A 144179-nucleotide genomic window follows, 5' to 3' on the forward strand; every position below is an offset into this window, starting at 1 on the left:
TTGCTGGTCTGAATGAGCACGGATGCCGCACAATGCCAAAAATGGAGGAGCATTTGGCGCGCCATTTGCTACCTCAGGCATCGTCGGCGAAGACCCCCGCCTTGCCGTCAAAACCAGTAAAATTAACATCGATGTTAGTCGGCAAGGCATATGCGGCAGCAGGCCAGTCTGTTGGGTGTCTGCACACAATGTCACTTTTGCAGGCAAACCAGGCGGACCTGCTGAAGGAAGCCCTTGATAATGATGGGGCGGGGCCCGATGCAATAAGAGAAATACTACGGGCCTCGGACCTGTCTCTCCGTGCCACCAAAGAAATAGCTAGATCTTTAGGCCGCTCTATGGCGGCCATGGTGGTAACGGAGAGACATTTATGGCTGAATCAAGCGGACATCAAGGAGGAAGATAAACGAATTTTCCTTGATGCTCCCATTTCGCCCGCGGGTTTGTTCGGGGACTCTGTAGATCGGGTCGCCAAATCGTTTGAGCGGGCGAAAAAGAGGTCGGGCTCCTACGGGAGCTTCTTTTGACCAAAAGGCATCCTTCCCCTCTATGCAGCGGGACCAGCCCCAGCCGTCAACCAGCTCATCTGCCCGGTATAGAGCCAAGCAAAAAGAGAGTGTGGCTTCCCGTCAGCCCCCAAAAAGGAAATGGGGTGGGAAACGCTCTCAAGAGGCAAAGACGGTGACATACGGTGGTCCGAGGACCATCGTTGTGAAACGGTCTGGGCCTCAGAAGAAGTCCTAGCACTGGGACTTCTTCAGGCAGCCCCCAACGAGGAGCAAAGGCCACCTTCTCGTTGCCCACAGGGGGTCTATCCACCAACCCTCCCACCGTTGGTGCCTCAGGGCGTGGAGACCCCCGGCGATATCCACAAACGTTTCATCCCAAAAGTGGTGACGTTAGTGGACTCACCCTTTCTACTGAGGGTCCAAGAGCAGTTAAATCAAGGGCCTCCTGTGGTGAGTTCGCCTTAGTGCCCAGAGTTAGCTACTCAGGGGAACATAGAGACCAGTCTCGAGAGACTGATACCCCTGCAGAAATTTTTGGCAGAGTGGAAACGGCTGCCGAATGTTTCGCTGTGGGTCCTACTTACCATAAAGAAGGGCTACAGAATTTAGTTTGCTTCACGCCCCTCTCACTTCAATGGGGTGCTCCATACCCTAGTGAAGCCAGAGCAGGCTCTAGTGATGGAACAAGAAATAGAATCTCTTCTGAGGAAGAGAGCCATAGAACAGATCCCTCCTCTAGACATCGAGTCAGGGTTTTACAGCCGTTACTTCATCGTTCCAAAGAAAGATGGAGGGCTGCGTCCGACATTAGATCTAAGACAGCTAAATCGCTCCGTACAAACACTGAAGTTCAAAATGTTGACTATCAGCATCATCGTGTCACAAATACAGTCCGAGGACTGGTTTGTCACGATAGATCTGAAGGACGCATACTTCCACATATCCATCCTTCCAAGTCACAGGAAGTTCCTCAGATTCGCCTTCGGGGGCAAGGCTTATCAGTACAGGGTTCTTCCGTTCGGCCTAGCACTCTCACCCCGCACATTTACCAAAGTTGTCGACACGGCTTTGGCTCCGCTGCGGCTACAAGGGATTCGAATCTCAATTACCTAGACGATTGGCCCATTCTAGCCAGATCGAGGGAGTTAGCGGTTCAACATCGAGGTGTTGTTCTCGCTCACATAGAGAAATTGGGGTTGCGGCTAAACCAAAAGAAAAGTGTGCTTGTGCCAGCTCAGACGACCACTTTTTTAGGTGTGCTATGGGACTCCACGACGATGTTTGCGTGTCTGTCCCCCACCCGAATCGAGTCGATTCGGGCAGCCGCAAAGAGGATCAGACTGGGCCAAGCCATCACAGTCAAACAGTTCCAGAAGCTGTTGGGTCTACTAGCGGCAGCCTCCAACATAATCCCATTGGGTCTGCTACACATGAGACCATTACAGTGGTGGCTCAAAACCAGGGGGTTTTCCCCGAGGGGAAATCCGTTCGGCACAATCAAAGCATCGAGGCGTTGCCTACGAGCGTTATCGATATGGAAAAAGCTCTGGTTTCTGTCCCAGGGCCCTACACTAGGAGTAATATCTCAGCGCCTGGCTCTGACATCAGATGCCTCACGCAAGGGCTGGGGAGCGACCCTGAGAGGCCTACCTGCATCGGGACAGTGGAGGGACCATCATCTCCACATGCATATCAACTGCTTGGAGATGTTAGCAGTGTTTCAGGCTCTAAGGCACTTCTTCCCTCAAGTGAGAGGTCACCATGTGTTAGTGAAGAACGACAACACATCGGTGGTCTCTTACATCAACCATCAAGGGGGTTTGAATTCGCGCCCTCTGTGCAGGTTGGCGAATCATATCCATCTGTGGGCTCAGGGGAGGCTGCTCTCTCTGAAGGCAGCTTACATCCCAGGTCCGATGAATGTGGGAGCGGACCTCCTGTCGAGACAGGGGTTGGAGCCTGGGGGATGGCGACTACACCCAAAAGTGGTGGCAGCCATTTGGCAGAGATTCGGCAGAGCCGACGTCGATCTATTCGCCTGTCAGAAAATAACACATTGCCCATTGTGGTTCTCCCAAACACATCCAGCACCTTTGGGGCTGGATGCCATGGTGCAGACGTGGCCGAGGCTTCGTCTGTACGCTTTTCCCCCAATCGCTCTGCTCCGGGGAGTCCTGGAGAGGGTCCATCAAGGGGGGTACAACCTATTGCTGGTAGCCCCTTATTGGCCTACACGAGTGTGGTTCTCGGACCTAGTGTCTCTCCTCGACGGTCTCCCATGGGAGATTCCCGTCCAGAGAGACCTCCTGTCCCAGGCGGAGGGAATGATAGTACACCCCCGGCCGGACCTCTGGAAACTGTGGGTGTGGCCTCTGAGGGGGCCCACCTTGTAGATCTTGGTTTGTCAACTAAGGTTGTTCAAACCATACTAAGCTCCAGAGCTCCCTCCACGAGGAGATTGTATGCCACCAAGTGGAAACTTTTTACTTCGTGGTGTACAGACCACCACCTGGATCCAGTCCACTGCCCTGCGGGGTCAGTGCTGCAATTTCTCCAGGAGCGTTTTGAATTCGGTTTGACTCCGTCAACGCTTAAAGGTTATGTAGCGGCAATGTCCGCATACCGTACTGATGGTCTTGGAAAAGACCCTCTGGTGGTCAGATTCCTCCGTGGATCGAGGAGGTTGAGGCCTGCCTGCACCAATAGGTTTCCTACTTGAGATTTGTCGATAGTGCTTGAGGGCCTGTCGACAACCCCCTTTGAACCAATTGAGGATGTGTCAGAAAAGTTTCTGACCCTTAAAACGTTTTTTTTGTTGGCCATTACATCCATCAAAAGAGTAGGAGATTTACAAGCATTGTCTGTAGCTCCCTATTGTCTGGAATTCTCACCTGGTATGGTGAGAGCATTTCTGTACCCCAGAGCAGGGTACGTTCCTAAGGTCCCCACTGAGGTGGTGTGACCTACTGTGCTGCAGGCCTTTAATCCTCCACCATTTATGACGCCAGATCAGGAGCGCTTGAATCTGCTTTGCCCAGTGCGGGCACTAGATGCATACGTACATCGTACCTCTGCTTGGCGTACAACACAACAGTTGTTTGTTTTGTATGGCTCACCCAAAATTGGGGCACCAGCATCTAAGCAGTCTCTGAGCCGGTGGATAGTCGAGGCTATTTCACTAGCATATGAAGCCCTGCATCGGCCTCTACCTGAGGCGATCAGGGCTCACTCAACCAGGAGTATGGCGGCTTCGAAAGCCTTTCGTTCTGGCCAGTCCCTGACTGGCATCTGCAATGCAGCTGGGTGGTCTACCCCACATACCTTTGTAAGGTTTTATCAGTTGGACCTGGACCCTACTCCGGGTTCAAGTGTCCTAGCAATATAGGAGAACTCATCCCCGGCATGTAAAACTATGGCGTGTTTGGGATAGCGTTAACATTGTGTCTCCTAAAGAGACGCAGCGTAGAGTTCCCGAAAGGGAATGTAACCATGGTTCCCCTTCGGCGGGAACTCCAGCACTATAAGTGGATTTGATGTTCTAAATCCACGAATGGGAGGATTCGGTTCAGAAGCCGCTCGTCTGAAAGAGTATTGAACGGGCCAATGAAAGCAATGAATTGGCAGCGCAAGCCTGCGCAGGTGTGCTGCATTGCCAATTAACTGAGCATATAAGCACACCTGGGGCCAGCAGACGCTATTCTTTTCGCTTCAGAGACTTTTCTGATCGAGTTCATGAGGGTTCCTCCTGCTGATCTACAGCCACTTCGAGCGAACGAGTGTCTCCCGGTCCAGAGCGAGTCCACGCAGCGGCAGACGGTCGAGCTGGGTTTCTCCCTTGCCTGGCGTCCCTTTGGGTCCGGTCCTCCAAGAGCGGTGCGTATTGCTGCAAAGCATTCTAAAAGAGCAACACAGTCGTGCAGCACGTCCTTTTCAGGATGGCGCTCCGACTGTGCGTTTCTGGTTGCGGGGGTTTCCTGGCTCCGGATGATGGGCACGATCACTGCATTACATGTTTGGGGGTCCAGCATGTTAATGTGGTGCTCGGGGGCGTTTCATGTCGTCACTGCGATGCCATGACCGTCGCGCAGTTGAGATCGCGGCTTTCGTAAGAGAGCGAGCCACCCCTGTCGCCTCCTGCTCTGCAGCGGGTGCTCGGGCAGATCTGAAGGCTCCAGCGAAAGACAACCCGCCGCCTAAGGGCTCGCGGACCTCTCGCTCCTCCAAGCGCTCCATCCAAGCTTCGGGTACTGGGAGTGATCCGTCTAATCAGATGGTAGCTCTCACGCTCGCTGACACCGGAGATCAGATGTCTTCCGCGGCATCAGAGGGTGGGCTTTCATTGTCCGACGATGATCCGGACCCGCTCGCCCCCTCTGGGCAAGCGAGCGCCGTCAAAACGGATCCTGAAGCGGACATGTTGGCCGTGCTTTTCTCGGGCTGCTTCGGCCATCGGGTTGGAGATGGTTCATCCCCCAGCCCTGCGGCCGGGCCGACTAGATGGGTGTTACGTAGAGGACCAAAAGGCAAAGCCTTCGAAGCCTCTCGTCCCCTTCTTCCCGGAAGTGCACAGTAGGCTCACGCAGTCCTGGAGGGCACCTTTCTCTGCCCGCACTGCGTCCGCCTCCGCCCTCACCACCCTGGATGGTGGAGCTGCCAGGGGGTATGAGGCGATCCCGCAGGTGGAGCGCGCCATTGCGGTCAATCTTTTGCGGTCAATCTTTGGTCGGCTACGAAATACAGTTCTCGAGACGGCCTCCCAAGTTCACGGGCGTGTATTTCACCAGGGTCAATCCCTTGTCCGCCCCTGTCTTGCGAGAGGAGATTGCTGCCCTCCTGGCGAAGGGTGCAATCGAGCCGGTACCTCCAGCCGAGATGGACAGCAGGTTTTACAGCCCGTACTTCATCGTACCCAAAAAGAGCGGTGGGTAATGGCCAATCCTAGATCTGCGCGTTTTGAATCGCTGCCTTCACAAGCTGTCGTTCAAAATGCTTACGCAGAGGCGCATCCTCCGATGCGTTCGTCCTCAGGATTGGTTTACAGCCATAGACCTGAAGGACGCATATTTTCATGTCTCCATTCTTCCACGCCAACGTCAGTTTCTGCGGTTTGCGTTCGAAGGTCGTGCATGGCAGTACAAGGTCCTCCCCTTCGGGCTCGCTCTGTCTCCGCGGGTCTTCACTAAACTCGCGGAGGGTGCCCTAGCATAACCTCATCATCCGGTTCCTCAGAGGCGCTAGGCGAATTAATCCAACTCGCCCCCCTCTCACGCCCTCTTGGGATCTCGCCCTCGTTCTCACGAGCCTGCGATTTGATCCCTTCGAGACACTCGATACAGTATCTTTAAGATTTCTGTCCCTGAAGACAGCTCTGCTGGTCGCGTTGGCCTCCATTAAGAGGGTCGGGGACCTGGAGGCATTTTCGGTCAGTGACTCGTGCCTGGAATTCGGGCCGGATTTTTCTCACGTTATCCCAAGACCCCGCCCGGGTTATGTGCCCAAAGTTCCTACCTCTCCCTTTAGAGATCAGGTAGTAACCCTGCAAGCGCTGCCCCCGGAGGAGGCAGACCCAGCCCTGTCCTTACTTTGTCCAGTTCGCGCCCTGCGCATTTATGTGGACCGTACTCAGAACTTTAGATCTTCTGAGCAGCTCTTTGTCTGTTATGGTGGACGGCAGCAGGGAAGTGCCGTGTCTAAACAACGTTTATCCCACTGGATTGTGAAGGCCATTTCATCTGCTTATTTGAGCAGAGGTCAGCCGCGCCCCCCGGGCGTGCGTGCGCACTCCACTCGGAGCGTTGCATCCTCTTGGGCGTGTGCGCGCGGCGCTTCTTTAACAGACATTTGTAGAGCTGCGGGCTGGGCGACACCCAACACATTTGCAAGGTTTTATAATCTGCGAGTGGAGCCGGTTTCCTCAAGGGTGTTAGGGACCTTTGGTGATTAAGGAAACAACTCGGTGGGTGTTGTAGCACGTTTGCGATGCCTTTTTTCCCTAACATGGAGAGATGTGCACCCTCCTGTCTGTCAGTAAATTTCCCCATTCGGTGAGCCCTGCAGATTCCTCCGAGGCCCTCAGCACTGACTCAGCGGAGGAGTCACTTGCTGGCCCACTACGTTGTTGGTCTGCCCGCTGGTCAGCCCGCGTTTTGGGTATAGGTGCCTGCTATGGCCGATCCCCGCTGGTGATCCCCATATGCTTTTCCGCCCAGGTTAAGTTTCCCTCCTGGGTGGACCCGTGCATTCCCTATCCGCTAACCACCTTCTTAAGCGCACTCCCCCTTCTCAGGGTTAGTCCATATGTAGTTCCATTTGTTTCCCTATTGGGTGCGGATGGTCTCTGCAGCGTCCTCCCTACTGGGATGGCACACTTCCCAACGTACTGTCATATATTCCTAGAATTATCTAGATGCTAGCGACTCCCAAAAAAATATACCTATTCCGTAAAGCTTCTTTTGAAGTGGGATAAGTTAGGGCTAAGGGCACGTTGGAGGACCGCGCCTCTCATGATCTGGGTGCGTCTCGCTTGCCTGACTGCCCTCTCATGATGGGTGTTGGTAAGGTGCAGTCATTATGGCGCTTTCAATGGGCTCCCATACGTGGATTTAGAACATCAAAAGTACTATACTCCTTCGCCATAATGACTGTCCCTTAGCTGTTAAAAGTCTCTTCAGCTTTGAAAGGATAGCGTCTGCTGGCGCCAGGTGTGCTTATATGCTCAGTTAATTGGCAATGCAGCACACCTGCGCAGGCTTGCGCTGCCAATTCATTGCTTTCATTGGCCCGTTCAATACTCTTTCAGACGAGCGGCTTCTGAACCGAATCCTCCCATACGTGGATTTAGAACATCAAATCCACTTATAGTGCCTCGAACGTTCCCTAAGGCAATGAGACGCTGCGTCGCGTTGCCATACTTTTTCATACCTGGTGCGCTCCGTTCGAGAGGTATAAGCTGAAGTTCACTGTGAGTGTGGGGCTTTTATACCTTCGGTCTGACGCCACATGCACGTTGCGTCCCACCAATTACATTGGATTGATTACACCTGTGCTTCAGAAGGTTATAAGAGAGGGATAGTATCCCATTGTGTCTCCTAAAAAGACGCAGCGTCTCGTTCCCTTAGGGAACCATGGTTACATTCGTAACCTGCACGTTTTACAATGGTTGTACAATGGTTTTACCATCGTTTTACAATGATAAAACGATCGTTTTACCATCGTTTTACAATGGTTTTACCATCAATTTACAATGGTTTTACAATGGTTTTACCATCGTTTTACAATGATTTTACAATGGTTATACTATCGTTTTACAATGATTTTACGATGATAAAACGATCGTTTTACCATCGTTTTACAATGGTTTTACCATCGTTTTACAATGGTTTTACAATGATGAAATGATCGTTTTACCATCGTTTTACAATGGTTTTACAATGGTAAAACGATCATTTTACCATCGTTTTACAATGTTTTTACGATGGTTTTACAATGGTGAAACGATCGTTTTACAATGGTTTTACAATGGTTTTACAATGGTAAAACGATCGTTTTACAATGGTTTTACAATGGTTTTACAATGGTAAAACGATTGTTTTACCATCGTTTTACAATGGTTTTACAATGATAAAACGATCGTTTTACCATCGTTTTACAATGGTTTTACAATGATAAAACGATCGTTTTACCATCGTTTTACAGTGGTTTTACCATCGTTTCACAATGGTTTTACAATGATAAAACGATCGTTTTACCATCGTTTTACAATGGTTTAACAATGGTAAAACGATCGTTTTACAATGGTTTTACAATGGTAAAACGATCGTTTTACAATGGTTTTACAATGAAAAAACAATCGTTTTACCATCGTTTTACAATGGTTTAACAATGGTTTTACAATGGTAAAACGATCGTTTTACCATCGTTTTACAATGGTTTTACAATGGTAAAAAGATCGTTTTACAATGGTTTTACAATGAAAAAACAATTGTTTTACCATCGTTTTACAATGGTTTAACAATGGTTTTACAATGGTAAAACGATCGTTTTACCATCGTTTTACAATGGTTTTACAATGGTAAATGGATCGTTTTACAATGGTTTTACCATCGTTTTACAATGGTTTTACAATGGTAAAACGATCCTTTTACCATCGTTTTACAATGGTTTTACAATGGTAAAACGATCGTTTTACAATGGTTTTACAATGGTAAAACGATCGTTTTACAATGGTTTTACAATGGTAAACCGATCGTTTTACCATCGTTTTACAATGGTTTTACAATGGTAAAACAATGGTTTTACCCTCGTTTTACAATGGTTTTACAATGATAAAACGATCGGTTTACCATCGTTTTACAATGGTTTTACCATCGTTTCACAATGGTTTTACAATGATAAAACGATCGTTTTACCATCGTTTTACAATGGTTTTACAATGGTAAAACGATCGTTTTACAATGGTTTTACAATGGTAAAACGTTCGTTTTACAATGGTTTTACAATGAAAAAACAATCGTTTTACCATCGTTTTACAATGGTTTAACAATGGTTTTACAATGGTAAATTGATCGTTTTACCATCGTTTTACAATGGTTTTACAATGGTAAAACGATCGTTTTACAATGGTTTTACAATGAAAAAACAATCGTTTTACCATTGTTTTACAATGGCTTAACAATGGTTTTACAATGGTAAAACGATGGTTTTATCATCGTTTTACAATGGTTTTACAATGGTAAAACGATCGTTTTACAATGGTTTTACAATGGTTTTACAATGGTAAAACGATCATTTTACAATGGTTTTACAATGGTAAAACGATCGTTTTACAATGGTTTTACAATGGTTTTACAATGGTAAAACAATGGTTTTACAATGGTTTTACAATGGTTTTACAATCGTTTCACAATGGTTTTACCATCGTTTTACAATGGTTTTACAATGATAAAACGATCGTTTTACCATCGTTTTACAATGGTTTTACAATGGCAAAACGATCGTTTTACAATGGTTTTACAATGGTTTTACAATGATAAAACGATCGTTTTACCATCGTTTTACAATGGTTTTACAATGGTTTTACAATGGTAAAACGATCGTTTTACAATGGTTTTACAATGGTTTTACAATGGTAAAACGATCGTTTTACAATGGTTTTACAATGGTAAAACGATCGTTTTACCATTGTTTTACAATGGTTTTACAATGGTTTTACAATGAAAAAACGATCGTTTTACCATCGTTTTACAATGGTTTTACAATGGTTTTACAATGAAAAAACAATCGTTTTACCATCGTTTTACAATGGTTTTACAATGGTAAAACAATCGTTTTACAATGGTTTTACAATGGTTTTACAACGGTAAAACTATCGTTTTACAATGGTTTTACAATGGTTTTACAATGATAAAACGATCGTTTTACCATCGTTTTACAATGGTTTTGCAATGGTTTTACAATGGTAAAACGATCGTTTTACAATGGTTTTACAATGGTAAAACGATCGTTTTACAATGGTTTTACAATGGTTTTACAATGGTAAAACGATCGTTTTACAATGGTTTTACAATGGTTTTACAATGAAAAAACAATCGTTTTACCATCGTTTTACAATGGTTTTACAATGGTTTTACAATGTTAAACGATCGTTTTACCATTGTTTTACAATGGTTTTACAATGGTTTTACAATGAAAAAACAATTGTTTTACCATCGTTTTACAATGGTTTTACAATGGTTTTACAATGAAAAAACAATGGTTTTACCATCGTTTTACAATGGTTTTACAATGGTAAAACAAAACATCGTTTTACAATGGTTTTACAATGGTAAAACTATCGTTTTACAATGGTTTTACTATGGTTTTACAATGGTTTTACAATGAAAAAAACAATCGTTTTACCATCGTTTTACAATGGTTTTACAATGGTAAAACGATCGTTTTACAATGGTTTTACAATGGTTTTACAATGGTTAAACGATCGTTTTACCATCGTTTTACAATGGTTTTACAATGGTAAAACGATCGTTTTACAATGGTTTTACAACGGCAAAACGATCGTTTTACAATGGTTTTACAATGGTTTTACAATGATAAAACGATCGTTTTACCATCGTTTTACAATGGTTTTACAATGGTAAAACGATTGTTTTACCATCGTTTTACAATGGTTTTACAATGGTAAAACGATCGTTTTACCATTGTTTTACAATGGTTTTACAATGGTTTTACCATCGTTTTACAATGGTTTTACAATGGTTTTACAATGGTAAAACGATCGTTTTACAATGGTTTTACAATGGTTTTACAATGAAAAAACAATCGTTTTACCATCGTTTTACAATGGTTTTACAATGGTTTTACAATGGTAAAACGATCGTTTTACCATTGTTTTACAATGGTTTTACAATGGTAAAACGATCGTTTTACAATGGTTTTACAACGGCAAAACGATCGTTTTACAATGGTTTTACAATGGTTTTACAATGATAAAACGATCGTTTTACCATCGTTTTACAATGGTTTTACAATGGTAAAACGATTGTTTTACCATCGTTTTACAATGGTTTTACAATGGTAAAACGATCGTTTTACCATTGTTTTACAATGGTTTTACAATGGTTTTACCATCGTTTTACAATGGTTTTACAATGGTTTTACAATGGTAAAACGATCGTTTTACAATGGTTTTACAATGGTTTTACAATGAAAAAACAATCGTTTTACCATCGTTTTACAATGGTTTTACAATGGTTTTACAATGGTAAAACGATCGTTTTACCATTGTTTTACAATGGTTTTACAATGGTTTTACAATGAAAAAACGATCGTTTTACCATCGTTTTACAATGGTTTTACAATGGTTTTACAATGAAAAAACAATCGTTTTACCATCGTTTTACAATGGTTTTACAATGAAAAAACAATGGTTTTACCATCGTTTTACAATGGTTTTACAATGGTAAAACAATCGTTTTACAATGGTTTTACAATGGTTTTACAATGGTAAAACGATCGTTTTACAATGGTTTTACAATGGTTTTACAATGGTTAAACGATCGTTTTACAATGGTTTTACAATGGTTTTACAATGGTAAAACGATCGTTTTACAATGGTTTTACAATGGTTTTACAATGGTTTTACAATGGTAAAACGATCGTTTTACAATGGTTTTACAATGGTTTTACAATGGTAAAACTATCGTTTTACAATGGTTTTACTATGGTTTTACAATGGTTTTACAATGAAAAAAACAATCGTTTTACCATCGTTTTACAATAGTTTTACAATGGTAAAACGATCGTTTTACAATGGTTTTACAATGGTTTTACAATGGTTAAACGATCGTTTTACCATCGTTTTACAATGGTTTTACAATGGTAAAACGATCGTTTTACAATGGTTTTACAACGGCAAAACGATCGTTTTACAATGGTTTTACAATGGTTTTACAATGATAAAACGATCGTTTTACCATCGTTTTACAATGGTTTTACAATGGTTTTACAATGGTAAAACGATCGTTTTACAATGGTTTTACAATGGTTTTACAATGGTAAAACGATCGTTTTACAATGGTTTTACAATGGTAAAACGATCGTTTTACCATTGTTTTACAATGGTTTTACAATGGTTTTACAATGAAAAAACGATCGTTTTACCATCGTTTTACAATGGTTTTACAATGGTTTTACAATGAAAAAACAATCGTTTTACCATCGTTTTACAATGGTTTTACAATGGTAAAACAATCGTTTTACAATGGTTTTACAATGGTTTTACAACGGTAAAACTATCGTTTTACAATGGTTTTACAATGGTTTTACAATGATAAAACGATCGTTTTACCATCGTTTTACAATGGTTTTGCAATGGTTTTACAATGGTAAAACGATCGTTTTACAATGGTTTTACAATGGTAAAACGATCGTTTTACAATGGTTTTACAATGGTTTTACAATGGTAAAACGATCGTTTTACAATGGTTTTACAATGGTTTTACAATGAAAAAACAATCGTTTTACCATCGTTTTACAATGGTTTTACAATGGTTTTACAATGTTAAACGATCGTTTTACCATTGTTTTACAATGGTTTTACAATGGTTTTACAATGAAAAAACAATTGTTTTACCATCGTTTTACAATGGTTTTACAATGGTTTTACAATGAAAAAACAATGGTTTTACCATCGTTTTACAATGGTTTTACAATGGTAAAACAAAACATCGTTTTACAATGGTTTTACAATGGTAAAACTATCGTTTTACAATGGTTTTACTATGGTTTTACAATGGTTTTACAATGAAAAAAACAATCGTTTTACCATCGTTTTACAATGGTTTTACAATGGTAAAACGATCGTTTTACAATGGTTTTACAATGGTTTTACAATGGTTAAACGATCGTTTTACCATCGTTTTACAATGGTTTTACAATGGTAAAACGATCGTTTTACAATGGTTTTACAACGGCAAAACGATCGTTTTACAATGGTTTTACAATGGTTTTACAATGATAAAACGATCGTTTTACCATCGTTTTACAATGGTTTTACAATGGTAAAACGATTGTTTTACCATCGTTTTACAATGGTTTTACAATGGTAAAACGATCGTTTTACCATTGTTTTACAATGGTTTTACAATGGTTTTACCATCGTTTTACAATGGTTTTACAATGGTTTTACAATGGTAAAACGATCGTTTTACAATGGTTTTACAATGGTTTTACAATGAAAAAACAATCGTTTTACCATCGTTTTACAATGGTTTTACAATGGTAAAACGATCGTTTTACAATGGTTTTACAACGGCAAAACGATCGTTTTACAATGGTTTTACAATGGTTTTACAATGATAAAACGATCGTTTTACCATCGTTTTACAATGGTTTTACAATGGTTTTACAATGGTAAAACGATCGTTTTACAATGGTTTTACAATGGTTTTACAATGGTAAAACGATCGTTTTACAATGGTTTTACAATGGTAAAACGATCGTTTTACCATTGTTTTACAATGGTTTTACAATGGTTTTACAATGAAAAAACGATCGTTTTACCATCGTTTTACAATGGTTTTACAATGGTTTTACAATGAAAAAACAATCGTTTTACCATCGTTTTACAATGGTTTTACAATGGTAAAACAATCGTTTTACAATGGTTTTACAATGGTTTTACAACGGTAAAACTATCGTTTTACAATGGTTTTACAATGGTTTTACAATGATAAAACGATCGTTTTACCATCGTTTTACAATGGTTTTGCAATGGTTTTACAATGGTAAAACGATCGTTTTACAATGGTTTTACAATGGTAAAACGATCGTTTTACAATGGTTTTACAATGGTTTTACAATGGTAAAACGATCGTTTTACAATGGTTTTACAATGGTTTTACAATGAAAAAACAATCGTTTTACCATCGTTTTACAATGGTTTTACAATGGTTTTACAATGTTAAACGATCGTTTTACCATTGTTTTACAATGGTTTTACAATGGTTTTACAATGAAAAAACAATTGTTTTACCATCGTTTTACAATGGTTTTACAATGGTTTTACAATGAAAAAACAATGGTTTTACCATCGTTTTACAATGGTTTTACAATGGTAAAACAAAACATCGTTTTACAATGGTTTTACAATGGTAAAACTATCGTTTTACAATGGTTTTACTATGGTTTTACAATGGTTTTACAATGAAAAAAACAATCGTTTTACCATCGTTTTACAATGGTTTTACAATGGTAAAACGATCGTTTTACAATGGTTTTACAATGGTTTTACAATGGTTAAACGATCGTTTTACCATCGTTTTACAATGGTTTTACAATGGTAAAACGATCGTTTTACAATGGTTTTACAACGGCAAAACGATCGTTTTACAATGGTTTTACAATGGTTTTACAATGATAAAACGATCGTTTTACCATCGTTTTACAATGGTTTTACAATGGTAAAACGATTGTTTTACCATCGTTTTACAATGGTTTTACAATGGTAAAACGATCGTTTTACCATTGTTTTACAATGGTTTTACAATGGTTTTACCATCGTTTTACAATGGTTTTACAATGGTTTTACAATGGTAAAACGATCGTTTTACAATGGTTTTACAATGGTTTTACAATGAAAAAACAATCGTTTTACCATCGTTTTACAATGGTTTTACAATGGTTTTACAATGGTAAAACGATCGTTTTACCATTGTTTTACAATGGTTTTACAATGGTTTTACAATGAAAAAACGATCGTTTTACCATCGTTTTACAATGGTTTTACAATGGTTTTACAATGAAAAAACAATCGTTTTACCATCGTTTTACAATGGTTTTACAATGAAAAAACAATGGTTTTACCATCGTTTTACAATGGTTTTACAATGGTAAAACAATCGTTTTACAATGGTTTTACAATGGTTTTACAATGGTAAAACGATCGTTTTACAATGGTTTTACAATGGTTTTACAATGGTTAAACGATCGTTTTACAATGGTTTTACAATGGTTTTACAATGGTAAAACGATCGTTTTACAATGGTTTTACAATGGTTTTACAATGGTTTTACAATGGTAAAACGATCGTTTTACAATGGTTTTACAATGGTTTTACAATGGTAAAACTATCGTTTTACAATGGTTTTACTATGGTTTTACAATGGTTTTACAATGAAAAAAACAATCGTTTTACCATCGTTTTACAATAGTTTTACAATGGTAAAACGATCGTTTTACAATGGTTTTACAATGGTTTTACAATGGTTAAACGATCGTTTTACCATCGTTTTACAATGGTTTTACAATGGTAAAACGATCGTTTTACAATGGTTTTACAACGGCAAAACGATCGTTTTACAATGGTTTTACAATGGTTTTACAATGATAAAACGATCGTTTTACCATCGTTTTACAATGGTTTTACAATGGTAAAACGATTGTTTTACCATCGTTTTACAATGGTTTTACAATGGTAAAACGATCGTTTTACCATTGTTTTACAATGGTTTTACAATGGTTTTACAATGGTTTTACCATCGTTTTACAATGGTTTTACAATGGTTTTACAATGGTAAAACGATCGTTTTACAATGGTTTTACAATGGTTTTACAATGAAAAAACAATCGTTTTACCATCGTTTTACAATGGTTTTACAATGGTTTTACAATGGTAAAACGATCGTTTTACAATGGTTTTACAATGGTTTTACAATGGTAAAACGATCGTTTTACAATGGTTTTACAATGGTAAAACAATGGTTTTACCATCGTTTTACAATGGTTTTACAATGGTTTTACAATGGTAAAACGATCGTTTTACAATGGTTTTACAATGGTTTTACAATGAAAAAACAATCGTTTTACCATCGTTTTACAATGGTTTTACAATGGTTTTACAATGAAAAAACAATCGTTTTACCATCGTTTTACAATGGTTTTACAATGGTTTTACAATGTTAAACGATCGTTTTACCATTGTTTTACAATGGTTTTACAATGGTTTTACAATGAAAAAACGATCGTTTTACCATCGTTTTACAATGGTTTTACAATGGTTTTACAATGAAAAAACAATTGTTTTACCATCGTTTTACAATGGTTTTACAATGGTTTTACAATGAAAAAACAATGGTTTTACCATCGTTTTACAATGGTTTTACAATGGTAAAACAATCGTTTTACAATGGTTTTACAATGGTTTTACAATGGTAAAACGATCGTTTTACAATGGTTTTACCATCGTTTTACAATGGTTTTACAATGGTAAAACGATCGTTTTACAATGGTTTTACAATGGTTTTACAATGGTAAAACGATCGTTTTACAATGGTTTTACCATCGTTTTACAATGGTTTTACAATGGTTTTACAATGGTAAAACGATCGTTTTACCATCATTTTACAATGGTTTTACAATGGTTTTACAATGATAAAACGATCGTTTTACCATCGTTTTACAATGGTTTTACAATGGTAAAACGATCGTTTTACAATGGTTTTACAATGGTTTTACAATGGTTAAACGATCGTTTTACCATCGTTTTACAATGGTTTTACAATGGTAAAACTATCGTTTTACAATGGTTTTCCTATGGTTTTACAATGGTTTTACAATGAAAAAAACAATCGTTTTACCATCGTTTTACAATAGTTTTACAATGGTAAAACGATCGTTTTACAATGGTTTTACAATGGTTTTACAATGGTTAAACGATCGTTTTACCATCGTTTTACAATGGTTTTACAATGGTAAAACGATCGTTTTACAATGGTTTTACAACGGCAAAACGATCGTTTTACAATGGTTTTACAATGGTTTTACAATGATAAAACGATCGTTTTACCATCGTTTTACAATGGTTTTACAATGGTAAAACGATTGTTTTACCATCGTTTTACAATGGTTTTACAATGATAAAACGATCGTTTTACCATCGTTTTACAATGGTTTTACAATGGTAAAACGATCGTTTTACCATTGTTTTACAATGGTTTTACAATGGTTTTACAATGGTTTTACCATCGTTTTACAATGGTTTTACAATGGTTTTACAATGGTAAAACGATCGTTTTACAATGGTTTTACAATGGTTTTACAATGAAAAAACAATCGTTTTACCATCGTTTTACAATGGTTTTACAATGGTTTTACAATGGTAAAACGATCGTTTTACAATGGTTTTACAATGGTTTTACAATGGTAAAACGATCGTTTTACAATGGTTTTACAATGGTAAAACAATGGTTTTACCATCGTTTTACAATGGTTTTACAATGGTTTTACAATGGTAAAACGATCGTTTTACAATGGTTTTACAATGGTTTTACAATGAAAAAACAATCGTTTTACCATCGTTTTACAATGGTTTTACAATGGTTTTACAATGAAAAAACAATCGTTTTACCATCGTTTTACAATGGTTTTACAATGGTTTTACAATGTTAAACGATCGTTTTACCATTGTTTTACAATGGTTTTACAATGGTTTTACAATGAAAAAACGATCGTTTTACCATCGTTTTACAATGGTTTTACAATGGTTTTACAATGAAAAAACAATTGTTTTACCATCGTTTTACAATGGTTTTACAATGGTTTTACAATGAAAAAACAATGGTTTTACCATCGTTTTACAATGGTTTTACAATGGTAAAACAATCGTTTTACAATGGTTTTACAATGGTTTTACAATGGTAAAACGATCGTTTTACAATGGTTTTACCATCGTTTTACAATGGTTTTACAATGGTAAAACGATCGTTTTACAATGGTTTTACAATGGTTTTACAATGGTAAAACGATCGTTTTACAATGGTTTTACCATCGTTTTACAATGGTTTTACAATGGTTTTACAATGGTAAAACGATCGTTTTACCATCATTTTACAATGGTTTTACAATGGTTTTACAATGATAAAACGATCGTTTTACCATCGTTTTACAATGGTTTTACAATGGTAAAACGATCGTTTTACAATGGTTTTACAATGGTTTTACAATGGTTAAACGATCGTTTTACCATCGTTTTACAATGGTTTTACAATGGTAAAACTATCGTTTTACAATGGTTTTCCTATGGTTTTACAATGGTTTTACAATGAAAAAAACAATCGTTTTACCATCGTTTTACAATAGTTTTACAATGGTAAAACGATCGTTTTACAATGGTTTTACAATGGTTTTACAATGGTTAAACGATCGTTTTACCATCGTTTTACAATGGTTTTACAATGGTAAAACGATCGTTTTACAATGGTTTTACAACGGCAAAACGATCGTTTTACAATGGTTTTACAATGGTTTTACAATGGTAAAACGATCGTTTTACAATGGTTTTACAATGGTTTTACAATGGTTAAACGATCGTTTTACCATCGTTTTACAATGGTTTTACAATGGTAAAACTATCGTTTTACAATGGTTTTCCTATGGTTTTACAATGGTTTTACAATGAAAAAAACAATCGTTTTACCATCGTTTTACAATAGTTTTACAATGGTAAAACGATCGTTTTACAATGGTTTTACAATGGTTTTACAATGGTTAAACGATCGTTTTACCATCGTTTTACAATGGTTTTACAATGGTAAAACGATCGTTTTACAATGGTTTTACAACGGCAAAACGATCGTTTTACAATGGTTTTACAATGGTTTTACAATGATAAAACGATCGTTTTACCATCGTTTTACAATGGTTTTACAATGGTAAAACGATTGTTTTACCATCGTTTTACAATGGTTTTACAATGGTAAAACGATCGTTTTACCATTGTTTTACAATGGTTTTACAATGGTTTTACAATGGTTTTACCATCGTTTTACAATGGTTTTACAATGGTTTTACAATGGTAAAACGATCGTTTTACAATGGTTTTACAATGGTTTTACAATGAAAAAACAATCGTTTTACCATCGTTTTACAATGGTTTTACAATGGTTTTACAATGGTAAAACGATCGTTTTACCATTGTTTTACAATGGTTTTACAATGGTTTTACAATGAAAAAACGATCGTTTTACCATCGTTTTACAATGGTTTTACAATGGTTTTACAATGAAAAAACAATCGTTTTACCATCGTTTTACAATGGTTTTACAATGAAAAAACAATGGTTTTACCATCGTTTTACAATGGTTTTACAATGGTAAAACAATCGTTTTACAATGGTTTTACAATGGTTTTACAATGGTAAAACGATCGTTTTACAATGGTTTTACAATGGTTTTACAATGGTTAAACGATCGTTTTACAATGGTTTTACAATGGTTTTACAATGGTAAAACGATCGTTTTACAATGGTTTTACAATGGTAAAACAATGGTTTTACAATGGTAAAACGATTATTTTACAATGGTTTTACAATGGTAAAACAATGGTTTTACCATCGTTTTACAATGGTAAAACGATCGTTTTACCATCATTTTACAATGGTTTTACAATGGTTTTACAATGATAAAACGATCGTTTTACCATCATTTTACAATGGTTTTACAATGGTAAAACGATCGTTTTACAATGGTTTTACAATGATAAAACAATCGTTTTACCATCGTTTTACAATGGTTTTACAATGGTTAAACGATCGTTTTACAATGGTTTTACAATGGTTTTACAATGGTAAAACGATCGTTTTACAATGGTTTTACAATGGTAAAACGATCGTTTTACAATGGTTTTACAATGGTAAAACAATGGTTTTACAATGGTAAAACGATTATTTTACAATGGTTTTACAATGGTAAAACAATGGTTTTACCATCGTTTTACAATGGTAAAACGATCGTTTTACCATCATTTTACAATGGTTTTACAATGGTTTAACAATGATAAAACGATCGTTTTACCATCGTTTTACAATGGTTTTACCATCGTTTTACAATGGTAAAACGATCGTTTTACCATCATTTTACAATGGTTTTACAATGGTTTAACAATGATAAAACGATCGTTTTACCATCGTTTTACAATGGTAAAACGATCGTTTTACAATGGTTTTACAATGATAAAACAATCGTTTTACCATCGTTTTACAATGGTTTTACAATGGTTAAACGATCGTTTTACAATAGTTTTACAATGGTTTTACAATGGTAAAACGATCGTTTTACAATGGTTTTACAATTGTAAAACGATCGTTTTACAATGGTTTTACAATGGTAAAACAATGGTTTTACAATGGTAAAACAATCGTTTTACAATGGTAAAACAATGGTAAAACAATGGTTTTACCATCGTTTTACAATGGTTTTACAATGGTAAAACGATCGTTTTACAATGGTTTTACAATGGTTTTACAATGGTAAAACGATCGTTTTACAATGGTTTTACAATGGTAAAACAATGGTTTTACCATCGTTTTACATTGGTTTTACAATGGTAAAACGATCGTTTTACAATGGTTTTACAATGGTTTTACAATGGTAAAACGATCGTTTTACCATCGTTTTACAATGGTAAAACGATCGTTTTACAATGGTTTTACAATGGTTTTACAATGGTAAAACGATCGTTTTACAATGGTTTTACAATGGTTTTACAATGGTTTTACAATGGTAAAACGATCGTTTTACCATTGTTTTACAATGGTTTTACAATGGTTTTACAATGAAAAAACGATCGTTTTACCATCGTTTTACAATGGTTTTACAATGGTTTTACAATGAAAAAACAATCTTTTTACCATCGTTTTACAATGGTTTTACAATGGTAAAACAATCGTTTTTCAATGGTTTTACAATGGTTTTACAACGGTAAAACGATCGTTTTACAATGGTTTTACAATGGTTTTACAATGATAAAACGATCGTTTTACCATCGTTTTACAATGGTTTTACAATGGTTTTACAATGGTTTTACAATGAAAAAACAATCGTTTTACCATCGTTTTACATTGGTTTTACAATGGTTTTACAATGGTAAAACGATCGTTTTACAATGGTTTTACAATGGTAAAACGATCGTTTTACAATGGTTTTACAATGGTAAAACAATGGTTTTACCATCGTTTTACAATGGTTTTACAATGGTTTTACAATGGTAAAACGATCGTTTTACAATGGTTTTACAATGGTTTTACAATGAAAAAACAATCGTTTTACCATCGTTTTACAATGGTTTTACAATGGTTTTACAATGAAAAAACAATCGTTTTACCATCGTTTTACAATGGTTTTACAATGGTTTTACAATGAAAAAACAATGGTTTTACCATCGTTTTACAATGGTTTTACAATGGTAAAACAATCGTTTTACAATGGTTTTACAATGGTAAAACGATCGTTTTACAATGGTTTTACAATGGTTTTACAATGGTAAAACGATCGTTTTACAACGGTTTTACAATGGTTTTACAATGGTAAAACGATCGTTTTACAATGGTTTTACAATGGTTTTATATGGTAAAACGATCGTTTTACAATGGTTTTACAATGGTTTTACAATGGTAAAACGATCATTTTACAATGGTTTTACAATGGTAAAACGATCGTTTTACAATGGTTTTACAATGGTAAAACGATCGTTTTACAATGGTTTTAAAATGGTAAAACGATCGTTTTACCATTGTTTTACAATGGTTTTACTATGGTTTTACAATGGCCAGCCAACCAGCCTAGGCTGGTTTAAGCTGTTTTTTTCAGCAGGGAAAAGCCACATCATATCATAAATATTGCATTTAATATGTCACGAAATTAAGTTTTAAACGTTTTTTATGCGAGAATGTAGTTCTTCCAAACTCAAATCTGTGGTTTGTTTATAGATATCATGTCTAATTTTAAGTGTGCTTTGCCGATAGGGGAGATTCTGCCCTCCAGGGGTTGACGGCGCTCCATCACTCATGTATCCGGCAAACCTCATGCTTTAATTGGCCTAGACATTATTGAGACATGCCCCTGTCTTCGATGACTCGATAATAAATGTGTTATGAAATAAAGTTTTAACCATTTTTCATGCGAAAATGTAAATGTTTTAAACTCAAGTTTGTGGTTTATTCATTAAAATAGTGCGTATTTTAAAATGTTGTTTTGAAAATGCGGAGATATGTGACCTCTACGGTGGCCCATATGGGCGCCCAATATTCTTGAATCTGTCTAAAGCAGGTTGGTCACTCTGACATTTAAGCTGACTTTGAAATCATTTTGTGTGTTTAACAGTCTTTGGTTACGTGAATCAATTATTTTTGTTCCAATTTACGTTTTGGTTTAGCACAAAGTTATGTTTATTAAATATTATTTAATATTTCCATGTTACCTTATAAAATGAAGGTGCAGTGCATCCCAAAAATAGAAAACCAGGGGACAGTTTAATGCACTGAACAGTCTGAAGAAACTGGTTAGGTTATTTACTTCACAAAATAATTTGTCAAAAAATAAATAAACATAATAATCATAATATATAGTGTGTGTGGAGTTGTTCTTGGTCATTTGCAGTACTGTATTTAGATGCACAGTAACTGATTTTTTCCCCAAATCCATTGGAAAATGTACAGTAACATACTGTTAACCATGTTCACAGTATAGAAAAGTTGAAAATACATTATTATACTGTGAAAACAACAATATATACACGAACTCACTGTGCACAGCTTATACAGTAAAAAACTGTTGAGAAATGCAGTATAATACTGTGAAAACAACAGAAATCGTTTACAGTGTAAATTTGGGTGGACTAATTTTGGACCATTATTATAAGTTATTTTGTTAGATTTGCTCCAGGTTTGGCTTCAGTACTGACCAATCTAATGTGCATGCACAAATATAATGAAAGATTTGTGAGTGGTGTACTCGTATATGTTTAGCACTGTATGCTGATTGTGCACTTAAGCATTTCTACACACTCTCTTTATTATTTAAATTTTAAGTATATGATTATGTGACTCTTTAATGTAAACAAGTAGAGTGTTCTTCCAGCTGCTGTCAAAATGAATAATTGTTTATTTAAACTGACATTAGTTTTTACTGATGAACTACCTGGCAACGCAATCATTAGAGCTTCTATGCACAAAACATGAAGAAAGTTCCACCAGAATGACATCTTTGGTGCGTACAGCTTAAAACGGAAAAACTAACAAGAAATCTGTGTTGAGAAGTCAACTAAGTTGTCAGTTTAAAGGTGGTGATCACTGTGGTGCATCGGTTAGAATGCATCTGGTTTAGTTAACTTCAGTGGTCACACTTTACAAAAAGGTTCATTAGTTAATATTAATTAATGCATTTACTAACATGAACAAACAATGAACAATACATTTACTACTGTATTTGTTCATGTTAGTTAACATTAGTTAATAAAAATACAGTAGTTCATTGTTAGTTCGTTAACTCATGGTGCATTAACTAATGTTAACAAGCATGTTAATAATGCATTAGTAAATGTTCAATTAAGATTAATAAATGCTGTACATGTGTTGTTCATGATTAGTTCATGTTAGTAAATGGATTAACTATTTAACCTTATTGTAAAGTGTTACCACTTCAGTTACTTTATTCCACACTGGTGAATAGAAATGTGATTTGTTTATAACACACACAAATCCACCAAACAATGATAATTAGCAACTTCACTGCCGGTTGCTTCACCCAGACGCGTGATTTTTTTCCCCAAACCGTTAAGCGCAAACCACGCCCCTACGCGAAAACCCCACCCCGCAGCTGGGACACGCTCGATTTCATTGGTCAACGTTGTTACTTGTCGTCTGAGAAAGAAGTTCAGAGTGCACACATCAATCAAGTTCGTCGTTAATGGATCCGTCGTTGACAAACGGTAAACACTTCTTTTATAATAATGTGTAATATTAGTAATTTAGTACTTGGAGATGTGAGTGTATGTTTTTATTATTTTTTTATAGTTTTAATTTTATGTTTTATCTTTAGGTTATTATCTTTGATCGCCCTCAGGAGAGTATGATTGTTTATGTTGTGGTGAAGACCAAGCTGTGGATCTAAAGGTAAAAAAACATATTGTTTTTTTCATTTAACACACAAATATAGTACACACAGTCTTTCAAAAGTTTGGGATCAGCAAGAATTGTAATCTTGTTTATAGAAGGATGCTTTCTATTCTTCCAAAATACAGAATGAAAAACTGTGATATTGTGAATTATTATTAAAGTTAAATTATTCGTTTCTTATTGACTGAAAACTAATTTGTTTAGACTGTTTCCAACAATGATAATAAATCTGCATTTATAATGATTTCTGAACTATGATGTGACACTTAAGACTATGGTGATAATGCTGAAAATTCAGCTTTTCAGAAAACTCAGAATAAATTATTGATTTACATTGAAATATAAGCATTACTTTAAATTCCATTAACATTTCACAATAATGCAGCTTTCTGTATTTTTATTAAAGTGAATGCAGCCTTGATGAGCAAAAAAACTAATGATAATGTTGATCTAAAACGTTTGAACAGCATTTATAAATTAGATTTATAAATTATTATTATTATTATTATTATTATTATTATTATTATTATTATTATTATTATTATTGTAATAAACTTGGCCTATTGTTACTTGTTGGGATATCTCAGTTTAAATGCTTATGGGTGAACAGTCTTTCAGGTAAATTATTTTTACTTTTACAGAACTGGTTGCCTCTCGGATATAAATACCACTTTTGCACCTATCGCTTAGCCAGTACAAACAGTGAATCACATTTGGACCACACAAGTTTTGAAGCAATTCTAAGAATTGCATTGACAGAGATTTGGGAAGTAAAGGAATGGGTGAAAAAGCTTAGTGAGTCATCAGGAGTAAGTTGGAGAGTGGCAGTGACAAAACCTAAAAAGGGACAACGTGTGCTTTATAAGGTAATGTGAAATCAGTTCATTCTTTTTCACACTATATAAATGTAGTACACTGAAAATAACGTTGCAGTAAATATGTTAAACATACATAATTCTACTGTTCAAAACATTTTAGATTCTTCACACAAACTAAGATGTTTATTAATATATTTAGCTTTAGTGTGCCAGTTAAAAATATCAGTTAACATTGACTTTTAAAATGGTTTGTAATAGTCCAGTGACATTTTTACCCTTGTGATGGCTCCAGTATTTGTATAAACCTAGGACAGGTCCAATGGATAGATAGATTTTTATATACACAGCCAAAGTGATTCTGAAATCATATAGTCTCAGCCTCAGACATCATGCCAAGCAACTTCTGATGCATACAGCACACTTTTCTGGAAACACTTTTGAAGATTCTCAGTTGTCCTCTGATTGGTGTAAATATACAGGATTTCTGTGAGGCTACAGCCCACCTGGAAACAAGTCTGTGCAGATAAAATAGCTGCAATGTTCATATTGATGACAGTCCTCATTGATAAACATACAACTTTCTGAGACATTAAGTGATTTACTGCCTGCATACCTGTCTGTTATTTTGAGGATCACTTTGTGATGATGGGCATTTATTAATTTGATTTAAATGCTGGATTATTAAAAGTATCATAGATTTAATGCATAAAAGCTTTAACCCATGATATCGACAAACATGCAGGTATGCTTGTGTGTGTGTGTCTTTTTTTCTAATGGCAGTGAAAATCTTCAAATACTCTGTCATTTTGGTCATAAAGATAAGAGCAAGACTATTCAAAGCAGTAACTTTTTTTATTTGTGGATACCCACAAAAACATCAAAACCGTGCTTTTATTGAACAAAGTAAACTTTCACATCTCATCTGAGGGGATTTTTATGTAAAAGTACTTTATCAAAATAATGAATGAATCTGAGAACAAAGTCTACATACATGTCGTACAGATTTCCTATATGATTTGCTGACAGATCTTAGAATACTGCTGCATCATTGTTGTGACCCTTTGATATTTGTGAATGTAAAAGAAGAAGCACTTTAGCAGCATCTAGACCAGCAGCCTGTAAGTACATTTAAGATTTGTTTCAGTTGTTGTGTATGGTTTGAGGACTTGTTTCCAGCTGTTTGTGTAAAGTTGTAGGACATTTAAACTTGCTTTCAGTTGTGTATAATACTAGAAGTTGTTTAGCCACTGTTTCCTTGTGTGGCCGATTCATTTAAGAGATTTATTTATTTATTTATTTATTTATTTATTTTTATATGCAAGTAATAGTTAACTTCAGCAAAACTTGCATCTAATGTTTTGTTTTATTCACTTCAAGAGTTCCTATGTTTGTTGTAGGTGGGGCTGTAAATAGTGTAACACCGGGTGAATGTTAAAGCTTCCCTCTGTGTGCCCGCGCTCAGTCGCGTGGTGCACGCAGATGGTGAAGCAGAGGTAATTTTCGCTCTCCTCTAATCCTACAATTATTATCCCTTTGCAGTCACAATCATTTTATTTATGAATACATATTTCTCTGTGTGCCCGCGCTCAGTCGCGTGGTGCACGCAGATGGTGAAGCAGAGGATTGAGAGGGTTTCCAGTGTTAAACTATACTGACTGTGCCTCACTGTTTTGTTAAGGGAATAAATCAGTGTTTCTCCACCTCATCTGTGTGTGTGACCGTGTTTGAGAGGGAAGTCCATTTGAAGTCTGCTACACTTGGTTACTATAAGAGCTTGTGTAGCGAACGCAGACGCGGTTTCGCGTCGTCCGCCTCAGTTTTGGCCCTTGTTTTGACTCGGGAGGCGTGTCCAAACGCCAGGTAACCACTATATAATGAGCACGCTAGCATTAGTCGGCACTAAAGTTGTTTAGCCACTGTTTCCTTGGTTACTATATGTGTGGTCTTCTAAAGCCATTTGTGGGTTTGGCGCTCCACCTACCGGACATTAAAGGCACTGCACTATATGTACAATTAAGATTCACTTTCGTTTTCCTTCAGTGCATACAGTCAAGGACAACTCACGCACGCGGTTCTTTCGGTGCCTGATTAAAACGTGGAAACCTTGGAAATATATGTCCGTAAGTCCACAATTTGATTAAACAGCAATTGTATGTTCAAAGGTTGCATGTTAAAGAGTCATTACTGGTTTATTAGATTTATTATTCCTGTATTTGCTCTCCAATCACATGTTCATAATTAGTCAGACAAGTTCATAATGCTGAGTGGCGTTACAAATATGTTAATTTGCTGACATTTGATACAAAATGTGTTTTATTTAATAGATTTCCTTATGTGTGTACAAGATTTGTGTAAAAAAGAACTATGTACATTAGTAGTAGAATAATGTCTAGCTGATTGAACTGAACATGTTGGGAATATCATTGTCATGTGAATAAGATTGTATTCTTATTTTTCCTTTTCCTTTTGTTGTAGTTTTACAAACAGAATAGAAGATATTGTGAGGAACAATACCCAGTAAAGTCACTCAAGTTATCCAACTGCTTTCTGGTGTTCTTTTCTGGAGTACGCTATCTGTTAAACCCTTTGCTCAGGAAAACGCAATTGGTTGGGACAGAATAGTAAAAGGACATTGATACAGCGGGTGGAAACAACGCAATCACACACCCATTGTGACCTTTGCAGTGTACAGCTTATTAGAAGCTCACTAATTATGGAGTCACACAGTAATGAAGAGGGAAAGACTCAAGTCTTTGAAATAAGATCCGAAGCTTCTATGTCAAAGTCATCTCGGAGATCAAGTAGGTCATCAGCCAGTGTGGCAGCGACCCGAGCGAGAGCTAAAGCTGAAGCAGCAAGAGCTAAAGCATCATACGCAGAAAAAGAGGCAGCTATGATGAAGAAAAAAGCAGAGGTTGAAGCAGATCTATTTGTACTACAATCGCAGAAAGACGCAACTGCAGCAGCCGCTGAAGCAGCAATTTATGAGGCAGCAGCTGACATTGAAGAGGGTAATATAGATGAGCTGCTCAGTGATACACGCTCAATTCAATCTCAGCGTACTAGGGAGTACGTTCAGAAGCATGCTACTGAACAGCATGAGCAGCAGTTAATTGATACCCTGATACAACAGCCATCCTCTAGGAGTGCTGAAACACTTCATCAAGAGGCAATGGTGACTTCTCGATCAGAAAATCCATCATATAGGGTGAAGGAGTTGGAAATCAAGCAAGAGAAAATTAATAACCGGAAAGATAAAGTTCACGAATATCGCTCTACCTTTCAAACATCTCCTACTCCCAGCGTTAAAGCTCCCATGTTTAGTTTGCCCTACACATCGGATTTAGCTAATTACATGGTGAGGAAAGAGATGGGGAGTTCTGGTCTCACAAAGTTTGACGATTGTCCAGAAAACTACTGGGCTTGTAAATCTTCCTTTCAAGATGTTACAAAGGACCTTGATTTAACAGCCAGAGAAGAGCTTGACCTACTTGCAAAATGGCTCGGGCCAGAGTCATCTATACAAGCCAAACGCATCAGATCTGTGCATGCACACTATCCTATAGCAGGCGTTCGCATGCTTTGGCAACGTTTGGAAGAGTGCTATGGAAGCCCTGAAGTAATTGAGAATGCGTTGTTGAGTAAACTGGAAAGGTTCCCTAGGATTGCTAACAGAGACAGTCACAGACTCAGAGAGCTAGGAGATATACTTTTGGAATTAGAATCAGCAAAGTCAAGTGGACATTTACAGGGGTTAGCAATTCTTGACACAGCAAGGGGAGTCAACCCCATCCTTGGAAAACTTCCCTTTAACTTGCAAGAGAGATGGATCACTTATGGAGCGAAGGTCAAACAGGATCTACAAGTGTCTTTCCCCCCATTTGGCTTCTTTGTCCAATTTGTTTGTGAACAAGCTAAGATAAGAAATTACCCTAGTTTTGCTTTACCAATGCATGTTCATCCTATGCAAGAGAATTGTCCACAATTTAACAAAATACCTGTGTCAGTGAGGAAAACTGAAGTGTTAGCCACAGTTTCAAATTCCAAAAACAAGCTATGTTCTGAACAAAAGATGCTGGAACCTAGTGTGCAATGTCCAATTCACAACAAGCCGCATCCATTGTCAAAATGCTGCGGATTTAGAGCAAAGTCTCTAAATGAGAGAAAGACATACCTCAAAGGTCTGTCTATCTGTTTCAGATGTTGTGGTTCAACTAAACACATAGCAAACACATGTGGGTTAGCTGTTAAATGTAGAGAATGTAACAGCGATCGTCATCTCTCCGCAATGCACCCAGGGCCTGCTCCCTGGATAGAGCAAACTCTAGTTACCGAGCAAGAGCAAGGCGAGGAGTTGGCTACAGACATGTTATCAGATGTTACCTCTAAGTGCACAGAAATCTGCAGTGGAGCTCCCAGACCAAAATCATGTTCGAAAATCTGCTTGGTGGATGTTTATCCATTCGATTGTCCTGATAAAGCAGAGAGAATGTATGTGGTACTCGATGACCAGAGTAATCGGTCCTTAGCGAAGTCTGCCTTTTTCAAGTTGTTTGGAATCAACACAAATCCTTACCCTTATACTCTACGCACATGTGGTGGTACAGCAAAGACAATGGGTAGAAGAGCAGACAACTTCATTGTCAGGTCACTTGATGGAAATACTGAGGTGTCACTTCCAACGCTCTTGGAATGTAATATGTTGCCTGAGGATCGAGATGAAATTCCAACACCTGAAGTAGCGCGGTACTTCTCTCATCTCAAGACAGTGGCCGACAAGCTACCTCCCTTTGATGAAAATGCTCCAATTCTTCTCCTTCTTGGAAGGGACATTTTAAGTGTGCATAAAGTAAGGGAGCAGTACAATGGACCTGGTGACATGCCGTATGCTCAGCGTCTTGACTTAGGCTGGGTTATTGTAGGAGAAATGTGTCTGGGAGGAGTGCATAAGTCAAATTCTGCAAATGTGTACAAGACAAACATTCTGCAAAATGGACGTGCCTCTTTTTTCCCATCCTGCTCCAAAAGAATTCAGGTTAAAGAACAATTTGGTACTCCTGTTCATCAATATCAGTCCTGTCTACCTTGTCATCCAGTTATAAGCTCTTGTACAGACCACCTTGGTATCGGAGTTTTCCAAAGGACACCCAGTGATAATAAGCTCTCATTGTCTGTTGAAGATGAAATCTTTCTTGATGTCATGAACAAGGAAATGCACTTGGATGAATCAAACCACTGGGTAGCTCCCTTGCCATTCCGTTTACCGCACAAGCCATTACCAAATAACCGAGACCAAGCATTAAAGCGTCTTAATATTCTGCAACGTACACTACAAAAAAAACCTGAGATGGGTGAACATTTTGTGGAGTTCATGCAGAACATGTTCATCAACAAGCATGCAGAACTTGCTCCCCCACTCCTGCCTGATGAAGAATACTGGTATTTACCGATATTTGGTGTGTACCACCCTTTGAAACCTGGGAAGATTAGGGTGGTGTTCGATTCCAGCGCTCAGTGTAAAGGCATTTCTTTAAATGACACACTTCTTCGTGGCCCAGACCTGAACAACAAGTTACTTGGGGTCTTGATGCGTTTCCGGAAGGAACAAGTCGTAGTAACAGCTGATGTAGAACAAATGTTCTACTGCTTTAAGGTTAGGAAAGATCACCAAAACTTTCTGAGATTCTTGTGGTTTAAAGACAATGATCTCTCTAAGGAAATCACAGAGTACAGAATGTCAGTGCATGTTTTTGGGAACAGCCCATCTCCAGCTGTGGCAATTTATGGATTGAGACGGGCAGCAGATTGGGGAGAAGAAGAGTATGGTGAAGAGGCCAAACAGTTCATCCATAGAAATTTTTATGTGGACGATGGTCTGATCTCTGTCTCTAGTGCAGCTGAGGCCATCAGTCTTCTGAAAAACACCAAAAACATGTTGTCTGAGTCTAACATTAGGCTTCACAAGATTTCGTCAAATAGCCATCAAGTTATGGAAGCATTTCCTGCATCTGATAGAGCTAATGACCTAAAGGATCTGGATCTAACCGTCGATCCCCTACCTCTTCAACGAAGCTTGGGGGTGAGCTGGAGTTTAGAGACTGATTGTTTAACATTTCAAGTATCACCAGTTAATAGACCATTCACTCGACGAGGCATACTTTCAACAGTTAACAGTCTCTATGATCCTTTGGGGTTTGTAGCTCCTGTCACTATACAGGGCAAAGCATTAGTAAGAGAGCTGTCATCAGACCAAGTTGACTGGGACACACCACTCCCAACAGATAAGGAAACCCAATGGAAGGTTTGGACAAATTCATTAGCAGACCTTAGGAAAGTTCAGATTCCCAGACCCTACATACCCATCTCTATGTCCCAAACTTCTGAGAGAGAGGTGATCATTTTTTCTGATGCGTCTACACTGGCCATTGCTGCGGTTGCCTATCTCAGAGTTGCATCTATAGAGGGTCAGTGTCATGTTGGGTTCATCATGGCTAAGTCAAAATTGGCACCATATCCTGCTCAGACAGTGCCACGTTTAGAACTGTGTGCGGCAGTCCTAGCTGTTGAACTGGCAGAACTAATTACTGAAGAGCTGGATATGGAATTGACAACAGTAAAATTTTACACTGATAGTAAGATTGTCTTGGGATACATCTACAATACCTCTCGAAGATTCTATGTGTATGTTGCAAACCGAGTGGCACGAATTAGAAGCTCCACAAAACCTGAACAGTGGCATCACATTAGTTCAGAGCTGAACCCAGCAGATCTTGGAACTAGGTTTGTTCCAGCAGATATCCTTCCTCACACCAATTGGTTCTGCGGTCCAGAATTCCTGTGTAAGCCTGACCTCGGAGCTAAGGAGGATTCATTTGACCTGGTAGAACCAGGGAAGGATCAGGAAATCCGTCCTCAAGTGACAACATTGGTCACTAATGTAACAGATCAATCTCTTGGATCACACAGGTTCAAACGCTTTTCAGAATGGACATCACTTGTAAGAAGTATAGCAAATCTCATTCATATTGTGCAATCCTTTTCTGATATGAAATGTACACTAGATTGCAAAGGCTGGCACTTGTGCCAGAAAAGTCATCAGGTTGACTGGACACAAGCGAAAACTGTTATAATACAGTGTGTGCAGCAAGAACATTACAGTGAGGAACTCAAAAAGTTGAGAAAGAGAGAAGAAATCTCACAACAAAGTTCTCTCTCAAAAAGCTAGCTCCCTTTGTAGATGGTGATGGGCTAATTAGAGTTGGAGGCCGTTTGCAATTGGCAGAACTGTCAGAACAAGAAAAGCACCCATTAGTAATCCCAGCATGCCAACATGTCTCTACATTATTGGTCAGACACTACCATGAGCGGGTGGCTCACCAAGGTCGTCATTTAACTGCTGGAGCAATACGATCAGCTGGTCTCTGGATTGTAAAGGGAACAAGACTAATTAACAGTGTGATTCATCAGTGTGTTACATGCAGAAAGTTGAGAGGAAGAATAGAAGAGCAAAGAATGTCAGACCTACCCATGGACAGAGTGACAGTAGATCCACCTTCCACGTACGTGGGTCTAGATGTTTTTGGGCCATGGAGCATAATGTCACGCCGTACAAGAGGTGGCAGTGCAGAAAGTAAAAGATGGGCTGTCATTTTCTCCTGTCTGAGCACAAGGGCAGTCCATCTGGAGGTCATTGAGTCAATGTCAACTTCCAGTTTTATTAATGCCCTCAGACGGTTCTTGGCAGTTCGTGGACCAGTTAAACATTTGAGATCAGACAGAGGAACTAATTTCATTGGTGCATGTCGAGAACTAAACATCAAGACTGATGATCCAGAGCTTAAGGGATATTTGCAAGAGCAAGGTTGTACATGGTCATTTAACGTTCCCCACTCTTCCCATATGGGAGGAGCTTGGGAAAGGATGATCAACACAGCACGATGCATTCTTGATGGCCTGCTGTTGAAAAGCAGCTGCACACGTCTTACTCATGAAGTTTTGACTACACTCATGTCTGAAGTTATGGCAATAATGAATGCTAGACCGTTAATTCCTATTTCTTCTGACCCTGACACATTTGAAGTTCTATCTCCTTCGATGCTCCTCACACAAAAGGCAAGTACTGTACCAGCTTCTCTTGGGGACTTTGATATAAAGGACCTTTACAAGAAAGAATGGAGAAAGGTTCAATGTCTAGCAGATGCTTTCTGGACATCATGGAAAAGGGATTATCTTGCAACTTTACAGGTCCGAAGAAAGTGGACAGAGGAAAAACAAAACCTCAGAGAAGGGGATGTTGTCTTGCTCAAGGACTCTAATGTGAAACGAAATGATTGGCCTATTGGGCTTATTGTGAAAACTATGGCCAGCAGTGATGATAGAGTGAGAAAGGTAGAAGTAAAGATAGTTAAAGAAGGTGTGGCGAAGGTATATCTAAGGCCTATCTCAGAAGTAGTGCTTCTCCTGCCGAAGAAGCCATAAAGGGATAAATAGTGGTATAATAGGTTGTTATACCAGGCGAGGAGTGTGTGGTCTTCTAAAGCCATTTGTGGGTTTGGCGCTCCACCTACCGGACATTAAAGGCACTGCACTATATGTACAATTAAGATTCACTTTCGTTTTCCTTCAGTGCATACAGTCAAGGACAACTCACGCACGCGGTTCTTTCGGTGCCTGATTAAAACGTGGAAACCTTGGAAATATATGTCCGTAAGTCCACAATTTGATTAAACAGCAATTGTATGTTCAAAGGTTGCATGTTAAAGAGTCATTACTGGTTTATTAGATTTATTATTCCTGTATTTGCTCTCCAATCACATGTTCATAATTAGTCAGACAAGTTCATAATGCTGAGTGGCGTTACAAATATGTTAATTTGCTGACATTTGATACAAAATGTGTTTTATTTAATAGATTTCCTTATGTGTGTACAAGATTTGTGTAAAAAAGAACTATGTACATTAGTAGTAGAATAATGTCTAGCTGATTGAACTGAACATGTTGGGAATATCATTGTCATGTGAATAAGATTGTATTCTTATTTTTCCTTTTCCTTTTGTTGTAGTTTTACAAACAGAATAGAAGATATTGTGAGGAACAATACCCAGTAAAGTCACTCAAGTTATCCAACTGCTTTCTGGTGTTCTTTTCTGGAGTATGCTATCTGTTAAACCCTTTGCTCAGGAAAACGCAATTGGTTGGGACAGAATACTATAAGAGCTTGTGTAGCGAACGCAGACGCGGTTTCGCGTCGTCCGCCTCAGTTTCGGCCCTTGTTTTGACTCGGGAGGCGTGTCCAAACGCCAGGTAACCACTATATAGTGAGCACGCTAGCATTAGTCGGCAGGAGAAGCACTTTAGCAGCATCTAGACCAGCAGCCTGTAAGTACATTTAAGATTTGTTTCAGTTGTTGTGTATGGTTTGAGGACTTGTTTCCAGCTGTTTGTGTAAAGTTGTAGGACATTTAAACTTGCTTTCAGTTGTGTATAATACTAGAAGTTGTTTAGCCACTGTTTCCTTGGTTACTATAAGAGCTTGTGTAGCGAACGCAGACGCGGTTTCGCGTCGTCCGCCTCAGTTTCGGCCCTTGTTTTGACTCGGGAGGCGTGTCCAGCTGAATTCAATCAGCTAGTGCTTTGGGGTTATATAAACAACTAGTTCACCGCGGCAGCGGTCACGGCAGCCTCGTGTGAAGACCGCCTCGTGTGAAGACCGACGAGGGTAAAGACCATCGACTCTACCTGCGCGACTCCACCGAGCAAAGACACCGACAAAGCACTTGAGTACTTTACTGTATTGTTTTACTTTACACTTATTTTTTGTTGTCAGTGCACTTTTATTATGTGTTTTTTAATTCCTGTTGTTACTAACACTCGCAAAACACGGGAGGTACGCTGCAGGCGTAATCCTCACAACCTTCGTTCAATACATGTATCTACTATTTCACAACTCTCTCTCTCCGTGGGCCTCTGGAATTGTCAATCAGCTGTTAACAAGGCTGATTTTATTACCTCCATAGCTACATATTCTGACTATAATCTCATGGCTCTAACTGAGACCTGGTTGAGGCCGGAGGACACTGCTACACATGCTACTCTTTCTGCTAATTTCTCTTTTTCCCACACTCCTCGTCAGACAGGGAGAGGGGGTGGGACTGGACTACTAATTTCCAAAGAATGGAAATTTACTCTGATACCGTCCCTGCCAACAATCAGCTCCTTTGAATTCCATGCAGTCACCATTATCCACCCCTTCTACATAAATGTGGTTGTCATCTACCGCCCACCAGGTAAATTAGGTCACTTCCTAGATGAACTGGATGTTCTTCTCTCATCTTTTTCTAATTTTGCCCTCCCTTATTGGTGCTAGGTGACTTCAACATTTACGTTGACAAACCGCAAGCTGCAGACTTTCAGACTTTGCTTGCCTCTTTTGACCTAAAAAGAGCACCTACTTCTGCTACCCACAAATCAGGTAATCAGCTAGACCTTATTTACACACGACACTGCTTCACTGATCAAACAATAGTAACTCCACTACAAATATCTGATCATTTCCTTCTGTCTCTCAACATCCACATTACTCCTGAGCCGCCACACACTCCAACACTGGTTACCTTTCGCAGAAACCTACGATCTCTCTCACCCAATAGACTATCCACCATTGTTTCAGACTCTCTTCCTCCATCTCGCAAACTCACTGCACTTGATTCGAACAGTGCCACTAATACACTCTGCTCCACACTAGCATCGTGTCTAGACCGATTATGTCCTCTTGCATCCAGGCCAGCCCGTGCCAGTCCTCCTGCACCCTGGCTCTCGGATGCTCTCCGTGAGCATCGCTCAAAACTTCGGGCTGCGGAGAGAATTTGGCGGAAAACTAAAAAAACAAAAAATCCTGCACATCTCTTAACATACCAAACTCTTCTGTCCTCTTTCTCAGCTGAGGTTACTTCTGCAAAGCAGACGTATTACCTTCTGAAAATCAACAATGCCACTAATCCTCGCCTACTTTTTAAAACATTTTCCTCCCTCCTCTATCCTCCTCCTCCACCCGCATCCTCCACACTTACTACTGATGACTTTGCTACATTCTTCTGCACCAAAACTGCAAAAATCAGTGCTCAATTTGCTACACCTACAACAAACACGCAAGATACACCACACACACTCACCTCTTTTTCTCAGCTCTCTGAGTCTGAGGTGTCCAAACTTGTGCTATCTAGCCATGCAACCACCTGTCCACTCGATCCCATTCCCTCTCATCTCTTGCAAGCCATCTCTCCTGCAGTCATACCAACACTGACTCACATAATTAACACATCTCTTGACTCTGGTTTATTCCCCACTACATTTAAGCAGGCTAGGGTAACCCCACTGCTAAAGAAACCCAACCTGGACCATACGCTACTTGAAAACTACAGACCAGTATCCCTGCTTCCATTCATGGCCAGGATTCTGGAGAAAGTAGTGTTCAATCAAGTTCTGGACTTTCTTACTCAAAACAATCTCATGGACAACAATCAATCCGGCTTTAAGAAAGGCCACTCAACTGAGACTGCCCTGCTCTCGGTCGTGGAGGATCTCAGACTGGCTAAAGCAGACTCTAAATCATCAGTCCTCATTTTGCTGGACTTGTCAGCTGCTTTTGACACTGTCAACCACCAGATCCTGCTATCTACGCTTGAGTCACTGGGCGTTGCGGGCACTGTTATACAATGGTTCAGATCTTACCTCTCTGACAGGTCATTCAGGGTGTCTTGGAGGGGAGAGGTGTCCAACCTACAGCATCTAAACACTGGGGTACCTCAAGGCTCTGTTCTTGGGCCACTTCTCTTCTCCATCTACACATCATCTCTAGGACCAGTCATCCAGAGACATGGATTCTCCTACCACTGCTATGCTGATGATACCCAGCTATACCTCTCTTTTCATCCTGATGATCCCTCGGTTCCAGCTCGTATCTCAGCCTGCCTGTTGGATATTTCACACTGGATGAAAGATCATCATCTTCAGCTGAACCTCGCAAAAACGGAAATGCTTGTAGTTTCTGCCAACCCGACTCTACACCATAACTTTTCAATCCAGATGGATGGGGCAACCATTACTGCATCCAAAATGGTGAAAAGCCTTGGAGTAACGATTGATGACCAACTAAACTTCTCTGACCACATTTCTAGAACTGCTCGATCGTGCAGATTTGCACTCTATAACATCAGAAAGATCAGACCCTTCTTATCTAAAACATGCAGCTCAACTCCTTGTTCAAGCTCATGTTTTCTCCAAACTGGATTACTGCAACTCTCTACTAGCTGGGCTTCCAGCTAACTCTATCAAGCCTCTTCAACTGCTCCAGAATGCAGCAGCACGAGTTGTCTTCAATGAACCTAAACGAGCACATGTCACTCCGCTGCTAGTCCATTTGCACTGGCTGCCAGTTGCTGCTCGCATCAAATTCAAAACTCTGATGTTTGCCTACAAAGTGACTTCTGGCCTAGCACCTTCTTATCTGCACTCACTTCTGCAGATCTATGTTCCCTCCAGAAACTTGCGTTCTGTGAATGAACGTCGCCTCGTGGTTCCATCCCAAAGAGGGAAAAAATCACTTTCGCGAACGCTCACGCTCAATCTGCCCAGTTGGTGGAATGAACTCCCTAACTGCATCAGAACAGCAGAGTCACTCGCTATTTTCAAGAAACGACTAAAAACTCAACTATTTAGTCTCCACTTCACTTCCTAATCTGCAATTGCCTCTTTGAATATCACACTAACTGTACAAAAAAAAAAAATACTAATACTACTAATACTTCCCTTCTTAGACTTTACAGACCTGAAACTTGCCTTTAGTACTTATTCATTGTTGCTCTTAGTTGTGTAAATTGCTTCCTTGTCCTCATTTGTAAGTCGCTTTGGATAAAAGCGTCTGCTAAATGACTAAATGTAAATGTAAATGTAAAATAAAAATATCTAACATTTGTGCACACTTCTGTACACATTAAAACATTCATATTTTCCATAGGCTCATTACAGGTGCCAGCACAATGTTCCTGTTTGACCAGGCACGGCTAATCAACGACGGCTGTTAAAAAACACATGCTGTGGGGCAAAAATGGTTTGCACTCTGGTAAAGACTGTAGACAAAAGGGGAGGATCAAGTAGGTGAGTTAGAAGTGTCAAAAATGGATTAATAAGTTTTTTGAAAGTTTCTTTGTGTGATTTGGTTTTGTTTTTTAGGAGCAATGATCCCCATATTCCCACTTACCCAACCTCTGTGCGCTTGTACAATGTGCATAATCATAACATATTTGTTGCGGAGGAACTGAGGCACAAGGATGTAGGGTTCACTGTAGTTGAGACCCTGACTCAATTATTTGAGATTGGGCACAGCCCAACATCAGCTCTGGCTGTAATTAAAAGTGATCTGTTGGCTGAACATGGCAACAAGTATGTATATGCCTCAGCCAACCGTGCAATCTGCCCAGACCTTCAGTTTTGCTACAGGTATGTTACATTTTAGTCTGTGTAAATCCATAGCTTTGACAGACTTAGCAGACCTGGGTGTATTGATCTATGAAGCACGTGTGACCGATGTTGCATTTGGCCATTGGGAGGCATTCCACCATTCAAGATTCCGTGCTACAAAAAGCAATATCACATCCTGTGATATTTCTCAAGGAAGATATATTTTATAAATCTTTTATAAAATTGTTAGTTCTATTTGAAGATGGCTGCATCTCAATATTCATTATGTTTTTTTTTGTGTCTTAGTGTCTTTAAGACTTTTTAAAACAAGTCTGCAAAGACTGTCTTTGTGAGAATGATTCTGTGTTCTGTGCATTCTTAAAGTTGTTAGGGTATTTTTTTTTTTGTCTTCATGTGACTAATAGATTGGTGAAAAGACATTTTGTGTGAGATCCTCCACATCAGGGCAATCATATACAGTGGACATGGAGTTTGAGCTCTGCACATGTCCAGCTGGCCATAATGGGGCACCATGTAAACACCAGGCAGCAGTAGTGCAAAATTACAAAATGGCCTCCATCAACTTTCTCCCCACAACAGCTGAAATGAGGGCTGAGCTGCTAAAAATAACAAAAAGTAATCTTTTGTTTGTCATTATAGGTTGTCACACACTGACTGATGTGTTTTATTACTATCTTCCTTAGATATTTGAATAGCTTAATTTTTTTAATTATACAAATTTTATGTGCTGTTCATCACCTTCACAGCCTCAGTTTCTCTTGAGTTCTTAAACCCTCTACGACAAAATATTCCAATACCAAGCACATTAGCTCAAGGTAAGAAAATTCAAGTGGGACTTGACATTTACTATACATGCTAAATTCTCACAAATATACATTAGTATACAATGCAGTTGTACACAATTGTTATAGGCATGCTTATCAGGCAAGAAACCTCTACTACTGATCATCAGTACCATCTTCGTGCTCCAAATGATGGTTGGTAAAGAGAGGCATGGTGCATTTTTATGGGTTCTTTGTCTATTTCTAATGGTAGCATATTGAACAGAAATTCTCTTGTAACATTTCATTTTGTCTGTGTGTATAACTTTAGAGTTGCATCAGCTGGACAGAATTGCGTGAAACAACGCATACTCAAGAAGACTCATACTCCAAACAACCCTGTGTGCAGGGTAACACAGAGGGAGGTGAGTCAAAGCCTGGATGTTTGGTTGAGCCCAAATAACCAGGATTTTCTAAGTAGTTTTTTTTTTTTTTGCGTTTTACTTGCATTACTTTTTGCATTTACTGTTATTTATATATTTAGTTTTACTCTTATTTGTATTTTGCACCCTGGAGAAAATGTTCAGCATTTTTTTTTATCAATTAAGAGTTTCCTGTACATTTAAACTGTTACTGTTCAACCTAAAAATGCAAATTCACCATCTGAAGACTATTTACCCTTTTGTTAAGTGCTGCCAAGATCACAGATTACCTATTAAAGGTAAATGAATGTAAATAATAACAATATATAACAACCAAAAACTACTAGGTAGTTAAAGGCATGCAGTGGAGTGTTTGCGCAGGTGTATTCAGTTTATGTGAAACACATTTTTGTCGCATAATTTAGTTTCAATTAACACACCTCAATTTTTTTCCAGGTCTAAGTATTTGTTGCAAATATTTGTTTTAATTTAATTGTTTTTATTGTGTGTTTAAATAGCATCTACACCTCAGTCTCCTGTTAGACGAATGCTGGGACTGCTTGGTGAACTAGCTGTAAACACAGACTACAGTGACGCCTTAACTGCAATGGCCAAGCAGTTTAAAAAAAATACAGCACAACCCGGCCCAACTAATCTTTGCAATTTACAGTTTTGGTAAAGGAGTGTTTGCATCTAAACGAGCAGCTGCATTAAGACGAGCTGCTAGAAGACCAGGTCCTATTATTGGCTGTCAGCCCACAGCAGTCGCCCGAAGAACTGTCAAGAATGGTTCTAGGCGGCATTTGATATCGGGGCGCCCCAGAAAAAGTAGTTCTGGTTCAGACCATGATTACAACAAATCTGCAGGGAAACGTGGGGAAAAGGCTGTCAGGGTTCGCCACCGATTGTCAGAATCTGTGGCAATGAATTTCTCACATCAACCTTAAAAATTAGCAAATTGATAAATGATATAGATTGGTTTAGCTAGTTTTGTGTGCGTGGGTAAGGGGGGGGGGGGATAAGGTTAATTTGTTTATACTTTATTTGTAAAATCTGTAGTAGATGAGTTGATGATGTCATGATTATCAACTAAAGTTTGCTGAAAGGCCTGACCGTTTTGTGGTCTTTGAATGAACATTTACAATGATGCAGGCAAACTTAAGGTCCTGCTGGGTCCATAGTAGCTGGAATGTTGATGGCGTAGTATTCTGTTATGACAAATTGTAACAATGAAGCCACATCCATTCTTTGAACATTTAAAATTTAAACGTTGTTCTGTTATGAAAGGTGGTTACAACTAAGGTGAAGTTCCAAATTCAGTTTTTATTGTTTACTTTTATAGGACTGGTCAAAACAAGCAAGGGTCAAAAATGAGCAATTTAGAGTGTAGAGACTAGAGTGTTCTCTAGTGTGGCTGTGGGCATTTCAGCTGATAATCCTGACAAATTCAAACTAAGTATTATATATTGATGTATAAAATGTATAAATTATATGTTTATTTTTTGGGCTGCATGTTATGAAGTCATATTTAAAACCAAATTTGGACACAATTTCAATAGTAATTGTACAGAAAAAAGTCATTAAACGTCTCTTTTTAAATGCCTCTTTTTTAAATGTAAATGTTTAATGGTAATTGTGAGCTGTAATGTAATATTATATTTAATGCTGCTTTTGTGTACCATGTATTTTTGTGAGATTATCTATTTAAAAGATAAAGCATTGAAACTGTATTAGAATTAGCTTTATTGTCCAAGTGTGTGCAAATACAAGGAATTTGTTTGTTAGGAGCTCTTGGTACCAATGTGAGGCCACATAGGGGTTAGGGTTATGATGGTCCACCCAGACAAAAATGTGGGTAACACTTTATAATAACTAAAAACAATAAATCATCTATAAAGCATTAGCAAATGGTGAACTCATTCTCTGTTAACCATTAACTTTACATTATCAGATGTTAGTAAGGAGTTTATAACTGCAGATACAAATGCTGTATTCTTGACTTCTAAACTGTGAAAATTTAGTTTGTACTTTCATAATTTGTTACTGATTATTTTTTCATGATTAGTTTAACACATTATTCACAAATCATTTTTATTTAAGTGTAGTTGTTTTTTAAGATCTTTTAGAATGAGTTTGTAAATGATTACTAAACTAATCAAATTAACGTGTACATATTATTATTTTGCCATATACTAATGATTTATTCATTCTTTGATTTATTCATTATTTGAAATGCCTGCAGAACACATGTTGGTCTCATTTGCAGTTTTTAAACATCTAAACTCTGTATAGAAACAGGTATAGTTCAATATACTTGCGCTTCAGTTAATTTCCATCTGATATGAAGATTATGTGCAGTGTTAGGTAAATTACTCTGAAAACGTTATTCATTACTGACTACTAATTATCATTAAAAATAAATACAACAATTAACTTTTTAAAATCAATTTAATTAAAAACTTAATTAATCTGTAAGTCATGTAATTACTCAATATTATTTAAAAATATCTACAAATCTCAAAGCATAGACAACAAAAATAAATCTTTTAATTCTTTAAATTTGAGTCTAACAGAACCTTTTAATTATTTTTTTTTTAAACTTAATTCCTAAACATATTTTAAATATTTTTGAATGTGACAGCATATTTCATACAGACCATAAAGCATGTGTAATTGTTGAACAAATGTTACATTCTTTAGTTTAAAAATCAGGTAATTTAGCAAAATATCTAGATTTTGACAACAAATTATACACATACACTATCCAGCTTCTCTGAATTATTACCAGATATTGTCATAATCAGTCATTCAATTTAACGTTTTTATACTAGACAGGTTATGTTTGCATGCAGGGGCTGTGCAAAATTATTAATAATAAAAACTGTAAGAATTGAAATATTACAAATATTTTTGATGTCTTTGACAATTCAAAACATGAGCTGAAAACAGGGCCAATTGACTCCACAACCCAGCAGGTGGGAATGCGGGAAAAACCAGTTCCTGCTGCATTTGCATATGAGTCTGCTGAAACTCGGCTTCATCCACCCCATCTCACACATATGGTCATTTCAATGTTTAAATGTTCTAGATTAATCAAACTGACTTTAACTATCATGTTTGATATCATTTGAAATGTCTCAGTGCGATTGGTACAATGGTCTCATTCTCTCAGAAATAGACATATTCAAAACAATAAATATATAACTTTAGGCATCTTTTGAACCACTGTGAAGGGTGTGACTTTTCCACAGGCAGCCCTAAATGTGAATGCCTTTTGTTATACACACACCCCCTTCCTTGAGGGAATTCTTGGATTATTTAAGGTAAGGTTTGAGAAAGGCTCAGGGCGATTCTGCCTGACCAGATCAGCCCATAACATGGCTTGCTCCATGTTATGTATATTTTTGAAGTCAGGAATGCATCTTTTCATCTTGGATTTGTCTTTGATAATTTGATGTTTTGTATTGATCGTTTATGAATTAACTGATTGAATTTGGCATAATACATTTACCTGACTAATAAATTGTAATGTTTGAACATATTTTGCTCACTCTGTAATTATTAATTCAAGTTGATTACGCTGTATCCTTGTTTCCGCACGTCTTGCGTCAGGTCAGTAGACGGACTAAAATCCAGTTGAGATGGAGCATTGGGCACACTAATTGTGTTTTAGGGATCCGACTGACTCTTGATATTGATTCAAGTGTACTTGGGTGGAAAGGGCGTTAACTTCCGTCTAGGTCAACAAGTTGTTGCACAACTAACCTAGATTGGTTACCCGACCTTTGTTTGAAGGTAATATTATTCTAAATTAAGTTCATATGGGAAACCATGGGCTCGGAGAAAACGTTCGAGGTTACAGAAGTAACCCTTCGTTCCCCGAGGAGGGGAACGGAAGTGCCATAGAGTGGATTGATTGAAATCCACGAAATGGGAGGATTCGGATCAGAAGCCGCTTGTCTGGAGAGTATTGAACAGGCCAATGAATGAAAATGAATTGGCAGCGTAAGCTTGCGCAGGTGTGCTGCGTCGCCAATTATCCCAGCATATAAGCACACCTGAAGTGAGCAAACACCATCCTTTTAAGCTGAAGAGACTTTCAAACAGCTAAGGGACAGTCATTATGGCGACGGAGTATGGCACTTCTGTTCCCCTCCTCGTGGAACGAAGGGTTACTTCTGTAACCTCGAACGTTCCCCTTCGGTTGGGGAACTTCAGTGCCATAGAGTGGATTGATTGAAATCTACGAAATGGGAGAAGTATGGAAAGCGCCATAATGACTGCACCTTACCAACGCCCCCGATGAGGGGATAGTCAAGGAAGCTTGACGCACCCACATCATGGGAGGCGCGGTCCTCCAACGTGTCCCTGGCCCTAATTTATCCTACTTAAACAGAAGTCTTACGGATTTAGAAATATTTTTTGGGAAGTCGTGAGCATCTAGATCACTCTAGGAATACGACAGTACGTTGGGAAGCGTGCAATCCCGATAGGGAGGACACTGCGGAGGCCATCCGTTACCCAAGGGGGGATAGATGGCAGTACTAACATATGGACTAGCCCTAAAAAGGGGGAGTACCCATAGCAAAAGAGTGGTTAGCGGAGAGGGAAGACACGGGTCCGCTTATATGCTTATATGCTGGGATAATTGGCGATGCAGCACACCTGCGCAAGCTTACGCTGCCAATTCATTTTCATTCATTGGCCTGTTCAATACTCTCCAGACAAGCGGCTTCTGATCCGAATCCTCCCATTTCGTGGATTTCAATCAATCCACTCTATGGCACTGAAGTTCCCCAACCGAAGGGGAACCAAAGTTACTATAGAGTCCAGTAGTCGGGTACATTTATAATAATGCCCTAACCTCTAATTAGAAATGATGATTGTCTTAACTCAAAGGTGTACATCTAAGCGGGACTAACTAAAGTATTTTAGAACGAGCGCGCTGGTAGCGGCCATCTAAAGTATTAGTCAATTACCTCTGTTTAATATTTAAGACTGACCGGAGTGTGACCGTGAGGGACGCCTTCGGCCGAGGCAATTTCTCTGAGCGACATGAGCACCCGAATTAACGGATGTAATAGTCCTGCGTTTCATTTCATGCACGCTTTGTTAACCTTTCGTATTTTAGGTCTTATATTAAAAAATAGTGTGTTCGTTGCATTGTGATATAGCTAGACCAATGAAATCGAGCCACAGACGTGAGTCACCGCTGCAGGGTGGGGTTTTCGCGTAGGGGGCGTGGTTTGCGCTTAACTGGTTTGGGAAAAAAAAATCACACCACTCAGACTGCATTGTTCTTTCACGTGCTCATCTTTGAAGGGCATGTGTGATTAGCAGTTCGTTAGCGACCTCTACTGGACAGGTTTGTGTAATGCTTTGTAACACTGAGCTTCGTAACATCCTTATAGACGTGTTCTCTCCCTACTATCAATCATTTTGTTTTATTTTTTGTTGTATTGTTGCCTAGTAAGAATTGTCATACATTAAACCCAAGGCAAAAGTTTTCTTACTCCTTGGAACAGGTGACTGAGGAAGTTATTTTAGTGGGTTTTAAAGTTAGCCCCACACAATTATAAACATTGTAAAAAGAATGCAGATAAATGTCCAATGTTATATTTATAAAAAAATTCTCAACATCAAGTGGTGACTTGTTTTTCACAATTGTTTTCTATTTTTAGAAGGTTTCTCCCACTCTTTTATCGCATTAAAGTTTATATAATTAATTACATTTAAAATATTTGCTAATCAATTTAGTTGTTTATAGTCTTATTTTTATGTTTTTTTCTGCAAATGCTAATTATTTGAATAATTTACCAGCCATGAGATATTTTATTAGTGTGATTCACTATATTTGAAATATTTGTTGTTTTAAATGTCTTATTTATAAATGTATTGTTCTGCAAATGCATATTTTAAAATGTAATTTAGTAGTGATAGATCATATTTGTATGAATATTTATCACACTTAAAACATGCATAAATTTATTTTGTTTAAAATATTTATTTATCTGCAGATGCTGATTATTTTAGAAGTTTATCAGATATGGATCATATTGTAATTTATTACATTTTAAACATTTGAAGATCAATTTTGTTGTTTAAAATGTCTTTTTTATAAATATTGTTTTCCAGGTGCTAATTATTTTAATAATTTACCAATTATGATTCATACATTTGCAAATACATTTAGTATTTTTGTTGTTTAAAATGTCATATAGTTCTGCAAGTTATTCCAAGAATTTTCCAGTTGTGCATCATATTGTTCATGTAATTTAAAGATTCAGTTTGCAATTCAGTTTTGTATTTTGTTATTCAAAATCTTTCTGTTTCATGTAGATGTAAACTATTTCTAAAATGTATCATTTATGGTTTATACTGTTTGTGTTTTCTGAACAATAAACAATGGAAAAAGTTAATTCTCTGGTCTAATTATATGTTAATGCAGACGTTTGGAGACTGTTTAGGGGACTTTCTGGGGAAAGTGGTATGAGAGTAAAACCATGGTAAACTGATAAAACGATAGTGGTAAAACAATTTTAAAACCATATTAAAACGATAGTAAAACTTTGGTAAAACGATAGTAAAACTAGGGTAAAACAATGGTAAAATGATGGTAAAACTATGGTAAAACAATGGTAAAACGATTGTAAAACGGTAGTAAAAAGATGGTGAAACAATGGTAAAATGATGGTAAAAAGATTGTGCTACCGTTGTTTAACCATTGTTTTACTATGGTTTTACCATCATTTTAATATGGTTTTACAATGATTTTATTAGCAATTTATTGTTTACTATAGTGAACTGTAGATTAACTATGGTTTTAGTATGCTTTCACTATAGTTAAACTGCAGTAAACCATAGTAAAACAATGGTAAAACGATGGTAAAACAATGGTAAAACCATTGTAAAACGATTGTAAAATGATGGTGAAACGATTGTAAAACAATGGTAAAAAGATGGTAAAACAATAGTAAAACAATGGTAAAACGATTGTAAAACGATGGTAAAAGGATAGTAAAACAATGGTAAAACAATGGTAAAACAATGTAAAACAATGGTAAAACGATGGTAAAATGATTGTAAAATTATGGTAAAACAATGGTAAAAGGATTGTAAAAAAATTGTAAAACGATTGTAAAACGATGGTAAAACAATGTTAAAACGATGGTAAAATAATGGTAAAACAATGGTTAAACGATTGTAAAACAATGGTTAAACGATGGTAAAACAATGGTAAAACAATTGTTTTACCATTGTTTTACCATCATTTTACTATGGTTTTACTATGGTTTTACTAGCAATTTAATTGTTTAGTATAGTGAAATGTAGATTAACTATGGTTTTAGTAGGCTTTCACTATGTTAAAACTGTGGTAAACCATAGTAAAACAATGGTAAAACGATTGTAAAATTATGGTAAAACGATTGTAAAATGATTGTAAAACGACGGTAAAACGATGGTAAAACAATGGTAAAACGATTGTAAAACGATGGTAAAACGATTGTAAAACGATGGTAAAACGATTGTAAAATGATGGTAAAACATGGTAAAACGATTGTAAAACAATGGTAAAACGAAGGTAAAACAATGTTAAAATTATGGTAAAACGATGGTAAAACAATAGTAAAACGATAGTAAAATGATAAAACAATGGTAAAACAATTGTTTTACCATTGTTTTACCATCATTTTACTATCGTTTTACCATTGTTTTAATATGGTTTTACTATGGTTTTACTAGCAATTTATTGTTTACTATAGTGAAATGTAGATTATGGTTTAAGTATGCTTTCACTATAGTTAAACTGTGGTAAACCATAGTAAAACTATGGTAAAACGATAGTAAAACAATGGTAAAACGATGGTAAAACAATTGTTTTACCTTTGTTTTATCATTTTACCATCGTTTTACTATTGTTTTACCATCGTTTTACCATAATTTTAACATTGTTTTACCTTCGTTTTACCATTGTTTTACAATCGTTTTACCATGTTTTACCATCATTTTACAATCGTTTTACCATCGTTTTACAATCGTTTTACCATTGTTTTACCATCGTTTTACCGTCGTTTTACAATCATTTTACAATCGTTTTACCATAATTTTACAATCGTTTTACCATTGTTTTACTATGGTTTACCACAGTTTTAACATAGTGAAAGCCTACTAAAACCATAGTTAATCTACATTTCACTATACTAAACAATTAAATTGCTAGTAAAACCATAGTAAAACAATGGTAAAACGATGGTAAAACGATGGTAAAACAATGGTAAAACGATCGTTTTACTATTGTTTTATCATCGTTTTACCATTGCTTTACTATCATTTTACCATTGTTTTACAATTGTTTTACCTTCGTTCTACCATCGTTTTACTATGATTTACTAGTTTAACTATAGTGAAAGCATAAAACCATAGTTCAAACTTCATTTTTCCTGTCACATGACATTTTAGAAGGTAGAAAAAGTACAAATTATAAATATTAATATATGAAAGAATTGATAAAGTTAGTGACCCCTTATATTTTCTCAAATATCAGACTTCAAACTACATAAATAACTTTTTTTTTTCTTGCATGGAGGTTAACAAATCTTGTAATAAAAATAAAACGTATTACCACAGTGACAGCCTTGTACCTTTATTTTTCGAGAAAAGTAGTTTTGAATACACAATGTGTGTTTTTTGTTGAAGTGCCTTGGTTATATTCTAAAACTGTTCTACACGCTAATTTTAGATGATAATTAATGAGTAAATGAATGAAATTTGTTTTCTATAACTTTGATCTCCAGTGTGTTTTTAACTTGGCAAATTTACTTTGAAAAGTGCTTTTTTATTTTTTATAAATACTACTTTGTTAGATATTGTGTTTTAAAATATGCATATAAAAAAGCAAATATGTTTTGTGGGCCGCATTTAAATTGTCAGTCTTTAATGGTAAGTAAATTGTTGTATACTTGTTGGTCGTAAAAAAGATTTTGGAATCACAGATTACAGCCTCCATCTTAAAATGACAGATTGTCAAAATAGAAACTTCCCAGCATCTGACATTTTGCTCTGAAGCTTAAAGCCACTGTGACCTTCTGGTACTTCTTTAAACTTCTGACCCCCGCCATTTAACCCAAAAAATAAAAAGCATCACTAATGGATTCTTTTATACAACATAAATGTTGCATATCACCACATACAACAAAAACTGATAATGTGAAAGATCACAATCACAAGCCTGATATAAATATATGTACAACTGATGTGGTACAAAAGAAGTGACTGCGGTTAAAGATTTTTTTGTCGGAAAGTGTCATCCCGTTTTTACTCACTAGAGGGGCTAATGCTCACAAGAAAACCCTGGCAGACATTTCTCTGCTTCTTCAAAAAGTGCAACCTCAGCCTTGTCTTTAATTATTTACCAAGCACAATAAATATTATTATTACTTGTTATTGTTACTATTTGTTATTTTTATAATTATTATGTGTTGTTGTACAATAACAAAAGGTTGTTGTTGTACTTTTTACAACACATTAATTATAACAAAAGAATTGCTGTCATAGCTGAGTTAACCAAAAATAATAACAATAAAAATGAATTATTAACTTAGATTAAAAACTATTACCTTTGTATTATTATTATTATTATTATTATTATTATCATTATTATTATTATTATCAACAGCATCATCACAATTATCTTCACATGATTAGATTATTTCATTAGGTTAAACGATAAAGTTAAGATAAATATAATTTTTATTTTATTGTGTAAAATTATTCTTAATATAACTTCTATTATTGCTCTGTCATATTTATATATGCCTGTCATTGATTATATTTATGCAGGTGCATTTAAATGAAGACGTGGCTGATGAGATCTGGGAAGAAGCCCTGTCAATAATAAAAAAAAAAGCTTCAATAAATTCGAGACAAAAATGAATTCAATTTAAAGTTTTACATCGCCTTCATTTTTCTACAACTAGATTAAGCAAAATCTTTCCCTCTGTATCTCCTTAATGCGACTGATGTGGTAGGGCAGAGGGGACTTTGGCACATTTATTTTGGTTTTGTCCTGTTCTTTATGAGTTTTGGTCCAGCATTTTTGAGTTGTTTTCCAGTGCTTATGGAACCACTATCCAACCTGACTACAATTTGGCTATTTTTGGATATTCAAATATAATGGACACCTTTCCATCAACCTAACAGCACGCCCTGATGGTTGGCATGATTACAGCTAAAAAGATGATCTTACTTGATTGGAAATCTCCTAAGGCTCCCTGTTTTAAGAGATGGTTGAATGAGCTGCTTCATGTCATTCAAATGGAACGACTATGTCTTGAAACTTCACAGAAAAAAGCTAAACCACATGGGGACCTATTTTAAGACTCTTAAGAATCTAGCATTTTCCCTTTGTAAATTTTCATCTTTAACTCATATTCATGACACTGACTTTGTAAAAACATAAATACTGTCATTTTTTAATATGTTTAAGTTACATATGTCATGTATGTACATTTATGTATATTTGGTAACTGAGACGATCCATCCCCATTTTTATTTTTTTATTTTTTTGAGGGCGTGGGGGCTAATGTCAATTATTTTGTATTATTATATTTTTTCTTCTTTTTAGTGGTATTGTACTGATTTTGTTAAATATCTTATAAAAATGTTAAATAAAACAAAATATTACAAAAAAATATTTATGCAGGTGCACAGCATAGAAATATAATATAATATAATGGCGACGCAGTGGCGCAGTAGGTATTGCTGTCAACCTCACAGCAAGAAGGTCGCTGGTTCGAGTCTCAACTGGGTCAGTTGGGGTTTCTGTGTAGATTTTGCATGTTCTCCCTGCGTTCGCGTGGCTTTTCTGCAGGTGCTTCGGTTTCCCCCACAGTCTGAACACATGCGGTACAGGTGAATTGGAGACAGGCTAAATTGTCTGTAGTGTATGAGTGTGAATGAGTGTGTATGGATGTTTGCCTGAGATGGGTTGCAGTCCATCCGCTGCGTCAAACATATGCTGGATAAGTTGGCAGTTCATTCTGCTGTGGCGATCGCAAATTAATAAAGGGACTAAGCCGAAAAGAGAATAAATGAATAATATAATGTATTATAATATAGGGTGTCACGGTGATGCAGTGGGTGGCACAATCGCCTCACAGCAAGAAGGTTGCTGGTTCAAGCCACAGTTGGGTCAGTTGGCATTTCTGTTGAGAGTTTGCATGTTCTCCCCGTGTACGCGTGGCAAGGGCATAGGATTGACATGGATGTAGAAGACGTGCCCCCACCAATATCCACCAATTACTGAAATGTCCCTACCAATAATTTAATCAACTTCAACATTAAATAATGCTCTGTCAACCCTTAGAAGCCTACACGTGCACAAAGTCAAGTTTGCTATTAGGTCACCGTAATACTAAACTAAGACTCCGCAATTACTTGAAATTCAGTTTTGTTTTTGGCCTTCATTATTATGAAAAACAATAATCGGGATAAAACAGTTAAATTGTGTCACACACTTCTCCAAATTTCTCTACATTCATACCTCCTCAAAGCCCAACTGAAATAAAATGATGTGAATTGACTTGACGTGATTGATATATGTATTAGTATGGGTTTATTTAATATTATCAAGTACTTTATTTATGCTTTTAAAAGTGCAAAACAGAATTTGTGATGTTCAAGGCATGCGTTCTAGGGATGTATGTCCCACCAATGACAAGAGCAAATCTACACCCTTGACGCGTGGATTTCCTCCCGGGTGCCAGATCCTCCGGTTTCCCCCACAAGTCCAAAGACATGTGCTATAGGTGAATTGTGGAAGCTAAAATTGTGTATGTGTTGCAGCTGCAAGGGCATCCGTTGCGTAAAACATATGCTGGATATGTTGCGGGTTCATGAACTGGTTCATTCATGTAGCGACCCCACATTAATACAGGGACTAAGCCGAAAAGAAAATGAATGAATGTATGTTATTATGTCAGATTTGGTGCCGCGGTGGTGCAGTGGGTAGCACTGTCACCTCAAGAAGCAAGAAGGTCGCTGGTTCGAGCCTCGGCTGGGTGTGTTAGCATTTTTGTGTGGAGTTTGCATGTTCTACCCCGGCTACAGTTTCCCCCACAATCCAGACATGTGCGCATAAGTGTGTATGGATGTTTTCCAGTGATGGGTTGCAGCTGGAAGGGCATCTGCTGCATAAAACATATGCTGGATAAGTTGGTGGTTCATTCCACTGCGGTGACTAATAACGGGACTAAGCCAAACGGAAAATAAATTAATGAATGAATGAATAATGTCAGAATTTTCCAACATGGTGCAGCCCTACTATGTCATGCAGAAAGAAACAACCACTTTTACAAATGAACATGTTTAGCAACTTTATTGAGATTCACACTCAAATCAATCCAATTCAATGGCCAAACATCACACATTTGTATTTTTTTTTTCCATATAAACCGGGAATGTATCAAGTAAAGATTATGAAAGTGCAAATACCGTTTCAAGGATTAGATGCTTAACAATATAAAATCTTTAATGGGTTACAAAATATGTCACATACAGGACATCATCTGTCATTCTTTTTATTCATTCTTTAACTCATGTTTGTACGAATCTACCATATGCTTCATTTGAACAGACATTAGATCCATCTCCACCTTTGGCGACATACATTAGTCCAAAGAAATACTGCCATTTAGTGAGCTTAACTGATTCTGATCACACACACACATACTGTACATACAGAGACAAATAATAATGTGTGCAAACCCAAACTCTGAGGAATGGAATGACTCTAAAATAATCACTTTAACAGGACTGCCTTCAATTTTTCACTTTGTATAAATTTCATACAAAGCAAAACATTTGGACTGAAGGTCAGATTGAGCATATAAATGACATCAAGCCCACAGAGTAAAGCATCAGGCGCCTGCTCGGTCAAACCCACAGCTAAAACCGCAATCCTATGAGCAAAAACTCTTTTTTTTTTTCCCCAAGGCTGAAGTGAGAGCGAAATTGTGCAATTTATTTTTAGAAGTGCTTCAAACTCAGTGCTGCTGTGATTTGATTGAAATGATGAAAAGTTGGCCAGGTGTTCGCAAGAATATGTAAGCAAAAACATTCTGTTGATTAGTTTTGAATGGCTTTTAACAATTATTTCAGCAGTCACGTTTAAGTAATATCGAAGCTAATATAGAAAAGTGGCACTGTTATAACAGTTTAATACATACACAAAATATATTTATATATTGGCGCTCTTTTTTTATGGATCTTCATTCATTTTAAGGACATTCAATTTTTAATAAATAGAAAATTTGTTTGTTTTTTTTTATATAATTTAGCGTAGAGAAAAACCACAGTTAAATTAAGTGTAAAAAATGAGAGCTCCACCATGTGTAGAAATGTACTTTAAATCTGCAGATAAAACAGCTTCTGGCCTTAAAACACAAATGTTTTTCGCCTCCACCGCAAGATCCATCGATATCATTAAGAGAAATGTGTTTTTTTGAAGTGGTGTCTTAGAAAAGATTCATTAAGTCTTTCATAAAGTGTTTTCTTTTAGAATTAGATTGTTATAAATTGCTGATTTCACATCCTAACACATGATGTGTGTGGTTTCATTCAACTTTTGCTTTAAAAAAAACTTTTTTGTGTGTGTGGAAGGGGCCAGTGGCATGCAAAAAGACAACCAAACAAATATAAAAATGTCTTTTAAAAAACATTGAGTTCGGTTTGCGTAATCGCCACCTGAATGTACAAACACGATGTATATAGAACGTACCAAACTCTGGGGCTCAGAGTGGCTGTAAATTAAGAGAAGTTTCACAGAAAAGGCACTGTGATAAGTTGCAAATAGAAAAACGTTTTCCAGACTACCGTTTAAATCTCGCCGTTCTAATTAACCAGTGACGGGTTACAGTGATTACGTTTGACCAAAACAGAAAAGTCGACTGCAACTAGAGCTGACGTTCGTTTAGTTTCTGTGATAATTAGCATTACGGAACCTGTTCAGAGTGTGACGCTGTACTTCTCTAACACTACAGGTCTAGTTTAAAGGAAGGATAGTGTACTCAACAGGGCGACTAGGCCCTCAGCAGCAGGCACGATCTGCACACCATTCACTCGGCGTGTGCAAGCCAGTGTTTGGCACCTACAGTATCTTATATATCTTTTTGAATCAGGCGAACAGGAACTCACACCGAACACTGTCCCATTCTGTACAGTAGATTATTCTTGCTACTTCAACACTCGTCTTATCTTCTTAGCGCTTTGTGGTTCAGTTACTGACTCTAAAAGTGTTTAACACTCCACGATCAGAAAGAGTTATTTTCAGTAAGCAAAGAACACATGCCTTATAAGCACAAAGGCCTGAAACACACAAGTACTCGACGAGTACTGTTTCGATTTCTACATATCTAACAATACAAAGCTTCTCGTTGTCATTAATCTTGTTCCTCGGGGTGAATTCCGCCAGCTACTTTATCAAAAAAAGTGGCTTAGATAGTAGCTAAAGTCAGTATTTCATACAAGGTGTACCTGACCCTCCCATTCAGAGGAGCTACTGCTAGGCTGGTCAGGGTCTGAGTCACATTTTGGGGTATCGGAGTGACACGGGTTCAAAGCACTCGGAGTTTCGCCCAACTCGACAGTTGAAGGAGGAGGACACATATCTAGACCTATTAGGTCCAGCTGTGTTGGCCTGACAGGCTCCCGCTCTCCTGCGATGATGCCAGAGTCAAACTCTCGCTCTACCTCTCTGTCGCCCCCTGTTATCCACTGCGGTACAGCACAATCTGACTCTGACGGCATCCTCGCTGACTGACTGGCGAATTCTTGATGCATTGCACCGGCTGAAGGAACCAAACTGATATTCTGTGGGTTCATGTCATGAAACCAAGCCATGATGTTGCCTAGAAGGTTGGCGTTGTCCGAATTGAAATCAGAGCTTTCCATATGTCCCGCAGGATTATGGAAAGGACCCTCTGAGGGATCTCTGGCAGGATTGTTGAGATTGTCAAAGCGAAGCGGAACATTCTGGCCACTGATATTTCCCAGCTTCTTTAGGCTGTCACCCACCTCTAAGAGCTCAGAGCTGCTCAGGGCAGCACGGGGAACATCTATCCCACACAGAACCGGGTCAAGCCGAGTGGGCAGGGAGGTTCCGATGGCCCCCAGAGAAGCTTCATTAGAGAGGATCTCCTGAGCATCAACACCAGCCCCACCAGCCATCAGTCCTGACTCCTGCAGAGACAGCTGAATGGCCAACAGGATATTCGGATCGTCCTCGTCCAGAGAACTATGAGGCTGTAAGGTAAAAGATGAATGCTACTCTAAGTTGAGGATTCTCAGATTAAATTTCACCACAGAATTTCAACAACCAGGGTCTTCACTCACCATTGGCAAACCCGGTCTCTGACCTCCACCAATTTCTTGCGTGTCTGTAAGAAAATACATTTTTTGTTTAAGATTGTGCTTAGAAAGCTTGCACAGCAAGGAATAACTACAGTACAAGAATTAACAATAACTGCCAAATCCTTGATATCAAAGGTGATTGTTCTATAAATTCAAGGATTTTCAACCAAGGCTACTGTAAAGGCCCATACACACCAAGAAAATGTTCACACATGCTTATTTCCGAAGTTTAACATCTTAGGACTAAACAAAGAGTGCAAATATGAATGTGCAAAAATGCCAGCCATAATGACATTTTTCTTTCAAAAAATTAAATAACTGGTTTATTTATTTATTTATTTTTTCGGTTTGTAGTGTCACATTAAAGACTTGTCAACCAATGAGATTGGTGCTTTTGTCCACATACCTTGAGCTGCTAAAGTTACAGGTAGACCTGAATTTGTGGTCTTAAAGCTTAATATGGTCAAGCCAAGGACACAGAAATTGCAGATCAAATAGGATTCAACAGTGCTTTTTATTTCACAGAATTTTCTTTTATGTCAGTGCAGATGGTGTAGTGGTTAGAGCATTGACACATGCACTCTGGTGCTCATGGCGACCCGAGTTAGATTCCCGCCTCGAGGTCCTATGCTGATCCTTCCCTATCTCTCCCCACACTTTCTAGTAAATACTCTCTACTGCCATGTCCATTAAAGGTGAAAACCCCGGAAAAAAACATAATAATAATAATAATAAAAAATAATTTTATTTTATGGCTTGTAAAGTTTTCCTGCAAATTTTTGACCTGGTGTTTCTGTGATGGAGTGGAAGGGTTTAAACAGAAGAGGTAAAGCTTATGTGATAATTAAGGAAAATGCTTAAGGGTGACTACTTCAGTTCAACATGTAATGGCCCGTTTCCACTGAGTGGTACGGTATGATACGGTTTTTGATATGGACAGATTTCCACTGTCAAAAAGCATACCGAACCAAACTACCGTACCACTTTTCCGGCATCCTTTCGAAAGGGTACCAAACGGGAGACAGGGTACCAAAAGGTGGAGCTACACGTGCAGCTGAAATTGTTTCAGCAACTTGAATCATGAACAAACTGCTATATTTATCTTCGACTTTTGGATTATTATAAACTGGGAATGACAAAATGACTCTCTAACAGAGCTTACATGTGCTGGTGAAGATTACAGACACAGATGAGAGGTTTGCGCTGACTGTGGGCTATATTGCGTGTGTTTTTGAACTCAAATAAGGACTAAATGTTTGCTGTGTGTAATTTTTCTGTAATTAATAATATATCAGAGACTGTAAGAGGCTGTATGTGTTCATACATGTTCCATTTATGTATTTATTTTATATAATTACAGATGTTACAGTAGCCTATTTCGCACTGTCATTGATCTGCAGTTATAATTAAATCATGTTCATAGAAAAGTTAGTAATGAACATTTATAAACAAGTATTTATGTGTATAAAGCATCTGTTTTGTGAGAAGTGCTGCTCATTATGATATGTGAACGGGTGTACAGCTTTAACGTAGACATTTATTCAAGCGAGCATGACGTCAACTTAAACTTTATGTCGTACACCACGCCCACCAAAAGGGCACCCTTTGTGGGGGAAACGCAAGCCTGATAAGCCTGACCCGTACCGACCCGTACTCTGCTGTCGAGTGTTAACAGAGGCTAAACAAGTAACTAGTTGTGCGAGTAAACCTCATTCCCCAGCCTCAAGAGGCAGACCAGTGACTGATGCAAGGCACAGTTTTTTAAAGCGTCCTTGTTAGTGTACCCACCTCCAGTAACAAAATCCTAATTAGAGCAGGGCAGGTAAAACTGGAGGGATTTGTGTCATGACACAGATTAGAGTTTAGTGGGACAGCTAGTAGGACCAATGCGAGTAAAGAGCCTTTAAACTTTCAAAGCATGATGACACTTTTGAATCAAACAATAGATCCCTCTGGCGCTGTATACACCAGATGCGATAGACTGTGGCATGACTAAGTTGTCAAGGCTAATATGCAGATTTTTTTTCTAATCTCCCTGTGAAAGAATTGCCCATCATTCTCTACAGTTAGTTTTGATCTTTCGATTGCATGCCCACAGCTGCTGAAGTAGCATATAAAAAATAAAACTTAACACGATAAATGTTTTGAACCCAGTGAAGATGCTAAAGAAAAGGGTACCAGAAAATAATAGATATTAAGTTTTTGTAATCCTTAGTGTATGAGAACGGAGAACTTTCTTGTCAAGTGAGGCGATAAACATGCACAAGTAGCATACTATGGAAAAGTAAATGAGACGTACACTCACTGGACACATTATTAGGTACATCTTACTAGTACTGGGTTGGACCCCTGTTTGTCTTCAGAACAGCCTTAATTCTTGGTGAAATAGATTCAACAAGCTACTGGAAATATTCCTCAAAGATTTTGGTCCATATTGACATGATAGCATCATGCAGTTGCTGCAGATTTGTCCCAAAGGTGCTCTATTGGATTGAGATCTGGTGACTTTGGAGACCAGTTGAGTAAAGTGAACTCAATGTTATGTTCAAGAAACCAGTCTGAGATGATTCATGCTTTATAACATGGTGCGTTATCCTGCTGGAAATAGCCATCAGAAGATGGGTACACTGTGGTCATAAAGGAATGGACATGATCAGCTACACTACTCAGGTAGGCTGTGACATTGACATGATGCTCTATTGGCACTGAGTTGGAACTGTTGATACAAGGCAGGATGGATCCATGCTTTCATGTTGTTGATGCCAAATTCTGACCCTACCATCCATATGTCGCAGCAGAAATCGAGACTCATCAGACCAGGCAATGTTTTTCCAATCTTCTATTGTCCAAGTTTGATGTGTTTTGCGTTCAGAGATGCTCTTCTGCATACCTCGGTTGTAACAAGTGGTTATTTGAGTTACTGTTGCATTTCTATCAGCTGGAACTAGTCTGGCCATTCTCCTCTGACCTCAGGAATTTGTGCCCACAGAACTGCCTCTCTTGGATATTTTCTCTTTTTTGGATCTGTCTCTATAAACCCTAGAGACGGTTGTGCGTGAAAATACCAGTAGATCAGCAGTTTCTTACCAGCCCTTATGGCACCAACAACCATGCCATGTTCAAATTCACTTAAATCATTTCTCTTCCCTATTCTGATGCTCGGTTTGGCTGCCATGTGATTAGCTGATTAGAAATTTGCATTAACGAGCAGTCGGAGAGGTGTACCCAATTAAGTGGCCGGAGAGTGTATGTTTGAGTATTTAGTAATGCCAGTTAGTAATACTAACTATTTACCAAGCCTACATCTGAGTACAATATTCTGCTTGTGAGTTTGCTAGGATATTTTTCCCAGGTACAGTAGAACTCAAGACGCACTGGCATACTGTAAAAAGCTCCATCTCTCCATCTCACTGAGCAGTGAAACGATGCTGAACATGTCAGTATCGCTTATTTGATGTTTGACATTATAATTGAATTATGAGACCAGTACAGGATTACATGCTAATTGTGTAGTCACAAGTTTGCTGTATCGTTTTGTGTTCGTTGTGAAAGCAAGTCAATTCAATTCCGCTACATGTGTGGACATACAGAGGAACGTAATCGTGTCTCGCAGGACAATGGTGCTACATAAATTAATCATAAATGCAAACAACACTGGACATAAGAGTTTTTTTTTTAAATGCATAACTAACATATACCATAAGATATACGATTAGCACAGTTTGACAGTAATTAGCCTAACTTTATTGTGCCATGTTCACTGTGAAGGGATCTCAAATGTTGAAGCCCTGAGCAACACAATAGCAATTGACCCTAGAAATGCTTTGCTCAACTAAATGTATACTGCAGTAATAATAACCTTTATTGCAAAAGAAAGCTGTGATAAAGAAGTTAACAGTGCATTTTCTGCTTAGTGTGCAGAAAAATGCTGTTACTACAACATCCCACAATGCTTAAATACTGTATCAGATATTAGAGGAAATAAAAACACATTCACAAAACATACCTAAAGTGCTGTGGCCTGGGTCATCAGGGTCAGGTGTGTTGCTGCGGAGGCTGGCCATGTCTCCTCTCCTGCGCTGCCTGTGTCTGCGTCTGTACTGGAACTCGGCATACTCCTAAACAACAAAAAGACCAGAAAAAACATAGCATTTCAAAGCAAATTTAAAAGGTCTAGCAGCATTCCCACAAGACTCTGCAAATAAAAGACAGACTCAGAGAAACCTGCACCACTCTACAGGAATTCCGTCACATGAAAGTACAGGGTTTTTGGCTGTCTCATGTCAGAATAACAGATATGTTTTGAGTCAAATTGCTTAACCAAAATCCATTTAATGTTGTTAACTTTAGTAGAAATTATAATATAATATAATATAATATAATATAATATAATATAATATAATATAATATAATATAATATAATATAATATAATATAATATAATATATGTCTCATTCTTTTTTACTATGGAAAAAAAGTAACCAGTATTTCTTTCTTTAAATTAAAATGTATTTTGTATGAAAGTAAAAAACAGGTCTCAAAAAATGTAAGTAAATAAATGATAGCAGAGCTATGACTATTTAATAGACGGTTTCTTTTACCCTTTTCAATACACGCACGTATGCAAACATTCTGTTACCCAGTAATGTCATTCACTATAAAACTGACAAGATAAAGCATTTAGGAATAATCTGTTTAGCATTCAATCATAATTTATTTATATTTTATTAACTTTATTTTCACCACAGCTTGATCAATTTCTGAAAATAAAGTCTTCTGTATCAAACTGAAGCTGCATGCAGTAAGCATGCAACAACGTCAAAGAAAACGTACATTTAGGGAAAACATTCCTGAGAGGTACACCTCAAGCATCAATAATAAAAAGTTGAATAAAGTGCATCACTGTTATTCCTCTTTCTATAAGCCATAAATCCAGAGCAAAATTAAATTATCCCATAGCCTGCATACATGATTTCAAAAGAAGAACAGCGACCAGCAATATAGACTAAAGTGATGGCCTGCGTCACTTTGGAATGTCTGCAAAAACTCATATTTTATGACCTTTCATGAAACAAAGCATAAAGCAGAAAACTGCCTTTTGAAGATGTAACACCAAAGGCATTTTTTGGTAGACCATGTCAGGATATAAGAACAAATACCTCAGTTTCCGGATAATGTTAAAACAGCATCAGATTTGACCTATCGGTAAGCCCCTCTCCTTGAACGCAGATAAACCAAAGGCAGCTAAGTATCAGCTGCACAAAGACATCTTAAAAGTTTCAGTGGCGGAAACATTGAAAGATCCAAAGCTTACATTATTTTGCAGATGTTTATGCTTTGAAAATGGTAAGACAACATGGTGCTTGATTTCAAGTGCCAATCTGCGGCTACATTACAGCTTGCATCAGCGCAAACTCAAGGAATGAATACATAGGTTTTGTACCTGACTATACTGAATATGCATTTGTAGGGGTTTCTTGTCAGAAACCAATTTCATGGGAGGAGAGTATTTAAACTACTACTAATGTTTTGGCTCCTCAAATTATGATTAATGCACGTTATTTAACCTCTTAAAAAAGCATGTCTTAAATGTTGCGCTTGAAATGGCTGCAGTTGCTGGAGTAAGCACAGCAGAGAACTGAGTGCACGGTATAAGGTAAAATATTTTATCCACATGTATTTACGTGGAATGTCAGAGAAATATAATCTAAACATATTATTTGCAAAATATGCTATTTTTTATTTGCTCTAGGACATAAAAGACATTTTGGAACAATCAACTAGGGTGAGTCATGTGATACCAGTGCAATATAAGTTCTTTCAGACTGTGATCGGTTCTACTTGCATCTGGACTGTGAATAACACAAAAAGTTGGCCACCGTTTACACTAATACGTTTACGCTTTAAAACGCATAAGTTTTGCTTCAGATACACTTTACGTCCACACTACCCCAGGGTTTTCGAGCAAGTGTTTTGGAGATGCTGATGAGGCTGTTTTGTTTTTAAAACACTGATGCTTTGTGTCAGTGTGGATGGGGAAAAAATGGAGACATCTGAAAACGGAGGCGTGGTTGCAAGCATTCATCTATCTAATTGGGGCTTTTCCCTCCATATAAGGTTCATTCTTGTATCCTTTCCTTGTAAATTGAGACTTCGCAAGTGTGATTTGGAAAACAAACTCCTAACAACATGTTGGGTAAAAACTGTGTACTTCAAGTAATCCACATCACCCTGGCTATGTTGTTTCACTATATTAACAATAAAATGAAAACATGATATGCGGAACGTCTATTTTCATTTTGCTATTAACAACTTAACAGACACTAAAAATGTTGAGGCGTCGTGTAGCTACATATTTGTATGACTGTCATTTTCAGTGTATGCATATTTATAACAAAACGGAGCCTATAATAATATAGGAAATAAAGGCAATCAGTCAAATGTACATAATCAGTGTAAGTTACATAAATTATTATATTAAATTTATCTTTGCGCACAGCCAAAACAAGTTACCTGAAAACAAGTAATAGACTCAAAAGACCAAAGAGTCATAACGATAAAGAAAAGATGAATTAAATATTTAGTTTTACAACTGAAATGAGATCAGATACAGCGGAAGATCCTTGATAAACTGTTCGATGAGTCCACTGCACCCATCTGGGGAGGAGTGCTCAAAGCAACCGCTGACTGCCTGGAGCTCAGACATGCACATCCGATGTAGCACATGCCAGAGTGTGTGTGTGGTCACATGGTGTGCGTTTTCAGTGGTGTAGTGTGGACAGAGAGCTGTTTAGAAATGCTAAGGGAAACGCCAGTGTCGATGCAGATCATTTTCGTTCTAAAATGCCATTTTAATACTAAAGCGTATTAGTGTAAACTGGGCCTCACATACAGCAAATACAGTGGATATGGCTTACTGGAAGTATATGAAAAGGTGAATATAGCTGCAGTTTAACTTTCACACAATCTTTCACCTTTTATATAATAGGTTTTTGTCATTGTCTTGTGGTCACATATTAAGCTTATCTATTTTGGCCAATAAACAAATAAACAATAAACTAAATATAGGGCAGCACGGTGGCGCAATGGGTAGCAGAAAGACCTCACAGCAAGAAGGTCGCTGGTCAAGCCTTGGCTGGGTCAGTTGGCATTTTTGTGTGAAGTTTGCATGTTCTCCCTGTGTTCCCGTGCAGGAGTGTATGGGTGTTTCCCAGAGTTGGGTTGCAGCTGGAAGGGCATCCGCTGCATAAAACTATGCTTTTTAAGTTGGCGGTTCATTCCGCAGTGTTGAACCCTGATTAATAAAGGGACTAAAGCGAAAAGAGAATGAATAAATAAACTAAATAGAATTTACTTAATATATAAAATAAATAGATATTTTCTTTTGTTAAATGTGCACCATTGCTGCTTTCATTAAATACCTAGTTTTTAATGAAGTAGGATGACGTCTAGAACATCAATTATTTTCTTAGTACCCCACATATTTGTCTACGCTACGCTAATTTGCAATGCGCTGATTTTATTTACATATTTACCAAAGCAATGTTCTTTCATTTGCACATTGTCTGTCAATCCTCAGCAGAAATGTCCATGACCATCTGCACTGTTTTGGAACTGCACAAATTTGCCGTTTCTGGACGCTAATTTATTTCATTCCATATCCAAAACCCAAAACGAGACAAGGTAAAATCCAGAAGATCAACAAGAATATATTAGTATTTTTTTTTAAGGTAAACATCACCTACAGTTATTTACTCGCAATGGCTGTGTAGTAACTTTGGTTGTGCCTCAGGTATAAGCAACTAACAAAACTAGTCACATGTAAATCAATTTATCTTATGCTACAGTATATGAATGGTGGTGTTAATCCTTGATGCTTTCATCTGTGAATGAGACAGCCATAACATCACATTCACCTGCTTTAATTGTGATATGTGAACTCTCGCTTTCAAATTAATCTCATGCACTTTCAATTGTATCCTATGCACCATTTTTATTATAAATGACTTTAAAGAACACCTCCATGGCTTAATATAGAACCATCCATGGCTTGAATGCTTCTTTATGACTGGCAGTCTAAAATGTCTAAAATGTATTAAAACATTTTGGGACAATGTTTTAAGTCACAGCTATTAGGGACTCTGTTTGTTGTCCGAGTTAGCAACAGTAACTAAGGGGGTGGCGGGGGCTTACCAGTGGGTCAATTCCTAATCTAGAAGGTCTGAATATATGAATAGCGTAAATAGAGTATAAAGAAAAAGTCAACATGCGACCAAAAAAATAAAAGAGGAGAAAGTGGACATGACAGATGGAGTATACATGACAGGTGCCATTCCACGTTTCGTTCAGCCGTTCCTGAGATGAGGATTCTTCAATACCTGTGGATGGCTTCCTGTATATTGACAGTGCTCTCTCGGATCAATTCCCCCGAGAAAGGCATGATTCCTCTGGATCTTTAGAACACAATAGCGGTACACGGTTTAACTGCACATCACAGGTCTCACACATTCACATCTTCTTCTACAGACCGGTTTGCACAGCCAAAACCACCACTACATTGGCCAAAAATACAAATTTAACACATTCTTTTAAGACACAAATAACACAAAGTTTGTAAAACAGGCTTAAAAAATTTTACCTCAGGAGAGGCGAAACCCAAATACTCCCAGTCCCATGTTCCACCAGCAAAACTGTAATAGAGGAAAAAATAGAAGTGTTAGGTTTTATGGGCTTCTTTACATTGAGAGGCTGCAGGTACATTTGTCACAAACAATAAGCAACAGTTAGGAAGTTCTGAACATACAGTGTTTAGTCACAATGGACCCCCTTTACTTTAGTGTATGTAAAAATTGTAGTTAACAACACACATGGTTAAGTTCTTAAAAAAGTACTCTGAATTGAACACTCTTAACTTCAATCATAATGATTTATAAACATTTTATTTCTATAAATATATTGCGTATTACGGTCATCAAAAAACATTTTGTATATTTTAAAACTACATTGTAGCATTAGCTTTTTGTGTGTGTTGGTTGTACTGCTTGATTATCACTGCCTTTTCCATTGAAACAATAATATAAAAAACAGATACTACAAACTCCACTACACTTATACAAAATCCAGGAGTACATAAATAACTTACCCTGCCATGTAATTGCTTCAATGTTTTCTCTGTTTTGTTTTCCAATAATCTATCCCTTCACTAGCTTTAAATGGTATAGTAATTTAATGTTAAATGTAGGAATGCTCCGATCAATAATCACATGTAATGACTTGATCGGTACTCGCCAATCTGGCCGATCGCATGAACCAATCGCAGGGGTTTATTTACGAGTTTACAAGCAGAGGAAGACATACGTTTGCTCCCATATATTATGCATAGCCTACAGCTGCCACAACACATGAGGAGGTAAATGATGCGTGAGGCATGAGCGATCAATGAGCTTGTGTCACAACAGCTAAAATATACACAGATGCGGTGCAATCTGTTTATACAGTCTATTGGCAAAATTATTTTATTGGTCTTTTTTTCATGAATATTTAATAATATAAATTGTAATATACTTGATGCATTAAAGAGAAGTTTTTGAGAAAATTTACCTTTTAGTAAAAAAGTAATAGATATTTAGGTGTGCATTTTAACTTCTTATGCATCAAATGTGTGCTCCAAACCTTTTCTTGATTGAGACATGTTGAATTCTTATTCCATCATTTGCAATGTTTCCAGAATGCGTTGTTTGTAATGTTTCTTATCAAGTTTTATATCTGTGTTCTATTATTTTCTGTAAAGCTGCTTCTGGGCATGACATGTCCACACTAAATGGTTAAAAGAGACGTGTTTAAGGTGTTATTTGCAGCATCCTTCATTTATTTTCTTAGGTAAGACAAGATCCCCACTTATCACATTAAGTGGAGAAAATGTAACATTAGAATCTGTGCTTGGTATAGGGCCATTATGACAAAGAATCACTACTCGGGATCAACTGCAAAAATCCTGATCGGACCTATTGCTATAGTAATTTATAGTAAATAACTAATAGTAATAACCAAATAGTAATAACTACTGTAAACTGTGAAGTGGTGGTGAATAATTTATATAGTGTAGAAAATAGTACAGCAGGGCTATTCAATTCGTTTGTCATGGGGGCCGGTTCATGAAAAGCATCCCAAACGAAAGGCCGGAAAAATATGACTTGCTATATGAGTGATGACACAACTGCATATAAGACCCCATATAATTTATTTTTGCACCTTAAGACACCCACGTTGGCTTTTTCTACATAAAAATGTTAATATATTGTATTTTGAAACAATAGACTTTTTCTTTTTTTTACAAACAATTAAACGTTGTGTTTCAGAGCACAACAAAAGCAGTGAATTGCTTGAGTAGGCTTCTTCTACACTCAGATGTTATTGTTTTGAAATGCATAACAATTATAGATGCAACAATAATAGATTTTAGTTGTACGATTATATAGTCTGAAGAATAATCATGGATTTATGGTTATCATGTCTAATGTAAATTCAAAATTTGTATTAGGTAAGTAGCTATTTAGATTAACTGTTGTTGCCATCTGCATTAATGCATACATAATCATTTCAATAATAACTCGTCTAACATGTATTTTACTTACATTGCACTGAAAGACACACACACCTCTTACCGTGAGATGTTTTCTACAGCGTGTGCCTGGAAAGCCGCGAGTACGTTGCTTCGCTTATGCGCACATATCGTCATATATTCTTACATTAGAAATAACAAACTTGCAAGCGGAAAAGACGTGATATGGGAACAGCCGCTGCTATAGTTAATCCGGTGTGCGTGCGTATTAGCCTCGGTGTACAAGCTTGGAACTTAAACTAGCACACAGTTGGCAACTCAGCATAACTTTATTTAATTGCAGCAGTTTCGTTTTGTTACGTGCATCAGAAATGTGGCTTTTACGATTAATTAACTGTGACGAATTAAAGTGAAATTAATAGCTAATCGGCTAATTGTTGCATTCCTACTAACGATATCAGTGCATTGTACAAAAGGCCTTTTCTATAAACACACCTAATTGTTTTCGGCTCCCTGCGCCACTTGCTTATAAGGTGATTCGCCGTCGCGCAGCCTCTGCAGCTCGTGCTGTATTGAACAGATGCATGTCACTTCATAACTATACTGGCCGTTTTTTGACTGAGCTAAATTTATTTTTGATGATTTGGTCACACTGTTTGGAGGGCCAGAACAAATTGCCTTGGGGGCCGGGTTCTGCCCATGTTGCGCCTATTGAATAGCCCTGCAGTACAGTATTGGATAATTTGTTTATTACAGTAGTTGTATTATTACCAGCAACCATAGAATAACTACAACAATTTAATTAAAGTAATTCACTATAGTATGGTTTAAAATCACTAGTTTTTACTATAAATTACTATAATAGTTTTCTACTACCTATCTACGCATCTGCTACCTCAATGGCAGGCAAATATTTCAATTCAACAGAAAACTTGCTCCTCTTCATAATATAAGGATCATGACCAACATGCTGTATGTGCTTATATTCTATTTATATCTCTTTTAAAATGAATTATAAATCGCAAAAAATACACAGACTTCCATTCAGTATTTCACTTTCTGGCCTCCATCTGAATCTCGCACCTCACCATAATTAATTCATCATAACAAAATAAAAAAGAAAAACAAATATTAAAAAAGAAAGTAAGACATCTAGACAATTATCTAGTTATAAATTGTGTCTTTATCCACAATACTACAGATTCTTTTTACATGTTAGAAATTGAAAACACTTGACTTATAGGCATAGTTACAGTTAAAGACAAAATGATTCTTGTAATTATTTCTTTGTGCTATTTCTTTTCATTTGGAAATTATTATTTGAATTATTATTTTAGAGGAGGGCTGATAAAATTATCTTCAACTGTATGTTACACAAAGTAAAACAAAACAACAGGCAATCCAGCCTTTTATGAATCTTACCAATCTTGTTTGAAGCTTCATTTTTGTTTTGTTTTTTAAGCAATAGGTTCATACCTGCGTCGAGGGGCTTCGGGCGAATCGTTGGGGGCCACACCTCTAGCTACAGAGGCCAGGAACTCCTGTCTCTTTTGCTGCACCAGACAAGCAGCGCGGATGATCTTATGACGAGGCGTGCGGAGGTAAGGCCGGTTGACTTTCTGTGCAAGATCTTCAGTCACCATTTCCAAGTCAGTCTAGCAATAAGAGCAAGTTGTCACTTACTAAAAACCTACATAGCACACATGTCCTATGATAACAGCATCTGTGCTACTGACCTGCATAAGTTCAAAGATTTCCTTCTTTGTGCTTTTGGGCTCCAGAAAGAACCCGTAAGGGTAAGAGCACTTGAGAATACGACGAGTCTTGAGTAATTCATGCACTGCGTCTTCAATGAAAGTAGTGTCTGGAGGGCCTCCTTCTCCTAAAACAACATGTATATAATACATTACAATTATCAAAATAAAAGTCTACAGCACGTTGTAATAAATAATATCTGCTGGATTGAATGAGGTTATGATTTTTTTTAATCTTTAAATTTGAACATGGTACACAAGTTGTCAGTGCATTAACATGACATAAGTATTCATTAATATTATGTAAGTGAGGTTTTATATCTTACTTCCACTCAGAACTTTACTCAGCTGTTCCATCTTGTCTTTGGCCGTCTTTAGCAGGCGTTCTTCCAGCTGCAACACAAGAGGAGATATATATATATATATATATATATATATATATATATATATATATATATATATATATATATTTATACATTTGAAGTGAGAATTATTAACCCCCCGGAATTATTAGCCCCCCTGTTTATTTTTTCACTAATTTCTGTTTAACAGAGAGAAGGTTTTTTTTTTTCAACACATTTCTAAACATAATAATTTAATAACTCATTTCTAATAACTGATTTATTTTATCTTTGCCATGATAACAGTAAATAATATTTGACTAGATATTTTTTAAGACACTTCTATATAGCTTAAAGTGACATTTAAATGCTTAACTAGGTTAATTTTGGTTTGTTCTGTAGACTATAGAAACAAAATATAACTTAAATGGGCTAATAATTTTGTCCTTAAAATGGTTATTAAAAAAATAAAATACAGTTTTTATTCTAGCTGAAATAAAACAAATAAGACTTTGTCCAGAAGAAAAAATAAGATCAGACATACTGTGGAAATGTGCTCATTTGGGAAATATTTAAAAAAGAAAAAAAAATTGAAAGGTCAAAGGGGGGCTAATAATTCTGAATATAGGGCTAACTGTATAATATTGATTTGCAGAATTAAATACAAATTCTGGAATTTATTTATTTATTTGTTTTTAATAGTGATAATTAATATTTTTCTGATTGTGTTTTTGTTCCTTGGCTGGATAAACAAAAAATTATTAAATGAAGGATAAATAGCTGACATAAAAAGACCAGTAGGTTCCTGTCTTAATTTATGATTAACTGAAATATTAATTCAAATGGATGAAAAGGATGATTCATTTTGAAACAAAGCAATCAATACATCTTCAAATTACTGGCCTATATGATTCATTCAAAACCGATATTATGAAAATAAACACCACAGTGTTGAGATGCACAGTTCACAGCACAAATATTCTGGTATAGTTCTCAATGATAATTGTAATTTTCAAAACAGAAAAAGACAATGTTGTGTAAAATGTAGTTCACTTAATAGGGTATATGCGGAATCATTTTTAATTTATCAGTAACCTGGGTCAAATCCATTGCAAAATCATTTAAGGTCTGTTTTCTTTAAAAATGATCTATCTCCACTGGCTGTGTGACATCTAATATAAATTTTGTCTCAGATTGTACAAGAAGCACTGTATTAAATTACATTTTCCTCCGCCATGTCTTTAGAATATGAACATTGATTTACCCTCAATATTTTCAATAGAGCTTCATTGTTAGCGTGCTATTCCTGACAGGCGCAAGTGAGTAAACATCTTTTCAACTAATTTTACAATTGAGCAACTAAACGAACACTGAAGTCTATTTAACTGATTATAATTTAAATATATTACTACATTGATGCTGTACAAGAAACCGTAAAAAATAGTAAAATGTCACATTAACTGTTCACTGGAAGTTCATCAGTATGGAAAGAAACATTAGGGGCTCTATTTTGATGGTCCATGTGCAGAGCGCAAAACGCAGTGCTTTGCGCCGTGGCGCATGGTCTAAAAGGGTTGAGTTTATTTTCTTAATGAGTTATAGGTGTGTTTAGAGAATAAACCAATTAGATTCTCATCTTCCATTCCCTTTAAGAGTCAGCTGCATCGCGCCAAGTGCATTCGCTAATTACAGGATGCAAAGTAAGTCTTAGTGGAAAAACTGAGCATTTCACAAGCAAACAGTTAACAGGTTTTTTTAACATAAAACTGTTAAACAGAGCATCTACTGCGTGAGAATAAGAGATAATAGATCTACTTTCACTTTCGCTCTTAGATAGGGAAACCTTTACGCACAGACATCAATTAGTCTATAAATATTTAATTGCGTTTGTTAAGCGCAAATATTAGTTTCAAAACTATTTCAAAATTCAGTTCTAAATTCCAGCAAACGAATAAATGAACAATATTAACAAAATGTGCTCAAAAACCTGAGTTATATCCTAAAACACATGCTGTGCCCCATATGGTCTAAAACCTGCAGTTGGGCAAATCTAAGCTTGTTTTTGATAAAATAAATATAAATATGGATATAATAAATAATAATGCTAATAATAATCACATTAAACAAAAGCAAATTGTTATGAATGAACTGAAAAAGCCTCTGGAGATGAAGGCATAAAGCAGTGATTTTTCATATTTATGTAGGCTAGAAAATAATATGTTTAGTAATATTTTAATCCTTTATATTTAATCCTATATTTATTCTTATTATATCCTATATACATCCTTAATATTTAATTTTTTTCATATGTAAAGATATTTGCCTATTGCTCTCTTGTGCGTATTAAGCAGTGTGTAAGCGAGGTGCAACACTGCGCTGGAGTTTAGACCGGGTTTGTTTTGGTCTAATAAAAAATCTGTTTTAGTTTTAAACGCCTATGGGTGCACATATGAGCGCTAATGCATTTGCTATTTAAACAGCGTGGCGCAACACCTCAAAACGACTCTTGCACCAAGCTGAAACTAGCAAAAGACTATTGCTATAATAGGGCCCAAGGTCTGCATATACCCTATTTGCTATTACAATTAGATGTGGACTCTGGAAAACGATACTCTCATTTCCAAAACATATCTAATCAATCCAAAACTAAAGCATACGGGGATATTTTTTGCTTTCATAATTTGAATTCTTAAGTAATTCAAACTGTACTTTAACTCTCGTTCTGCATCATAGACAGGATAACTCTTCAATTAGGAGCGAAAAAACTTCCCAGGCATTGACCAGTTTTTAGGCAATTTGTTTTAGTTATATTACAGTTGGGGAGGCCCCAACACATATCTCGAGTGAGATGCATGGTTTTCTGTCCCTTGGAAACAAAATATAAGACTGTTAGAGAAACGGAAAATAAGATTGCTGGCCGAAATGAAGATTTATAGAACCATCCTTTGACTTAATCCATTCATTATGTAAGTATTATATACTACATATCATAAAAAATGGCAGGAATAAATTAACAAACTATTTAGTAGTGAATCCTTTTGAATTTCTTAAGACAACACATTTTCTCAAAGGTTAAAGACATACTTGTAAACTCTCGTCAAAGCAAAAACTGCAATATTCTCAAACATGCAACGTCTAAATCAGTCTATAGACTTAGAAACGTATGTTCACTGACCATATGACAAAATACTGCACACAAAACTGGAAAGTTTTAGTCTATCTGATCTTCCAAGCTCTATTCTGCTTGGCTGTTGTAAGTGCACAATAAAGTGTGCTGGATTGAACAATTTAAGGTTTACATTAGTCTAACATTAATGTATATCTACAGTTCTACCTATAAGAAAGCATTGCAATATGAGTTCATTTAAGTGTTACACATAATATTTATGAGCTGTGTTTAGGCAAAGCGACAATTGTTGTTTTAAACAACTATCACAAAGAGGTTACTGAATGTTACCCTTAATAAAAAGTTAAAAGTAGTTCTTCATAAGTGATTGCATTAAGAAAATATTTTAAGAATAACCTTATAAACATTTTACATTCAGGCTTTATAGAACAAGTTAGAATTATTAATGAATTTTTTTTACCTGGTAACTGTGTTCGTGGTTCTTAAAACGTGTGTAATAATGCATGAAGCGATCTAATTCCTGGAAGTTCTTGTGTTTCTTCTCAGCCTGCAAAAACAAAAGAACAACACATGTGTAATATGTTTATGCAAACACACAGACACTCATTAGTGTTTTAGGGGAGTTTTAATTTAAAACTTTTGACTAGATCCTCTTCTTTGTCAAGCTGCTTTGACACGATCTACATTGTAAAAGCACTATAGAAATAAAGACGAATTGAACAGAATAGTGAGATCTAAAATTTACTAATGCTTTAAAAACTTCCGTTTACAGTTGTAAAAATGTAAGTATTTGTGGAAATACTTTTCTGTGTACAGAAATAAAATACATGTTTTTTTTAGCATGTAAGCAAGAATGTGTACCTCAACAGTCATCTCTTTAGACTGCTCCTCCACTTGCTGAATGACCTCATATCGTGTGCAGCGGTAGTACCCTCCAGTAGAGGAACTGTGTTTTTTCCACTCTTCCAGACAGATCCAGCAAAAATCATACTTGCACTGTACAGACACAAAGACATTCTTGATTAACCGCCCCTCTACCAAGACAAACTACTAACCTACTTTGTATGTCACAAACGCATATATAAGTCTAGCAGGCAGCACACTGGGAGTTATGGAATTCTGACAGCAGGGATTATGTGTGTTGCTAGGAAACTATCTCTCAACCTTTTTTATTTTTGGAGTGCCAGCATTTGCAATGTATTTCCCTGTTTAGTAACCTTGTTGCTGGATTATCAAGATTGAATTAAGATCAATACATTCCTTTCTAAGGCACACACACATTTCTTGTTCAGTAATTAGAGAAATTTCTCCTGATTTCCATCAGCCTGCTGTAGCAAAGAAAGCACTTTTAAAAACACATTTTAAGCTTAACGTTTAATTATGATCGTCAAGCCCATAATAATAAAACAGTGATGCTTAATTTCAGATCGTTCTAATAGTCATTATTGTCTGTTCTAATCAGGTATTTAACCAAAATTCCATTTTTGACAGACTTGGTTTACTCTTTTCTTGGCCCACAACCATGTTGGTTAGCATAATTCCCTCCTGGAAGATATTATTTCATCTCCATTGAGAAATACAACTTTTCCAGTTAAGGTGTTCCCCAGGGTTCTGTTCTTGGCCTGCTCATTTTCATAATCTACTGACCTTTTATTATCAGCCATCCTGCTCTAAGTTATCACTGCTGAGCTGATTTATTTTACCACCTGTTCTGATACACACCTTCCCACTCATATTGGCCAATGGCCCTGGGAATTTTTGTAAACCATACAAACAAATCCAAACTTTAAAAGATAAAAATGTAGTAGTTTTGGGTGGTCTCCAAATTTTGATACCATCAAACCTCCTCCCTATTTTACCTCGGTATATGGTATAACTGAGCATAATAAAAAATTATGATGAAATACTCAGACAGTGTCACCAAACTGTTGGCTTGTGCCTAAACCAGTGCTATTCAATTGGCGGCCCACAGGCCAAGTTCGAGAGGCAATTTGTTCCGGCGCTCCAAATAGTGTGACCAAGACATCAAAAATAAATTTAGTTCAGTCGAAAAACTGCTGCTATAGTTATAAAGCGACGTGTCTCTGTTCAATACAGCACGAGCTGCAGTTTAAAGGCTGCTCAGAGTAGGTGTCACCTGACATTAAGCAAGTGGCGCAAAAGGGCAAAAGAATTTGATTACTTCATCATAAAGGCTTCTTAACGCTGTTGAACGAAAGAACGAAACTGCTGCAACTAAACACACTTATGCCACTTGTGCTCTAGTTCAAAGTTCTGAGCTTATACACCAAGGTTATACACACGAACACTGGATTAACTATAGCAGCGGGCCATTTACATATCACGTCTTTTCCGCGCACAAGTTCTTATTTCAATTGTAAGAATATATGCCAATATGCGTGCGTAAGTGGAGCAATGCACTTGTGCCTTCCAGGTGCACAGAGTTGAAAACATCTCATGCTGTAGGGGTGAAAGTTGTGCATGGCTTTCCGTGCACAACTGAAATAACTGTAATAAGACGACTTACAACAAATTATTCAAATGATTACGTTTGTATGAACGCAGATAATAACAATAGTTCATTTAAATACTTCCCTAATATAAAGGTTAAATTTACATTAGACATGATAAGGGGCCGATCACACCAAACGCACATTTACATTCCAAAAACGCAGGGCGCACCACACTGCCTTTTTTGTTGACAAGAAAAAAAGTGTCGCTAGGCAACAACTGAATTAGCTGGGTATTGTAAAGTGTTGCTGTTGATATTAATATAATTTTTAAAATTTAATAATATCGTGATATTTAAGATTTGTGAATCATACAGCTCTGAAAACTCAGCAACCAGTCTCTCCTCTATCTTCAAAAGTCTCCGTTGTTGTCTTGACAACACAAACACTACAGGCGCCTCAACGGAAACCCGCCTCTGCTTTTATTTGAATGGAGAATAAAAAAAGATGTGAGTGACGTAACACGTTTTTTCTGCTCAGAGTCGACTTTTTTCAACTGCAAGTAATTGGCGCAAAAGGGCAAAAACGCGAGACACAGGTAGCGGTTAAAACGTGAGACACACAGGGGGCATAAGCAGCAGCAAAATGCTCGTAGCCATCAGTAGACCATTCAAAAAAAAAAGCGTCTCAACGCAAAAAATCGTGTTCGGTGTGATCAGCCCCTAAATGCAAGACCATGATTACTCTTCAGACTATATAATCGTACAACCAAAATCTATAATTGTTCTATCCATAATTGTTATGCAGTTCAAAACAATAACAGAATGTGTCTAAATGTAGAAAAAGCCTACTTAAGCAATGAATGTTTGTAAAAAAATAAAATTAAAAAATTAAAAAACAAGCCTATTGTTCAATGCACTGATATTATATCTTAAAATACAATATATTAACATTATAATGTAGAAAAATCCAATGTGGATGTCTTAACCCATATGGGCTCTTTAAAAATACAATAATAAATACAACATATGGGCTCTTTTATGCTGTTGTGTCATCACTCATATTGCAAGTCATATTTCTCTGGCCCCTAATTTGGCATGCTTTTTATGAACTGGCCCCATGACGAATTAATTGAATAACCCTGGCCTAAACCATTCAGAAACTGAATACCGAACATGCGACCTTAGGTTTGCGGTCACCTGTTTGTTGCAAAATTTGCAAATTGCCTTGTTCACATTTACCCCGGAATACTGAAAAACTTCAGAGGTTGTTCTTTTTCGAGACCAGGTTACTTGGTGCGCGACTTGTCATCTTTCCTCACCTCTCTCTTTCTCCTCCACACAGTCCCGTGATGACAATCACGCATTTGCATTTTCAGGCATTAAATATTTTATATTTAACCACAATCATAATATTTAATCCTCTTCGCCTATGTAATTGCATTGTTTTTTATGATGGTTTAACGGTATTGAAACTGATACCGTGCTATTTTTAGATCCCGCAGTATACCATATTACCACATTACCACCCAAGCCTAAAGCTAAGAAGGCTTTCTGTACTGAATTTGAAGCTTTTGTCAAACTTCCTAGATGCTCTGTTTACATGAACTGTACACGTAATTTTACAGCACTTAAAACCCCCAAGTGTCCAACCTTTTCTTAGCCCAGTCTATAAATAGATCTATTATTGTTATTACGCAAATAACCTTGGCACATTGCATGTGGTTACATCCCTCATTCTTCTGAATGGGAGATTTGCAGTTGGCACAGGATTTGGAGTTGGTGAGTAACCACAGGCAGTTGGCAGCATCTTCATACGCCTCACTTACACCTGCCACTGAAATGGAAAAAGACAGAAATAAATATGCTTGAGGTCCAAAAGCACTTACTTCAGGTACTTCAGGAAATTTATGGAGTACAAGTGTACAGCAAGACATGCTCACGTTCTTCTGGTTTCATGTCAGTAACTTTCTGGAGCCACATCTTCCATGTTTGGCAGTCACATGGTTCATGGGCCTCTCCTTGACATTCCCTGCGAGGAGAAACATCCATGTCATGTCAATCGTTAGCATGGAGGAAAATTACATTTCTACTAAATATATTATGGCTGTTCTATGCAATAGTTTGAATGTTTTTGGGAGATTTATCAGTGTGGGTCAAACAAGGTCAAAGATTAACCTAATAACATATTACTTTGTTGTTTTGTAAAAGATTTGTGAATCCGTTCCTTTAAACATAAATATAATATGTTTAAATATAATAACTTTATTGTTAATAGCTATTAGTAATTAGTTAATTAAAGCTATTATTAACTAATAATGTCAGCCTTACCTTTTCTCATTTTGATTGTAATGCAGCACATGTTTTAAAGCTGCTTTAAAACAATAATTATTTTGAAAAGCACTATACAAATAAACTTGAATTGTACCCTATAAAACATTTAACATTAGGAGTGTCCCAAATTGCATACTTATACACTATTCTACGGTATTTTGTAGTATAAATAGTGTAAGAAGTGCGTTCACACTGAATACTATAATTGGTACATTTTAAATACGCACTTATTCAAACATTTAAAATAAGTGTGTAATGTTAGACACTTCACGGCACTCAGTTACAGTTTTGATTACGTAGTGGAAGGGGTAGAGCTATCAGGCGCTTAAGTTTGATTAATTTATTTTGGATTATGAAAGCAAAAATCTCATACGAGAGTCATTATACCACCTCCTTATGGTGAATGTAGTTTTACTCATGGCAGGTATTATTTGATGGTTGGTCATTAATTTATCAACCATCAAACATCATCTGGGAAACGGGTTGATTTGCAGTAAGTAAATGACCATATGTGCACGATTTGGGATGACACTACATTTACAGTTGAAGTCAGAATTATTAGCCTCCATTTGACATTTTTTTCTTTTTTAAATATTTCCCAAATGATGTTTAACAGAGCAAGGAAATTTCCACAGTATGTCTGATAATATTTTTTCTTCTGGAGAAAGGCTTATTTGCTTTATTTGGGGTATAATAAAAGCAGTTTAAAATTTTTTTAAAAACATATTAAGGACAAAATTTGCCCCACATTATTAGCTCCAATAGGATAATTTGTTTTTTTTGATAGTCTACAGAACCAACCATGGTCATACAATAATTTGTGTAATTACCCTAACCTGCCTAGTTAACCTAATTAACCTAGTTAAGCCTTTAAATGTCACTTCAAGCTGTGTAGAAGTGTCTTGAAAAAGATCTAGTCAAATATTATTTACTGTCATCATGGCAAAGATAAAATAAATCAGTTTTTAGAAATGAGTTATTAATATTTTGTTCATAAATTCTGACTATGCTGTTGAGTGTGTAAGTGCATAAGTACAGTGTATAAGTGCATAGTGTGCCATTTGGGATGCAGCCAAGAAGAGCCCGAAAACCACAAGTTAAATCACAACACTGGAAGACTGTTGACCGCAGACACCATTAACAGTATTCCAAGAGAATGCTCTTCCAAATAAGATGCAGTCCATACTCACTCAGACAGATTAAATGTTTAAGTGTGTGTGTGAGAGAGAGAGAACAGGGTGTTTTGACTCAAATATAATGCTCAGATCTGGCACAGGCAGTGATGAGATACAAGCCCACTGTGTGGGTGTGTGTATATTTCTATGTGTTTGTGTGTTAGGGACATAAGGACCCGAGCTGTGGGAAAGAGAAACTCAGCCAGCTGCATCACCAGAGACCACTGAGAGCAGAGCAAACATACAAACACACATCGTCACCTTAGAATTAAAAGGTTCTATCTGACATTTTTATCAAAATTGAGTTATTGACATATTCTTATTAACAGACAACTTCTTTACATTATATAATGTTTTTATAAGTTGTTTACATTTTAAGACTTTTTATTTAAATAAACAAATCTTACACCCATTTTGTTTGCTATGGAATGCAAAACTTTAAAGCTCATTAAGGGTGGTCTTCAAAACAAAAACAAGCGTTTTTATTCCAAATTCATAAATTCCCTCTCGACTTGTGAGATTTGTATTAGTAACTGGCACTGACCAGCAGAAGAGATGACCCTTGCCACAGTCCACAGCAGGGGCCTGGAGACGAGGAAAACTGAGCGGGTCAGAGGTGCTGGCACCAGGTCCTTGTCCAGCCAATCGCACTGCTCTGTCACAGCCAGCCCTTGGGCACCACCGGATGGCAGGGTTATTCTCTACAAATGCCTGAGGGACAAGCAGGAAAAAACAGTGAGGAAATTAATAGAAAAATTGCTGAAGTATATTGAGAAAGTATATATCCTCTTACAGGTTTTTTTTTTTTTTTGAATGTTTGTCACACAATTATGTTTTAGATTTTACTTAATGTTAAATGTAATCTCAATCAAAACAAAAAAGAGAGGGTGGGATAGTGGGATAGTGTGGCATAGCTCCTCCCCTTTTTAAAAACAAGCCAATTGCGTTTTGCTTTATCATCGCTCTGCCAGTAATAGAGGTTGAGCTCAAGTGCATCAGTTAAAGGGGCGGGGCATGTCAGATACTATAGAGCATTTGATTGGATATGATTTCATTAGAAACTGTACAAAGAGGTGACGAGAATAAAACCGTTGATCCAAAAAAACAACAACTTTATTTTAATTTCATGGGACCTTTAATACAAATTACGATTTAAGTTCAGTTTTGCCTTTGGTTCTGACTAGTCTAATGTACAATAAATTCATCCTATTGCATAGAATTCCATTAATTTAAGGGGGAAATTGATGTTTTCTGAGAAATCTTTTATTTGCTTATCCTGTTATTTATAATTATTTATTACTTTGCAGCTCTCTGGTTCTAACTGGGTCAACTGAAGAACAGTTAAATCGTTTTGTATAGAAACTGCTGAACTGTGTATCTGACTATTTCCCATGACAACATGCTATTTTCATAAAACAGACTTTGACTTAAAACGGCCCCAGAGGACTTCAGCACTAATTTTCACAAAGCAAGAAAACAGATTCAGTGCTCATAGAAAACAACAAAATGGTAAATGACGCCAAGAGTTAGATGAGATATATCTTAAAATAGCGAAAAATGTTTTGTAGCAAATATCTATGCTAATTACCTGCTGATTAAGATTCACCCTTTCAGACCTAAATACAACGTTGCCTAACAATAGCCTGTTCTTGTATATGTTTGAGTTGCTCTGTTAAAAGTTCAATAAAAAGATTTGTCTACTACTAACAATAGCCACAGCAATGGCATTTTTATACTATTTTCCTGTATTACACTACAATTCAAATGTTTTGGATTAAAAAAAATCAGATATTTTAAGGGAATATTCCACTGATCAACATGTATTTGATCAAAAATACAAAAGTTTTAAGCACTTGATCAATTTAATGCATCTTTAATTGATAAAAGTATTTTTTGTTGTTTAACAAAAGAATGCTTTTATCCATATTGCATAATGCTTGATTTTTCATAACAAAAGCTTAAAATATAAATTTAACAACATAATTTCAACTTAATTACATTTTTCACAATCACATATTATTATTTTAATAAGCAAAATGGGCATCTGGCTGTACAGCATTCCTTTAACGTAAATCAAATAAAATAAGCAAAATAGGATCAGGGTGGGGCCAAGCTGGAGCACTCACTCTGATCCCCCATTCAATTCAAAATTGAACCAAGAACCTGGGATCTGTTATTAAATCTGCATTCTTTCATTTACGTCGCATTTCCCAACTGCGTCCCTTCATCAGTAGCAAGGATGCTGAGACTGTCATCCGTGCATTTGTCTCTTTACGCATTGACTACTGTAATGCCTTTTTCATTGGTCTGCCTGCCAACCTCATCTCCAGAATACAATATATTCAAAACTCTGCGGCTAGAATACTCTCTCATACCAAACGTTCTGCTCATATAACCCCAATCTTGTACGACCTTCATTGGCTCCCAGTTGCATACCCCATTAAAATTAAAATCAAAATTCCCCTCCTTGCATTTAGATCCTTAAATGGCCTAGGTCCCTCTTATCTTTGCAACATGCTTGTCCCCTACACCCCTTCTCGCTCATTACATTCCGCTGACTCTGGCCTTCTCGCTTTCCCTCAGTACCGCTTCTCTTCAACGAGGGGCAGACACTTTAGTGTTATTGCACCCAAACTCTGGAACTCTCTACCATGCTCACTCCGTTCTGTAAATAATATCTCAGAATTCAAATCTTTACTCACAGCTCACTTCCTTTTTGAATGCTTTCCTTCTGATCTGACAAACTCACCACTTTATCTGATCCACCAGCACTCTGTTCATTTGTCCCTAAGGTCTTGTTTTTGTAATTCCAGTTTGTTATATTTGACTTCCTGTAAGTTTGTGTATCAAATGCTGTCTCTACATTTAACTACTTGTACTATCTCTATTGGTCGCATTTTTTGTAAAGTGTCCTAGAGCTAAATAAATACAATTTGTTATTATTATTATTATTATTATTATTTTAAAAAGAAAGTTCCCAACTTACGTCACGTAAATGTTTGCCTATTAAACAAAGCAGAACTAAACCATTTTGTTTTCTCCGGTTCATCTGATTTGCTGAGTTTTGTTATGAATTTGAGATGTGGGTTAATTTTTGACCAACAGCTTGAGAAGTCCCTCTGTATACTCTGACCCTGAAAATGAGCTCACATACTCCCCAGTAGAAGATTGGACATCCCCATAGCAGCATAATCAAAAGCTTGGAACTACGCCATTGTTTTCAGTTACATTGTTTTCAAACCACTCAGCTTCCCTTTCTTCTTTTTTAAAAGATGCTTTACTAGACAAACAGGTATAATATGAAAAAAGAACAATACAAAGAGGAAACATTGTCAGCATTATTCCTTTTTTATGCCACAGTTCAAATTTTAACTAACTTATCTGAGCTCCCATTTCAGTAATTCTCTATTCAAGACTGACTACACAATGCCACTAAACACAACAAACTCCAGCAAGAGGACTGATCAGTGTGATTGGAAAGCTATTAATGAAGTCGGAATAAAAACTGCAGCTTAATGCTGACTTGACTTCTATGAAGTGAAATTTTATTCTAAAAGTCCATATCAGAAAATATTTGTAATACAACTATGCACACAATTGAAACTAATATGTAACCGATCATGTAATTATACCTTGATGTCAAACTGAAGATAACGTTTGTCCATCTCTTTAGACACGATGCTCTCAATGACCTCGACAGGAACCAGCTGGAAGCAGTCATAGGCAGGGCAAAAGATATTATGGGCCTCCCCCTCCTGAATCTTCAAATTCAAGAAACTTTCCAAAGGGAGGGAAAAAAAACACACATGAATGTTATATGATGTTACAGCAGTAGAGAGAACTCACAGTGTGACTAAAATACTGAATAAAAAAAAAGAAATAAAAGCTCACCTTTCCCAGCATCCCCTGCAGAACTCATGACCACAAGGAATATCAACAGGCTCTTCAAACATGGAAGCAGCGCACATACAAATACCGCACTGAAAAGGGAAAAATACAGCAACTTGAGTGTGAATATGTCAGGTTTATATACCCAGTGGTGGAAAGAGTACTGAAAAATCATAATCAAGTAAAAGTACAATTACTTCGCTAAAATGTAGTGCAAGTAGAGTAAAAGTATCTGTTGCAAATATTACTCAAAGTATAAGTAAAAAGTAGCCCTTTCAAAAGTACTCAAGAGTAGTGAGTATTATGCCGTTAAAAACTGATGCATTTCCATGCAATTTGTGGATGTGTGTAAACATAACATTCTGTAGTGCATCTAGTTGTCCAGCAGGCACATAACGTCATATGGCGTTAATATTATGTTCAATTAAGGTTGTGATGTCAGGTGACCAAAATTCAACGTCTAGCCAGCGTCGAAGGACAATGTTATTTTGATGTCCAATAATGACGTCAAATGATGTTGATATTTGGTTGATTTTAGGTTGTTAGAAAGTAACAAAAATCCAAATTCAACCCAACATCTAAAACCAACTTCATATTGACGTTAAATACTGACATTTATTCGTCAGGTATGGCAACGAAAATCCAATGTCTGATAAATTTCAATAGTGGTAATGTCCACACAACATCAAGCTGTTACATCATTAGACGTTGGACCTTGGACATTGACGTTGGCTTGACATTGAGTTCTGACGTCAACTCGATTTTCAGTTCCAAACAAAATGCTTTGTAAAGACATTGGACATCTTCTTGGACACTTTAAATACTTTCAATGTACACAGCACAGTTTGCTGCAATTATAAACTGCCCATGTCTTGAGGTAGTTCATTATGATACGATTTACCTTCTATGTATTATTTGATTGGACTCGCAGGACTGATTTTTCTAATCCTCATAGACAAGATAAAATAAGGTAGTGAGTGTGACTGCAGGTTAAAGAAAAGTAGAGGAGTAAAAGTACCATTACAGCACTATAAATGTACTCAAGGGAAAGTAAAAAGTACATTTTTTTAAAACTAATTAGTAAATTACAATTCCTGGGGAAAAACTACTTAATTACAGCAATTTGAGTATTTGTAGTTAGTTACTTTGCACCACTGTATATACTGTACCAAAAACAACTCCACTACGATATCATATTTGAAACTTTAGTTGATGTAGCTGTGTGTACATACACAACATCTCTGAATGTAAAACACTCAAAGTTCAATGCAAAGGGAGACACTGACTTTTACAGAGTTAGCTTAGCAAAGCCTACAGCGAACAAAGTTTGGGAATTGCAAAAAAATACATCCAGGCTAGTGTGATCACCAATGCTTCAGGTTACGCTCATTCACCACGCGCAGCAAAAGATCGTGGCCAGAGGTGCTGTAATGTTATAGCAGGGAAAGCTAAATTGCCATCCAAACGCAGCTATTTCCACAGAGCTTTTTTTGAATTATTATTATTATTATTTTTTGTTGTTGTTGTTGTTGTTAAATTTGACCTATTACATGCACATTTTCTAGCGTTAATGTTATGTTATAGCAAAGATGTAAACAAGGATGTAAACAACGGGAAATGCTGTTTGGCACCATTATTAATTTTGCTACAAGTTCTATTTATCCATCAAACCCCTGTAAACACCCACAACCTTCATCAGCGCTGCGGTTTCTCTCTCTGCAACCTCTTTCCTTTTGTTCTACATCTTAAATTACCCTTAATAACTCGCAAGCGATATGGGTACGTTTCATATTACTTACACATGCTTATTCCAAATATGTGAAAGACACTTGACATATTTTATTTTAGAGAGCAGGCATGAGGTTCAGCTGTGTCCTTTTTATTTTCTGTCTGATTCAGGCTCAAACTGATACAGCTAACAGCTACTCTGACTGACAATATTTACAGAGCAGAGGCACAGGGCATGCTTGTAGGGGTGTGATGCTTTTCCTGGTGACGTGGAGCAGATCTGCGAATCACAGCACATTATGTTAGCTGACCAATCAGAGCCTCTTGAGGGCGGGCCTTGCAGGGCGAGAGGGAAGTCCGAGTTCAGGTAGGTCTCGAGTACTCCTCTGCTTGATAATGTTGGAAGTAGAATAAAATGCTGTGAAGTGTCTATGCTGTCAATTTAGATTTGTCAATTTACTTATGTTACATCTTTTTGGTCTGTGGGAGGAAACCGGAGAGCCCGGTGAAAACCCATGCAAACACGAGGAGAACATGCGAACTCCGCACAGAAACGCCGACCTGGCCAGGTAGTGTCCGAGCAGGTGGCATTCTTGCTGTGCGACCATGGTGCTAACCACTAGGCCTCCGTGCTGCCCTGACAAGGAAATGGGAGGAGTAGAGGTGGAAGGGAGGATTGTTCAAGAAGAAGATGGTTGAGATTAGATACTCTGGTTATTATTAGTGGTTAAGGAGTCGTCTGATTAGTGAATCAGCATTAGCTAATGTGGACCAGGTGCTATAAATCATAAGCGCGTGCTCCTCTCGAAATTAGTTTATAAATAAACTTCACTTAAAAAAAATTCTCTCAGCATCTTTGCGTCCTGACGCAATTTCATCCCCCACATTCCCCTACAGTGTTTGAGGGGTGTAAAGTTTTTCCAGGTCTGTGCGAGCAGAAAGTGGGTGGGCAATATTTCGTTCAGACATCACACTACAAATTGGTTAAATATCCACTAGGAGGGTGATTCATATTAATGACTCAGAGTTGACTCTTCGTTTTGAGAGCCCAGAACTTTATGCTTGGTGCACTTTTAGATTTAAAACCTAGCTGAACATTTTCATCCACTTGAAAGATCATATCCAAAAATCTATAATAGGGACACTTTAACAAAATCACATCTAGCTGCATGATCTTCTGAGAAGATGTTTATTAATACTTCTCATGCCTATTCAATGATTATCAGGTTTGTTCCTGACTAAAACTATGGCTTTATTGAGAAAGTGGTGATAATGCACTGAAGGAACCCACTTTTAGACTACAATGTCTGTATTGATACATGAAAGAAACTATTGTGTAACTGTATCTGATCACTCATGAACCCAAGCTCACTGAAAGGATTAGTTCACTCAAAAATGAAAATTTTATGATTAATTACTCACCCACACGTTGTTCCAATCCTCTGAGACCTTTGTACATCTTTGGAAAAAAATTAAGATATTTTATAAGAAAACCAAGAGCTTCCTCATCCTTCATAGACAGAAATAGTCACAAGACATCCAAATTCCAGAAAAAGAACCAAAAACATTCAGTATGACTTCAGTGGTTCAACTGTAATCATATAAAGCTCCATGAACAATTTTGCGGACCCAAAAATTGTAGATATGACATTGTTCACTAAATGTCTTCTCTTCCACGTCAGGTCAAGCTGTGCATTTATAATGGGCAATATGACATATTGCCATTAGAGCCAACAGCCAACATGCAAAGGTCGAATTGTCTGTAGTAAACGTGCACCATGATCTGACAAAAGACATTGGCGAACAAATTCATTGTTACTTTTTTTGGTGCACAAAAGTGTTCTTGTAGCTTTGAATCGTACCACTCAAGCCATACTGAATGTTTTGACTATGTTTTGGTTTCTTTTCTGGACTGAATGGGTTATGACAGCTGCTGTCGATGGAGGATGAGAGAGCTCTCATGTTTTCTATAAAATATCTTAACTTGTGTTCTGAAAATTATTGGGAATTGAAACAACACGAGGGTGAGTATTCAATAACAGACTTTTCGATTTTGACCTAGTTTCACTGATTTTGGGTATACATAATGGACACATTTTTTATCAGCTTATAAGCAATTGTATAATATATTAACCTTTGCCGCAAGTAAAAATATTTTACTTATTTGGATTAGTAATAAATGTCCATCACTTAAAGGATGGTACAAAATCATTTTTATGGTGATTGCTTTGGAACATCTTACCCATGTTTTACACAAAAAACAGATTTTTTTTCAAAATTTGGACTCCATATTTGGATTACTTGGAACCCGTTCTTTGCCCTATCATGCTAAAAGGAATATTGTAACTGTATTGGTATCTGAAAAATAAGAGATATTTTTATCCCATTTTCTAATCTGTTTTATGTGAGGTAGTCCTGCTTTATATGTAATCTGAGCTTTTTGTCCTCTTCATTGTTTTGTGTTGTTTTATTTTCTTTTTGTAGCTTTTGAAAATGTTTTGTTATGTCTGTATTGTTAAGAAATAAGAAAATAATTATTAAAAAAAATAACAGAATATTCATTTTTGGGTAAACTAATCCCTTAAAGCACTTAAAAATATACAAACAATATTGGGAACTGTTTGCACGTATATGCGAAAATCTACTTTTTAAACAAATTTTTAAATTATGCATAAGACACTTCATAAAGTGAGGCAAAAATACATCTCTGAATATCAAAAGCACAGGATGCAGGAAAATTAGGTTAAAGATTCAAATTTCAGCAGTACTCATGAAACTGAAAATTTAAGCTTACCTAATGTGATTTGTAATATTAATCAGTGATAGTCAGTTGCCAAAAAAGTATCAAATGTCAAAAACAATGTGTTTTATTATTTTAATTTTTTTTGTCTTTCTTGTTCGTTTGGATTGAGTTTGAGAATACAGCCTATGTAAAGAGTAATGTAGCAAATCTACCTGTTTAATACAGTCAAAATAAAGTACAGTTCAAATTGTGGAACCCAATTTTTGGAATATTGTTGGTTTTGAGTTCTTGTTTTGTATGATTTGCTGTTTACAACACAAGTCTTTTAAAAGGTATTATTTAAAATATATATACATCATGTAATCTTGGAGTGAACATTCTCTTTAACATCTAATCCTACTTACAAAAAAAAAAGGTTTCTCATTTATTGCGTTGCTGAAATAATAATTTACAAAGTGATTTTCATAACTGCTCTACATGAAAGATTTAAATATATAAAATAAATAGACACCATTACCTTAATAAATAATACTTAAAAAGGCTAATATTAAGCAAATATTTAGCAACATGCTCTTCTACACTATGTGGACAACGAACTGTAGACACTACATGGCTTCCATGAGGTAAATGTAATGCTACATGACATGTTTACAAGCTGTTGTGTTGATGTCTTTCCATGATTAAAACTCTGATTAAGTGATTAGATGAGACTCAAGCTGTTCATTCATGTTTATTTTCTGCTGTAACTAGCAACTTTTATGCCACAAAGAAAATAAAAAAGCAATGATCCATTATAATAAATTATAGGCTATTAGCATGATGGATTGTGAGGGAGAGCTAAGGATAGAAGATTGAAAGATTTGTGTGTAAAAAATTTGGTTTCATGGTGGAAATAAAAAATCTGTGCAAATGCATGATCATTACACTCTCATTCTTAATTATTAATCTTACTAGATCTAATCCCAATGGCCATACCATTGCAGAATATTGGCAAAAATGAAAATAACCAGTAAAAAACACAAATAACGGACCAAATCTGATCCCTCACCAGGGAGTGATCGTCATCAGCAGGGGTCAGGCTGATCTCGTCCGGGGAGGTGATGGATGAGCGGGTGGTACGAGGTGTACGGGGTGAGGGCAGCGTGTCCCAGGTGTTGTACCCTCTGGGTGGAGGATGGGCATCTGAACACCCGAACGCTGGCAGCAGTCTTCAGCATTAGACATCCAAGCTTCTAGCAGTTTCTCCCTGTCCCAGTCTAAATGTCAAAAAAGACAATTGGGTTCATGAGGAGTCACAGCAATTCTAAAAATACACACTCCTTCACCTATCAAATCCCTTTTTCTGCTGGAATTTACAGTCGATTCAACCATTTCAACAAAGCAGTCATTTCAAAGTTCTCTATTAAATAAAAAATTTTTTTATAATCCTCGATAATCGATTTTTAATATGTGGCTGTAAAAAAAATTTATGACAAAAAATAGAAAACAAACAAAAATAAATGTCAAGAAAATAAGGCTAAAAATTTGCAAACACACGCAAAACAAACCCTAACCCAAACCCAAAGAAACAAGTCAATGCAAAAAAACTAAACAAACCCAAAGGTAAACAAAAACAAAAAACAGACACACACAAAAGAAAAAAACAAAACAACAAAAACTAAAGTAAATGAAAAAAAACTCAACACAAAACAAAAACACACCAACAAATGGAAATTAGCTATAAAAAAATTAAATAAAATAAAATGCTTAATCACTTAAAAACACACTTAGAGAGCCTATACTAGATAAACACAAGCTTTATTTATATAAAACAATTAGAGAAAAAAAAAATCTTTTGTTGTGTTGTTGTTTTTGCACAGGATATAAGAAAACGTGTTTGCCAACAATAAAACAACAATAGCAATAAAACTCTACTAGTCATGGTTGGTGTACTCCTACAAAATTTATTTTAGTAAACAAAGTGAACTAAGATTAAAACAATTCATCAATAAATATTTCTTTAACTGAAAATATAGAATTTTCATAATAAGTGAAAAACTGAAACTAGATATAACTAACAACCTGAAATACAACTGAAATAAAATACAATAACTGAATCAAAATAATACTTAGCAAAAATATTATTTTATTCAGAAAATTAAGCACTCATTCTGTGATGAAAAGAGAAAGTAATATATACATAAACATCTTAAAAATAAAAACTTTTCTCCACCTGTGAAAAAAACTAAGCATGTTTAACTACATATATCATCTTTAAAATTAAGATGTTTGACTGAATTTTTCATAATTTTGTTGCATTTGTAAGGAGTGTTTGTTCAAATTTAGCACACGAGTTAATGAAAGCAGTGTAAACACTCATTTTTGCTGTGGTCGAAACTTAGACTTAAATTAAAACTAAATTAAATGAATTAGTTAAAAATGAAACTAAACTAAAACCACAAAACTAAAAATATAAAAACGAAATAGAAATGCGTTCACAAGATAACAACTAATCTAACACAATGCAATTATTGAAACAAACTAAATATTAACTGAAATCAATAGAATTTTTTAAATAGTATTAAAAAAACATAAAAAAAATGCAAGACTATCAAAACATTGGCTTCTACATGAGAGAAACAAAAAGGAGGTGAAGCATGCGATTAGAAATAACTAATAAACATTAAATGCATAAAAGTATAAATAAAGAAAAAAGTTAAGGTCCAGTTTACAGCAACCAAAACAAGGGTTCCTCTTTCTCTAGTTCAAGGCTACAACGTGGTTTGGTGACACATAAAAAAGGACATAAACTTAAGTACAAACTAACTTGTCGATCAACATCAATAAAGATGGCAGGTTTAAAAAAAACAGATAAGAAATGACAAAAAAGATAACATATGCCAATAATAAAACTAAAAACTAAACTTCAGACGCTGAAGAATCGATTCAACAGTTCAAAGTCTATGGCAAACCACAAAACCAAGTACATCCAAATAAAAGCTAACAAAGAAATAACCCAAACAAAAAGCCACAATCCTTCTACTCCAACTGTTTTGTAATCTACTAAATTTACTCTTGTAATTTTAGGAGTCAAAAGTGTGAATTTGGATTTAAGTTTAAAACACAGCGAGGCTGCATATTTGGGCCTGGGCTGGCTGTCTCCAGAGAGGCCGTGGAAATAATAGCAGCGCGCATGAATCAGAGCTCTGCCCTTTTCTCCCATGGGCTCTAGTCATCTGGAACAAGGCCTGCTAGACAGCCTGCTCACATAATTGGAGATTATTAAAGAAAGCACTGATCCAATTATGAGTCTTGTGCCAGAGAGTTTAGCAGCTCTAAACAGGAGTGCTCTTGTAAAATTAAGAAGAAGGAAACATCTTGGTCTGCTTTGCGAGCTTGAATGCTTTTTATGCTATACAGCAAAACACCTTAAAGAATTTCATTTTAACAGAATTTCTTCAGAGACAATATCATACCCGCGGGTGTTTTAAAAAGTACATGAAGATATTTTTTTTCAGTTATGAACTAGTAGGGATGCGTCAGAATATATCTGTTCCATGCAGGAGTAGGCCTGCATGGAACACACACAAAGTTCGTGCCCTTGTGTTAAATATTCAGAACCATCATTTTTAAAGAAGCTTTGTCAACATTCAAATCAAGATATATGCCTTGTCAGCTTTTTAAATTAAATAGGATTTCAATGAAGAACAATCCTGCAATGGTGCCAAAGTAAAACATTCACAAGTATGAAATTAACCTCATGACTTATTTTCTTGGTTCCCACAACTAATTTTGAAGTCACCATTTAGTTCTCATTTTAATTTAAATATGTTTGCAATAGTTTATATTCATTGTTAAAACAACTAATGTCAAAGCTCCATTAGATTTTTTTCACTTTTATAACTGGCAAAATTACAAAAGAAAAAGACAAACTACAAAATAAAAAACAAACAAAAATAAATGTTAAGGAAATAAAGCAAAACATTCATAAACCCATGCACAAAAACAAAACTAACAAAAACCAAAATGACAACAAAACAAAAGGCTAACAAGCCTGTGCCAATGCAAACAATAAAAGAAAAGTATATATTTACAAATAAACATTAACTAAAGCAGTGAAACAAAAAAAAACTAAAACAAAAACAATCCAAGCATTTAAAATATAAGTAGATTTAATAAAAAACAAACAAAAACCGTCCAAAGTGAAACAAAAAAACAATAAAAAAAACAAACCAAATTGAATCAAAAACAAACAAAAACTAGCCAAAAAGCAAAACAAAAAAACTAAGCCAATGCAAAATGCAAACAACAAAAAGACAAACACAAAACAAAATAATAATTAAAAGTAAATTAAACAAAAGAACAAAAACCCACGTAAAACAAACAAAAAACTACTGGACAAAATTTGTTTTTTAAAGAAAGCAAAAGAAATACAAAAAAATACAACTAGATCACACGAACAACAAATATCAAAGTAAAGTGAAACAAAAACTAGACAAAAACCTTACCTAATAAAAAGGTAAAATGCAAAACAAAAAGTACACAAACCAAAACCAAATAATACTCAACACAAAACAAAACAAATGAAAATTGATTGTAAAAAAAAATTATCTGAACTTAAAACACACACTTAAAGAGAGTCTATGCTAGGTTAACACAACCTATGTTCATATAAAAAACTATTTTTTGTTTGATAATGTTTATGTCAAATACAATACTTTCCCACAGCTGTCCCTCAAACAAGCCCAGTTTTCATCTTCCAATGATTGTAGTACTCACAAACACATTTACCCATAATTACATCAGGGCCTGACAACAGACAATAGCAATCAAAATATCTTCGAGTTGTTGTAAAAAAAAAATAAATGAATGAAAAGAAGAGAGAACCCAGTCCAGGAGACTCGAAACAAGCAGAATTCCTTTATTGAGACGTGTTGGTTAATCTGCAGTCATACAGCGTCTTTAAGATGTGTCCAATGTGTCTGCAAGAGCCTACTAGAGGTCCGCAGTCTGCAAGTTCTTTCACAAGTCTCTCACAAGTCTCACACAAGTCTGCAAAATAGTCTGAATTGAGACAAAAGATTTCATGGCTATATTGTGTTCTTAGGAGGAGGGGATATGGCTAAACAGAGCATGCAAATTAAGAGTTGGAGTCAGCATGGCATAGGTGTTAAAAAACAGCCCAGCTACTGACCACACAAGTTAATCAACATAGGGTTTCTGTAGCATAAAAGCAACACCCGAAGACAAAGAAAGAGTCGTTTAAAGCATTTGCATCACTGGCTTAGCCTGTAGTGAGAGAGATAAAGGTTAAATGTCCCTCCTAGCGGGGATGTTAATGAAATTATATAATTAAAAACCAGAGAATATAACTTTTCAGTTATACGTAGATTACTGTTCATTTGGAATTAGTTGATAGAAATTTATATTTCCACAGAGTGCACAACATAACATCATACCGTGAGCCCTTAGAAGAGCCTCTGCAGTGAAGAGAGGAGCTTGCAGCATGTCCGCAGTCTCTACAATAAGCATGTCCTTTAGTCTCCTGAGGTCCTGCACTCGCAAACCTTCATAAAACTGAAACACACACATTGCTTACATGTTAACAGCAAAAAAAGCAGCCTATTTCAAACTCTTAAAAATGTAAATACAGTTAAGGGCAAAATTATTAGCCTACTTCATTTCAAATATTTCATTTTAAACAATTTTAAGTTAAATATTTTTAGCCCCCTTAGAAATATTGTATTTCAGTTGGCTACAAGACAAAGCACTGCTGTCCAATGACTTCCCTAATTAAAATAACTTGCCCAGTTAACCTAAACCAACCTAATTAAGCAAGGCTCGCAAAATCCAGTAACCCAACATCCTGGGGCTTTGCTTTTTCCAGACGGGCTACCGTGAAGGGCTAGTGAGAGTAAAGATATATATTTCAATGCCTTTACATTCACTCAAAAATTTTATAATTATGTGTGTGCTGTGCTGCTGATTCGGCAGCAATAAATCAACTTTTTTTCTTGATAAAAGCCACAATATAAACAATGACCTCTTAAATAACACAGTGTTTCAAACAATGCAAATTTAGTATTTATACGTGTTGTGTTTAAAATCCCTTTAATGTGTCTATAGCAGCTTAAAGTGAACATCCAGATTTGTGTTATCACACGTCACAGATGTTTCATGTCCTCAGCACCAAATAATGACTTTAATAAAGTATCTAAGGTTTTTAAACATGACATTTATTCAGAGACGATTAAAAAAACAAACAAAAATACATTCATTTCTTACCTCAGAATTGTATAGAACTTCATAGTTAAAAAGGGCATGTCTTTCTTTTAGTTCGTAAACAAACAGTTTCACATCATGATGTTCAAATCATGAGGTCGCTCTAACCAATGCGAAATCTAAAATAGCAAATCTTTATTACTCAATATTAGGATCAATATACGTTAGTTAGTCAGTCAGACTGTGAATAAATAACCGTTTAATTAAGCGTTTAACTTATGCGACTGCACTCGTCTTCACGAACAAGCGCAAGCTGGAGCACGTGCAGATCAGATAGTTGTGGTTATGAAAGAGAGAATACAGTTAATGACAGTTAAAGTTAATGATTTCAGTTTACTTTTTGCTATTATTCAACTGGATTGGTAAACAATTGTCGGCTTGAAAAAGGAAATTTTCTTTTTTTTTTTTATTGCCCTTAAAGCAGGGATCAACAAACTTGTGGTGTCCTGCTGATTTTAGCTCCAACCCTAATCAAACACAACTGAACAAGCTAATCAAGGTCTTACTAGGTATACTTGAAACACCCAGGCAGGTGAGTTGAGGCAAGTTGGAGCTAAACCCTGCAGGGACACCAACCCTCCAGGACCGAGATTGGTGACCCCTGCCTTAAAGGGATAGTTGAAGGGGCAGTTATCCAAAAATAAAAATGCACTCAGTATTGACTCCCTTACTTGTTTCAAACCAGTTTTATTTTAATTTTTTTTAGTTTTTTGAACACAGAGAAAGATATTTATTCTGTATTGCACAACATAAATTACAAACATCTGACAGTTTCTTACTTTATACTGATGTTTGTTTAATGTTTAAAATATTTAAAGATCTTGCACCACCACCTCTCAAACAATGTGTGATTGATAGACTAGGTCATCGGTTAGAGGTCATTTTTGAGTTAAACTCAAGAGAACTGCGTTTGGACAATCTGTTTTTTTTTTTTTGGGGACAATCAACAGAAAGATGGAATACAATACCATTGTAAATCAGAGAGATTACCACTTTTAATCATTTTAAAACTGTTTTTTTTTTATTTGGCTAAAGCAAAATCAAATATGCAGCAACTGATTTGATTTTACTGAAATTTTGTTATATACATTAATTAACCAAAAATAACCATGAGGGGGCAGCACAGTGGCGCAGTGGTTAGCACTGTCGTCTCACAGCAAGAAGGTCGCTGGTTCGAGCCTCAGCTGGGTCAGTTGACATTTCTGTGTGGAGTTTGCATGTTCTCCCAGTGTTGGCGTGGGTTTCCTTCGGGTGCTCCAATTTCCCTCATAGTCCAAAGACGTGGTATAGGTGAATTGGTAAGCTAAATTGTCCGTAGTGTGTGTAAATGAGAGTGTATGGGTGTTTCCCAGTGATGGGTTGTGGCTAGAAGGGCATCGGCTGCGTAAAACATATGCAGGAATATTTGGCAGTTCACTCCGCTGGGGCTACCCCTGATTAATAAGGGAACTAAGCTGAAACGAAAAGGAATGAATGAATGAATGAATGAATGAATGAGGAAACATTCTGAATAATTATTTATTGTTGTTATTATTTTAAAAATAACCCCCTGTTATATTCTGGAAAGTTTTTATAGTTGCCAAAATAACCTGAAACAATAAACATGCAGCATATAACAAATGCCATTATATATTTTTTTTATTTTATAAATGTATGTTTTTTTTTTATTTAATAGATAATGTATTTTCTATTTGGACTACTTAATTTTATATTTGGGCTACTAAAAACTGTAAAAAAAATGTAAAAAAAAAAAACTAAATACATTAGGTATAAAAACTTAGTTATTAAAACTGGATGGAAAGTAATAATAATTAAGTTAAAAGTAGGGGTGTAACGATTTATCGTTGTACGATTTATTGCGATGCAAAAATGTCTCGATATGCATCATGGCGTTATGACGATTTGATTACGATATGACGTCCGTTTTCTCTTATTAGTTGAGCTGTTTGCACGTGAGCTACGTTCCACCTGCTGTCGCACGTGAGTTCAGATTGCAGCAGCAGTAATGTTAGCAGACCAAGATGAGTGGAGTTGAAATAGAGGATGGCCCATCCTCTCAAAATCAGACGTCTGGCAACATTTTGGTTGTCCAATCATTGCTTTAGACTCGTCCGCTTTTTGACACGCATACTGGGTCAAACATCCTAAGTTTTAAAGTCTTCACAGTGATTTACATACTTTGCACAGCGACATGGATACCTCCTAATGGTGTTGAAAGAGTCACATACTGTATTTATAAGGTACAATTCACCCTAAAATATCATTCTGTCTTCATATAATGATGTATTGGCGGACGCAAAATCACACAAGACGTGAGCTGTTACTACAGAGGGCGGATGATAGACGCTCGCGTATGGCAAGCCGTTTTAGCATTTAAACCTTTGATCTGACTATCCATAAATATATTTAGAGATATCTCTAATTATATTTTGACTAGTCATAATTATAATTCGACTAGTCAAAATATAATTAGAGATATCTCTAAATGAATTTAATTAAATATGAATTAAATATATTTATGGATAGTCAGAACAAAGGTTTAAATGCTAAAACGGCTTGCCATACGCGCGCGTCTGCTTCAGTGAACAGAACCTGCAGGTTGTGACTAATAAAGTAGTAAACAACATTCAGTTTGTGGAACAGAGTGATCTTTCAGGAGCCCGCGTGGGAAGTATAAACAGCACTTAGCAGTGGAAATGAAACCGAAAACGTACACATTATTTAAACAATCATATCGCATTTTAGAGTTATGAATACGACGAGCATTAACCCTTTTAAGTACAGAGGTACACAAAAATGCACGTCAACATGATACACTTGATAGCGCCGACATCAGCGAAGCCGAAGAAATAGTAAACCTGCCTAAACTGCTGAAAAGAGTCACGACTGTCCTGTGTAATGAAAAGACGGCCACCCTGTCACTCATCATGCCCAACATGAAGACAGCCCTCCATAAAAACCTCTCAGACAGATACACATAAGTTCAGGATTATCTTATAGAACTGCTGCTTACCTGGAAATGTGGATTTTTTTTTGCACACAGAAAAAACACAAGTGACCAAGCAAAGCCTTAAGCTCCTACTGTTAAATTCAATTGAATAGAAAGCTTTTTTTTTTTTGCACTTTTACTTATATTGTTCCTTTATTTTGTCTCTGTCATTTCAATAATATTTTTTAAGAAGTTTTTAAATTGTTTTATTTTCCAGAGACAGGCCTGTTTAGTTTATTTTCTTAAAGAAGGTTCAGTTTAACAAGTTGAAACAAAAGAAATACATAAAAAATTGTTTACTTGGTAAAATTTGCATTTCAGTTAAATTTTCAATTTTTATTCCAAATATCGTGATACATATCGAATCGTGAACATTATATCGTGATACACATCGTATCGTGAGCTGAGTGTATCGTTACACCCCTAGTTAAAAGTTATCATGTTTAAAAATGAGTCCAAAAAATATATTCTCTCTGTTAAACATCACAGAAATTTTGCAGTAGGGTTACATTATTTAATTCATAATCATTTTGGCTTCAACTGTTTATTATGATTAAAATTTGTCTCATCTCTACACCAGGACTTTGTGGCCAATGTTAACGTCACAAGAAATTCCAGAGTTTATTTGGAGAGCTCACCTCCCTGCGGTCCAAGGCTGCATACTCTGCCTCGATATCCTCTGCATTGGGGTCAGTGGAGAAGACCATTTGAGACTCTAAACCGAGTGCAAGCTCCTTATGGTGCTGCCTTTCTGCACAGTCACACGGGGTCTCCTTGTTCTCATTCTCTGCAAACAGATCAGCGCCGCGTTTCACCAGAAACTGCAGAGAAATTCAAGATGGAAACAATGTTGATACAATGGAAAGATCAATAGACTTAAAGAGTTCATGAAATGATTAATCTAATTTTCCATGATCTTTCGAGGTGTTGAGTGAACCATGAAAACATAGCACACTTTTCAGAGCTTCCTTATTAAAAGTGAATCTTTTTTTTTGCCAGGTTTCTTTTTCATGAAATGTTGATGGGAATAACAATTGTCAAGTTAGAGATTTTGTGTTCCAGTAAATGTACCACAAAGTTATTTGTTTTCATTTTTGTATGTTGGTATTTATATTAGATTTTTTTTTTCTGAATCACCTTGTCGTTCATTTCCTTTTTCTGCTTAGAACATAACTAATCCTTTAATTTAATAGTCCTCACTTTAGATGAGCTCAAAACTGGAATTTGTGTAAATAAAGAATTTATTAAAATATAGATTAACTTTTACTATGTCTGAAAAATAAGATGAAGGTAACTGGTTTGTACATAATCCAATACTTAGTTTAGCAAGTTGAACATTTATCATTAACAGAGTTCGAAAACATAATAGTAAGCACATTAAACGTTTGTATATACAGCATATGTAGATGTACTTATAAACTGCTAACTCTGTATATTATTGAAGTTATTGCTTAACAAATGAAAAATTAATTCTTAATAAATGATTTTTTGTGTGCAGTTAATATAGTGTTAGCAGTTTTTAGTAGAAATTATATAGTAACATTTTATGACCAGTGACTAAAATTAACCCTCATCGAGCACCAAATGTGCTTCAAAATCTTATTTTTAACTGTTGATGTTGAACCTTTTGCTGATATTTGCCCTATGTCTTTCGCAGGATGTTTTTTACTTCAAGCTAATTTTCTGCTCAAGTTAAATTAGTTGCGTGAAAGACACGGTTGAGGCATGATTTAGATGAGTAAACTCAATTCAACTCAATTAGATGAGTTTGCAACAAACGTCATGCATTTACACATGATGTATTCTCCTATTAGGGCTGCTCGATTTTGGGAAAAATCACGCAACCACGATTATTTTGGTCATAATTGTAATCACGATTATTCAAAACGATTATCGGTTAAAGTCAAAATTATTAGTGCTCCTGAGAATTTTTTTTTGAATTAATATTTCCCAAATCATGTTTAACAGAGCAAGGAATCTTAACAGTATTCCCTATAATATTTTTTTTCTTCTGTGGAAAGGCTTTTTTTTTTTTTCCGGCTAGAATAAAAGCAGTTTTAAATATTTTCAATCACATTTTAAGGTCAATATTATAAGCCCCCTTAAGCAATAAATATTTTTGATTGTCTGCAGAAGAATCCACTGTTATACAATGACTTGCCTAGTTAATTAAGTCTTTGAAGTGCACTTTGAATCTGAATGCTTGAATTTTAAAAAATAGTCTAATATTATGTGCTGTCATCATAGCAAAGATGAAAGAAATCAGTTATTAGATTATTATTTTCCATCCTGCAAAGGAAAGAGAAATAAATACAATAGAATAAAAATATAAAACAAACTGTGCTTTAAGCATCTTTACTGTAAGAAAAACACTTTAGATACAAAAGTCCTTCAGTCAAAAGCACTAAGGGATTTTCTCGTTTTGTTGTTTGATTAACAATCATGAAAACAGGCGGCGCAAGGAACATCGCTTTCACTTTAATGGTTTCTCTTTCACGTATTTTGATTCTCAACTAGTATGTTTATTACACAAATGAGGGTTAATATGAATAATCACTAAACACCGCGTTTTGACACTGATTTGACCATTAAAGCGCTAACATTAAGATGACTTTAGATGTGTGTGCTGGCTGCGCTCTGCACGCTGCATACACACACACACATAAGCACGCGGTGTTTCGCGCCGCTAAGTTAATAATCGTTTAGCTTGATTAATTGTTTTTCCATAATCGTTAGAAGCTAAAATCGAAATCGTATTTTCGATTAATTGCACAGCCCTATCTCCTATATTTATGCGCATTGATTTTTTATGTAACCTACTCACACAAACACTTAAAGGTGCATTATGTAAGTTTGACACCAAGTGGTTATCTAGGTATTGCATTCCTGGATCAAAACAAATGCAAGCGCAGGTCAAACCATGTTCTAAATAAAAGCAACGGCACATGATAGAAGGAATATTTTTTATGTTTTTGTCCTAACCAACATCTCAAATTGATGTATTAGAAACAGCTTTCACAGGTAAATAACAGAAAACTGACCATGACCACATCAGATACTCTTCATGAGCCTTATTTCGAGTTAAATGCTGATAATGCAAGTTAGAATGCCATTTTACATGACATTTATTGCCATACTACTGAAAACAGCCGCAGATAGTTTACCTCAGATCTTGAAAATAAAATAAACCGTTTGAAATTGAACCTTAGAACTAAACACATATAAGTGATTTAGCATGTACATTCAATAATGTTAATATGTATTAAATCGATTATAAACCTTACCATTTCGTGAGTGCATATTCTGTGCTTCTGAATTGCTGCATTTAATTTTCTGTCGTGTTTCCTTTGGTACAAACAGCCAAATTGCTAATCACTGTGTATCTCGTCATGAAGCGTGTTGTTAGGACACAGAGTTACAATGCAACCTGCTCACCTAATGTTTACGTTCACAACATTTATAAAATTTGCTTATTAACCTCATGTGTAACTGAATATGCTTCTCATTTTGGAGTATGCTACTGTCCACCGGAGGTCGCATTTCGGTCACGGACGCATGCTTTCAGTGCCATTCTGAATTAATGAATGAAATACGCGGTTTTCTACCAAGGCAACCTGAAATGTTGAAACATATTTGGCTAAAGGTTGGGAAGGTTAAAATAGCCGAAACAACTACAGCATTCCAGCACTGAAAACACATTTTCAAAGCAGAATATCTGACTATAGCATTGCTTTTCAGATAAACAAGTATGTTCACTTAGCATGTTTCTTAAATATCTGCAAACATATTATGGTATTTGTATGCTTTAGAACACTCAAAAACATACATACAGCACCTTTAATTTTGCTTTGGTTGTGAACTCAACATATTATTATACATACAGTACACTGTAGGCAGTGACGCTGTGTAAATCTATGAATGAACATCCTAGATTGAAGTCAAATTTCCTGTACTGAGGTCAGTAAGGAATAGTAAACACTGTGTAGAGGAGTGGACCCTGTAATTCTAATAACAGTTCATGCATAAAGCTCTCATCTATCAAACTGGTCATCAGAGAATAGTGTGGTGCAAGGACAGCAACTGAGAACCACTGATGTAATGATCACTTAATTATCACTGAATGCCCTGGCAGTGGAAAACAGATTTGGTTTAGATTTGATTACTTAGGTTTTAAGTTAAAATACCAAATATATTTTAACTGTTGATAAGGAAATACTTTAACTTGATTTACTATAAAGAAAACACCTCAATTGTTTAAAGTGTTATTGCACTGTTGCACTTTTTTCATATACCATTTTTTTTTCAAATAAAACTGCCCATTGCACTACGTTTAAATGTATTGAATTTTGCATATAAGAATGCAATTACTGCGAGAGAACAAAATTATGCAATTAATCCCAATTAACAATAAAAATTTTAATTGTTGCCCAGCACTAATGATAACATTAAATGTCAAGATAAAAGTAAAATATATTGTCCCCCTAGGGAGAGATTTGTTTTAGAGAAAAGTTCTGCTGTGCATAGACACCCACAAGACAACATAAGACATACACATAAAAAAATATAATCCAAAAATACCTCCTTATATACATACAGTTCCATTAAAACAGTAATAAAAAATACAATGTGCACCCACTGCCCTCTGTTATGTCAACCAATGCCATTCTTTTAATTGTTTTGCTCACTGATAAATTTAATTGAAAAAGGAACAAAAGACTTTGGGCAAGTTTGGGGTCAGTTTTTTTTTTTTTCCATGTTTTTTTTAGGAAATTATTATGTTCATCAAGGCAGCAATTATAAAACGCAAAAAAAATGTTAAATTGTTAAATACTTCTTTATTAAATATTTATTTATAACTTATTGTATGTAGATTCAAATGAAATTATAAATACAGTCATTATTGCTTGTAATACCATTACCATTACTAATATTATTATTAACAGCAGCAACAACAACAACAACAACAACAACAACAACAACAACAACAACAACAACAACAACAACAACAACAACAACAACAACAACAACAACAACAACAACAACTAATATTAAAGTGATTTTTAAAGGATCATGTGACTGGAGTAATGAAGCTGAAAAGTCATCTTTAAAATCACTGGAATAAATTATTAAATTGAATTATAAACTACTGAACATTTATTTTATAGTTGAAAAAAACATTTCACAATTTCACAATTTTTACTGAATTTTTTACTTAAATAAATGCAGCCTTGGTGAACAGGATAAGCTTATTTTAAACATTTAAAAGTCATACTTAACACAAACTTTGTCCTGTAACTATTATACTTGCATAATGGGACCCTATTTATTCTGTATACTCTGGGACCTATAATTCATCGGCTCAAACTCCACAAACAGCACATGTGAAGAATTCGATAAAATATTGTTAACTTGTTGAACTTTGCATAACTCAAAAGATGTCTTTTAATGAACCAAGTGTCTCAGTTTGCACTGAAATGTTATATATTATTTATATACATCGTTTACCAGTGGCTTTTATTTTAATACACCTAATAAACATTAAAATGAATGTAAATTCCTCTTTGCCTGATATAATTATGGCATCGAATAAACCATCGAAAACGGAGGCAAAGAAAATAATAAACAATATACAAACGATGTTGCAGCAGCTGGTGCATATCAGTTTATGTATCAATACTGAAAGTTTAAGTTAAATGATTACGTTTTTTGTACAAATTGATAAGGATTATTTTATATAGTGCAGGGATGGGATGTGTAAATATCATGTTGACATTTAGAAATCTTGCTGTATTTATGTTTTTAAAGCAAAATTTTTCCCGCATGGCAAATAGCTGTACATGGTGTGTATATTTTGGGTCCTGTTTTAGCTAATAAAAAATAAAAGCCTTTCCAAAAATGAATGTTGTTTATATGTTATTGTTCAAATTTTACTGCTCATAGCCTAGTCTGATTATGCTAAAGTGTATGAATAAATAGTTTATTTTGCAGTCTAACGTATAGCCTAAAAATTGCTTACATCACACAGTTTTTTTAATAAATAGTATATTATTATGTGTTCTTAAATGTAACTGCTTATATTTATATCAGCGAGCCCTTGTTACAGTCAGATACGGGTGGTCAAATGAAAGGGGGGCCTGGATGACGTACAAGCGTTTGGTTGCAAGTTTGACTCAGCGGCTCTGCCTCTGGCTCTATCAGGTAGTCCCTTCTGCGCATGTCCAGGCTCTAATTTCAGCATTTTTTATCAACAGTTTGTGCCCGTCACAAGGCATTTTGCATTCAAAGCGTTCAACGGGAAAGGGCGCTGTCGCGTCATCCATATTTTTTTTACAGTCATTGTTATTTGTCTGCTAACTAACACAATCATTTGTATAAAGGGTAAACAAAAATGGTTCATAAAAACTTAAATCATGAATAATCTCCACAATCTGCCTTTATTCCAAGATCAAAATTACCTTGCTAGGCCATTTTTTGCATATAGTGATGATTTATCAATGTCTCCCTGTTCTCTATATAGGAAATAATTCATGTGTAAATGATTTGCGATATGTAACCAATGTGTAAGCACGTCAGCAAGAGTAGTGTTTAATAAATGTACCTCCACACATGTCTTCATCCCTGAGGCAGCAGCGTAGTGTAGTGGTGTGTTCTTCTTGTTATCGGTGGCACTGACGTCAGCACTCTCATATTTACCACGATCTAGTTTGGCGCCAGTCCACTTCAGGATCATCTGGAGGCACTCAGCTCTCCTGCGTTCATCTTCATAAGGTCGGGCCAGTCGTGGCTGCAGAGCCCCTTCAGAGAGCAGGATAAGCGGCCCCATGCACAACACATGTAGAGCCGTCTCATTGTGCACGTTGCGCTTGTTGGGGTTCCCATCCTTGCTGAAGAGGAAGGACCTGCGAAATAAATGGCAATGGGAGTTATGAAAAAATTGTCAAATGTGATGTCTTTCAACAAATATTATTACTAATAATGTAATCTTTGTAAATAGAAAATAGAAATAAATAAAATGTATAAACTCAAATTCCTTTATCCAACAAAATAACTCATAAAAACTTGACAAACAGTCTGTTAGGTTAATAATAAAAATAAACAAACATTTGATGTAGGCTAAACCTATACTAGCTTTTTTCTGAATATAAATGTTTCATGATTGGCCTCACAAAAAGTACGAACCATTGTAAGTACTCAATTATATGACCAGCATTTTTTATTAATTGACATTTTCTTTTTAACAAGCAGTTTAATAGTCATCAAAAGAACGTTTAATTCAGTAGTTAAATCTTATGCTGAAGTTTACATGATTAATAAATGGTATCACTTCAATCATTTAAATCAGAATATTTCCAGCAAAAACTGGTGCCATTGTCTGTAGTGTCAGCATTAATCCGCATGTAAAAACACTAGGGCTGTAACAATACATTGATACAGATCAATATAGCGATTAAATGACTAACATTATGATGTTTTGATTATTTGCGCAAATAAGATTTTCCTCCATATAGGGCTATACAATATATGGTTTAATCATGGATGTTGCAATGTGCAGATCTACAATAGTCACATCACAAGATAAGCAATGTTCAGTCTGAATTACTGTTAACCAAGATCTACAGAATTGTATTTAATCACTGTATTTATTTGGATAAAAAAATGTTTTTCTCATTTAGAATGTGTTTTCTTTCTACTTCAAATATCTACATTTCAATGTGAAAACTAAATTATTTTACTTACCCCACTGGCAGATAATTTTACTTGTTTTAAGGAAGAAAAAAAAACTCTTGTTTATTCTGAAGTTGATTACAAAACAATATTTAACTTGATCTAAGATTTTTTTATATAGTTAAACTAAAAACGAGACAGAAGCTATGCTTACATCCAAAAAAAGCAAATTACATTTTTGCGCAAAACTGGAACGAAAATGCTATGTGGTTAAAACGTTCACTATGGGTGATTTCGTTCAGAAAGCCAATCATCTGAACTGGCCAATGAGTTGGCAGCTTCAGCTTGTACAATTTAGCAATAAAAGCACAGTGCGTGCTAAGCAGAGCATCCTTTTCTAGCTGAAGAGGCTTTTACCCCAACAGCTAATGGGCAATCAATGTGGCAAAGGAACATAGCCTTTCTGTTCCCCCCTCGGAGAATGAAGGTTACTTTAGTAACCAGAGCGTTCCCCTTCGGGAGGGGAACTTCAATGCTATATGGAAAACTTCCACTATGGGGAAATGTATGGAAAACGCCACAATGATTGAACCTTACCTCGCCTCCGATGAGAGGTTATGCCAAGCAGAGAGAGCATGAGCGCACCTGCATCAACAGAGGCGCGTTATTCCAACATGAAACATGTTCCCTGGCCCTTACTTATCCCACTTCAACAGAAAATTTACAGATTTAGATATACTTTTTGGGGAGACGCAATGTGTCTAGTTAATTTCTATGAATTAATATGACAGTAGATTGGGAAAGCATGCAGTCCCCATAGGAAGAACGTTGCGGAAGCCACCTACTGCCCAAGTGGGGGACCTTGTAGCAAAAATGCATATGGACTAGCCCTGAGAAGTGGGAGTACACATATGAATATAGGATGGTTAGCAGTGAGGGAAGACATGGGTCCGCCACTGAGGGGGGACTGCACTGTGGATGAATAAGCATATGGGATAGCCAGCGGGGATTGCACATAGCAGGCACTTATAGCCAGAACGCGGGCTGACCAGCGGGCAGACCAACAATGTTCTGGGCCAGCGCCTGACTCCTCTGCTGAGTCAGATGCTGGGGGCCTCGGAGGAATCTGTGCAGGGTTCGTCTAGCGGGGAACTTTATTGACAGAGCGAAAAAGCACATGTATTTCTGTGTTAGAGAGAATGGTGCAGAAAGTATTTTACAACACCCAACCAAATTTCTCAATCACACAGCACACATGAGGAAATCGGCTCCGCCCAAGATTAAAAAATCTTGCAATATATTATGTGTCGCCCAGCCTGCAGCTCTACAATGTCTGTTAGAGAGGTGCCGCGTGCTAACGCCCAAAAGGATGCGTGCTCTGAGTGGTTCAGATAAGCGAGGGAGAAGGCATCCGTTGATCAGTGGGTATGTTCCAACCTCTGTTTGGATACGGCACTTCCCTTCTGCTGATTACCGTAACAGATAAAAGCTGCTCAGAAGATCTAAAAGCTGTGTATGGTTCACTTAATACGCAAGCGCTCAAAGAAAACAGCAATGAAGGTGCTGGGTCTGCCTCCTCCGTGGGCAGCGCTTGCAGGTTCACTACGTAGCTAAAAGAACGCTGATGGAACCTAGAGCACCTATGTGGGCCAGAGTCTCAGGTAAACATGAGAGTGGGACGGCCAAAAACGCCCACATTTCGCTGACCGAAAATGCCTCCAGATAACCACCCATTTGACAGATTTGAACGCTACCAGCAGGGCTGTCAACCTGGACAAAAATATTAAAATACTGGTTTGACTGATCGAGTAGACCTTTCCCATAGAGAGATCTTTAAATGAGTATGAGAGGGGAAGAGGATAGAATTAATATCCACATATCACGCATCTGGGAACTAGATGATTAGGCGATGCTTCCCAGCGCGCCGTCATCGCCACGTCTTCAGAGCGGGGATAGATCCTCATAGATCTGAGCGCGGGGCCAAACGGTGCCTGTCCCCTGCTTCCAGGGGATGTACCAGGGAGGGGCCATCACGAGGAGAGAGTTGAAATACAGGTCTGATTGTGTATTGCCAAGGTGCAATACACAAGGTGTTCCTCGTCTTCCCTGACTTTACACAGTATCTGTGTGAGTAGGCTCACTGGAGAAATGTGTATTACGCAGGCTCCAGGGCCAGCTGTGTAGCTAGTGGAACTGTTTAGTGTTCGCCAAGTGGGGAACTCAAGCGAGAGAGCGCACGTATCTCTGTGATAGAAAGAAAGGCACAGCCTATAACAGCTGGTACAGATGGAGGTGGAGTCTTCATTTTCCCAGACAAACTGCAGTAAGAGTGCATAGGCTGCACAGTTGATCTCGAGGTAAAATATAATGGAGCGATTGCGCTGCGTATGACTCCAGGGGAGCAGATGATGAGCGAGCTGAGACATGCGGCGAGAGCGGATACCCCCATAAGGTGGAAAAAAAAAAACAGCACAGCACGAGATACACTGCAACAGCTCCAGATGATTAGAATGCCATCACAACCAGGTTCCTACTAGAGACCCACATCTGTATCCCCGCACCACACGGCCCCTCAGTGCAACTGGAAGCATCCGTCAAAACCATGAAATGCCTGGACACTTGTTCTAGAGGCTACACAGGCCAGTAGAAACGCAGGGTCCATGCAGAGGCTGAGGGCGCGGCGAGACAGCGGAGTAACAGTCACTTGGTGTTTACTCAGGACCCGATTGTAAAGCTTATGCTGAAGCGGGAGTCATATGGAGCACCCGAGCAGCGAGATAGTGGCTGCGTACGCCATATGCTCCAGGAGCCTCTGAATAATGTCAGTGGGATGTCAGACAGGTCAGCATAAGCTGGGCGTGCTCTCGGGAAATGGTGATCGAGTCCAGCTCCAACCCGAGAAAAGAGATGCTCTTTTCTTGGTTGACCTGACGCCCCAATAGGTCGAGGTGCCAAAGCACCCTGTCTCTTTGCATAAACAATTGATCCCATGAGCGCTAAAATCAGCCAGTCGAGATAATGGAGTATTGAGTATCGTCCCGCAGGCCAAAGGGGCACCAGGGTACCCTCCGCGAGCTTGGTGAAAACCTGCAGAGACAGAGAGAGCCCGAAGGGGAGACATGAAGTACGCATCCTTTAAGTCTATTGCTGCAGACCAATCCTGAGGATGAACGCACCAGAGGATGCACTTCTGCGTAAGCATTTTGTATGGCAGCTTGTGAAGACAGTGGTTCAAAATGCGCAGATCTAGGATTGGCTGCTCTTTTGGGTACGAATAAGTACAGGCTGTAAAACCCTCTCTCCATCTCTGCTGGTGGGACCGGTTAGATTGCATCCTTCCAAGCAGGCAGAGCCTTCACTAATGACTTTTTCGCTACAATCTCTGATGGACCAGCAGTGGGTCAGCGTGGAAGAAGTGGAGGCGAGAGATTCACTCTTACCTCGCACCCAGACTATTGAGGGGAGACCGTCGTCCCACAGCTCGTGAGCCACTGGCGAAGTGTCTCGATCCTGCGAGCCGGAAGGCTTTTCATCGCATCACAGACTGGCAGTGTTCGGGCTTTCACATCCGGGGAAGGAAAAAATGCTCTTTCTTTGAGGTTTAGGTGGCGTTTTTTAAGCGCCGTTGGATGAAAAGCTCCCTGGCTGCTCCACCATAAAGCATGGTGAGGGCGGAGGCGCACGCAGATCGAACAGAGAAAGGTGCCCTCCAAGAGTGTGTGAGCCCACTTTGCACTTTCAGGAAGAAAGGGATGGGAGGCTAGAAGGTCTTGCCTTTTTAATTAACCTAATACACCCATCCGTCAGTCCAGCCACGGGGCTAGGGGATAAACCATCTTCAGGCCCGCGGCAGAAGCAGCCTAGGAAAGCACGGTTATCATGTCTGTTTCTAGATCCGATACCACAATCGCTCCCCTGGAGGGAGGGAGCGGAGAGAAGGAATCCTTCATCAAACTATGACAGCCTGTCCTCCAATGCAACAGTGGACATCTGAGCCTCTGTGTCATCAAGTGAGAGGGTGGTCATCTGAGTACGGAGCGCTTCTCACATTCAAAGCTCGGATGGACCGCGTGGAGAAGCGAGAGGTCCGCAAGCCTGAGGGTGACTGATTTACTCCCACTGTAACCCTCAGATCTGGCCAAGGGGTATGTGGCCCTTTTGCAGGAGCAAGCTGCAATCTTAACTGCGCAACAGAGATGCCACCGCAGTGATGGCATGCACTGCCAGTGAGCACCGCATTACCATGCTGGACTACCAGACATTAAACGCAGTGCTCGTGCCCATCATCCGGGGACAGGAAACTACCACATCAAAAAATGCACAGTCGGAGCGTCGTCTTGAAAAAGATGCGCAACACAACCGTGTTGCTCTTTTATGAAATTTGCAACAATACAAACCACTCTGGAGGACTAAACCAAAATAACGTCAGGCAAGGGAGAAACCTAGCTTAACCATATACCACTGCGTGTCACACACTCTGGACCAGGAGACCGCTCTCGTTCACTCTGTCTGTAGTACAGCAGGAGGAACCCTCATTGACTCTCAGAAGCTTCATGAAAGACTCTGTAGCAAAAAGGATGCTCTGCTTGGCACGCTCTGTTCTTTTATTGCCAAATTGATCGCAACAAGCATCAGCTGTGCAAGCTAAAGCTGCCAACTCATTGGCATTTCATTGGCCCGTTTCCATTCTTTTTCAGATGATTGGCTCTCTGAACGAAATGCCCATAGTGGAAGGTTTTCCACATGGCATTGAAGTTCCCCTGCCGAAGGGGAAAACAAAACCGTCACTTCCTGATTAACTGGCACCAAATATCAAAAGTAAAACGAAATGTGCTGCGATAGGAGAAGCTGTGTCAATCTTTTCTTTATTTAATAAATAACTTTCACCCAAGAAGATGATGCAGAGATGCAATAAGCACCTGGTGGCATTTAAAGCCATGAGACACAGAGTGCAGTTCACGCTTGACAGTTCTGGAGGTCATTAGTAATATAATAACACTAATACTGAAATGGTTACGGCGTTTTAGAAGGTAAAACATCTGAAATGTTGTTTAGGTCAATGTGCTCAGCCTGCTGGTTAGTCCGTTCACACTCATTTGTATCATTACATGATCTCTTATAACAAAATCACGTAATCTTTTTTCATTTTCATCCAGTTCAGTTTAATATTCATGTTATATACTTTGGTTGGCATTTGAGAGTTAATAAAAATGACTGGTCTTTAAATTTGGCATGTAATAAATTAATGTTGATTTACTAATTGATATTCAATTTGAAATTAGATTGCAGAATTTTTTGGAGTGTCAACAAATATCGCTGACTAACACCTGTTTCACACCACAAGTGCATATGGAGAGCAGAAGCAGTGCGCAGGCATTTGCCTCACACCGACTGCGTCTGCACCGCGCAGCTCATCGGCAGCTGCTGCAAAGATCAATCTATCTCTGTCTATTCTATCTAGTTACCGATCTATCTATAAACACACTTTTTTTTTAAATTTTCAGCTGCACCAAGGCCTTCGGCAACTTCCTCCTATGCAGTTTCCTTAACCTACAAGTCTTCATTTTACAAATTTTGTACATTATAAAGAACTGTATGCTTCTCACGCTCTGAGCAGTGTCAATCATGTCTTTACAGTTGCACTCGGTCAAAAGACAATCGTCTGTGATATCATGCTCTTTTGTTTTTGATTGTCAGGATGATGTTGGCTTATAGTTAAGGATCCAGGATCCAACTATTGCGCAACTCAAGCAAAACCGATACTAAAATTGTTTTAAATTTGGTTTTGTAGTTCAGGCCCAACTAAATATTTATTGCCGTCTAATCGTTTACGTTTATATGATTGACTTTATAAAAATCTGTGGATATTATCAATTTATACATTATTTGGGTAAAATTATTGGAATTATACATTTATTGGGTAAAATTGCTACTTTTACCTGTAATTCAATGTGTTTAATTCACTTTAATTGAACGTGAGCAGCATGGCAAAAATAGACCCAGCGCCAAAACTATTGCGGCACTGATGCTTCAGCGAAGCTACGCCTCATGCTGACATCCTGCTTTTACGTGTGGTATGAAAGCTCTAATCTATTAACATGGAAACCGAAAAAAAAAAAACGTGCGCTGCTCAAGCTCTGCTCACGCTTGCGGTGTGAAACAGGCTAACGAGTATTGATACATTGTCACAAGACATCTGATTTGCTCCTTTATAACATACCAGTAGTATTTCAAAATGCAAAGACTTTGCTTTATTTAGTAAACTCTTCATTTAAATTTGACTGGCATGATAAGTCCATGGTTTCCACTACATTCATTCTTCCATATGTAGGCGCAAGTGTCTGCTGATAAACAGGGTCAAACTTAACAGTCAATAAACTTTTGCTGTGACTTGTCTACTTTAAACGCTTATAATGATTTGTGTCACTATAAGAGTTCAAGTGGATAGTTTATTTTTACACTACAAGCTTTTTTCAGAGGGCTTGACTGCTGTTTTGTAAACAGAGCAGTGTAATGGAGAGTTCCCAAAAAAAATTTGCAGAACGACGAAGAAGTTAGCCATACTGGATCTCATAACAGCTGTATTGAAAGTTAATTTTATAACGCTTTGTCTTTGAATGATTATTTTATGTGAAAATGTTGTCAAATCACTTTTCAAGCAGAAGTAAAGAAACATTGATGCTGTTTCCTATGCAATAATGTCAGCCAATCAAAACATTGGGCATTTACTGACAAGCTTTGAAGAAACCGCCACTTAAAAACAGGCCTTTTCACCAAGAGGGATGAGGGGTGAAAATAATAGTTGGTATTTTTTTTTCACATACATATTTCTTGTTTAGTGTACTGAACCTGAAAGAACATATGAAACATCCATGTCATGATCCCTTTCATTGATTTTGTATTAAACACACACACACACACACACACACACACACACACACACACACACACACACACACACACACACACACACACACACACACACACACACACACACACACACACACACACACACACACACACACACACACACACACACACACACACACACACACACACACACACACTTTAAGAGGAACATAAAAAGTTCTTTCCAAAGCAAACAGCCATGAGCGGCTATAAATTTTGGACAACACTGGCCTGCTGATTCAGCCCCAAAATCTTCAGCACATTTGAAGTTGAAACAGCTGTTTGCCTTAAAATAACTTTCAAAAGTTGGCTCAAACGGCTTCACTTTTTGGGCCAAATAGTTACATACTGGGCGGGAAAACAGCAGAATGTGATTGTACAATACTTCAGTATTTCTAAGACGATGTAAGCATGTAAAAAGTAAGGAAATGTCATATCAATCTGTCTGGAAGTATGCGAGTCAGATTCAATTATTATGTGGGTCAATGACAAATAGGTCCTGTTTGCACCTGGTATTAAAGTATATTTTGTTCTGTTGGGTTATAACTACAAGTAGGCAAGGCAAACTTATTTACACCAGGGATTTTAAACAAACTCTTCTCAGTTTCCCAATTTGCCTGAGGGTCAAAATATTTGTAAAAGAAAATTTCTAAATGGAAATATCATATCTTCCTTACCCACAAACATATCTGAGTCTTATACCTTTAAAATACATTAATTTTCAAGAAAAAAAATATTATTACTATAATATAATTATAATATTATAATATAATTTTTTTATATTATAATTATATTTTTTAGTCTTTGTTGCTCCAAATAACAATTTTACAACCTGGACTAACATTGTCTTGTCTTTAAAAGGTACAATTACAATATTGTATGACACATATTGACTCGTCTGTTATCTTTATGGTTTTATTTATTCTTAAATGTTTTCCCATTGTGTGTGGCCAAACTTTACATTTTTATATTGCTCTAATATATCTTTTATTAATTTGACAAAAAAAATATGTAAATATACTTATCATGAAATGTTTTCTGCCCAGCTTTCAGCAAGTCTTTTTAGACTTGCAAAAAGACTAGAAAATACAAATTAGATCAAATTTGTTTTATCTCCCATTATTTGAATTAACCCATTGTTGCACAAAGCTAAATCCTCAAGCAAGCAAAAACATTTTTTGTGAATTAAGGGATTTTTCTAAATTTAAATTTGACATTTTTAATCACTCATTTCTCCTGTGACACTTCAAAAAAGTGCTTTAACACAAAGTGAAAGTAAACCAGATTAACAAGATATGTTCTAAAGTCATCGTACAACTGAATTTCTAAATATTTCCAAATCAGAAAAGGTTGGGACAGTATGGAAAACGCAAATAAAAAAGAAAGTCATGTTTTCTGAATTTACATAGACTTGTATTTCAATGCAGACAATACAACAAATATTATTTAATGTGTTCTTCCTGATTTTTTATGCAATTTTGGTTCTTGCAAAACATTTGTTTAAAAAGTTGGAACAGTAAACCATTTACCACTTTGTAATGTTAACATTCCTTTTCACAACACTTCAAAGACCTTTAGGGACTAAACGTCCAAGTGATGAAGTGTTTCAGGTGTCTTAAGTCTTAAGATGGCCAACAATATAGCGTCTTCAAAAAGTGCTTCAAAATTCACCATACATTCTCTATTATAGACAGGTCAGGACTGCAGACAGGCCAGTCAAGTACCTGTATCTTCTTCCTATGCAGTCAGGACTTTGTAATATGTGCAGAATGTGGTTTAGTTTTGTCTTGTTGAAATATGCATGAGTTGATACTGAAATATTTTATGTTAATATTGTCTGCAATGAAATACAATTCAAAGTACAACTACAAAATTGTATCATGTTAACACTTTATTTACAGTCAGACATTAAAATATGCAGAACATTAAAATAGTAAATATTGCAGAAGAACCTGTGTGTTACCTGAGTATGCGTGTCATGGCATGTCTGGCAGCATAATGGAGTGGGGTGTTGTGTTGATACGGTTCCCCATATGAGGTATTGGGGTCTAGAGACTCTTTGAACTGAGGGTTGCCCTCGTAAAGCTGATAGGCCAGAACCTCATCTCCACTGATCAGTGCCTTGCGGAACTTGGTGGCTGTGTTCCCCATCTCTTGCTTGCCAGCTCTCCAGAACAATCAGACCTCTTCAGCCTGTGGGCCTACAGACCGCCGACATGGTGTGCTTCCTAAAAACAAGACCAAAATGAAAAATGCAATGCAATAAAGTGAAAAGTAGCATAACTGAGTTTGGTACAATGTCTCATGTTCTCACTAAAGACACATTTTTAAATAATAAACACTTTTTTTAAATTACTATTAAAAAAGAAAATGGGCACTGGGCTGTGATTTTTATTTAGAATTTCCCGATCTGGTCCAAAAAGTTTGTTTCAGGACTCAGGACAGAACAGACAGTTCTAACCAGCAGGCCCATGTCATATACAGTACAGATACTTAATAAATGACCCACTATAAATTAAAATAATTCACATATGCTTTTTGTTTTCATAAGCTTTGAAGTTGAATATAAATTCCGCTTTTAAATAATAGGTCACCTATAGCTTTCGCTTGAGGCTGTGTTTAAAATTACATCAATGCTTTCAAAGTGCACTGAGAAGGGAATGCAATTGTAACATGAAGATTGTTAAAACTGAACTGTAAAAATAGTTTAAAAACAAATTACACCTAAGAGACAAGACCTTAATGCTTTTCAATCATTCAAACTTTAAATGTTAGAAGGTTCTAAATGAATAGGGCATAGGGGGAATCATTGGGAATAGAACACACCCGGGAACTATGTTTCATATTCAAACTACAGCTCCAGAGCTGTTGTTGTGAGAGCTCAAGTTTGCGATGCAGTTTTGCGAATGTTCATTGGAACGACGGATTTGGAAAACGGCAATTCAACAAACTATGCTTTTAACGACGGAACTGGCAACCTTAGTTGGCTAACGGTGGTTTTGGGAAACGCACCCCTGCTTTGTTACTGTTTGCACTGTAGGGTTTTAGGTCAGAGAAAAGCCCACTATAGATAAAATTGTATTGAAACAGGTCACTGTTAACCGAGGGATTTTTGACAGAGAGAAAAGATATTTACAAACCTATTGAGAAATAGTTTTCAAAATGCAAGAAAGACGTATTATAAAGACCTCAAAGAATCATTTTAACTTCAATTGGAATCCAATGTTAACTTTAAAATAAAAACAAAAAATGGTAATATTACAAAAATCTTTACTTTTTTGACAATATTCACAATTTCCAGTATTCCTAGCCCAAACTTGTAGTGCTAGCGAATCACAATTTCCACAAAATAATTTTTTTGAGCAGCAAATCAGCATTAGAGAAATGACTTCTGAGTGATCATATCACCCTGCAGACACTGTAATTCACTGAAATATGTTTGGTTCAAATAAATGCATTCTTGGATAATTATTTAAAAAATTTATAACAAAAAACTACCCAAACCTAAAATAATCCTACTTAAAGATATATTAAATGTATAACTGTTAGAAACACATGTAGTCAAAACCTGAGGAAGGATCAGGCCAGAAGTGCTTAATCTGGGCAAACAAAATCCCCACCACAACCAACCGGCACAAAACAAAATCACGTGTTAAACCACATGAGAGAGGCCTGACAGAAGCAGATGCTAAACGTGTCCCACTTCACATGTGTGTCCTTTAGTAGACCTGTGAGAGCGCGGCCACCTCTCACAGCTGATCTAAAACCAGCACATCGACAAGAATCCCTGTCAACCGTCCAACAAGCAAAATTAACACAGGTCTTGGATCAGAAGCAGACGGCTAATTGTCTCAACACAGTGACTCAATCTCCACAGGAGCTGGTGAGGAAAGAAACAGACTTCCTCCAGGAACACTAGGGGCTTCCGGCTCCCTCTGCCAACTGCTGTCGTCCTACTGCGAGCAGGTTCTGTCGAGGGGCAGGATTCAGCAGGGCAAAAGTTATGCCCCCACAAATGCCATCTGTCAACATGGACACCTGAGGTATCAGTTGTGGTTGTATTTACGCTCGCATTACTTGCTTAAAATCTTAAACAGACGCTAAAAAAATAAACAGGAACATGTCCAAAAACTGACACACATAGATAATCTCATGGGTGAAACACAACTCGTCCGGCCTAGTTTCATGGCTAACCTTTTTGGTGGGCCTTGGGTTGGCTTATATAGAGCGATAAGTGTGAACTATATTTTAAAAAGGGATGTCAAAGCATTAAAAGTGGAAGTGTACATAAAATGACCATTCGTGTTACTCTAGGGCTGCACAATATATTGTTTCCGCATCGATATCGCAATGTGATCTTTACATAGTCACATCACAGGATATGCAGTGTTGAGTTCATATTATAATTTATCATTTGCATGTGTTTTTGATTCCTGTGATTGTATAGTGATTTTTAAAAGCATTCAGGCATAACAATGATAAATTTTTTTGAATTATTTTGATTTTTATCATTCAGTTACTGTACTTGAATACTGTTAAACTTGGGAAACAATAACATAAAACATAAAAAAATTTTAACATAAAAAGCTTTATTTCAATTGTATCTTTTTCCTGACTGTATATTTATAGATTGTTAGGCATGAAAATACTCAAAACACATGCACATACAGAAATGCACTGCACATAACACAGACCACATAGAAAATGTGTCAGGACCCCAAAATGTTTATGGATTGTTTATTAAATTTATCATTAATTAATTCATCAATCTCTGACTAAACACATACATAAAATACAATATATGCAAAAGCAGAAATGAACTGCAAATAGGACAGACAAGGAAAATGTGTCAGGGGACCCCAAATATTTTATAAATGTATTAGATTTTTTGGAAATGCACTCCCACTGCAGAATCAGCCCAATAAATCTAACATTATAAATTCTTTTCAAATGTAGATATTCCATCATATGGTGAAATAGTGTGTATCGCAATATATATCGCAAAATAAAAAATATTGCAATGTTAGATTTTTTCAAGATATTTTTCAAGAAACTAGTACTCAGTTAAAATTACATTTTAAAGGCTTAACTAGGTTAATTACATTAACTAGGCAGGTTAGGGTAATTAGGCAAATCATATACTAATGGTTTGTTCTGTAGACTATCTGGAAAAAAGACGCTTAAAGGGCCTAAAAATTTTGACCTTAAAATGGTTCTTAAAAAAATTTAAAACTGCTTTTATACTAACCAAAATAAAACAAATAAGACTTTCTCCAAAAGAAAAAATATTATCAGATATTGTGAAAATGTCCTTGCTCTGTAAACATCATTGGGGAAAATTTTAGAAAAGAAAAAAATTTCAAAGGGGGCTAACAATTCGGACTTTAACTGCGTATTATATATATATATATATATATATATATATATATATATATATATATATATATATATATATATATATATATATATATATATATATATATATATATATATATGTGTGTGTGTGTGTGTGTGTGTGTGTGTATATACATGTATATATATGCTTGTGTGTGTGTGTGTGTGTGTGTGTGTGTGTGTGTGTGTGTATATACATGTATATATATGCTTGTGTGTGTGTGTGTGTGTGTGTGTGTGTGTGTGTGTGTGTGTGTGTGTGTGTGTGTGTGTGTGTGTGTGTATATACATGCATATATATATGCTTGTGTGTGTGTGTGTGTGTGTGTGTGTGTGTGTGTGTGTGTGTGTGTGTGTGTGTGTGTGTGTGTGTGTGTGTGTGTGTGTGTGTGTTTGTGTGTGTGTGTGTATACCCAACACTGCTCAAACAAACACTGAAACCCTCTTCCTTCATGGAGAAAAACTTCCACATTGCCAACATCTTTTCTTCCCTCTAGCATGATGTGCACATCTGCTGTGTGTGACATGTAAGGTCATGTGGAAGAAACTAATCAAAACTCTCAAGGCCTCAACACACATCTGAAGTCCATCAACCAGGGGAAGTAATCTAGGATTTATCAGCCAATAATTTATTCCCCTATGGGACCATAATGGTAATATAAAAAGAGCATTTGTCGCCAGATAGCGATATACTGTGCTTTGCTTTACAATAATATATTTTGAAGAGTGTTGACAAATAAGCACTTTTGGTTACCAATGACTTCCATTGTATAAAGAAAGTAGGCTAAGTCATATTTGGAATGACATGAGGACCAGTATATCAGCCAAAGATTAGCAAGACACCAAACCATAAAGTCAATCATTAAGCAACTAGAAATCGGAGAGTAACTAGATTATATCTTCACACTCAAACACAATGTTATTCCTTTAACATCAAAGTGGCCACGATCTGCAGGGCACTGTAATGCTCTCGTCACAATCATAAAAATATATTGCCATGGTAACCATTGTTTCCACTATAAAACAGCTGCTTCTCCCATAACACTTTGATCATTTCAAAACCTCTTCAAAAAAGTACACTTGTGTTTTTGTTCAACAGCTGGGATTTGTTTTCATCTTATTAGTGTTTTTTTCTCAATCTTAAAAAAAATGAGTATAAAAGGACATTCCTAAATGAAATTCCATAAAGCACAACAAATGTTTACGAAAAACTTTTTTTCAAAAGTAACAAAATAATAACTGACCATTTTTAAAGAAAGACGTGTTGTGAGATATGAGGTCTTGACCCATTTTTGGATTCATCTTCAATGCCTCCTCCATCTTACATGCTCAATAATGTTCATGTCTCATGACTGGGCTGGCCAATCCTGAAGCACCTTGAACTTTGATGTGGAGGCTGAAGTATAAGTGCTATCCTGATGAAGAATTTGCCCTTTCCTGTGGTTTGTAATGTAATGGGAAGCACGAATGTCTTGATACAGCAGGCTGTTTATGTTTCCATCTACTCTGCAGATCTCTCGCACGCTCCATACAGAATGTAACCCCAAACCATGATTATTCCTTTACCAAACTTGACTAATTTTTGAGAATCTTGGCTTCATGCGAGTTCCAATAGGTCTTCTGCAGTATTTGTGATGATTAGGATGCTATTCAACAGCTGATTCATAGGAAAAATCTACCGTCTGCCACTTTCCCAAATGATCAACTAGAACTCAAGTTATATCTTGTTGCTCTTACTGGGATCAACAACAAGACTTCTGTCAGGTAGTGTACATAAAAAGTAGAATTATATAATAAGAAATATAATAACAAGCTGTTTTAACTTTTAAAATTTAATGAAAGTGAATGAGACCAGAAATCTAGAGCCAAATAGATTCCAATGGCTGTGCCTGCTCATATGTGAAGAATAAGGTCAATATAATAATTTCATAGCTCGTTCCTCACAAAAACTATGTGGAAAAAATGATGTAATGTGCATCAATTATAAGGTTAGAAAGCCAACTTTTAATCACCTGATTGGTTAAAGTGATGCAAGGACGACATCAAAACCAAGAAGATGTGGGATACTGTGAGATTTTACTTAAGAGTTTATGATAGAGACTTACAATTATAATTACAAAACTGTCTAGACCAGGGGTGTCCAAACTCGGTCTTGAAGGCCTGGTGTCGAGCTGACTTTAGCTTTAACTTGCTTCAACACACCTGCATGGAAGTTTCTAATATATCTTGTAAGAGCTTGATTAGCTGGTTCAGGTATGTTTGATTTTTGTTGGAGCTAAACTCTCCAGGACAGCGGCCCTCCAGGACACCCCTGGTCTAAACTGTTCATACCATGATGATACTTGAACATAACAATAACTGAACAGACATGCATCCTGGTGTTCTTATGTAGCTACTTTTTGCAACGGCTTATATAAAATATACATTCAACTGGCAATTAAAGTATTGCCAAGACACGTTTACCACAGATGTCATTTTACTCTAAAAAATGGTAAATCCAAAGGGAAAATCTTGAAGGAACCTTCATGTCATCTTATACTTTCAAGATGAAAATGTGACATTCAAGTGGTAGCTCCTGATATAATTGGAATTGTGAGATTTGGGCAACACCTAACGTCTAAATGTTTATTGAGGGAGTCAGGTGGAAAAACTTTTGATGCTGGGGAAAAAAATACAACTTATGAGCGAGAGTTAATAATATGACATAAACACAGCTATTCTTCCGGTTTTTGATATCATCCCTGCACCACTCTATTTCTGTCAACTGCCAGTCATGTGACGTCAGCATCCACAGGTGGGCATCCAATGTGCATCAAAACAGCTTTTTCTAGAAGCCCTGGTTAATCTGGAGTCTTGTGGATAGTTTTAATTAAATATCTCTGTTATTATGTTTTTATTTTCAACTGCTGCACCTTTAATCAAGAGTAACGTTAATCCCAAAACACGTCTGTCAGCCTAAACAAGATTTGACACTGAATCAGTTATGGCTCGGTAGCAACAACAACAACAATTGTAGTAACTAAGGCATAACGTGATAACGTTTGTAAGGGTAATAAGAAGGCACGTAACGTTTATTTTTTCCGGCTGGAGAGTGAAATGCTCGGTATGCAGGAAGTCAGCTGTTGTGTTTGTGTTGTTCCAGATTCTTTGCGCTGTTTATAGCAAACGTCGATTTCCTAGAAGGGGCAGGGCGACGTGTTTACGGCTTCAGCCATTTACATAAACATTTCATAGATTACACAGTCGAATCACATGAAAATCAACACTGGACTGGACAGTCGTGTATTGCAAAACATTATTATTTACACTGATAAAAATAGTAACCGGGGCGTGTTTTCAGTGTTGCTGGTCAGTTTTTTAGCTTGATGGTTTTGTTTCCACTGCGTTCCATTTTGCGCAAAAAAGCATTTGTTACTTGTAATTATAAATTAAATCTATTAACTTAGCAGTCCGCTTTTCCAGCTCGTTTGTGTTCAGATCAGTCATGATAACTGAGTTAGCTTGGCAACTTGTCATTATAAAACCAGATGTTACCGAAAAAACAGAGACACACACGTTTAGCCAGTATATATAGACTAACGTTATAGATTAACTATAAGAAAGAAACTCAATTTAATCGCTGTCGACTGGTGGACTTGTTGTTATGACACATAAACGTATCGATAACACTGCATGTCGTTACAAACAAGTAACGTTAATTCCACCGATGGAGCATAACTGAATATAAATAACATGCTTACCCAATTAGCACGATGACAGCTGTCGTTTTTTCTCTTCTTTTAGATCCTGAATAATTTCGCAGTTAACTGATGAAACAGTGTTGACTCCAAATAAAAAATCTGCTTCTCGCCTTTGTTGTGAACGGTCCTCGGCCGCCGTGAAGCCTCCGTCAATCACGCGCCGCTGGCCTCACTGAAATTCCTTATTTCAAAATAAGAGACCCATCAGTCGCGCGCCCGTTGAAGAAGCACAGCCGAACAGATGTAAATACAGGAAGGGTGGTTTTTTGAGGCTAAGGTAGCTTTTTCACAGAAGACTAAAACGCCTAGAAACGTTTCTAAAAGTGATGTTCCAAATTAACTTTTTATTGACATATTTAAAGTATATCAGTTAAATAGAGTAAAATAATGAATTTACACATTCATTCATTCATTCATTTCTTTTCGGCTTGGTCTTTTTCTTAATCTGGGGTCACCACAGTGGAATGAACCGCCAACTTACCCAGCATATGTTGGGTCATCACTGGAAAACATCCATACACACTCATTCACATACAGACAATTTTAGCTTACCCAATTTATTTGCATTAGGGACTTTTTAAATATAACCACAACTTATGTAGGCCTATGTTTGCAGTTTCCATTTCACAGTACTTTTTATTAACTATAGTTATTTATATTTTTTAAAGGAAATAATCATTAAATAAACTTTATTCATTAAAATAATGTACTTAGTAAATGCAAAATTAAGAAATGTCAGAATATGCTACTGAAGGAAAGGAGTGAATCACTTTAATTAAATGCAGTTTTGCTAGTTCTGTGTATTTATGTTTTTTTTAACTGTTAACAATTTTATAGAAAAAAAATTTATTTACTTAATAAAGAAAGTATTTGGGTAATATTTGTGCATTTTTTAATATAAAAATAAAATTATTTCCAGTAGCCTATGACTAGGGCCAGACGGAGTCTGCAGACATTTTTTGTTATTTCTGCAGAGAATTTTGGAAAAAAATCTGCAGATTTCTGCGGAATTGTTTTGGGAATATCATAACTAAAACCTTTATATATGAAATAAAAAAATAATATCTTTTTAACTTTTATTTAATGGTTAAAATGTAAATCCAATTAGATTCACTTTATTTGGTAAATAAAGCAAGCTTGTCAAATAATATATCTAGTATAGGACATAAAATAATACTGTACAAACTGCATTGTACATAAATCAGATGAACATTTTCATAGTAGTCAATATTATTACTGAAATTAATAAAAAAAAAAAACTGAATAAATATAGATGTACACACATTTACTCAAGTAAATAAACAGAATTAAAGATGGGCTAAAAATCTGCGGAAGTCTGCATGCGCAGATTCCGGGTGGGCCTACCTATGACTATCCGACTAGCTAAAAATGACTATTTTCTAAACATTTTTACAGTGTAAGCCTTAGTAAAGGTGCTTTGACAGAATCTATGTCTGACTTTTAGAAAGGTCGGATTAATGTTTTTGCCAGCACCAGAATGGTGTAATGCATGTAATGAGTGTGCTAATGACTTATTTATCTGTGTGAACAGGTTCTGCAGATATATAAATCTACAGCTTGACAGACAGTTTAGGCTACCTATCATAATTTTCGGCCTGAATATTCTGATTGGATAAACTTTTTGTGTCCTACACCTTATCCAGAATATAAAAATGTAAATACATTGAGATCACTTACTATATTCACTACTATCAGAAAATGAAGAGCCTTTTAACCATCCATTCATTCATTTTCATCAATTTTCCTGAGACCAGATCGGAGGTGCAGCAATCTCAGGAGAAAACCCCACACCTACCTCTCCCAAGACACTTCCTCCAGCTTCTACAGGGGGATCCCGAGGCATTTTTAGGCCAGCCAAGAGACATAATCCCTCCAGCATGTCCTGGGTATTCTGCGAGGCCTCCTCACAGTGAGACATGCCTAGAACAGATGCCTAAGCCACCTCAGCTGACTTCTCTCAATGTGGAGAAGCAGCGACTCTACTCTGAGCTCCTCTCGGCTGACAGAGCTTCTCACATCTATGACAGTGTGCCCTGCCGCCCTGCCACCCTGCCACTCTGTGAAGAAAATTCATTTTGGCCGCTTGTATCTGAGATCTTGTCTTTTCAGTCATGACCCAAAGCTCATGACCATAGGTGAGAGAACATAGATTGAACAGTAAATCGAGAGCTTTGCCTGTCACCTCAGCTCACCCTTTACCACAACGGACCGGTAAATTGGCCACATTACTTCTGCCTTTCCACTGATCTGCCTGTCAATCTCACATTCCATCCTTCCCTCACTCCTTCACCTGGATTATAGACTTTCCTCCAACCTGGAGATGGCAAACTATGTTGTTCCAGTGAAGCACCATGACCTTGGACCTGGAGGTGCTGATTCTCATCCCAGCCACGTCTGACTTATTGCCGGCAATGCAAACCAAACATCTGCCATGTTCATACAGGGACAATACAGTCCTTAACAGATCGCCGCTGACCCAGTACTCCCAGAGCACCTTCCACAGAATGCCACGAGTGTTTTTCCACAAGACGTCCACAATACACATGTGGACTGCTTGGGCATACTCCCATGAACTCTCAAGCACCCTAGTGAGGGTATAGAGATGGTCCAGTGTACCACGGCCTGGACGAAAACCGCATTGTTCCTCCTGAACCTAGGTTCAACTATCGGCCTGATCCTCCTCTCCAGTGTCCAGTGCTTGAGTCCACCCCTGCATCCCCAGTCACTGCTTTCTCAGTGAAAGACATGTCAGTGGGGTTGAGGAGATCCTCAAAGTATTCCTTCCACCATCCGACAACATTCTCAGTCAAAGTCAACAGCTCCCCACTTCCGATCTAAATAGTGTTGTTGTGGAACTCCTTTCCCCTCCTGAAACTTTGGATGGTTTTCCAGAATCTTTTTAGGGCCAAACAATCTTCCTCCATGGTCTTTCTGAACTCTTCCCAGGCCTAAGTATGCAACAAGCTTGGCCCGTTGGTACCTATCAGCTGCCTTGGGAGTTCTACAAGCCAACCAAGCCCTCTAGGACTCCTTCTTCAGCTTGACGGCATCCCTTTGTGGAGTGCTACCTCGACAGGCACCACAGACCTTATGGCCACAGCTCCTCATGGCTGTTTCAACAATAGGGTTGGAGAACATGGACCACTCAATGTCTTCAGCCTCCCTTGAGATCAGGTCAAATCTCTTACGGAGGTGAGAGTTGAAAATCCTTCTGATTTGAGGTTCACCCAGACATTCCCAGAGGACCCTCCCATTACGTTGTCCAGTTTTACCCCCTGCCAGCAGTTCCTCTCTTTACCCGAGTGTCCAAGACATATGGTTGGAGATCAGATGATACAACCCCGATCATCGACCTCCACCCTAGGGTGTCGTGGTGCCATGTGCACTAATGGACACCCTTATGCTTGAACATGTTGTTTGTTTTTGACAAACTGTGATTAGCATAGAAGTCCAATAACAGAACACCACTCTGTTTCAGATCAGAGAGGCCGTTCCTCCTAATCACGCTCCTCCAGGTATTACTGTCCTTACACACATGGGCATAGAAGTCCCAAATAGAACAACGGATTCATCAGTCTGAGCACCTTCCAGCACCCCTCCCAAGCAGGGCTGGACTGGAGCAAAAAATCTGCCCTGGCATTTTGGGCCAAAGCGGCCCACTACATTCAATCAAAATGCTATCTATCTATGCACATTCAATATGTTTATCAACTCCTATTTTATAAAACAAAAAGCCATATATATGAAATAAATAAATAAATACAAACTTTAATCTCAATTTAATTTCTGTATACTGTCCATAAAGATATTTGTTAAGTTCTAAAAATACACTAATTACCTTAGTCCCTTATTTATCAGGGGTTGCCACTGTGGAATGAACTGCCAACAATTCCTGCATGTTTTATGCAGCAGATGCTCTTCCAGCCACAAACCCCATATCGGAAATCACCCATACACACTCATTCACACACACACTCATACACTACAGTCAATTTAGCTTATTCAATACACTATTCACTCAGCCTATATTAAACTATAAACATAACAAAAACTGCCTGCTGATGCATGGGTAAATCCTTAAAGGAAACAGTGTACTTTATAACCTCATTCACCTCACCCTGCTAGCTGTTTCACTATCTAAACAATGAAAACACAATATAAGAAAATTTGTTTCATTTTGATATTATGAATAACAGACACCAAACAGCCTCGTGTAGCTACATATTTATATGAGCGTCATCTGCACTCGGCATTCTTATAACAAAACAGGGCTTAAATATAACTGTCTCCTTTCATTTTCTTTGAAAATAACAAACTTTACCCTGTCTCTTTTGCAGAATATTAGTTTTAATAATCAAAAACGGCCATTATAACAGTAAAACGTACAATAAATTTATACGGTAAAGGCCAGCAATCAATCAATGTGCAGAATCAGTGTGTTACATAAATTAATATATTAACTTATCTTTGCACTCAGCCAAAACAGTTATGAACAAGTGATTCAAAAGACAGAAGAGTTGTTATATAGAGACAACAGGATGAATTCAATATCACGTTTAACAACTATAGTGAGATGAGATCTAGCAGTAGATCTCTTATGAATTGTCCGACATGTGCTATACTCTCAACTGGGGTTTATGCTCACCCGCTGAACTACTGGCTGCAGCTCTTGGCGGAGTGTGTGTTTGGTCACGTGATTTGCGTTTTTAGCCGTGTACTAGAATGAACGGAGAACTTTTCTGAACTGCTAAATGAAACACCAGTGTGTTTCCCGTGATTTCTCTGCGCCTCCCTTTCGTTTCTTTTCTCTGACTCTCGACTATTTTGACAAATACACACAGATGATCCACGCTCACACAGAGCCCAAAATAGGAGTTTGCGATTGGGCCAGCCCAATGTCAATAAAGAAAAGAACCAATGGGCTGCAGAGTGTCACATGGGCCAGTCCGGTCTGTCCGGAAAAAAAGCATCTTACTTTCAGAGACTCACAGATCGCAGCGTTGTCAGTCAATAAGACAGAAAAAAAACTATATGCTGCTAAGCCTTTAATGGGCCGATCAGTTCATAAGACAATGATCAGCCCGGCCCAAAAATTATGTTGGCCCAGCAGGAAACTGCCCGGTTTGCCAGATGGCCAGTCCGCCCCTGCTCCCAAGGACTCCAAGAAGGCCGGGTACTTTGCTCTGGTATTTGACCCATAGGTACAAACCAAACTAAGGGCCTACTCACACTATGCCATCCGTACCGTGCCCAGGCCCGTTTCCCGGATCGTTTGAGAAGTGTGAGTGCGCTGAATCGGGCTCAAGCACGGTTCACTTGGCCGGCCCTGGCCCGGTTGGAAGAGGTGGGCCTGAGCGCGGATCACTTGGGCTTTGGCGCGGTACATTTGTGTGTGAGTGCAAAACGCGCCAAAGCCCGAAACTGAAAGCGATACGTGACTTTTAAGGGACTGTTTCATATGGATTTATTAATAATTCTTACTGTTCAGTGATCGCAAACTGCCGTCGTTTATTAAAGACGCAAACCCCTCACTGCACGTCAGCTGCGTGCCTTCAGCAGACCTCCTCATTCCTGCAGCACGAGAGCTTTATGATTGTTTATGAGCACCAAAAGTGGCGGACCTGTCCGGTGAAATATCTCATATCATGTCACTGCATAACAAACAACTGAAACGATATAACTAGAGAAATCTCCACTGTGCTACTGGGTGAGAGCGTATGGCAAGCCGTTTTAGTAATTAAACCTTGTTCTGACTATCCATAAATATATTTAGAGATATCTCTAATTATATTTTGACTAGTCATAATTATAATTCGACTTGTCAGATTGGAGATATCTGCAAATATATTATGACTGACTAGTCATATTCCTCCATTGACTTCCATTGAAAAATATTTGCAGATATCTCTAAATAGTCACACTCGTAATTAGAAATGAATTTTGACAAGTCAAAAATCTAATTCAACTGTAATTTGACTATTAGTAAATTAATTAGAGATATCTTCAAATATATTTGTAAATATCTCTAAATATGACGAATTAAAGATATCTCCAAATGTATTATGACTAGTAAAAACTCAATTAGAGTTATCTCTAATTACAATTGTTACTAGTCAAAATTCATTTGGAGATATCTCTAATTACAATTGTGTCTAATCAAAACTCATTTAGAGATATCTGCAAATATTTTTCAATGGAAGTCAATGGAGGAATATGACTAGTCATAATATATTTGCAGATATCCCCAATCGGATTTCGTACTAGTACATTTGTAATTGCAGATATCTCTAATTGTCATTCTGAGTAGTGGAATTATAATTATGACTAGTCAAAATATAATTAGAGATATCTCTAATATATTTATGGAGTCAGAACAAAGATTTAAATGCTAAAAAGGCTTGCCATAGAGAGCGCTCCTCACTAAACAGAGCAGCAGCGATGACGTAAGCATGCCGAGGCCCGACATGATGTGAGTGCGGGCCGTCGGGGGAGACGGGAGGGGGGACAAGCGTGCTTTGGCCCGGTTCGAGGCAACTGTACCTAGTGTGAGTACGGCCTAAGAGACCTTACCCTGACCCAAAGGCGCAGGGAGGCCACCCTATCATTTACCGGGGAAAACTACAACACATGCCAGCTAAGTTAGGGAGCTATAAGCAAGCTCACAACAGCCAGCCCACTCTCACCATGAACAACTCCAGGGTAGAAAAAAGTCCAGTCCATTTTAAGAAGTTGGGTTCCAGATTCCCAGCTGTGCGTGGAGGTGAAAACAACTATCTCTAGTCTGTAACATTTCACCTCCTGCACAATCTCGGGCTCTTTCCCTCCCAGTGAGGTGGCAATCTGTGTCTCAAGAGCCAGTTTCTGTGCTCAGTGATCAGGTTGTCATGGTCCTAATCTTTGACCACCACACGTTCCACAATGCATCGGCCCCTTATGGCTCCCCCTGCAGGTGGTGGGGCTGTAGGAGGATGGTCCCACTTTCCTCCTTCAGGCTGAGCCCAGCCGGGTTCCGTAGGATAAAATCTGACCACCAGGTGCATGCATACAAGCCCCAACCCAAGGCCCGGCTGGAATTTGTTTACAGGGGTCCAGGTGATCTCAGAAGAGATGGGTTTTCAGTAGTCATTTGAAGGATACCAGTGATTTACAGCCATGGTACCACAAGGCGATGCTCACTCCCCAACTGGAGACTCCTGGAGAGGATGTAAACTTTCAGGAGCAGGTGCATGCAAGAGGGTGCTGTGCCAGTAGCTGTTCTGTAAGCAATTATCAATGATTTAAATTTTACATGTACCTCGACCGGTAACCAATGCAGAGAGATAAAAAGAACTGTTACATTGGCTCTCTTGGGATCATTGAAGATAATTGTAGAGGTTTAAGGGAGGAAGACGAGAGTCCAGCTAGAGGAGTATTGCAGTAGTCCAGTTTTGAAATGACAAGGGCTCGTCAGGTATTTCTACTTGTCACTTGATATTTTTGTATTTTGCTGTAGTTTCAGGCAGTCACTACAGCCACCTCCCTTACCTGGATCCCAGTTCACTTGCCTACTATAACATGATTATTGATTCACAGCACCTGTTCACTCCTTCATCAGAATCTTTCATAAACACTGCCCCTAGCATTCATTCCCAGTTGCTGTCATCCTGCACAAGAAAACAATTAGTACAATGCAGTGAAGTCCTAAGCCCCAAAGCACAGTGCAGGACTGCCTTGACCCCCTCACTGCAGTCCAGTGTCAACTCCAAACCCTGAGCACAGTGTAATAAAGACATCATCATCTTAAAGCACAGTGCGGGTTTCAGCCAGTTAGTGTAGTCCAGTGCTGGCTCAAGCTGCGGAGTATAGTGTAATAAAGTCTACATTCCCCAATTGTAGTCTCTGCATTTTCCTCCCAAGACACTAAGCCTGCCAGTGCTACACAAGCCTCTTGTCATGCCATTGTTGCCCAAGTGCCTTGCCTTACCAGCCCTAGCCAAGCTCCTTGCCCTGCTGGCTCTACGCAGACATCTAGCCCTACCAACTCCATGTAGGCCTCTAACCCTGGTGACTTCATACATGCTCCAAGCCTGGCACTCAAGACTCTTCCCCTGCCTACTCCAGATGTTCCTGTATCATCCCTCCAGCTCCACCTTGGCTCCCAATATCCCTCAATGTGGAGTTGCCTTGTATCTCCTTCCAGTTCTACCTTGGTTCTCTGCAGTAAACCCTGGACCATATTGCACCCCAACTTGTTTTGCTTCACCTCCTTTGGTCGATTCCTTTTTCCACTTTTCAATGCCTTGCATGCAGGGGTGATAGCGTTCCGGCACCACGCCGGATTTCCGGCGTACTGTGGCTGCGGGGGGAAAAAAAATCAGGTTCACGGATATTGATCTGTCATTTCTCTAGATTCACAGAATTCACTCACTGCTGAAAGCGGCGGATTGGTTTTTATTAAGTGCCATTTTGTGTGCTCGTGAATCATCTTTTGAGTGTAGACGCCATGTAAATAAAAGATTAATTGTGTAGTTTAGAGAGCTTTATAAATTATAACGGATCTTTGTGAGATCTCTATGAACTTAGTGACGCTTTTTAGTGATAATAAGAGGAGCGTGCTTTGCACTTTCCAGGCTATAATCCATTTAGAATTTGTATGAAACTTTCGTTTTCGGCACATATACGCTGATATGTTTTGGGAATGACATCTGCATATTTACGCTGGGATAATTCTCGAAATAACGGTGAAGCAATAGACGGGACAAAAATATATTTCCCCCTTCTCCTTAAACAACTAGTGCTTCAGCTATGAAATAGTTCAGTTTTGTATGTATCCTAATGGCAAAGTGTTTATATTTAGTTTAGTTTTTTATTATTTAGAAAAACGCTTATTTAGAAAAACGTTTGGAGCATTTTTTATTCGTTAAAAATTAGTTTTTTTAACGAACAGCGCCCAGCGGAAGACCATCATTGTCTGTTTGATCAGTTTGCCTTCTCAGATCATCACGACTTGCCTAAAATAAAAGATATAAAACAGTTCAAGTATAAAACAATGGTAGCTCAAACGTTAAAGAATGTGTGCTATTAGGCGCATAGTTTGCTTATAAAAAGCTTGCAGGACATCGAGGCGCCAGAGCAATCACTTGCATTTTTTCAGTGGGAGCAATTTAAAGTTATCCGTCATTTTTGCTCACAAAGTACGAGTAATACATCAAAAAACATTACAGCGTTTTTATAAAATAAAGAAAACCAAAATTATGCGCTTTCTGTCGTCTGGTTTTTGAACAGGAGCGCTTTACAAAATGAAGCAATATGCCTCACAGACATAATAAATATATTTATAGAAAGCTTTAAATTATTACTTAACGAAATAAAACAAATCGAAAACAAAAAAACTCCTTCATGTTATCCGTAAAGATGAATTTCTTTCTAAAGGCGAGTCCAAGAGGAGATTGCCAGTCAGGATCTTTGCGACACTGACTCAGAATAAGTAAATAATAAATTAAAATAATAAATAATAAAATAAAATAATAAAAAAATAAAATAAAATAATAAATAAATAATTAAGATATGTCCTTACTATTTCCTCGACACATTCATTGTTATTTGTTTTTGCCAGTGCTTGGGGCGAGTTTTAGCTTATTGTGTGCGCTTGAACGCGGATTCACAGTAGCAGTTTTAACATGGAGTGACACGACATCTGACGTACAGATGACACTGGCACAGTCCGGTTTTCCACTGTCATGTGTCACTCGCTAGTGGCATGTGTAGTGACCTGTGTCACTCAGAGTGTCGCGCTGCATGTCACTGCAGTGACATCGACACCCGGCGAAGCTTATGACATTAATTAACACGAGCAAAACCATATTTAATCATTACGCGACTTTAAACATAATTTATCGCGTCGCAAGTTAGTTTATTTGCTGAGCTACTCCACGATGTTTTAATTTAAACGCATTTATTTTATGTATTCGTAGTCATACTTCCGTACGTAATATAGTCATTTGACAGTACATGTCAGTCAAATTTATTGTGGCATGCTTATGTATGGGAGGGGTTACACTTATCTGTTGTACTGTATATTATTGCATCCTGGCAGTTCCTTTGTTCCCTACAATATGGACTTCTCTATGTTTTTAATTAATTCATTTATTTTATTATTTAACTTATTTTCATTTTAAGGTATATTAAATAATATCCTTTAAAAAGTTATAATAAAATGCATGTTGAAAACTCATAACATATATGCATGTAAGATAACAGGTGTCATTTGCCTAATGATTTTTAAATATTAAAGCAAAGAGACTTATAAGATTAATGTGCTTATAACGTGCTTATACTGACACCTACTGGCACATGTCACAAGATCACTGACACTGGCATGTGTCACTGACATTACTGGCATGTGTCACTGACATTACTGGCATGTGTCTAAAAAGAGCCACTTGACAATAATGATGATCAGGGTTACACATAGGCTGTTAATATATTTGGGCCCAGGGGCCCACAAGTTATGTGTTAAAAGTGCGTTGCATACATAGTACCCCCACCCCTACTCACCTCAGGGGCAAGGAAAAAAAGTTCAGGCTCAGGAATTTTTTCCACTATCAGCCCTGCTTGCATGTCTCCTGAACCTGTTCTTGTTCCAGGCTAATTTATGTCTGTTTATATTACTGTTTTCCCTCAAGAGATGGTTGTCTTTCATGTTTTGATATTTGACATTTCAGTTTTTAGCCGACATTTTATTTGGGAAAAACAGTTAAAATGATGATGATAATATAATTAAAATTATTTCTGTGAAGTACAGAGACTGTGCCAGACCATATATAGTTACACTTGTGGTGTACTCACGTTATTTACATTTTGTAATTTTTTTTTGAAAGGAATGCTTTTCAAAAGGAAATTATGTTCTTTAACATATGTAATTATTGTGGCTTTAAATTATTGTATAACTGATGTCAGTAATTTGTTTAAATGAGCCTCTTTGTACATTGGTTAAAATGATTAAATATGCTTTAAAGACCTTTTATCATAATCTTTCACCTTTTTTATTAGTGTTGTGTTGTTTAGACATTTTCATAACATCTTTACCCCAGAAACATCACATCCCATAGAACGCCCTTTATATCAAAATTATGATCAAGAAAAAACATAATTGATAAAAGCACTACGGAGAATTCAGTTTTGAATTACTAACAATTGGACTGTGTGTGTTCAAAGAAAGTTGAATATGCCAAACCCTATGTTGTTATCAATAATGTGGTGGGATTTTTTTTTACTCACTGGAGACTGCATTTAACACCATAACAAAGTATAAACACGTAAAGGACGATGATAAACAGCAGATGGCAGTGTTGTAAGAAAGTTGAACTTGTTCCTCAATTTCATGTTGCAAATTCATTAAATGCTGCAAATGCTTTGTTACTGAGAAGTAACTGCTTATTTTAAAATACAGTTCCACAAAAACCGGTTAAAATTTGCTAAAAAAAAAGTATGCATTTAAAGACAGACAATCAACTGTCTTCATTAAATCAAATCAAACTGTGTGTGTGTGTGTGTGTGTGTGTGTGTGTGTGTGTGTGTGTGTGTGTGTGTGTGTGTGTGTGTGTGTGTGTTTGTGTGTGTGTGTGTGTGTGTGTGTGTGTGTGTGTGTGTGTGTGTGTGTGTGTGTGTGTCTGAAATTATAGCATTTACTACCAATGCTTCAAATAATATTTGTGCAATTATGGATGTGATATTTTTTTCTCATTATTCAGTGTGACATATCCTTATGTAAAAATATTAAAAGCAAAGGTGATCATTCTAAATGATTAAATCTTTCTGCTGACATTTTGAAGGTTATTTTGAAGGTTATTGGCAAAGTATACAATTTAAAAGGACAATTCATTATTTTATCCTTAAATAGTCTTTTAATGTGTCATGAAATTGTTCTTGTTCTAGATATAGCTGACAATAGTTGATGGTATTTAAACTATTGTTACACTGAATTTGAAAATGGTTCAAATGTAATAGTGACAAATGTGACTGTCACTATTTTTGTTGAGGAAATAAAATAATGTTTTATTTAATGTTAACATAAAATAAATATTTAACTTATGGTTTGGATGTCCAGTTATCATCTTTGACACAGTCTTATAAGTTTAAATGATTCTTTTAAAAGTAAGGTATACTAATTAAATTAAAGAAATTTTTTATAGCGGCAATAATATCATAACTTTTTAAGCTCCTGTTAAAATTTTGGGACATTCTTAAAAGGGTGTCCCTTATAAGTAGAGTCTAGAAAACAATGGAGCATTGAGAGAAAATTCAAGGCTTCACTTTCTCAGACTTAAATCTGTCTCATGACCCAATTAAGCTTATGTCATTTGATACAACACTGAATAATGCATGTATTATTTTGTGTGTGAAAAATATAATAATTATTATTATTACTATTATTAAGTAGTAGTTGTAGTACTGGTAGTACAGTAGTAGCATAGTTTTAGTAGTAATATGTAGCAGTAATGTTAAACAGGTATATAAAAACATAATTATGTAAAATATATTTTTTAAATGAATAACATTTGCATTCTCGCTTGTATTATCCAATTAGTTTGAAAAATAAATACACAAAATATATTCTTAATATACATGTATTGTAAATTATATTCATAAATACATAATAAATATTTATAATATAATAAATTATAATAATATAAATGATTAGGATTCTTGCTGATTGCTACTTCTCCCAAAGTCTTATTTAAAGTATTTTTTTTAAGTCTTATTTTAATCCTAACAAATGAAACGAAATCCTCCTTCATGCCACATGCTTTAATATAAATTGCATTGTAGTACTCAGAAAGATTAGGATCACAAAAAAAGAGGAATGTATGTTTTAGAAGTAAGAAGTTTGCAAGCAGCGCATGGTCAGTGAACCCCTCCGACTGCTAGACTAGTGCTAATCCTGGGGGTATTGAGGTTATTATTGTGAACCGGATTAACACATCACATGTTCACTGAATGGTGCTCGGATGAGATCTTTTTCGGTTGCGATTGGATGTCAAGCATCTTGCCATGGCTGCCATTTGAGGTGAAATTAAGTTTCATACACAATGTTATTGGACAAGATCATGCAGGTCCATAAATCTTTAGCCACTGCGATGTAAAAGCACACAGTCTACTAAATTGCTGCATACTGTTCAATGACCATCATATTTATTTAAGAGCTGCAGTGCTGCACTGGTTACTTTATAAAATAAATAAATAATAAGTACAAAGAGATTGAAAGCAGAGAACTCCGCATCTGATCACCAATTTGGAATACAGACTTAAACTCAATATACCTCTTCATACCTCTTGATTTTTCACATTATTTGCAATCTCCTATGACTTCCTCTTTTCATTTTCTATTAAACGTTTGGCCCTCAACAATACAGTAACATAGGGCTCTATTTTGACGGTCCATGCGCAGAGCGCAAAACGCAGGGCGCAAACGCTTTCAGGGCGTGTCAGAACGCATTTTTGCTAATTTAAGGATGGGAAAATCCGCTTTGCACCGTGGCGCATGGTCTAAAAGGGTTGAGTTTATTTTCTTAATGAGTTATAGGTGTGTTTTGAGAATGAACCAATTAGAGTCTCATCTCCCATTCCCTTTAAGAGTCAGCTGCGTCGCACCAAGAGTCTTGCAGGCATTTGCTATTTACAGGATGCAAAGTAAGTCTAAGTGGAAAAAATTAGCATTTCACTAGCAAACAGTTCAAGAGTTCACACTTAGCTGATGATTTATAAAAGCTTGTTTGGCATGCTGTCCCGGGAGAGAGCCCCGAGCTCAAGGGCTCCTCAAGCCCGGGGCTTTCTTCCGTTGGCAGAGCAAGAGGGGAGCCCGAGCTCGGTGGATCTCAAAACTCCCCTGCTGCGGTAGCTTAGGGAACACAAGGGATTAGACAAAGCTTGATTGTTATGTATGTTGAATGTCTTTGGATGGTGGGAGGAAACCGGAGAACCCGGGGAAAGCCCACGCGGACACGGGGAGAACATACAAACTCCTCACAGAAACACCCACCGGTCCTGTGGAACCAAGGCTGGCAGTGTTCTTGCTGTGGGGCTCACAGTGCTAACCACTGGGCCACCGTGCTGCCCAATCAGAGGTAAAGGAGGAGAATAGGGGAGGAGGGGGGTTTCTTCCAAACGAAGATAAAGTGAACTGAAAACTGTGGCTATTTATAGTAGCTTAGGGCTCATATGATTGGAAGATAGTGATTAGCAAATGCGAGACCGGCCGTGATAAATCATAAGCACGTTATCCTCTCAAAATTAGTTTATGAATAAACTTCACTTCAAGAGTTCACACTTAGCTGATGATTTATAAAAGCTTGTTTGGCATGCTGTCCCGGGAGAGAGCCCCCGAGCTCAAGGGCTCCTTGAGCCTGGGGCTTCCTCCCGTTGGCAGAGCAAGAGGGAAGCCCAAGCTCGGTGGATCTCAGAACTCCCCAAAATGTAGTAATTAATCGCTCGGGAAAGCAGCCGCGTATTTAAGGAAAAACTCCCCAAAAAGCAGGAGAATAGAGCTATATCCGGCTGCTGGATATAATGGAAGGAAAGAGAGGTTCATGCAGGGGGCATTAAATAAGTAGGGTTACGAAGGGTAAAGAGACTGGAGCTATAAGGGGGCTGGACTTTATGTGGTAAGATGGGTAAAAAAGGGGGCCTCCCTTCTAAAGGGGAGAAGAGAGGTAAATAAAGTAGAGTGTAGAAGAGAGGATTCTGGTTACTCCTGCGGGAGTTGAAGCTCGAAAGGACCCCTGCGGGGGTCTGAGCTTGGGGGAGATGTCTAAACGGGAGAGGAGAGGTAATTGGAAGTAGAGTGTAGAGGAGAGGATTCTGGGTAACTCCTGCGGGAGTTGGAGCTTAAAGGGACCCCTGCGGGGGTCAGAGCTTTGAGAGTTGTGTCTAAAAAGGGGAAGAAAGGTGGTTTGAAGTGGAGTGTAGAAGAGAGGACTCTGGGTAACTCCTGCGGGAGTTGGAGCTCAAAGGGGCCCCTGCGGGGGCCAGAGCTTGGGGGTAGAGTCTAAACAGTAGAGGATAGATAGCAGAATGTAGAAGAGAGGATTCTGGGTAAATCTTGCAGGAGTTGGAGCTCGGAGCAACCCCTGCGGGTGTCAGAGCTTAGAAGGTGGTGTCTAAAAAGGAGAAGAGAGGTAGTTTGAAGTAGAGTGTAGAAGTGAGGATTCTGGATAACTCCTGCTGGAAATGGTGCTCGAGGGGACCCCTGCGGGGGTCAGAGCTTGGGGGTAGAGTGTAGATGGGAGAAGATAGGTAGCAGTGTGTAGAAGAGAGGATTCTGGGTAACTCTTGCGAGAGTTGGGGCTCAGAGCGACCCCTGCGGGGGTCAGAGCTTGGGGGTAGAGTGTAGATGGGAGAAGATAGGTAGCAGTGTGTAGAAGAGAGGATTCTGGGTAACTCTTGCGAGAGTTGGGGCTCGGAGCGACCCCTGCGGGGGTCAGAGCTTAAAGGGTGATGTCAAAAAAGGAGAAGAGAGGTAGTTGAAAGTAGAGTGTAGCAGTTTAAGATTCTGGATTATTCCTGATGAAATTGGAGCTTGAGGGGACCCCTGCGGGGGTCAGAGCTTGGAGGTAGAGTCTAGGCGGGAGAAGATAGGTAGCAGCATGAAGAAGAAAGGACTCTGGCCAAGTCCTGCAAGAGTTGGAGCTCGAGGGGGCTCCTGCGGGTGTCAGAGGTTGGAGGTGGGGTCTAGACAGGAGAAGAAGGATCGTTAGAGGTAGAGTGTAGAAGAGTTTAGTTGGGAGTTGAGTGTAGAGAAGAAAAGGAACAAGAGGCTGAAAGCTAGGGTTATAAGGAAAAAGTTTGGAAAGGTTGGAAGAAGGAAACAAGCACAAATATTATACATACAGACAAACACAGCACATGCGCAGAGAACATATGGATACAAACGTTAACATCTGTAAATAACTCTTGTGGAAGATGCTAACTGCAACGGCCCTTGTGGGAGTCTGTTGGCAAACATGTAAGGGTGCCATGGGGTGGACAAATGGGCTTCTACAGTGTTTGTATTTGGATGACTCTTGCGAGAATCGAGGCTCTGTTAGACACCTTTGGGGGTCGGAGCCGTGTGAGGAGGGGCTTGGGGGTTGGTCAAAGCCCGTTGGGCTTTCTTGAGGTGGTATTTACTGAGGTGAATGTAAGATTTGAAAGCTTCAGAAGACCAGCGACCAAGGGTCTGGATCTGATGGTGGGAGAGCCCGTTAGAGGCTGCTGTAGTTGCTGCGCCAATCCTAAATGAGTGGCTGGAAAAGGGGCTCTGGGGGAAAGCCTGATAGGCGAAGGATTTCTTTAAGGTGTTTTTGAAAACAGAATCGAGATACTGGACGGTTAGCGTCATCAGTAAAAGGCGAGGCTAGAGGATCTGCTTGGTTAAGGTAGGCTAGGAGGGTTTGAAACGGGCGGGTAGGTGAAGGTATATTGAAAATAAGGATAGAGTGTCTTAACTGGAATTGATCTGTTTTGCATTGTTTGATAAGGAAAGAGATGGTTTCCTTGTCTTGCAAAGCTAGATCTGAGATAGTGGGCTGGAGTAGAGGGTTAAATTTGGATGTAACGGTTAATTCAGAACATCTAAGGAACCCAAAAATGCTAGATTGAACATTGCATCTAAGGTGCGGGCTGTATGGGAGGAAATGTAACCTTTACATTTGGGTGTTGAGGCAAACCAGTGTCCTTTATAGTAGCCACTGTAACCAATTGGAGGGGCAGCGTCTGTGTATAAGTTAATATCAATAGGGGATGCAATCAAGTCGTTGTAGAAAAAGGAACAGCCGCTCCATTGCTTAAGGAAAGAGATCCATAAGCAGAGTTCATCGCGACTGGGTTTAGAGAGAAAAATTGTTTCTTCTAAACCATGAACTGTGGTGGATAGTTGAAGGAGGTGGGAAATTAAAGGAATGATGCGCATAGCGAAATTTAGATAGCCGAGAATTTATAGGGGTTCTCGTTGTGTTTTTCAAGGAAAATTTGGGATAGAGAAATAATTCGATTGATTTTCTCTTTAGGAAGGGATGCTTGGAATTTATGCAAGTCTAGATTAATGCCTAGAAATTCAATTGAAGTACTGGGTCCTTCCGAGATCAGCAAAAACCTGCTGGGTGATCGCTAGGTGTTTGACTGGAGGAGATGACGGGGGGAAATAAGAAAATCGTCCAGAAGGTGAATGAGGTATGGGATTTCGTAAATATTAGACAGAATCCAGCATAAAGCTTCTGACATCATATCAAATATTTTTGGGCAACTTTTACATACGAAAAATAAAATTGATTGCACCAATACATGCCAAAAAGGTGCCAGAAGTCTGGGTGGATTGGCATGATTTTAAAGGTAGAGGAAATGTCTACTTTGGCTAGCCAGATGTTACGACCGGCTATCTTTATGAGAGAGAGAAAGAGAGAGATCGATTGATCAATGTCATGGTAGTTGAACGAATATTCGTCCAATGAGATAGTGCTGTTAATGCTAGTAAAAGAGCAATTGTGTTGGGACGAAAGGTCGACTATAAGGCGTTTTTTGCCAGAAAATTTTTGAGTAGTGACACCAATGGGGCTAATGCGCGAGATATTAAATGGAGGAGCCTTGAATGGTCCAATCATGAAGTTGTTGTCGATTTCTTTTTAATAAGATAATCAACGGTTTCAGGTTCGGAGGTCGCAGACTGCAGGTTAGGACAGATTAGATAAAGTGAAAAATGGAATGTATCCTTTGTGAAGAGGATGTGGAGTGTAATAGGTTGGATGAGGGTCAGCTTCTGGAGCCAGCAGTCATTATCTCTAAAATAGAAAAACAAAGAGAATCAGAAATTAAATCTTTGCAAAATAATACAAGTATGGCAGACATGAAAACTGTTTTAGTTGATATCCATGCGAGGCATCTGAATAAGGGCATGTAAATGGAAGCGCTTTTGTTAATGAATGGGCTGATAGCTTCATTGCTACAATGTGCAAGGATGGTAGGGGTGGGTGTTCGTCTCCCCACGGGATGGCAGAGGGATGGAGAGCTGAGGATATGGGGTGTGGCTTGTCTGGTGGTCCTGGAAAACTGGTACCTCTTGAAGACTGAGCATGTGAAGTAATAGTGAAGTTTAAATTTCTATTTATAACAGTCAAGTGAGAGTTCTTTGCCGTTTTCACATTCGACTGACTTGCTACATAATCTTATATGATGCTTTGTATGGCGTATTACAATTGGACTTTTGTGCTTGATGGCATAATGTTTTCCAATAGCTTGCTAATATTTACTGGTTGGGTAATAATCTTTTCAGAAGTTAAATGTCTATTGGATTATTATTTTTTTTTTATCTTAACTTAACTAAATTCACAAGCGTGTCTGGCCTATTCATTCATAAGGTCTTTGCAACAGAGTCAAGAGAGAGGGCGGGACCATCTCCAGTCTTTTAGCTCATTGGATGGTGATGCTTCTCTTTACAGCTATTGGCTTAAAGGAGTTTCAGTCAGGCCATGCAAAAGGTGCAAAAAGCCTAGCGGCCATTTTGTTAATCAAATTCAACATTGTTTATGGCTGGAGCTGCTGCTCTGCTGAACACATTCCAGTAAACAATCTGTTAAACGATGGATCGCATGTGTACTGCTAGGAGAAGGTAAAGGTTCAGTTTTATTGCAATAGCTTTGGAGTTTTGGCTGATATCTTGCTGGGAAATAAGGTTGAAGACACAGCAGATGCGTTGTGGAGGCTCTTTGAAGTGGAAGGTTTTGGTGTTGTTGTTTAAGCTGTTGATGAAATTGTTGGAGTTGTAGTTGTTTGAAATGGTAGTAATAGTTGTTGTTGTTGCTGTAGCTTGTATATTGTAGCTTGTAGATTGAAGCTTTTAGATTGTATATTGTAGATTGTAGCTTGAAGCTTGTAGATTGAAGTGTGTAGATTGAAGCTTTTGTAGCTTGTAGCTTTTGTAGCGCTTGTAGCTTTTGTAGCTTTTGTAGTTGATGAGCAGAGCAGAGCGTTCTTCCAAACAAAGATCCTGAAGATTGTAGCTTGTAGCTGCTTTAGTTGTCCATGCTAGTTTAGAGTTGGTTCTTCAATGGAGCTAGCTACAGTGAAGCTGCTTCTTTCAAACAAAGATAAAGTGAACTGAAACTGTGGAAGATAGTGATTAGCAAATGCGAGACCGGCCGTGATAAATCATAAGCACGTGATCCTCTCGAAATTAGTTTATGAATAAACTTCACTTAACAGTTTACAGTTTTTTAACAGAAAACTGTTAAACAGAGCATCTACTGCATGTACACAGGGTGGAATAGGCCCAACATCAGTTACCAGACCGGTAACACTAAAACTGTTGCATTCTCTTGTCTCCATTTACCAGCAGAACCTCTAATCCCCCAATCTGATATGATGACATGATTTGTGTTATATGGTGGATTCTAAGAATAAATTTATGAATTGTTATTTAGCACATGTATTTCAGAGAGCGTGAGTACACGCTCATAACAGAGACAAAGTCACAGTCAAAGACAAGAGAAATGAGTGCACGGCCTGAGTAAACATGAACCTGAAGTAATACATCTAAGACTGGACAAGTCGGCACCCAGATACTATTGGGACACTTGAGTAGTCACAAAAGCGGTGAGTGTCCCTTAAAGTAATCAGAGCACCACAAACAGCTGGAAAGGCTCATGATAAAATGTGCTGGGCAAACTCAGCAGGTTTAGGAAGCCACATATCTAAGGCAGGCACAGTTGTATGCTGTGGAGTCGCAGTAACGATGAGAAGGAAATATTAAGTGGGAAAAGGCAGTGTCATTGGGAAGACTGTGTGAGCCTGTCATGCCAGAGTAGTAAGGTGTAAGTGGATGCTTTTACCGAGGTCAGGTACGGATGCCTTCCTATAGGTGGATCTCAAACATGAGATGATGAAAGAGAACCACTCAGTCACCTGAAATCTAACCATTCACACCAGAATATCTCCATTCCAGTAAACATGGGGCCCCGCCCTCCAGCGGGGAAAGAGCAAGTTCCCTCTTTTCCAGCTTCGCGGTCCGTTACCGCGTTCTGGGCAAGGGGGGCTGCCTGCTTCCGAGGTGCTCGATGCACTCGCTTTGCCAGAGGCATGTGCGGGGGCGGTGCAGCTCTCGCAGGCTGGCGCCTTCGACGAGGAGCAGGTATGGATGGCACGGCGGGCGGAGCGGGCTTACGAACCCGCCGATAAGACATCACCCATCAGACTGCTCTCTCACCGCCTCGAATTCCTGGGTGAATTCACAGACGTGTCGCCGAACATGCCAGCTTGGGATTTGGGGAAGTCAAGAAAGCGGACTTTGTCGACTTTGCGCATATCCGCTGGGGGTGGCGCTCCTGGATCACTAGTGTGGTAATCGTCCTCCCCAACGCACAAGAGCTTAGTCGGCGGCGGTGCGAAGCTCATAAGCCTGGGTTGGACCCACCCTCGTGCAGCTCGGCCAGCGCCTGCGCTTGGTAGCGCTGGTAGGTGGCTATTGCATGCAAGGCGGAAGCAGCCTGGCCCGCAGCCTTGTAAGCTCTAGCTCCGAGGGAGGCAGATAACTTACAGGCTTTGAATGGAAGTAGAGGTGGACCCCGCCAAGAAGAGGCGCCGCGCGGATTAACCGCCATAGCGCACTCAACCTGAGGAATCGCCACATACCCCCTGGCCGTTCCACCGTCAAGAGTGGTGAGGGTGGAGGGACACGCAGCACGAGCAGAAAAAAGTGCCCTTCAAGACCGGTGTCATCGAGCGTACGGTCTACCATCTGTTAGACGGATCGCTTCCCCCGCCCGAAGCTTGGATGGAGCGATTGGAGGAGCGGGAGGTTCGCGGGCCCGTGGGCGACGGATTATCTCTCGCTGAAACCCTCAGATCTGCCAGAGTGCCCGCTGCAGAGCAGGGGACAACTAAGGTGGTTTGCCCTTTTGCAAAGGCTAGCCGCGATCTTTACTGCTCAACAGTCATGGCATCGCAATGACGACATGAACTGCCCGCGAGCAGCGCATTAACATGCTGGACCCCCCAGGCATGCAACGCAGTGCCCGTGCCCATAATCCGAGGACAGGAAACCACCGCATCCAGAAACGCACAGTCCATCAGAAAGTGTCTGAAGCGAAAAGGATGGCGTTTGCTCGCTCCAGGTGTGCTTATATGCTGGGATAATTGGCAATGAAGCACACCTGTGCAAGCTTACGCTGCCAATTCATTGCATTCATTGGCCCGTTCAATACTCTCTCAGACAAGCGGCTCCTGAACCGAAACCTCCCATACGTGGATTTTCCAAGATCAAATCCACTTTATAGCACTTCCGTTCCCCTCCTTGGGGAACGAAGGGTTACTTCTGTAACCTCAAACGTTTTTTGTTTACCTTATGATTAAAGTTTTTTGAACATCTGCCAATCCCCCGAGTTTGAGCCACTTGTACATTAAGGTAGCATTCAGAAAAAACAAAACATCAGCGAAGAAACTCATCACAGAGGAACATAAAAACCTACTGCCAGAAAGCGTTTCTGAACAAAAACAGCGTGCAGAAGTATAAATGCACTGTGTAACATTGCCACATAATGAGTGTTTAAAAAACACATCGTGTGAAATAAAAGAAAAACTATTTAAAAAAAATATATCCATTTATTGCCTTAACTTTCCTGTGTACCTGTCAGGAGTAATTAAGTATTGGGGAATTCCCCATACATTATTCATCACCTGATCAGTGCTTTTCAAGACGATAAGGTACGAGACCATTTATGGAGGACATTTTCATTTTATGGAGTAGAGAAGGTGCAAGAGGTGAGCAGATCGCGGTTGTCCATACATAGTTGTTTTACATCGCATTGCATGCGCCGTGGGTCACGCTGATCACTCGACGCAGAGGTATAAACGAGCCTTTACATGTAGGTTTCAAACAAGCCTGAATGATTTAACTATAGTTTGATTGGGTTTGTTTAATTAGGGTTGGAACTAAACTGTGCAGAGCTGCGGCCCTCCAAGTACTGAGTTTGCCACCTTTGATCTTAGGGATAAAATATAAACAAACAAATAATTAATGAAGGGTTATAATAAAATAATAAAATAGGGTTAACAACACCACAACATAGAAACAAATATAAATAAATAAGTTTTGAGAAACATAACACCTGCAAAAACAAATATCAGTGGCTTGAACTCTCTGAAAGACTAAAATTATTGATGTACTCACTTGCTATTTCCAAAGTTTTAACTGCCACCATGTCTCCAGTTTGGTATTCTGTTACAGGTTGACTATTAAAACCATACACTATTTTTATTTTAATTTTTCATTTGTGAAGGACTACTGAGACTCTCTTCCAGATTCATGAATGAGAATATTTATAAAGCATTAAAGATAATGCCAAAATATAAGCTAGCCTGAATTATAATGTCAATATCTTGTGCAAAGAAAATGTGTTCTGTAGTCATTTCAAACATTTATACTGTAGTCTCGCCAATCTGCAGTATATACACTCTCAGAAATAAAGGTATGCGAGCTGTCACTGGGGTGGTACCATTTCAAAAGGTGTATATATGTGTACCTAAAAGGTCTATATTAATACCTCAAGGGTACATATTAGTACCTAAAAAGTTACAAAACCCTTTAAGTACAAATGTGTGCCTTTTAAAAAGGTACCACCCCAGTGACAACTCGCATACCTTTATTTCTGTGAGTGTAGTCTACAAATATGCTTTATAATCAAACTATCAACATGTTTTCATTTTTAATAACCGAATAATAAAAATTGTGGACTGTAATTTTCAAGTTTGAATTTTTGGAATAGAAATTTAGATATATTTATAATAAAATGTTTCCTCATTCACCTAATGTTAGTTTTTTCCCATTTGGTTGTTTCTTTTAAAGGATCAAATAATAATAAAGATGTTTCTTTAGGGTTGTGATTGAAAAATAACATGCCTAGAGTATTGCAGCAAAGTTATCTTCAAATTAATTGATGCAGAATGTTTCCCTTATTTATTTACAGCTTATTAGTTTTCAGCCATAAAATGACATCCCAAGAATGTTGCATGTGTGCATTTTCAAACCAAAGAACGATAATATAAATACATGAGTGTAAGTATGAGCAATAAATTGTTTCTTGTACAGTCCATTTAAAGGGATAGTAGACCCAAAAATAATTATGTCATCATTTACTAATACTTTACTTGTTTCAAACCTTTGTGAGGGCGACGCAGAGGCGCAGTAGGTAGTGCTGTCTCCTCACAGCAAGAAGGTCGCTGGTTCGAGCCTTGGCTGGGTCAGTTTATGTGTGGAGTTTGCATGTTCTCCCTGCGTTTGCGTGGGTTTCCTCCGGGTGCTTCTGTTTCCCCCACAGTCCAGAGACATGCTGTACAGGTAAATTGGGTAGGCTAAATTGTTCGTAGTGTATGAGTGTGAATGAGTGTGTGTGGATGTTTCACAGAGATGGGTTGCGGCTGGAGGGCATCCGCTGCGTAAAAACGTGCTGTATAAGTTGGCGGTTCATTCCGCTGTGGGGATCTGGATTAATAAAGGGACTAAGCTGAAAAGAAAATGAATGAATATATATATATATATATATATATATATATATATATATATATATATATATATATATATATATATTGTATAATGAATGTATAATATTTGTTTACATATTTTGAAGGTTTTAAAACTGGTAGCCACTGACTCATAGTGTTTTTTTTCCCCAGTAGTATCTGAATGCAGCCTTTATGATGCAAGCTGAGATTGCATATGTTAGAGATGCAATGTCAGACACAATGCACTCAATGGAGCTAGTGACGTCACTGTGAGGGGGCGTGGTGAGGTGAGGTGAGGTGAGCCCATTAAAAAGTACTGCATGCAGCATTGCATTGCCCCTCTTGGTTTTTCCCCTAATATGGATGACAACAGATACCAGTTTTTAACAGTCTTTAAAAATATCTTCTTTTGTGTTTATCAGAAAAAAGCAAGAGCACAAAGGAGTAAATGAAAGTAGATTGCAGTTTTGTGTAAATTATCCTTTTAAGTTATGTTGTGTTAACTAGCGTAATTTCTTACACACTCAAGCATTATGTTTAATGTCTGTTCAAACTACTTATTTAAAATGAGCTGAAATGACACAATTATTGAGCCTACAACTTAATTTTTTATGTTCACATCATTTAAGTTTGTTAAAACTAATAAGTTAACTTAATTCACTCATGTTGTTCCAACTCAAATTGACTAAGAATGTTTTACAGTGCATCTTGGATCACATACAGTATTTTATTCCTATATAGGATTATATATAGGATTCATCGATAATGTAATAAATACAGTAAAGAGACATTTATGTTATTGTTTTTATTATGTTTAAAAAGCTGAAAAAACATTGAAACAAAGCAATTCATAGCTCACATCAAATCAGTCAAGTTCAATGATCATTAAAATCTGACAAGAACTTTAAAATGTCTTAAAGCCTGTAGTTCATTCGGTCATGCATCTTTTTCGTATGTCCTGATAGCCACAACGTCATCCATGGTGCATTTCTGTAGAGATGATTGGAGAAGAGAAAGAGATTAATATGTATAACAATGAATGCAACACTGAAATACCAAATCAAACCTGATGGCTTTCTATAGGATGTTTTACTATAATTTATGTATATACACTAGATTAATCAGTACCAAAGCTAAAAGTAGCTAATTTAACAAAATAACTTAAAATCCTGGTCCACAAAAACAGTAAACCCAAATTAGGGAAAATGTTAAATACAATTTTAATACAGAGGAGAAATCATGAGAAACGTAAAAAATCTATCAAATTTACTTGAAATTTTGTAGTTTATATTTTATTTGAAATCTTTTGTAAAACCTCATTTGAATTTATCTGCATTGTCTTTTTATTGATGTCCTAATGATGTTCGATGACCAATCTCTTATTTTTTTATTATAATGATTTATATGGGTCTTCTAATTCATAACAGTGCTGTTTTGTTTAAATGCACCAAAATTGATTGACTATATGCACTGAGAAATGGATAAAGAATTCATTTTAAAAGGGGGTGTACTTATTTGGGAAATACACTGATTTATGATATACACAATATATACTTATTATGGTAAACTTAAACCACAAAACTAAAATAAAGAGTTAGTTTCCCCAAAATGAAACTTTGCTACTTTTTTTCTATAGTACAATATTGAAAAAGATTTGTTGCTTTGTTCTTGGTCATACAGTACATAAAATACAAGGCACCTAAAATACATATACAGATCAAACAAAAGAAATATTAGTAGTTCCAGACAATAGTGTTATAAAGCAATATGATCGAGTTGGGACAGAAAGCTTGAGCTACAGGCAGTCATGAACACTGTCAGGCTGTGGATTAAAGGTAATATTGTTGTAAATAATGTTCAGTTTCATAAAAAGACCTATCATTATATATAATAAGACCTCAGTGTATAGTCAAGAGCAACAGCTGTTCATTTTTTAGGCTTTTTGACTCTCAAACTTAAAAAGTTATTAAATATCTTTCAGGTAATTCTTTAATGTTTACAGGAGAATATACTTGTCATCAAATTACCAGCAATTTGTAATTTTAGGTAAACTCACGCTTTAACAAAATATATACAGTTGAACAGTAATTCAGTTAAGAATTAATAGCCCTCTGTTTATATTTAACCCGATTTCTGTTTAACAGAGAGCAGATTTTTTTAACACATTTCTAAACATAATAGTTTTAATAACTCATTTATATTAACTGATTTATTTTATCTTTGCCATGATGACAGTAAATAATATTTGGCTAGATATTTTTAACACACTTCTATACAGCTTAATATGACATTTAAATTTAAACCTAGACATTTAACTAGGTTAATTAGGTTAACTCGGCAGGTTAGGGTAATTAGGCAAACTATTTTAAGATGATGGTTTGTCTGTAGACTATCGGAAAAAAATATGGCTTAAAAAGGCTAATAAATTTGACCTTAAAGTGTTTAAAAATAGTAAAACTGCTTTCATTCTAGCTAATATATATATATATAAATATATATATATATATATATATATATATATATATATATATATATATATATATATATATATATATATATATATATATATATATATATATATATATTATCAGACATACTGTGAAAATTTCCTTGCTCTGTTAAACATCATTTGGGAAATATTTCAAAAAGGAAAAAAAAATTCAAAGGGAGACTAAAATTGTAAAAATTACATAAAATGTAAAAACACAAACAAATTTAAAAATAAATAATAATAAAAAACTGCAGCTTAGCGA

General features: G+C 37.3%; 2 protein-coding genes, 1 long non-coding RNA gene and 1 pseudogene across 4 annotated transcripts in view; 2 read left to right on the forward strand and 2 right to left on the reverse strand.

The window, feature by feature from the left end:
- The first annotated feature begins 23688 nt into the window (after nucleotides 1–23688).
- LOC147840220 (uncharacterized) lies at nucleotides 23689–37546 on the forward strand. The gene is made up of 4 exons (XR_015511175.1): nucleotides 23689–23768; nucleotides 23879–23952; nucleotides 24597–26032; nucleotides 33977–37546. It is a non-coding gene; the product is annotated as an uncharacterized LOC147840220 (long non-coding RNA).
- Nucleotides 37547–38661: 1115 nt separating this feature from the next.
- On the forward strand, nucleotides 38662–40460 carry LOC141378194 (uncharacterized; annotated as a pseudogene). The gene is made up of 5 exons (XR_015511144.1): nucleotides 38662–38867; nucleotides 38999–39067; nucleotides 39164–39229; nucleotides 39345–39438; nucleotides 39954–40460. The product of XR_015511144.1 is annotated as an uncharacterized LOC141378194, transcript variant X1 (transcript).
- Nucleotides 40461–51796: 11336 nt separating this feature from the next.
- ankib1b (ankyrin repeat and IBR domain containing 1b) lies at nucleotides 51797–118048 on the reverse strand. The gene is given in 22 exon segments (XM_087286751.1): nucleotides 51797–54735; nucleotides 54826–54869; nucleotides 58850–58961; nucleotides 63221–63295; nucleotides 63481–63532; nucleotides 66880–67058; nucleotides 67140–67285; nucleotides 67484–67550; nucleotides 71086–71172; nucleotides 71487–71621; nucleotides 74781–74911; nucleotides 75018–75106; nucleotides 77128–77294; nucleotides 80216–80360; nucleotides 80475–80563; nucleotides 85991–86118; nucleotides 86121–86198; nucleotides 90381–90498; nucleotides 94831–95013; nucleotides 100791–101091; nucleotides 110730–110994; nucleotides 117901–118048. Coding segments are annotated over 21 exon segments (3297 nt in total). The 5' UTR covers nucleotides 110918–110994; nucleotides 117901–118048; the 3' UTR covers nucleotides 51797–53952.
- A 24168-nt stretch (nucleotides 118049–142216) lies between these two features.
- The window catches only part of fabp4b (fatty acid binding protein 4b), a 3468-nt gene continuing 1505 nt past the window's right edge, over nucleotides 142217–144179 (reverse strand). Inside the window, 1 exon segment of the mRNA NM_001020558.1 lies at nucleotides 142217–142416. Coding sequence (NP_001018394.1) covers nucleotides 142363–142416 — 54 coding nt within the window. The 3' untranslated portion in view covers nucleotides 142217–142362.

Source organism: Danio rerio, chromosome 16 (assembly GCF_052040795.2).
Source record: "Danio rerio strain M-AB ecotype USA chromosome 16, GRCz13ab, whole genome shotgun sequence".
Classification (NCBI taxonomy): domain Eukaryota; kingdom Metazoa; phylum Chordata; class Actinopteri; order Cypriniformes; family Danionidae; genus Danio; species Danio rerio.